Genomic DNA, 144,179 nt, shown 5'->3' on the forward strand with positions numbered 1-144,179 from the left:
GTGTCTCTGTCATGTTTCTGTGGTGCATATTACATGTATCTACTCAAACATGCTTGTATGTGACTATTCCCTATATTTATACATGCAGTTTGTGTGTACTCAGAGGTTATGTACAGTGATGTATACTGGTGTATCTCCATTGGATAGTGTGATGTATATGCATGTGTCTTCAGCACTGTTTTATGGTTGTGAAGAAACACCATGCCCGCAGCAACTGGGCCTTGCTTATAGTTTTAGAGGATTAGTCCTTTATCACCATGACAAGGAGCATACAGGTAGACACAGTGCTGGAGAAGTAGCTGAGAGTTCTAAATCTGTATCCACGGGCAGCAGGAAAGGTTTTAAAACCTTAAAGCCCACCCCAGTAACACACTCCAATAGCACCACACCTCCTAATCCTTCTCAAGTAGTGCCTCTCCCTGGTGACTAAGCACTCAAATACATTCAAACCACTACATCATGCCTACATAAGTATGCTGTGAACCTGTGTGGGCATGTTTGTGTGGTGGGTACCTGTGCGTGTGCATATTTGTACAATGGGTATGTGTGTGAATGTGTGAGAGAACTCGGAGAGGAAAGGAAAGGAGGAGAGGAGGGGAGAGGGAAAGAGGGGAGGGAGAGAGGGAGGAAGAGAGAAAATCGAGGGCCCAGGAGAGTCAAACAACAATGAAAGGGAGTCTGACACAAAGCTGACCATTGCTTCGGGGCATCCTCTGCAGTACAGCACCTCTTACCAGCTCCAGGCCTAGGCCAGGCCTCCTGTGTCACATGGGCTCTTGAGACCAGTTAAAATGTCCCTGCTGTCAGTTAGGATCAATAGCTTCAGAAGGGCAGAGATTGTAGAAAATATTCCCTGTGCCCTTATTTCTCTCTCTCCCACAAAGAAAGGCTGCCAGAGCCCCTCGGTCTCACAATAGATTGGAGTTGGGTTTTTTTCCCCTACCAGGCACTGATTTGCAGACAGGACTAATGTGCAGATTAAAACTGGACACTGCTGAGTAAAGCAATTTCCACCCCATGACATTTGAAAGCACTGATAACTGCCATAGAAACCCACCGGGTGCAAATCACCTTCCATCAGCCATGATCATGGCGGCCAAGAGGTTAAGACAGTGTTTGTGCCAAGCCAGGCAGAAATACAGCCGGAACACTAGAAAGGAATTTGATGCTTTTTAAGTTAGGGTCATGTTGATGGTTTTTGTTTACTTATTTGTTGACTTACATGGGGGTCCAAGGAGTTGAACTTGACCCTACCACTAAGCTAAAACCCCAGCCCCAAGAATGCACAATACGAATTGCAAAGGCAACATGATAAAAATGCAGATTCCTCACAGTAGAAATCTTTCCATTTCTCTGTGGCCTTGATATTTTTGAGAATGAAGCTCTGTGGAAACACTTCAGCTATAATATTTGTCATCCAGGGCACAAAAAGCCTGCAACACAAAGTCTACTAGATGTACGCAACTGGCTCACATCAAAAAATGACAATGTCATCAACAGAGTCTGTACTGAGAGTTACACCAAAAGTACTTTTACCCAAATATGTCACAATGTGTTAATAAGTTTATAGTCCTGTCCTGAGCTGCGTTCATCATTACCCTGGCCACATACAGACTACAGATGATGGGCTGGCATGCCAACACTGTAGAAGCTGTCTCTGAAGATACCATACGATTGGCACCTCTTTGATGGACATTCACAATCCTTCAAGATCCAGGTGGTTAATGTCACTGAGCAAAGTAGCATAGAGTTGCCCAGGCTGTCCTAGATTACACCCCAGCCACGCAAACAGACCCCTTTCAGCTCCAGCTAAATGAAATATGGGACTTCTGGCTGCATGTCTGGTAGTTGAGTTGTAATTTGCATAAATAATGCAGAAGTACTTGCATGGGTGAGTTCCTTTCTGCTAACCCAGTTGTCTTCCTCCATGTGACAGCTAGGAGATGGTACCACTCACATTCAGGATGCAACCTCTCCTCTTAACCGATCATCTCTGGAAATACCTTCACAGATACAACCAGAGGTGCTTCACTGACTTTCCAGAAGCTTCCCAATATAGTGAATCTGGAAACCAACAACACTCCCACAGTAGTCATTAAAGAATTTGAGCCATCTTAAGTGAACACTGGGGCCACTTGAGCCAGAAGTGACAGTGTCTAAAGCAATAGCTGACGGGTTCTATCGGTTACTTGTCTCACTGTGACAAAGTGCCTAACAAGAAGCCATTTAAGAAAGTAAGGGTCTATTCTGGCTTACAGTTCAAGGGATAAGGAAAGGAAATAGAGCCAGGGTATAAAATATCAAGGTGCACACCCAGTGTCCACTTCCCCCAGCAAGGTCCCACCCCTTCCATAGATAGGGCCACCAGCTAGAAACCAAGTGTTCAGACCTGAAAGCCTCTCAGGGGCCTTTCACAGTCAAGCCACAGCACCAGTACCTTTTAGATTCTGCAATGAGCAAGTCACACAAACAAGTCACACAAAAGGCTCAATGCTTACTGCTCTTCCAAAGGACCCAAGTATAATTCATGACGCTCGCACATTTGCTTTTTAACATCTTGCCTCACAAATAACTGTTTATGAAAGGTGCTGCTTTCTTACTCACTCCTAACATATCTAGAGACAATAAAATCTGTTTCTGACAACACAGACATGGGAGTATCATGAAACAGCTCCACTGGTGACGATACTATGTGACACGTGGTATCAGCAGGGGAAGCATAATGTAAATAGGAATATGGGTTTGAGAGAGTTTTGTACCCAGAATACAACAACTATTCTGAAATCCACAGGGATCCTAAACTACCCACAGCTACTGGTGGTGTTCATGAACATCTCATTTGCACTCCTTCCTACTGAATCAGCCCTGTGCATATTCTAAACAGAAGCAGATTTCAGCTCTTTTCAGGCTCTGATGTTTACAATTCATTTAAATTCAGTTTTGCATTAAAAATATATATCCATTCTTTGGAAAGTGACTATTTGGTGATGTTTCATACAAACAAAATTTTGAGAAATATTATTTGGTTTAAGACAAAATTTTCAAGAAATATTATTTGGTTTAAGTAAACACAACCATAAGGATTTTCTTTGACACAATCTAGTATCACCTGGAAGTGTCTCTCAACAAGGGATTATCTGCATCAAGTTGACTCATGGTTATATCTGTAAGAGGTTGGTTGTCATTAGTAAACTATTGGTGAAGACACAGCCCACTGTGGGCAGCACCATTCCCTAGGCAGAGGGTCTGGATTTATGCAAAAGTAGAGAAATCCAGCACAGCTGACCAAAGTAAATGGCTATGTATACATTTGTTTTTCTTTGCTCAGAATTGTGGGTATAATATAATTAGCTGTTTCAAATTCCTAGATATAACCTGGAAATGTAAACCCTTTCTAAGCTGCCTTATATTAGGGTATTTTATCACAACAAAAATGAAAGTAGATTACCCACCACTGGGTTGTGTATGTGTGTGTGTGTGTGTGTGTGTGTGTGTGTGTGTGTGTGTGTGTGTACTTTTATTAAAATGTTTTGCTTTAAAATAAAAGGAACAATAACCCAAAATAAAAATCATAAAAATACAACATTAGTATTAAGAGATACTCATGAACATCAAGATTCTCATTATGTAGCCAAAGCTGGCTTCAAATTCACAATTTTTCTGTCTTGGATTTCTGAGTTAATGTTACATATGTTTATCAAACCCTGCATGGCTTAATTCATCTATTATAAATACAAAAAATGCCCCCAGTTCTAATTAACTTTGAAAAACTAGCTCAATAGCACAAAAGATAAAGGCTGGTAGTTTTTATATGCCTACATTTTCTCTTTGCTTTCCACAAGGAGTAGTTTGTGTGGTGTGGTGAGCTTTCCTATAGTGTAGACTAAAGGAGGGTCCTTGGCTTATCAAACTGACCACTGACCAGTGTGTCCACATGGAAAATAAAAAGAGACCATAAAAGACACAAGAACTGTTACTTAAAGATGACATGGGGCTAAGACTAAGGTTTGTCCCCTCCAGACAGACCAGTGAGTGCTGTGTAGTGTCAGGAAGATCTTTCCTCTGTTGTATAAAGTACCTAACTGTGGGGAAAGCATCATTCTTGTTCTACCTAACACATCTTAAAAACAAGATCCAAAAACAAACAAACTACAACAATAACAGCAAAATAAAAAGAACCAAAGAATTTAAAAATAACCATATGATTGGCCCAAGATCAAGAAGATTTGTAGAAATATTAAAATATCTAGCACATTTAAAGATAAAATTCATTAACATAATCAAATCTCACCAGCTATATAAGAAATAGAAAATTAGAATTAAAATTGAAAAAGAAATTCATAAAACTTTCAGTTGTCAGACTTGGCAAACACACTAAACACTATGTTAATTGTTCTCCATATGTTCCACACAGTTAAACTGATGAGTAAAGAAGACACTAACGGAGGTGACAACTTCAGTCCAACTTAAAAAGACATGGGACAGAGCTGATGTTAAATACAAGGTTACAACACACAAGCATCAGGTTTATTACAGAAGCTATGATCAAAAAGCCAAAAGATGACAGTGTTGGTGAGGATGTACAGGAAGGGGCATACTTGTACACTGTTGGAGGAAGGTTAGGTAGTATATATATTTCATACTATAAAAGAAGTATGAAAATTCCTTCGCCTAAATAAAAATAAAACTATCCAGTGATCCAAAAATCCCACCACTGGGCACTTAAGTGAAGCACAGGAAAGAGAGCTGCATCCCCATGTTTACAGCAGCACTCCTCCCAACAGTCAAGAGATTAGGTCAGACTAATGAATGCTTAAATAGACTCTGGCTTACACACACACACACACACACACAGAGAGAGAGAGAGAGAGAGAGAGAGAGAGAGAGAGAGAGAGAGAGAGAGAAACACACCCACAGGGACACACACATAAACACATACAGTGGCAGACAGAGACATGCACAGTCACACAGACAGACACATGAATTCTTTTTAGCCATCAAAAGCAATGAAATCTTGTTATCTGCATCAATGTGAATAGAATCCAGTGACACACAAGCACAGAAATCCTCCCCCACATGTGGGACATGAAAAGACTGACCCTCTAGAAGCTGAGTAGAATGGCAGTGACTAGAGGAAAGGAAGGGTGAGGAAAGCCAGTCAATGGTACTTTTATACTTAAGCAGGTTATGTCAGTTCTGCTGTAGTGTGGCTGTAGGTAATCAAAATCTATATACAACTAAAAACCAGGATGACCAGCAAGAAATGTTTGTACAGATATATTTACCCAATTTTAATACTATACAATGTACCCTTGTATCCAAACATCACAGCACTTCATACATATATGGGGATATATACTGGGATATATACATATATAGAAATACATATACACAAACATATGAACATACACACACGTACACACACACACACACACACACACACATACACACACACACACACACACATATATATATATATATATATATATATATATATATATATATATATATATATATATATTCCTATATCCAAACATCACAAGGTACTACACATATGTGTGCATTTGTGTGTATATATGTTTATAATATTATATTATATACAGTTTCAATTTAAACATATATATTTTATGTGTCAATTTAAAAACCCAAAAAATGGTCTAGCAAGATGGTTCAATGGTTAAAAATGCTTGCTTCCAAGTCTGACATGAGTTCAAGCCCCAGAACCCACAGAGAAGAAAAGACTCTGATTAAGTTGTCCTGACTTCCACATACATGCCACAGAATATACACACATAATAAATACACACATACATAATGATTTTTGAGGCTGGATCTCACTATGTAGCCTGGACTGTCCTGGAATTTGCCATGTCAACCAGGCTGGCCTTGAAAACACAGTGATCCTCTGCCCTCTGACTCTTCTTTTCTAGTGCTGGGACCAAAAGCATATACACAATGCCTGGGTAAATATAAAACATTTTAAAATGCAGAATAAAATATTTCGGACACAAGGAGAAAGGGGACAGAAAGAAAATATGAAGAGTCCATTGTAGAAAAACATCAGGCAACTGGATGGATAGATTGATTACTGGAAGAGAACAAGGAACAAGGTCAGATGAAATATTTGAAAAAGTAATAGGCAAATGAAACTTTGATGGCACAGACATTTAATCCTACATTACAACTGCAATCCCAGTTTGCAAGATTATGAGCTACACAGCGGGACAGGAGGGAAGGGAGAGAAGAAAGGGTGGAGTTAGGGATGAAGGACAGAAAGGGGATCAGAGAACGTAATAATGGGTAAATATATACGGTAAAGGTCGTCAAGCCCAACACTGTGTTTAGTGTCGTGTGTCAATTACAGCCCCACAGAGCTGTTGAAAAACAGAGGGGAAGTGAATTTAGCTCCATCTAACAAGAACTAGTTAAAGGAGGAAGATACATTACCAACTGCACATTTTGCTGTTCTGCAGAGCTAGGGATAAAACCCAAGCACTACACACCCCTGAGCTACACCCAGCCCTGCTGCAAGAACGTTTTAATATTATTGAAGAATCAACTTTGGAATCAGAAAATGTGGAAAGCATTTGTGTAGGAGAAAATGGTTCATTACTGCAGAACATCCCTACCTATCCCCAAGATGCTGTTTTCTCAAAACACAAACTGAAAGAATAAATATACATCTCTGCTCAACACAATTCTTGGACCGCCTCCCAGATCTGAAATGATCTTCGGGCTCAGTATAAGAGCGACATAAGAAACCTCCTTTGTTGTTTTATGTTCACACCTGGTAAATGAAATCCTTATTACATTTCCTGCTTGGACACACGGAGTTGTAAACTGTATTTGAAAACAACCCAATTCTGACACGGTATATAGCATACTGCCTTTGTACAATTTCCTTAGTGACCATTTTTTCAAAAACACAAAATTGGCTTCATAGCCTCCTATGGAATATGTACAAACTGAATGACTGAGGATGAGATGTTCATAAACAAAGGAAGGACCAAACTATCTGAAGTGAATAAAATAAGGTTGGATGATAAGTTCAAAAGAGGCTATCATAAAGTATCAGCATTCACTTTACATATCTGAATAGCATACATTTGAAATTTGAAATAGTACACATTTTCTTTTTAATTTTAAAAATTGCTCAACTACATACTATTATATTTGTTATAAATTATGAAAAACTGAAACAGCAAGATTTGCGTTCTTACCACCCGTACAGATGGGAGCAGCAAGATGGCTCAGCAGGTAAAAGCACTTGGTGAGTGAGCCTAGTGACCAGAGTTCAACCCCAGCAATCTGCATAAGCACAGAGAGAGCCTACTCCAAAGTCGTCTTTCGACCTCCACATGTATGCATGTATGCACACACACTTCTTAAAACTTACACAAATTAAACATGGAACTTGCAAAGCCAGAGCTTTCCCTAGCTGATCCTCTGCCTTTCTACCTTGACCATGCCAGCCCAGAAAATGTTAGACTAGATCTTGCATTTTTGCTCCTATGTGATTAGATGTGTAATTCTGATGGAAAGACAGACAGACAGGGTTACAGTTTTAATCACCATTAAGGGTCCAAAGACCAAAAATAGTAAGGTGGCTCCTTGGGTTTAACTGATAGTAATATTTCACTGTGTAGATTTACTCACTTACATATGCCTGCCCCCATGGATGGCTTCTCCGTGTAACTGCTGGATTATGGAGATAAACACTGTAGCACATGATTTTCCCAAGGTCACTGCAGTATTTCCCATCCCAGACAACACTATGTAAAAGTTCCAGTGGCTCCTTAGCAGATCCTCCAATCTAACGACTGGTCTCATTCCTGCTTTCTGGTCTCCATCCTTACCTGCTGCCCAGCTTCTAGTTGTCCTGTCGACATACAACTTTGATTTGGTATCCTATACAATCTTCCTATATATGTGACTACTGATCTTCACCTCGAGTTGTTTCTATGATGTCTGGCAATGAATGAAATCCATTATTTTACTTAAAAATAAGTAAACCCCTTTGCTTTTAATGTAATTTTCCTAATTCTTTATAGTATGGCTAATACATTTTTATTGACTGCTCTTCTAAACAAATTCAGTCATACAGACACACACACACACACACACACTAGTATCTTTAACACTACCTTTGGTAGTTACTGATGAACCGAGTAGCCACTTTCTATTATTTTAATGTGTTGTTGTTGTTGTTGTGTGTGTGTGTGTGTGTTGTTTGTCCAAGGAGGCCAGAAGAGTGCATCAGATCCACTGGAGCTGGAGTTTTGGGTAGTTGAGAGCTACCCCATATGGATGCTGGGAACCAAATTCTAGTCTTCTAAAAGAGCAGCAAGCACTATTAATTGCTGAGCCACATTGGAGCCCACAATGTGTTTATTGTTATTTTTAAGTGATTCTACTTGGAAAATTTACATTTACTAACTTAAAAATACTGCTATCACTAACTCAATGCCCCAATTAAAGAAAGTTAATAAGCCAGTAACATTAATCAGGCATAACAGTCTGCTGGTGCCTTTCGCTCATTTTAAAACCATTTCCTCCCTAATTTTACATGTAGCTTCTCACTGAAACACATTTTGAAACATTCCATTGTTTTTCACTTGGATTTAAGGCAGAATCACTAATAATTCCTAGAGCTTTACAGTCTACTTAAGAGAAACTGGCCTCCTATGGACTTGAACACCAACCATTGAGCACACATTGAGAGGCCCATGGCTCCAGTTGCATATGCAGCGGGGAATAGCTGTGTCTGGCATCAGTGTGAGAAGAGGCCTTTGGTCCAGGGAGGGAACTTTTTCCCAATGTAGGGGAATGCCAAGGGTGGAGAGGGTGATTGGGAGTGAGCGCACCTTTGTGAAGACAAGTAGAGGGGGAGGGGAGAGAGAATCAGGGTGGGTAAAGAGGATAACATTTCAAATGTAAATACAGAGAGTATCTAATAAAAATTTTTTTAAAAAAAGAGTGTTAGTCATGAAGATGAAATGAGAAGCCCTTGGATGCTTCTCAGATTGTCTATATCATTGGCGCTGTTAGCTTTGGCTAATCGTTGGAATCTCTTAGGAAATTTTGTAGTCTTGAAGCTCAATTTACAAATTACTCCCATTCAACACAAATTTCTGAGAACTGGACTAAGATCTTGGAATATTTAAAGGGATTACAATGTGAAAGGGAAACCAAGAACTACACCGATGTGACTGGCCTACCGTTAGAGGGGATTCCTACAGTGAATTGCTGTCTCTTCCATGTAAACTGGGGTGAAAGGAGAGAATATACATATTTTTGCTATTTTTTTGTTTTCATTTTGGATATTCCTAAGTGATCGCTAACAGTTACATGTGGAATGAGTTGCTCTGCAACAGAATCGTTGAGATAAATAAAAGAGCCAAAAACCAGAGAGAGTGAGAGAGAGAGAGGAGGGGGGAGGCTTAATCAGTTCTCAGTCCAAAATTTTAAGGGAGAATCCTGATTGGCCATAAAGGTGGGGGGGCACTGCTCCTACTGGGTGTCTGTGGCTGAGACATGGGCACAGTGCCAACACTGCAGTGACAGTGCTAAGTGTGGTGACAAAGTATCTATGAGTAAACAAGCCAAATTAATTTAGCAATGCTAACTGAACATCTCACAGGATTGAAACTTCCTAATGTACTGTTTTTCAAAGGGAAAACCCTTACCATCAGTATCGTAAACGTCTTAGAGACCCTGACAAATGTGTTCACAAAGTTAGAATAGGCAGCTCTCCGGATACATTTTGGATTGTGGCTGAAATAATGCTTTCTTCCTGCAAGAACTGTTAACCCCAAAATAAACCACAACCCCATCTCCATGAAGAAGCAACAAGTGGGGAATGAAATCCACACTTGGTACCAAAGCCTCTGAGTGAGGTGGCACCCCAGCCCAGGACACCCACCTCCTCACCCCATGCACCGCCACGCTGTGGGCAGTACCAGTGTCGAGTCTGCATGCAGCAGCCTACCAGCAGGAGCCGGTCCTGCAAATTCCTATCTACACATAACACTCAGGTCTTCGTTACACGTCACCTTAACAAAGGTTTCTTGGCTAAACGATGTGACAGGGCTACCGAACACTTCTCTATCTAGGCCCACAAGTCCTGAGTCCCTAAAATAGTTATCACTTCTTCCACACAGGAGGCTCAGCATGCCAAAGATCCCTGTAATCTGTGTCATTTTGACCAAAGCTGCTTAACAAAAGTTATCTTAATGAAGCTAAATGTAAATCTTGCAACCTTCATGACTTCATTTTCAGTTCCTTTCCAGAACATGGCCCATGCTCTTTGTGCATAATTGAAATGTTCCCAGTTTTGAAATAGTTTTTTTTTTTTTTTAATCCTAAGTTATTAGGAAAAAACAAGATCTATGGACCTTATGTTATAGGAGAGTCTGATAGAGTCTTACCAATGCTAGTCTTTCCATTGAAAACTAAACAGATAAAAAAAGTATGACTGAGTTGTAAGGCTAAGATAAAAATATTTTCAAACAGGCATTAAGCAATTCACTCAGTTTCTGGACAGCTATGATATTTCTATAACTCCACAATGCTTCACAAAGTAAACATGAGAGGAGGAGTAAGAACACGAGACTCTCAGTAACATAAATCTTTATAATAGTAATTATGGAACACGGATGTTTTAATGAACTCTGTATTGCAATGAAGACACTGAACATTTACAAACAGTTACATCACTACAGTAAAAATAACTGATTCCACAGAACACTTATAAATGCACTTTTCCCTCCAAAAAACAAAACAGAATAAAACCTTTTTTCACAGATTTAAGTAACAAATGATTTACATAAGTCTTCAGATTCCCAAATATGTACAAAGCTTTTTTGACTCTACAGAAATTGATATGCATCGGTTACGGTAGGGGCAGAGAGATTCTGTCCAACAAACCTCTTGAGAAATTTTGTATTAATGCACATTTAGAAACCACATTTCTCCTCCATCATCAAATGAAATTCTGGACACTGCAGCACATAATAGTGTTCCTAATTCCAAACACTATTTGTACGAAGATTACCTGTGGCTGACAGCACGACTTCTCCTGAGCCACAGGCACACAGGCCTGACAGCATCCATGAGCTCAAGCCCATGCCCATCACCAACTCTAGATAACACTGTGGTCACAGCAGTGCATTGAGAACAGATGACAGACAGTTAAAATAAGTCACGTCCTGCTCCTGAGCACTCTCACTGAGCACCATTAGGGTCTTCTGCCCTCGTGGAAACGAGTGGGAAGCCTCATGTCTGAGTCAGAGGCTGGTCCCTCCAGTTAGCCAAAGAAAACAAGCAGCCAAGGTGAAGGTCACTAGTCTACACACAAGTTGATGATCACCAATAACGATTTTTAAAGCTCTAAAATTGTGTCTGGTAGGTCTTATGTTTGATTTTGCTGTTTGTATTTGCATACACTTTTTTAATGCTCCTAACTAAACCTAGACTTTCAGATTAAGATGCAAAGAACATAAGAACGTGGCTTGTCACCGACATTAACAACTCTGAATAGAGTGGACTGGAGGGGATACGGAAACCCTGAGTGGCTGTAAAGTAAAGCAGGCCACCAGGAACACCATCATACAGTACTCCACCATCAAGCAAATACATTCAAGACAGCCAGAGCTGGCTCTTAAAATGCTAACCAACTACAGTGACCAGCCTGACCCAGCTCTCAAATACACCATGGTGAAACTGGTGATCAGAAACGGTCAGACTTTAAAAATACAACCTCTTTTTTTTTTTTAAGTTGGAAAACAAAACAAAACAAAAACAAAAAATTACTCAAAGAATTGCTCTAAAAGAGTCAGATACAAAGTTCCTAAGATTAGCAACATTGGTGCCCAAGTCAAAGATGCCAATAACCAAGTTCCCACTCCTGGCAAGTGCCACTCAAATGTTCTATGCACATCACACATCTTATACCCAACTTCCTACCATTTACTAGTTCAGGTGCTCTCCTGTGCCACCCAAAAGAGAAAACCAGGGACTGGGGAAGGGGTGAGAGGTGAGGTAACCAGGACAGAATATTCCTCTCCTCTTCTCCCTAAGTGGCCACTCTCTGAAGGGCAGTACGTAAAGGATTAACATACGAGGGGCAGTAACTGAGATGTCTCTTTACCATAACTGTAACTCTATAAGGAACACAAACTTACAGACATCAGATGAATAGTGATCTTAGGCGAGAACAAAAGGCTCACTCATGCAGTAGAAGGACTGGTGCTGAGAGGTCTCCAGGCTGTTCAAGACAAGCGCTTCTGTGGCCTATGAACTGTCTGGCATGGCTATCACCTTCCCAGGCCACCTAGAAAGCCTTTCACCTCCAAGGTACATATGGTATGGTTGTTCTTTCTTGTCTTCTACCTTGAAGTCAATATTCCAGCTTTAAATCAAGTGCTTTACCTATGCAGCAGTGAGACTCCAAAGGTTTCCCAATATTTATTTTGAGGTAGTGCTCATTTATTTGCATTCTTGGCTCTCAAACACCACCAAGGAAGTGAACCCATTTAAAAATATGAAAACCAAAGATGTAGAAAATAAATAAGATTTTTGTCTTCAGGTAGCAGGGCCTTTGTATAAAGGTCAAGTCACATTCAATGGATAAATCATTTGAAACTTCTAAAAACTGTTTATAACCACAGCTATAAATTAAAGTGCTTTGAATTTTGCTTTATGTCTAAAGTCAGTGATTAGATAATTGTATTTTAAAGTTTGCTTGTATGAGACCTCAAGAGATTGAAATAATTGTCTATAAAATAGCAGAAACATTTTCTTCTCAAAAGAAGTTCTGCACAAATGTCGCAAATCCAGGTTACTTTTACAGAACTGGAACAGAAGTCAAGAGTTGAAATGGAATTACAAAACAGCACATTCTACAACTTTACATAAACTAAATATGAAATCTTTGTCAGTCCTGCCTCTTGCCAGCCAATGCAAATGAGCTCTGCAGTCTTCCCAGGACAAGGTAGTTATGTAGTTACTCCAGACAATGTAACAGACTGTCTATGCTCACAACAAATACACAGTTCACATTTGATTCATACGATGTAATGTAATGCCCTACTGCTCATCTGTCAGCGTCAAAGACTCAAAGCATTTTGTATGCTACATGGGAGGCGAGCTTCACTTCTACTGACCAGAGGACGCCAATACACACAAGACAAAAATGAAGAACAGAATCATACATCTCTCTGTACACTTCATGCAAGCTGGGCACAATGTGAAAGGAACATATACAAGGCACCCTTCCCAGGGTCAAACGCTCACTATAATGGCTGATTAATATGCAGAAGAGCCTGCATGAATCAAAAGTCCATGGCAAACTTCGAGCTAAGGAACACCAGTGACTTATTTTTCTTGTAACAATGCAGGAATATTGATGTTCCAACCAATAGCTTGCCTATCGAACCCACATGTAAATAGATTGCATATGGGGTGGTCTTCACTCCACGCTGAGCAGCACACCATTCGTCTGTGACCCTAGGAATGAACACACAAAGAAAAATTAATGCATCATTCCTGAAACAAACTTTAACACTTGCGCCATGCAAGCTACATTCCTTAAATGAATAGTGTAATAGCGAAAACTCAACATACATGTAATTCAAGGGAACCAAACACTACTATGCATGGCAAGAGGCTTTCAGAACCAACCACTACACAGGTAGAGCAATGTGCACCACTGGAACGGGTGAGTAAATGGGGGGAGCTCATACCAAAAGTCATGACTAGTCTTTTGAGAAAATGACTAAGCTTGTAGTCACACACATAACAATGATCACTCTGGAATTTTTAAATGAACAAATGAAGCTAGAAGACATATTTTCAGACATATTAAACCAAATTCAAAGACCTCAAGTATCATTTAGTAAATAGTTCCAACAATAAAAGATATATGTATATATATATATATATATATATATATATATATATATTACAAAATGAAACAAAAATAAATGACCTTTTGTCTAGATTCTAGAATCCTTTGAATTTCTAAGTAAATATCAGAATATTAGAGGAAATTACTACAAAATGGTTTACAAAACTTACAGTGTGATACATTGTGTATGTACACAGATATTTGAGCACTTAAAGTAATGCCCAACACTTAAGAATATCTATACACCACACATCAGGGGTTAACCATAAATTAATGCAATAGCTCTAGTATGTTACGGTTATACAATAAAGCATAAGAATTGAGTGAGAATGACAGTTACTCATCAAGTAAGATGTTCTACTGTAAAAACATTCGATATAAATAATGTTTACAAATACAGGGAACCCAACCATGCTCCAAAAACTGTCTTTTAAAGAAAAGGAAGAAAACACATCTACATCCATTAGTTGGCAATAAAGCCAGACTTAGGACAGAAACTACTTAAAAGGTAAATGTAGGGTATTTTCACAGAATACCAAAAACAGGTACTAGACAAATGGATGAAAGAAAATGGCCAGGCTAGAGAGATGGCTCAGCAGTTAAGAGCACTGGCTGCCCTTCCAGAAGTCCTGAGTTCAATTCTCAGTAACCACTTGGTGGCTCACACCCATCCATTTTCAGATCTGATGCCCTCTTCTGGTATGCAGGTATACATGTGGATATACATTAAATAAAATTTAAAAAACAAAACAAAACAAAAACCTTAAGGAAGGAAGGAAGGAAGGAAGGAAGGAAGGAAGGAAGGAAGGAAGGAAGGAAGGAAGGAAGAAAGAAAGAAAGAAAGAAAGAAAGAAAGAAATGTCCATGTAGCTAAGAGCTACCAAAGGAAGAGCTAAGAATCACATCAGGTTGACAAGACTCACTAAAGATGAAAGAGGAATGGAGAAAATTTTCTGAACAAAACACCAATGGCTCATGCTCTAAGGTCAAAGATTAACAAATGAAACTTAATGAGATTGCAAAGTTTCTGTAAGGCTAAGGACACTGTCAAGAAAACAAAACGGCAGCTAACAGAATGGGAAAAGATCTTTACCAACTCCACATCAGATAGAGGCCTAATATCCAAGGTATACAAAGAACTCAAAAAGCTAGACACCAGAGAATCAAACAACCCTATTTAAAAAATGGAGTACAGAGCTAAACAAAACATTCTCAATTGAGGAATATCGAATGGCTGAGAAACATCTAAGGAAGTGCTCGACATCCTTAGCCATCAGGGAAATGCAAATTAAAACAACCCTAAGATTCTACCTCACACCAGTCAGATTGGCCAAGATCCAAAACTCAGATGACAGCAGATACTGGCGAGGCTGTGGAGAAAGAGGAACACTTCTCCACTGTTGGTAGGGTTGTAAACTGATACAACCACTCTGGAAATCAGTCTGGCGATTCCTCAGAAAATTGGACATCCAGATATTCCACTTCTTGGCATATACCCCAGAGACAATCCAATATACAACAAAGATACATGCACCACAATGTTCATAGCAGTTCTATTTATAATAGCCAGAAGCTGGAAAGAACCCAGATGTCCTTCAGTCGATGATGGATACAAAATTTGTGGTACATTTACACAATGGAATACTACTCAGCTATCAGAAACAATGACTTAACCAAATTCTTAAGAAAATGGTTGCATCTAGAGAATATCATCCTGAGTGAGGTAACCCAGTCACAAAAGAACAGACATAAAATGCAGTCACTGATAATGGAATACTAACCCCAGAAAGCTCAGCCTACCCCAGAAACAACTCACAGACTGTGTGAAGTTCAAGAAAAGAAAAGAAAAAAAAAATTATACTCAATCCTTAAACTCCAAGAATACTTTGACTAATTCTGGGTTACATCCTGTTTTACATGTACTTTTTGCTCACTGTAACTAGTAAGACCTTAATGCAGAATATCAAACCTTTAAAAAAAAAAAAAAAGCCAAGCGCTGACAAAAATGTATTTGTATACATTTATGCAAAAATTCTTAAAATTTGTTCTTTTATCTTTGTTTTTTAAAAATAAAGTTAAAAAAAAAAAAGAAAGAAAGAAAGAAAGAAAGAGGAGTCACACATCATTAGTCACAGCACTGAGTACCCAGAAAAGGGGATAGTCCACTAACATAGAGTTGAGCTACTCAACCCTACTGTGGATAGTCACAACAGGCATTCCTTCTTTAAAAGCCCAGAAACTCTGACCACACAGGATCCCATCATATCTGCAAACCTACAGATTAGAAATCACTGGTCCTCAGGAGCTGCAGCTCTTATTAACAGTCCCCAGAGCATGCATCCCTGAAACACTTGGGAATGCTACCTACACTCCCCAAAATAAAACATTTTAAAGTAGCTGTCCTTTTCACTAGACAAGTGGCAATACACACCTGTAATCTAGCTACTTTAGGGGGCTCAAGGAGGAGGGTCAAAGCTGATACCAGCCCAGGCAATTTAATAGGACACTGTCCGACAGTAACATTTAAAGAGCTGGGAGTGTGACTCAGTAGTAGAACAAATACTTAGCAGGAGTGAAACCTTCAGGTTCAAAACCCAGTAGTGAAGAAAACAAGCTTCCCATACATGCTCTGTTCTGGTTTTCTGTTTTTAAAACTCGTCAGCTGAAGGCAGCTACAAGACAAAACCAGCACTGTCTAGCTGAAAGGTTCTGATATTAAAATTACACTTATTTAAAGAAGTATAACAGGTCTAAATGAAGTTCTATGTTATTCATTAGTCTTAAACCTATTTCATATATTGCTATATAAAAGAATAAACCCAGGCCCAAAAAAACAAAAATTCTACAATTCCAGAAATCCTGAATATTTTACAGATGATTCTACATGGAATTTTCTACTCCTTACTTTCTTGAGGAAAAAAAGAAAGCATCAGAAAATATAAAGTAACACACACTGCCATCAGTCTCCCCACAAAAGCATTCTTTATATAGTAACAGAGATTTTAGGACATGAGTATCCCACCATGCTGAACGTATGATTAAAACTTTGCTTTGAGGCTCTTTCTAACTTTCTCTTCTATTACATTCAGTGTGTCTGGTTTTATGTGGAGGGCCTTGATCCAAGTGGACTTGAGCTTTGTGCAGGGTGATAAAGAACAATTTTTTTCTTCTGCATGTAGAACATCTGTTTGAGTTAATTTTATCCAGTCACTTAGCTGAAGTTGATTATCAGCTATAGAAGTTCTCTGATAGAATTTTAGGGGTCACTTATATATACTATCATATCATCTACAAATAGCGATACATTGACTTCTTCCTTTCCAATTTGTTTCCCCTTAATATCCTTATTGCTCTAGCTTGGAGTTCAAGTACTATATTGAAGAGGGAAGGAGAGAGTGGGCATCCTTTTTCTAGACCCTGATGTTAGTGAGATTACAAAACATCAACCTACAGAAAAAGATCTTCACTAACCCTATATCCAATAGAGGGCTAATATTCAAAATATATGAAGAACTCAAGAAGTTAGACTTCAAAAAAACAAATAATCCAATTAAAAAAATAGAGTACAGAGCTAAACACAGAATTCTCAACAGAGGAATATCAAATGCCTGAGAAGCACTTAAAAAGGGATTCAACATCCTTAGTCATCAGGGAAATACAAGTCAAAATGACCCTGAGATTCCACCTCACACCAGTCAGAATGGCTAAGATCAAAACCTTAAGTGACAGCACCTGCTGAAGAGGATGTGGAGACGGGGGACAATCCTCCATAGCTGATGGGATATAACCACTGGAAATCAATCTGGCAGTTCCTCAAAAAACTAGAAATAGTTCTACCTGAAGACCCAGCTATACTGCTCCTGGGCATATACCTAAAAGATGTTCTACCATGCCACAAGGTCATGTGGTCCACTATGTTCATAGCAGCCTTATTTGTAATAGCCAGAAACTGGGAGCAACCCAGATGTCCCTCAACCAAAGCACAGATACAGAAAATGTAGTTCATTTACACAATGGAATACTAGTCAGCTAATAAAAACGAGGACATCATGAATTCTGCAGGCAAATGGATGGAACTAGAAAATACCATCCAGAGTGAGGTAGCCCAGACCCAAAAGGACATGCATAGTATGTACTCACTGATAAGTGGATATTAGCTAAAAAGTACAGAATACTTATGATACATCCCACAGACTCTAAGAAGTTATACAACCAGGAAGGCCCATGTAAGGATGCTTAAATCCCACTTAAAAGGGGGAACAAAATAATCATAGGAAACAGAGGGAGGGAAGGACCTGGGTGGGAGAGGGGAGGTGTAGGGAAAAGGGGAAGCAGAATCAGGTGTGGTGAGTGACAGGCGAGAAGCCCAGAGAGCCAGGGAAATTAATGAAAATATGTGGCTGCCAGGGGTAGGGAGTAGGTGGGAAGGACCTCTAGAAAAATCCCAGAGACCTTGTGTGTGAGAGAATCCCAGGTCTTAGTGGGGGTGACTTTACCCAAAATGCCTAACAGGGGACATAGAACCTTAAGAGACCACCTCTAGTAGTGAAACAGTGCTCCCTTTGGGGCGGGGGGTCGGGGTTTGAAGCCACCTTCAAAATATTTGAACCAGAATTGTTCCTCGTTAAAAGAAATGCAGAGTCAAAAATGGAACAAAGATTGAAGGAATGGCTGGCCAGTGATCAGCCCAGCTTGGAAATCAACCCCATGGGTGGGTACCAAACCCTAACTCTATTACTGATATTGTGTTTGCAGATAGGAGCCTAGCTGTCCTCTGAGAGGCCCTACCAGCAGCTGACTAAGAAAGATGCAGATATTTACAGCCAAGCATTGAATGAAAGGTCAGGGACCCCTATTGAAGAGTTAGGGGAAGGACTGAAGGAGCTTAAGGGGACGGCAACTCCATAGGAAGACCAACAGTGTCAACCAACCTGGACCCCTGGGAGCTCCCAGAGACTAAGCCACCAAACAAAGAGCATGGATAGGATGGTCCAAGGTTCCCAGCACATATGTAGCAGAGGGCTGCCTTGTCTGGCCTCAGTGGGAAAGGATGTGCCTAATCTTGTAGAGACTTGATGCCCCAGGAAAGGAAGATAATGGAGGAAGGGGATGGTGAGAAATACCCTCTCAGAGGCAAAGGGGGGAAAGGATGGGGTAAAGAACTCTAGGAGGGGGTACCAGGAGGGAAACAAAAATTGGGATATAAATAATTAAAAGTAGAAAAAGTAAAACCTTTGGTGGGCAGACACTTCATGACCTTGTAGGAATGTGAAATGTTTTACTCTGCTTTTATGAGCATTTCCTTACACAGTACAGTCAAAGAACAAAAAGATCACATTAACCTAGGCAGCACACTTTTGTGAGTGGTAACAAAGAGTAGCTGAGACACCACTGCTGGAAAGACTGCCATGCTTGAGAACTCCTGTGCCACCCAGAGAGAAAGAGGTGTCATGCTGGTAGCTAACACTCCCTCTCCAAACTCATCCTTAGTGCTCAGTGTTTGCAGGACACACTGATACAGAGCTGGCTTGTGAACTGTACTCTGAAGTATTACATGATGAAGTGGGAGTCATATCAACAGGGAGGAATAAAAGAAATGCAGCCAACAGGCAACAACAGATGAAATGTTGTGAAGTACACAAGCAACACTCAAAGGAAGTGTGTATGTGCAAACAGACAAGTGAGCTGGAGGGACCAGGGAATCGATCCATTAACAGACTATACTGGCTGACTCATCAGGGAAGATCCAAAGGGAAACAAAGCAGAATGACTAGTGTCCTGGCTAGTTTTATGTCAACTTGACATAAAGCTTGACAAGAGTCATTTGAAAAAAAGAAACCTCAATTGAGGAAAAATGTCTCCAAAAGATCCAGCTAATTGTCTTAATTAGTGATTGATGTGGAGTAGCCCAGCATGTTTTGCATGGTTTCACCCCTTGGCTGGTTGTCCTAGGTTCTCTAAGAAGTCCTGAGGAGCAAGCCAGGAGGCAGCACCCCTTCATGACCTCTGCATCAGCTCCTGCCCCTAGGTTCCTGTCCTGCTTGAATTCCTCCTGTTCTGACTTCTTTAGTGATGAACAGTGATATGGACATATAAGCCAAATAAAACCTTTCCTCTCCAAGTTGGTTTGGTCTTGGTATTTCATCACAACAATGGTAAACCCAACTAAAATACTGTTGTGTCCTAACTGCTCTGAGATCTCAGTTAAATATGCAGCCAAATGAAAAGAGGCTTTACTATGACCACTGTCTCCACTACTTATCAACCCATATACTACAAGCTGAGGCCTCAGCCCCCTAACCCACATAGTACAACCTGAAGCCCCAGACCCCACTTCACAGAGCATCAAAGTCATCCAAGGTCTGCTTTAAGGGTCCAGGGCTAGGTGCTCCTTGAACACATTCTGATTCTGCTCTGCTGAACTGAAGCCATGAATGCAGGTACTCTGGGGTGATCTGAACAGAACAGACAAAAGCACCTACTGAACTCCTGGATCTCACATCTGATGGTAGCAAGGGACAATTCACTAATTTGTAAGGGAAATAGAGGTTTTATTTCTGGTGATACCCCACCATCGGAAGATGTTTCTTTGGTTAGAGGAGGAGGTAGGTATCCCATCTCCAGGAGTTCTCATCAATACATGACTAGCTCATCAGTTCATAAAACACATACTAAAGTTAATTTTTATTTCTTCTAAATGTTTTCATGTGGCCTGTTTGTATTTCTCCAAGGCAGCATTGATGTAAAACATGGAACTACAAATTCTCCTTTGCTTTTCATAATGAACACACTGTAACCAATACCTGTCGGCTGCTCCGGGGAAGCCGTGCTAGTCGCACGCCTGACATGTCAAACAATCGCACTTGCCGGTTGTCATGGGGGAGAGCTATGATTTTTTGGCCAACACATACATTGATCCTACAAAGAAGATACAGAAACAAGTTTGTATAACACTGAGTGTAATATTTTAAATTTACAAAAAATAATTCACATTTCAAGATTAACAAAATGAGTAAACTTTACCACAGGAGTAGTCTGCCTATGCACTGAACAAGAGATTACGGCACATTTAATTGCCAGATCACAAGTGTCTCCACACCCATGCACAGTAGAGCCAGACACTGTTCAATAACAGAGCCTCAGTAAGTTAATGAAGCCCTAAAACATCTATCTGGCTACCAAAGGCCTTTTCTGACTCTTATCTGACTACACTAACATACTACACAGTGAGTAAGTTTAAGTAGTTACAGATACTGAATTTACGTAAGAGGATTAATAAAATATCTTTCCCCAGGATATTGAACCCTCTTCCCTAAAGCTGTATGATCAAACAAGAGAACAGATTACAATCAACTCTTACCTATTAATGGCAGAGTCTGTACGAATTGTTGCAATTGGAGATCTCATATTTTTTAAATCCCAGACTTTTACTGTGCGGTCATCACTGCCTGACACAACGTTGTCTCCCACAGTGAACACAGCAGAGGTCACAGTGCTATATACAGGTAAAGATTAGACACATCAGTAGTTAGAGTTCAAGATGTACTAACCACCTTCCCACAGTACATGCTACACAAAGTTTTGCTTCCAGAGGGAGTAACAGAGGACAGGAAGGTTGGACATGTGCAAGCCTACAGTGTCTTCTACTCTGTAAGCCTGTGCCTAGTTCTTAAACTCTCCCTGCAAATATGTTAAATACAGACCCCTGCTTTGTGTCTCAATAGAGGAGGAAGAATGTACTCTGTCTACTCTGTCCTATCATCCTCAGCCAGTGCAGCAAGACATTACTATACAAATATAGATTAAACAGCCTACCAAATATCTATATATTTAGGTCCAGTGAGATAAATTAAATAAATATCTATTCCAACTGTAATTTCCAATTCAATCAAAGCACAGGAGTTACAGAAAACACAGGGTAATTCACAAGTGGCAAAGTTTAACTGACATTTTTTTCCAAATAAGATACACTCATGAGATAGCTCTGTCAGTTAAGTGTTTGCCACACAAGCATTAGGTCCCAAGTTCAATCTCCCAGATCCCAGAGAAAAAGCCAGGCATGGCATCATGTAATCCTGGGGCTGAGGGGGTAAAGACTGGAGGATTCCTGGTCTTCTGAAATCTGTGAACTCCAGATTCAGTGAAAGAATTTGTCTCAAAAACTAAAGTGAAGAGCAAATGGGTGCTGGCCTGCAGCCTCAGAGTGCGCACTGCGCATGCGCACCACCACCACTAGTCGTTAGGAAGACTGTCTCAGAAGTTGTCGTGGCCTACTGGGTTAATGTGTGATGCAGCCCTTTCTTTCAAGCCAAAGTCACCAACCACTTGCTATGAAAGGACTAAAATGATAAAATGGCACCTGAAGAAGACATCTCAACACAACCACCTCTCTTCACTGGAAAGTTCTGTAAGAAAATATGATACCAGTCTACTTCCCATGAACTAAGAACTGATAGTCCATCCTTTAAAAACCCCATATATCCTTTATTTAAATAAATAACAGCATAGGGCCTGACTTTAAATGAGGTGTAGCAAAGGTTACAGGAACATTTAAAAACCTTTTTATACTGCCAGAGATTTGAAAAGCACGAAGTAAAGATATCCATTGACTTCTGTTTGCAGTATATTCTAGGAGGTTTAGGCCAAGTTAAATTTCAGCTAGCATGTTGCTCAATTAATACAAAGGAGAAAAAAACCTCAACAAAAGATCATCTGACCCTACGTTAATGAAATGCTAAAAGACATTAGGTTCTTAATAAATCACGATCCTGACAGATTTGTAGGACATCAAAAGAAAAACCTGGCAAAGAGGCAGTAGTTTTAAAGGCACCCTTGGACCATGAGTCCCACGGGGAAGCTAGTGAGCTACAGCCACTCACTGGAAAAGCTTCAGACTCTGCCAAACTCCAGCCAAGCTCATTTATCTTGTCGTGGAGAGCAGCCAAGCATGGACTTCCAGCTGACAGTGTGGTACCTTCTCACCACACACCACTGCCTGATCTGGAACATTCTGCTCCCTCCGTGGGTCTCAATCAACAGAAATACTGTAATGCTAGCACTCCTCATTAGGACTAACAGCTGTCTTCCCAGTCACACAGAGACACAAAACTGTTTTGCATAACAATCTGCTGAAATTTCACAGCTAAGAAAAAAAAATAGGATGTGGAAAATGCTGGACTATGAAATGCTAATACAGTATCATCTTTTCTGGTATCATCTCAAAAACTGACTATCAGGTTGCCATCCCTTATTTTCTTTTTAAATTTAAGTTCCTACAAAAGAACAATTTTGTATCTGTGGAGCAGTAGATGCAGTGTTTACAGACAGTAAGCAGTCCCTAAGTAGAAACACAGTTGTGCAGAACATCCCTATTTGAACACAGGCTTCTGTGTGCTCCAGCACACATAATCCGTCTGAAAAAGAACGTGGGTTCTGTCCACTTTAGCATGTCCACTGCTGTCCTGGTTCAGCTCTTGTTTAGGCAGTCATGTTGATGAGACTTACAGTTATAGCATCTGACACTATTAGAACAATCTCACAGCAAGTGCCCTGATCCCCTTAACATCTTCTGGGTTGTTTTGTGGATGTAGAATGTATGCAGATAACAATAAAAAAGAGGTCATGAAGGGTTCTCTATTTCTCTAAATATTGTAAATTACATTTTATAATGACGTTCAACATAACAATGCTTGGTCTGATGAGATGGCTGGGAAAGGAAAAGGTGCCTGCCACCAAGCCTGACAGCCAGACTCTGATTCCCAGAGCCCGTGTGGTGGAAGGAGAGAACTGACTCTCAAGCTGACCTCCAGACACGTGTCTAAGTGCCCTCTCATGCTCGTACACATTTACACATGTACATGTTACATACAGAATATAGTTAAGTATCTTAATACAGTGCAGACAACATGTATTCATTAGAAATATTAGAGAAAGTAAAGCCACAGCAGAATACACTTAAGTTTTTTCACTCTTATTTAATATTAACCGATTTTTTTTTAATTAACAAAAACCTCAAATGTCAAAAACAAAAATCACTCCTGCTTGAATAAACATAAGTCACCAGTGGCACCACACAGAGCAGAGTGGACCAGGACTTGTGCCCAGTCCTGGCCCAGCAGTGACTCTTCCAGGGCCTGAGAAAGGCCTTCATCCCCAAAACAAGGAAGCTGACCAAAATGCTCCCCTACTGGAGAATGGGGTTACTTCTACCTAATACTGGATTGTAAGTGCTGAAAGCGGCTAGCTACATCTTGAGCCACAAGTAGAAATAAGCTCCAGACATGATGAGAAAACCTCTCAGAGGAGATAGAGTACAATGTGTATATCTATATGTATGCACACTATGTATGGGTAGAACATTCACTACAACTTCCCACACGCACAAACAGATGCTAACAACAAACTGGTAAGGAACACTATAAAGCAAGGTACATACTTGATTCTACCCCTCATTGAGAAGACTAAGGGAATAACAAGATGGGTGTCAAGAAGGACCCATGGGTTCTATGCTTAGGCAAGGAAGACTGAAAATAAAACGTCACTTTTAAAGTGACACTTTTAATGTTCAGAATGAAACTAGGCAAGGCAGTTCATGTCATAATTCAAAAGATGAGGCAGGAGACTTAACAAAAGTTTGAGGTTAGCCTGTGCTACATAATTAAGTGCAGTCCCACCTAGACTACATACAAGTGAGTCTCTGTTTCACTATGACAAGCCCACAAAAAACCTTCAAAATGGGTTATTATCACAACTCTCTAACATAGAAATTCTTTAAAGAGAGCAAGCCAAGAAAACAGCTCAGTGCTTTCCCCCACATGTGGAGCATTCACTCTGTCTACTTCTGGTTACTGGAGGACTGACAGGTGAGGACAACCATTACACAGACTCTCCGCCCTTTACACCCACTATGATGCCACAATGGGTAAGCAGCCCTAGTGCGTCCTGCTGGCAAAAATTTCTAGAACTGCCCCTCCAACCTAGAAGTGTGTCTCCATCCAGCACCCCATCAGATGTGACTGGCACAGAAGAGGGAAGGGAGATTGACGCTCTGCAGTGGGAAAGCTGGAGCCCTACTCATGTTCATCCAGCTGGGGCCACACATGCTGTCAAGCTAAGGCTCAGATATCCCAATGAGCGACACTTAGATGCCAATCAGCTTGCCAAAGATAGCCTCTGACACCCATTCTCTGCATTGCATAGGCCTTCAAGGGGCCCACCAGAGCTGACTGGTACGGAATGACAGTCATGGCACCACTGGTTTCTTCCTAGAAAGTTCCAGAGTCCAGACTGCATACTCAAAGTTAGCTACGGTCCTATAATCCTTATGACACTCTTGTAAACTTCCTCAGTACCCTCTAACCTGTCTTTGTGTTCTCCTAGGGAAACCATAACCTAATCAGAAACTCAGTACATTCCATACTTGCCTCTCCAAAGAGGATGCAATGGGCCTGTACATGCTACTCCTGCAGATGCTCCACACTACCCAGCCTTAGATGCCTACTTCTGCCTTTCACTGTTACCTGAAGAGACTTCCACACCCAACTTCCAGGAAACACCAACAGCCACGACCATTCAACCACCAGCTTCTGCATGACCATCTGCCTACCTGACAGAAACATGGCCATCATAATGCCTCCCTCTGCTCTCCCAAGTGATCAGCTCTATGACATTCTCCCATACTCCTCCATATGAAAACCTTTAGATTCCTCTCCACACCTCTCAACAAACCTCTCAGAAACTCATGCCTAACGCCTCCAAAGGGAACAGGTAGAGTCATGGCCGCCAGACAAGCTGTGAGACAGGATGTAGCCCTACTGCTAGCCCCTGGCAGCCATGGTAGCAGGTGGACTAGAGCTTCACTTTCCACATCACTGCCAGGAACTATCCATTTCACACTGAAGAAATTAATTTTGTCTCATTCTTTTAAAATGGTAATTGGTACCTACACCATCCATCAAAGATGTTTTTCCTAGTGAAATTTCACAGCTGTGTAATGTGACATGTTTCAAATCTTCTCCTTCTGACACAAATATAGTGCCTTACTTTTTAAAGCCTTCTCCACAGTACTTACTTGAAAAGCTACACCCTACAAGTTATACAGCTTCCTTTCAAAATTAGGCAAATGACACCTTTATTATGAACCAAATTAAACTACTTTTTTGAAACCATTTATACTTACTACTCTGAATACATACAAAGTTTTACCTTAGCACCTCAACACTGCAGACACAGCGACAGTTGGAGTTACTAAACAGAAGAAAAGCGTATCATTTTGGTCATTTTACAAAGGGAAGCGGAATCAATGTAGAAATGTTAACCCACAGTGCTAGAACAGCACTCTGCTTGGTGCTCTCTAGACTAAGCAGCAGCACTCACCTACCTCAGTCCTCTCTAGACTAAGCAGCAGCACTCACCTACCTCAGTGCTCTCTAGACTAAGCAGCAGCACTCACCTACCTTAGTCCTCTCTAGACTAAGCAGCAGCACTCACCTACCTCAGTGCTCTCTAGACTAAGCAGCAGCACTCACCTACCTCAGTCCTCTCTAGACTAAGCAGCAGCACTCACCTACCTCAGTCCTCTCTAGACTAAGCAGCAGCACTCACCCACCTCAGTGCTCTCTAGACTAAGCAGCAGCACTCATCTACCTCAGTGCTCTCTAGACTAAGCAACAGCACTCATCTACCTCAGTGCTCTCTAGACTAAGCAGCAGCACTCACCTACCTCAGTGCTCTCTAGACTAAGCAGCAGCACTCATCTACCTCAGTGCTCTCTAGACTAAGCAGCAGCACTCATCTACCTCAGTGCTCTCTAGACTAAGCAGCAGCACTCATCTACCTCTGCTCTCTAGACTAAGCAGCAGCACTCACCCACCTCAGTGCTCTCTAGACTAAGCAGCAGCACTCATCTACCTCAGTGCTCTCTAGACTAAGCAGCAGCACTCACCTACCTCAGTGCTCTCTAGACTAAGCAGCAGCACTCACCTACCTCAGTCCTCTCTAGACTAAGCAGCAGCACTCACCTACCTCAGTCCTCTCTAGACTAAGCAGCAGCACTCACCCACCTCAGTGCTCTCTAGACTAAGCAGCAGCACTCACCCACCTCAGTGCTCTCTAGACTAAGCAGCAGCACTCACCCACCTCAGTGCTCTCTAGACTAAGCAGCAGCACTCACCCACCTCAGTGCTCTCTAGACTAAGCAGCAGCACTCATCTACCTCAGTGCTCTCTAGACTAAGCAGCAGCACTCATCTACCTCAGTGCTCTCTAGACTAAGCAGCAGTATAAAATTGTATGCTCTTCGCCCATTTTATAATACAAAAGGGAATTCCTAACACACATGCATTCAAGTCTTTATAGGAATGTGCCTTAAGCTATTACTCAGAATTGACTTATGTTGATAAACCACCTGTGGTGGTTTGAATATGTGTGGCCTGGGAAGTGGCATTATTAGAAGGTGTGGTTTTGTCGGAATGGCCTTTGAGGTCCTAGGTTCAAGCTCCACCCAGTGCAGAAAGCCTCTTCCTGGTTGCCTGCAGACCAGATATAAAACTCTCAGCTCCTTCTCCAGCACCATGTTTGCTGGACACTGTTGTGCTTCCTGCTATGATGATAATGGACTAAACCACTGAATCTGTCAGCCAGCCCTGATTAAATGGGAAATTTGTAAATTGCCTTGGTCATGGTGTCTCTTCACAGCAATGGAAACCCTAACTAAGACACTACCTTAAAAATGCTAGGAGCAGCCAAGGAAATAGCTCAGTGGCAGAATGGAGTACCCGTGGAAGGTCAGAGTTTGATCACCAATATTTTTTCACCCTGGTATATACATACCACTTATTGATTTTAATATATGTATAAGGAGCAGTAAATAGAGAAATGAGGACTGAAAATAAAGTTTCATTGGACATTATTTTAGACACTGTTCCATTGGCATCATGACCAAAGGACAATATTTAATTGAGGCTGGCTTACAGTTCAGAGGTTTAGTCCATTATCAGCATGGTGGGAAGTATGGCAGCACACAAGCAGACATGGTGCTGAAAAACAGCAGACAATTACTACTACATCTGGATCACAGGGAGCAGGAAGGGAGAGACACTGGATCTGGCTTGGGCTTTTGAAACTTCAAAGCCACCTCTAGTGACACACTTCTTCCAACAAGGCCACACCTCTAAATCCTTCTCAGGTAGTGCCACTCCCTATTGAGTAAGCATTCAAATATGAGCCTATGGGGGCCATTCCTTTTCAAATCACCACAGACATTAACATAAAGAATTACAGCTGACTTCAGAAAAGCCAAAACAGAAGACAAAGTAAACATACAAACCTCAAGATGCACCAGTCCATTCAATGTGGGAACAACAAAATTCATATAGGATTCCTCAAGGTATCCGTATCTCCCTTGCTTTACTCCAATATGACGTAAAGGAGTGAAAGTCATTTTCAAAGGTATAGTTCTTAAGGGATTTGTAGAGAAATCCCTTCTGTGAAACAGCTGACTCCCCAAAGATGACAGTTAAATGTTGTGTTATTCTGACCAACTACTGAATGTCAGCACCCTGCAGCTCCTGTGCAAAGCAGAGAATCTAGGCAGTAGCTGACTGAAAAAGGAAGCAGCAGCAGTTACAAGTCTGACCAGATGACTGGCTGTCCATCAGCATTGGCTTTACTGCCAATATCACCACCATCTCTGCCCCAGAAGCTGGAACCTTAGTTCCTTTCATTCCTACTCTGTGGATTCTACACAATACAAAGTGGTTTCTACCTACAATTGGACTGGGTATTGTGGCACACACCTTTAATCCCAGCACTCAGGAGGAAGAAGCAAGTGAATCTCTGTGAGTTTAAGGACAGCCTGGTCTACAAAACAAGTTCTAGGACAGCCAGAGCTACACAGAGAAACTCTATTGAACAAAAAAAAAAAAAAAAAAAAAAAAGCAAACAAAAATTCCACCTCTCCTTGGACATATCTCCTATCTGTCTCAATGAATGAGTCAGAACATTTCTAGTTTGTGGTAAAATGCTGATAGCTGTTCTTTGCACCACTTTAGTGATGGCTCACAACAAAACTATTGACTCATCCTCTTAAAACACATGTATTTTGATATTTTTATTATTACTGAACAGCCCATTTCTTTGGCTGGTTGGAGACATGATTTCAATGTTGCCAAGGCTGGCCTCAAACTCAACATCCTCCTGCTGCAGCTTCCCAAGTACTGGGATTACAGTATGAGGGCTTTAAAAGAGTAAAACGTAAATAAATCTCTTACTTTTGAAAACCATATTCTGAATAAGAAGCAACTTTGAAATGTATCACTTGGATTAACATACTATCTACTCAAACTGTATCAAAGTAAGCCACAGTGAGGAGCTATTATAGTTGTTGGCTCAGACAAGCTGACCTGCCCATTAACCCCAAAACATCTTAAGATTGGTATCCACAACACTCCAAAACAACTGTAAATCTACAGTGCCCACCATATGCTTATACAGCAACTATGTGTCTAATATATTGGTCATTTATTCATAGTTATAAGTTTAAAAAACCCTCCCATTCCACACTTGAGCACAATGCAGTGCAGGTAGGTGCTACTTCTGCCAACCGCCCACTACGTTTCTCTGTGAGCTTGTACAACCTGGTTACACTAATAATTAAACTGAGAACATGGACTAAGAATGTACTTCAGTTGGAAGAGTACTTGTCAGTATCACGTACAAAGCCCTGGGTTCCATCCTCAAACACACATTGGGTATAGTGGCAAACCTATGATCCCAGTACTCAGATGGTGGAGACAACAGGATCAGGAGTTCAAGGCCATCCTCAGCTAGTTTATGACCAGTCAGTCCCTAAGCTAAAGGGAAAAAAAAAAATTAAAAATCAAGGAAAGCCTAAAACAGGAGTTCATACCATACTACCAGCCTATTAGCCTTAGTTATTTTCAGCCTTGACTTATTCATTTGTTTATTTTTACAGTTTAAGAATTTCATACACACAAAGAATGTGTTTTAATCAAGTGTGTGCTCCATTCCCTCCCCCTCCAACTCCTTCCGTAACCCTTATCACCCTTTCCTCCCAATTTCATGTGTGTGTTTGTTTTTAGCCCACTGAGTCCAGGTGGTGCTACAAGTATGTGCACAGGTGAGAACCATCGATTGGCACATGGACAACCTCTTAAGGGCTGAATCCCTAGAGAAAACTCAAGTGTGATTTTGAAGCCACTGTAATCTTACAGATCATTTTATTTCTCAAACGGTCATTTCTATTTGTGAACACACTTCTGGAGCTATCCTGTCCCTAGAAAGCACTACTCCGTGGTATCTATGATTCCAAATTACTTCCTCCTCACACAGGAGAGTGTAAAAGCAGTTTCCATGGTAAAGCAGGCTTTAAAACTCAGTACAAGCTGGCAGTTGGGATGCTCACCTGTAACCCCAGCACCTGGGAGAGAATTAGAAGTTCAGGCTATCCTCAGCTATACAGTCAGTTCAAGGCCAGCCAGAGTTAAAAATAAAAAATATCTTACCACAGATTTAAGTATAGTCATTAAGGGAGAGAGAGGCTCCATAAAACTTTGTCTCCCCCATCTCCCCAAAAAAACACATAAAACAAAATTTAAACAAATAAATTAATAATTAAAATAGAAAACAAGTGCCATCTTCTAAAATCTCCATCATGAGGCAGCTTGACAGCAGAAAGCCACCCACTTCTCCCTAGCCTATAGCTGACTCTGATAAAGAACAAAAGACAGTTCTAATTAAAACTGACTGCCATCTGGGTAAAAATGTCATTTTCCAAATATTCCATCTTAAAAACGAATACAAACAAACAAACAAACAAACAAAACCTGTTGCTCTAATACAAAGCTATTTCTACATTGCTGAGTCTGCCTAGAATTAAGTATTTACCTCTCACCCACCAGATACTTGCCAATAAAGGCATACAAAAATTTCATAGCCTCAAAATAATCATTGATTTTAAGATAATTTTTGTTTTGTTAGATGCATTTCAGTTTCCTTAGAAGAACTCACCAGAGCTCACATTGAAAATAAAGTCACAGTTGTGTATAAGAAAAAGCCAAAAAGAAACAAAAAAACTTCGCTCTCAAATATTCATCCATGCTGAGCTAATTTCAGACTGTTCTCAATGCCAAAGTTTATTCACACTTGTAAATAAATTGTCAGTCGGATATAAACTAGAGTCATTGGCCACCCATGGAGGAAGTTTAATGACCAGTGACTGCCTTGACTGTCAACTCCTCCTCACAGTAACTGAAACAAAACAAAGGGGAGGGGGAGCGGAGGTTCAGAACTTGAGGAATGGGGGATAGCGGAGAGAAAAGGGAAAATGCCAAGCACAAAGACAAGACCATGGTACCAAGAGGATAGATCTGAGAAGACTGGAGCTGGGCCTCAGGTTATTTATAAGCCATCAGACAGTCATCTGTTTCACAGGTTCCTCTCCAGGAACAGTAAGTGGATTTAGCCTAACAACCTCCATAATTGTAGGAGCCTCCTTCACATGCAAGTATCATCCCCACTTCACATAGTTCAAGATCTGGGTGGAGTCCAGCTCAAGAGAAGGGTGCTGGATGAAGAGGAAACACTGGCTTGGGAAGTACATACTTGGGTTATTAAATTACACTACCAGGTAAAAACCACATTATTATACAAAAGGGCCAATTCAGAAGAAAAAAGGAATTTTCATGCCAGCTTAAGATAGAAAATCATGGAACACAATCATTTCGGCCAGTAGCTGAAATTCCTATATCAAATTTTTCTAAGTAATCATCTATTTTTCCAAAACCAAGGGATGCAGTTTTTTTTTTTTTTTTTTTTTTTTTTTTTTTTTTTTTTTTTTTGTATTCCTGCTACTGGTAAAACAATGCTATATGGAGTACCTAAAATTATTCTTTAGACAAACTGGTATACACAGAGGTACTAAAGACTGACCCAATAACAGATACACCATTACATTCAATAAATACAAGAGTAGATTTCCTACTTTATAATGAAGACATACAGGATGAAAATCAATGCAACACATCAAAACCACATGAGAGAAGTAAAAGCCTGGAACACACCTGACATCAAGGCACTTTGTACCGAGCAAACATAATGACAGTACAAATCTCAAGGGACCATTTGGCTATAGTTTTTTATCTTACAGTGAAGCATTATATCTCAACCCTGGTTTTTCAAAAAGGCACCCAGGCCACAGAAAAGAAAAGGGATAACAGAAACAGAAATGAAAAGGAAAAAAAAAAAAAAAAAAAACCTCTCTCAATTCCTTGAAAAATTGGATCACAAAACTGAGCTAACAATCTTGCTGCTTATATAACCATACCCTGCCTTAAAAATAACCCAATTACAGACATTCAGTTTAACTGAACAGTTGTCAACTGTTCACATTAAAGGCATTGGTTCTTTAAAGAATTTATGCTGAATTCCCATAAATAAGTACATATCTTAAAATAAAATTTTCAAAAGAGCTGTATATCATGTTAATATGAAATTCACAAGAAAGGCTTCTGTAGAAATATTGTCTATCTCTAAACAAAAATTAAACAACCTTCTCATATTTTTAGAGCTACACCAGTAAGAACAGCAAACATAAGAGTCGAGAATCTATCTTTTGATTATAAGTGTTCAAGAAAAAGAACTTAATAAAATTCATCTTTGTTAAACTATAATATTGCACTGAGTCTCCATGAGCTTCAGAAAGCCCCTTGCCATGTCCTCATTCAGAGGATGTTACAATCCACTGCGGAAGGGCCTGCCGAGCCTGCACAACTCTGGGAACTCACCAGAGTGATGAAGTAGGAAAGCCAGGGCTTATTTTCCTAAGTCATGCTCAGAACAGCAAACTAAATGATTAAAGAGAACACACAATTGCAGACCCTAGCCATTCTCCTGTTCTTAATGAGAAGTTAAGTCAAGTTTGCTTTTAATAAAAGCATGTCTTTTATGGATCCCACAGATGTACATCTATATGCATTTACTACCTGCTATTTGGTTATAAAGACTCAAGTTTCCAGCATCCATGACAAATGTATAAGGCAACAGTCACTCTGAAGATCCTCAGATAAAACCACATGAAATGTCTCATGTCCTGTTTTTCTAAATGTGAAGTGTTTCTAAAAGCTTATTGCTTACTGATCATAACTAGAAATATTTTGTATTCAATAAAGATATCTACAGCTCCATCTGCTGACCAAGTCCTAAACCTACATGAGAAAGGTCAGAGGGCACTTTATTTAGCTCACTTAAAAAATAAAATAAAATAAATAAAATTAAAAAATAAAAAAACCTTATTCTCTTAATTCGATTTTATGTGTATGGGTGTTTTTCCTTGTGCGCATGTGTGTCTGTCCATTACTTGTGTGCCTTGTACTGAGGAGACCAGATGAGGGCTTTGGATCCCCTGGAACTAGAGTAACAGACTGCTGTGAGCTACTATGTAAGACTAGAAATCAAACCTGGGTCCTCTACAGAGCAGTTAATGTTCTTGATCACTGAGCCAACTACACAAAATTCAGAAGCAAAAGAATCCAGCCAACTCCTGCCAATCCAGAAAGGCCTTTAAAATTTTAAATTTATCCTTTTTGACAGAGCAAGGATATTAGTGCCAAAGAAAACCCATTTCAATGCTTTTTAGATACACACATCAATGCAATACGCTAGTTTATGACTAATCAAAAAAGAAACAAGAAAAACGTAAACAGTGTGGGTTAGAGTAAGACTGATTCACATATTTTACTCTCATTAAAACTCTCAGTTATCCTGTGGGTAAAGCCAATCTAACAACTATCCTACATCTCAGAAAAGATGAATGGAGGACGAGGCTCATGTGAATTAGAAACATTTATTCTTGATCCCTATTTTAAAAATCAGACACACTCAGCAAAAGCAAGCATATCTTTGAGCTTGAGTCCAGTCTAATCTACAAAGGGAGTTCCAGGACAACCAAAGCTATTAAAGAGATCTTGTCTCAAGGTGTGCACCTGGAGTTAGGGCTGGGGGGCCAACAAACCTCTGAAATAGACCTTGGTCTTTATTAAAAATAAGGAGTCCTCAAGAGGTACCCCTGCCCCTTGTTGGCTGTGGCACTGGGTGAGCTAAGCCCAAAGCAGGGCTGGAAAGCTTGCCCTAGTGGTGTGGATGTAGGAGACCAACTCAGCTACCACCCAGGCCCAGATCCAGGGCTTTGAGTTGACCCATCCCAACATCTACGTCATCTATAAATAACTGAATAGTGTAAAGAAGTCAATCCTGCAGATCCAAAGCTGTAGGATCCATGACACAGGGCAACACAGGATATCTGAGAGCAGTCCCCATGAGGATCCAGTATTGACAGTGCAGCAGAAGCCAGAGGCCTCAAACCAGACCAGTGACTCATTGCAGTACAGGTGTGTGGACAAAAGAGTACACTGTGAGTCACACTAAGCTTCCACAGTAAGATTTCAGTTTTGTTTTGTTTTGTATCTTTTTTTTCTTTTTGGGGGGTGTGGAGGGGTGGGGAGGGAAGTTGTAAGTGTGGAGGGCAATTATGAATGGATGGAGTGACAAGTGGGATTGGGGTGCATGATGTGAAACTCACAAAGAATCAATAAAAGGTAATAGATAGATAGATAGATAGATAGATAGATAGATAGATAGATAGATAGATAGATAGATAGAGATAAATAAAGGCTCCTTAGGCAGATGCACATGCTTTTAACCAGTACAGGAGGATCTCTAAGTTCAAGATTTGTCTATATAGTGAGTCCCAGGACAACATCAGCTACACTGTAAGATCATGCCTCAAAAAGGGGGCCTTGGGGAAAGATCACAATCAGTCATGTTCCTCATATTGCTAAAACAACTTCTATTTCATGTACTAGCAAGACCTTAAAAGATGTAACATGCACCTCCATCAGTTACCAATAACGTAAATATAGTCTCCTCTCAAAACATGAAACATAAATAAAAATGTTTTGAATAACCAGAGTATTAACTCTAAGTCTTTAAATACCATCATCACGAGGCAAGTTGAAGACACTAATCTAGATCACTCCCTTAGAATTAAACTTCACTGAAGCCAGGATGCCTCATGGCTTCTCATGGCTTACTTTCTCGGGAATGAAATGATACCTGCCAAGACCTGGCAACCTTAAATCCAACCTGTGAGTCCTTACAGAACCCTGGCTGTCTGTACCTTTCTCTAGACACAATGCTCCAGCCTTTACCAGTTCCCCAAAACTTCTGTCTTTGCAAGCATGGTTAAGGACAAGCTGGCCAGTCTCCATGTGACCCCCATCTGCTCTACCCTACCAAGTACAACTGTCTTGCTCTCTGAAAACAAAACTCTCTTCTTGGCCCAACTCAAATCTCTGATAGATTTTACTTGCTCCAGCACGGGTTCACAGAGGCAACTGCGTGAGATGCCAGTGCTGGTTTCCAGCCTAGGAAAAGGACAGCAATGTCTAGAGACCAGGGGACAAGTAGAAGGTTCAGTGGCACCAAGAGCCAAAATTAAAAGGACAGTGAAGGACAATGACTATCAAAATGACAAGAATATCCAGAATTTTGTGTTTACTCTCAAAGGTTAAGTGCTGGCCAGAGAAGGTGAAAAGAATGGCAGAATGAGAAACCTGACGCTGGCGCAACACTCCAGTACTAAATTGGCACGCGTAATCGATGTCAGACTCATGTGATGAAAGGCTGCTGGGAAAAGAGAGCCACATCTCAAAAGTGTCACTTTAGTAGCTCCAAACTGGAAGACATAACTTTCCAGGGAGAAACCTGGCAGACACTACCCTAACTGTGACAGGAGGAACTGGTAAACAATCTCCTTGTTTATTAAGAAGACCAAAGAATATACGTTTGTGGAAGAACTGTGTTAAGGTAGCCTTGTGCCTAACCTGCTTGACAAATAAGAGGGACAAACACTAGATTGATGATCCATGTGTGCATGTGTGTATACACAGTATATAAACCTCCTCTCAGCGTATCCTTGTCTGAGTTGGGAGCCATGAGAGGGCTGGAAGGAGATCATGAAGGAGGTGGGAACTAGAGAGAGTGACAGAGTATCTAAGAGGAAAGCATAAGGAGGCTAACTGGGAGAACTGAGGGAGCCAGATGGGGAAAGGGCACATCTGAGAACAAAGCATAGTGACACATGGGTATGACAATGCCATTATCAAACCCAATACTTTGTTTGCTAGTCTAAATTAATATAATTTGCTCATCAATTAATCTTAAAGACATATTACAATAATTTGTGAGTAAGCTGTGAAGAGATTGGATTGGGGCCCCTTAACAGATAACAAGGATTTGTTCCCACTAACCATGCCCGGGGTGCTTGTTAATTCTTCCCTTACTGAGCCACCCCCTACCAGCCCCTGCCAGATTCAATCCCATTCAATTTCTTGAAAGACAATCAGAGCCTTCTTTTCGTTTTCTACACCTTTGGAACTACATAACAAAATGTTTAGAGATGGAGCAGTCATTATGAAAAAGAGACAAATTTCAAACAGTAGAAATTAAGATTAAAGTTTCAACAGCAACCTACAAAACTTTTTTCATCGATAGTTAAGATCTCTATAGAACTGTAACTCACTCCGTGTGTCCTTGGAAAACATTCACAGAGTGGATGGAAGGGTCCCTGAAATCCCAGAGACGGAAAGTTGTGTCACGGGAAGAGGTCACCACGAGCCGCTGGGTGGGGTGAGTGCAACAATGTGTTAACTCCTGGTCATGCCCTACAACCAAATACAACAAAATACAAGGTCATCCACCTGCAGACACACAATGACAGTGAAGCTTTTTTAAAACCACAAGAATAAAAAACATCCATCATCTTTACAGGTACCACTAATATCGGTGGGAAAGTAAACCTTAAAGAGTTATGTAAGTGGTGTCTCCTCAGATGTCTGAAGTCTTTTCGGTTATCTACATAAAAAAGGAGTAGGGAACTGTATACATCATAACTCAGTTCCTAATCTTAACAGCTAGATGATCACACAAATTAACAGGCCAACAACTGCCACAAGAACAACTGCTAACCGTGTGATTTTATGGGCCATTAGAACATCCTGTCTTGCATTTGGGCAAAACCTGTAAATATATCTGTCTATAAATGGAATATACACTAGACCAAAGAAAATACCACATATGTAACTACGGTCTCTAAATCAGTCAACTTTGTGTTAATCAAAAGAAAGACTGTCCTCAGTGGCCTGGTCTAAACGGCTAGAACCATTGGAAAGGCCAAGGCCCACCAGAAGCTAGAGAGTCCAGGGCAACAGAGACATATTCCTGCTGGCTAGAAGCCAGTATCCTATGAGGGAAGGGCCTTTCCTGGGACTCCTGGATGCTCAGAATAGATCCTAACTGACCACAAGTAGACACCCGCAGCAACCAGACACAGAAAGCCTGACAAGGAAGCACGAGTTAATAGACTGCTGTTACTTAAGGGGGGACTTATCAAAAAGAAACAGAATACCAATACAACAACCATTCTTTAAATATTGAAATACTGTATGCTATAGTTAATCTCCTGAAAATAAAATACCACTCCAGTCACATGGGTACAAGACACTGGATAGGTTTCCCCAGGAACCAATGAGCATGGAAAAAGAACTCCAAGTCCCAGAGACCCTGCCCAAACTGCATCTTCACTTCAACCAAGTAACCATCTGTAGCTGAGGAGCAGCAGCCACAACAGACAGAAAAGGCCTGACAAGGAAACATCAAATTAATAGACTCCTGCCTGTTATTTATTTAAAGGGGAAGGTGTCAAAGAGAAACAGAATACCAATACGACAACCATACTTCAAATATTAAAACACTACATGTTACAGTTAAAATCCTGAAGATAAAATACAATTGGCTATAAAGAGTTCTATTAATCAGTCAGAAAGGATCTCCAAGAATGACAACCAAAGAGCCAAGAGCACAAGGTACCTGTCAGAGAATGAACAAGTTCAGATGTCTCCACGTCATACAGGTTGGCAGTTCTGTCCCATGAGGCTGTCACCACTTGTTTCCCACCAACCAGCCAGTCAGCAGCAATAACCACACCCTGGTGGCTTTTGAGAGATGTCAGGGGGACGCGGACAGTAGGGCAGTCACTGGACACGTCTCCATCAATGTCAGGCTCATCTTTATCAGAGCACTCTATTTCATCTTCACCAGAAATCTGTTGCTAAGGGTAAAAATCAGAAAAAAAAAAAAAAAAAAAGAAAGAAAGAAAAGAAAAAAGAAACAGAAAGAAAGAAAGAAGACTTTGTAGGAATCTTTCAATTTTTTTTTTTTTTTCTGAAAAGGCTACACCATTTACCTTTCTAGATTTAGTCACCATTAGGGTCAATGTAAGCATAGCATCTGATATGTAACTAGTGCTTAAGGAACACTTTCTCAATGTTAAGTCTTAGCTATAAAAGTCTTAGCTATAATATCCTGAAAAATGCTAAGCCACCATGTCACCAAAAGAATTAAAATTCATTTTCACTAATCAATAAAATAGCAAATAAAGCAATTTTCAACACTGTCCATTTTTACCACTTATTAGAAACACAGTATGAAATTTTAAAAATACATTAAAAGTCAATAATATGTCACAATACAAAATGCATTTTGAGTCTTAGGATCCTGTTTAAAATACTTAAAATATTTCTAAGTCGTAATTACTTACAATTCCATTGTTCTAATAATGAGAGATCACTTGATTTTCCTGTATCAATTAAATCTTTTGTTAAAAACCAAATAACATAAAATGTAATAGCTGGTCTACAGTCCAGCATTTGTTCAATAAACATTGATTAAACCGTCATGCTGCTTCTCTTCTACAGCAGAGAAGACAGGGGACATCTGTCATCCCTGAGATGATGCTTACTTTAAAGGATAAAAAGGCTGGCGTAAATACAACTGGCAAAGGTCCTGTCCTTAGAGGAGAGGCACTACACACTCACAACATACAGAGTGGCTAGTTTAAGGACGAATGTCATGTGTGTACACATGCTAATCATGAAGTGTGTCATCCGTGTCATCTGCACTCACATGGTATGGAATGCCTGGCACACAATCAGGTCAGAGCGAGTGCTCTGAAGAAAGTGAGGAAGAGAGGGGAAAGGATCCACAGCAAAGGGCTGCTGCCTTACACAGAATTACTGAAGAAACACCAACAACTGAGTCCAGTTCTGGAGAAAGGGGAGAAAGGTACACAGACAGTGAGGAATATTGTCCCAGGCAGAAAAACAAGTATGAAGTCTTTTTTCTGCTACATGACTGGACTTGCTAGTATGTGAGAGGACAAGACAGACAGAGTCAGAGGCAATGTAGCAAGCAGGTGGTATGAAACCTGGCAGGCCATGGAAAGAACTCTGCTCTGTTCTGCATGTGGTGGAATATCATCACTTCTGAGCAGAGAATTAAACTTGAATTAAACAGGAAAACGAAGAGGCTGCTACACACTAAACTGTCACCCACACACCCATGCCAAGCCCCAACTATGAGACCTCAGAATGTGACCCTAGTAGGAAAAAAGACACTTAAGAGGCAATTAAAATTAGGCTGAGTGTAGGACCCAGTCTACCATGACTGATGCACTGCAATAAAAACTTACTATAGAAACACATACAAGGAAAGATCATGTGAGGGCACAGTGACAAGGTGACCATCTGCTAGGCAAGGACAGAGGCCTTAGAATAAACCAATCCTTCTGCTACCCTGCTCTGAGACGTCTAGTCTACAGAATGTGGTAACATACCATTGATGCTTTAGCCACCAGACTGAGGAAGAACCAAGAAAAATATAACTACAGGAAAGAGCAGTCTAGATGTGGGTGGTAGTAATGAAGGTGAAATCTACATAGAAAACACACACACACTTTGAAGACAATCTTACAGTCTATGGTCCAATCTCCTGAGTGACTGGAGACAGCACAGCTGAGATGAGCAACAGGATAAAAGCAGCAGTTAGGTGACATCCAGAACCCAAGAGCAGATACAGGACATACAAGCAAGGTATTAATTGGATGATGACAACTGAAGTCTGGAGTTAAGAGGAAAGTCAGTGTGCGAATTGAGACCCACAGAAACAGCTGGTCCTTAAAGCCATAGATGCTGAATGAGACTAACTAGGACTAGTATAAGAAAGCAACAGGTGAACAGCATACTCACACTTACATCAGTGGGCAGAGCATCGGAGAACACCCAAGATTTAAGGGAAGGAAGAGCAGGAGGAAAGGGTGTGTTAGAATCTCTAAAAGCAGCCTCAGTGTCTGCTGGATGAGCAACTATGAAGGCAACACTGATGACTGAGGACCAGCAGAATTGTGGGGACACTAAGCTAGACAGAGTGGGACGCAGGAGGGAAAAGAGTGAATTTTCACAGGCACTGCTGAAGATGGTGGTGTGGGAAGGAAAGTCAGAGGGGTAATGGCTCTGGGTGGGCTCCAGGACAAAGGTGTGCTGGTGTTATAAGAACTGTTCTAAGGACAAAGGGAAGCACTGCAGAACATCAAGAAGAGGAAACCGACTAATGACGGGAACAAGGAATTACCAGACTGTACTAACAACCTCTGCTGAGACTGCAGCGTGCATCAGAATACACAGGGCAGTGTAACTCAAGGAAGCCACACATAAGTGACAGGTGAAGAAAGGGGAGCTTAGGGAAAACAGGTACAGCCCAGGAAAGGAAAGAAGGTGGTAACTATAAAGCCATGTTCAGTATGGGCTAGAGTGCAGAAGAAATATAAAAACTAAGCCTAGAAAGGTTTACAAAAGGAAACCAGAACAGACCCTCTAGTCCAAGAATGTAATAACTCATGCCTATAATCCATACACTTTGGAGGCTGAGGCAAGGCTACCCTAAGTTCAAAGCCACCCAGGAGTTAAACAGTAAGACTATTTGAAAACCAAACAACAGGAGGACAAGAGATGCCCTGCAAAGAAAGAACGCCAACTCAAAAGCAAAAGGGAGCCACTGACGTATCAGCACATCCACTATTCTAGAAAGACGACTCATGTATTATGAAAAGGAAGCCACTAGATTAGATTCAACTGGCTAAAAATGGAGAGTCTGAAAAACTGTGAGAACATTAAAGGTCGGCAAAACCAGTTCCCTTCTGCATGAGATGAGAGCTTCATTCCCCAGGCTGCGCTGGTCAGAGATCAGAAAGGAATGACTCCTGGAATATAAACATATAAAGACAGGAAGGGCCACTACAATCACCGGAAATGCCTGAGAGGAGCCCTCCAACTGTTTCTGGATGCCCTCCAGCTCTGCTGTTGATGGAACTGTTCAGAAAGCACTAGTTCTTTTCTCAGCTCCCACATCTGCACCAGAGAAGTCTTACACCCCTGTACCTGCACTGCTGGATGGCTATGGACAAGGATCTCTTTGACTAGGTACCAAATGAACATGGCTTCAACACAGAATACTGAATGTGACATCTGACAGTCTTGTCTCTGTCTTGCACTTCCTAGGTAACCATGCCCAATAGTGATCCACAGGAAAATTCAGTGGGCATCTCTCTTGAATTCTATGTGTAAGTTTCCCAATGCACAGAAAAAGACTGAATAACTGAATCCTGAAGATTTCAAAGAGTAGCGAGTGTGTCACAGAGAATTCCAAGTTCATGACAGGTTTGCTAACTGCTGGACTCCTGCCCTACAACAGGAGCACAAGAGGCTTTCACTAAGAGAAAAAAAAATTAAAATATATAAAAATATATTAAAGAAAAAATAAATAAAAGAAAAACATATAGTGGATGAACTACTTTCTCAGTCCCTCAGACAGGCAACACAGAGGAAAGGATTTGAGAGTTAAAGCCATGTATATGATTTAGGCCATGTACAATATATAAGCACTTGGAAAAAGTGCTTAATAAAAAAGGCTCAAAAAAAGACTGAAACCTCACATTTTAGAAGGTGAAATGGCATAAGTTAATTTTGGAGAGTCCATGATAAAGGCACCAACAAGTTTGCTTTCTGATGAAAGGTCTTTTCCTGCCTGGCAAACGGTTGCCTTTCACATAATGGGAGGGAAAGAAAGCAGGGTCTCTGGTGTAAAGTCTTAAGAACATTAATATTATCAGACCAGGACCCCACCCTATGGTCTCATTTAACCTGAACTACTTTCTTAAAGATATCACCTCTAACTAAAGCTACATTAGCATATAAATATTGAGATGGCACAAACACCCAATTGTGGTTTGAATAGGAATGGTACCCCATAAACTCATGTGTGTGAATGCTTGGCCAACACTAATAGGCCTTGTTGGAGGAAGTGTGTTACTGTGGAGGTCTTAGAAGCTGAAACCAGTTCACTTCCTGCTGCCTGTGGATGTATAATTCTCAGCTCCTTCTCCTACAGCATGTCTGCCTGCATGCTGCCACCATGCATTCTGACATGATGATAATGGATCGATAAGCCAGCCCCAATTAAATATTTGCCTTCTTAAGAGTTGCTTAGGTCATGGTGTCTCTTCACAGCATAAAAACCCTAAGTAAAACACCATCTACAACATTCTAACCCTGTGCTTCCAAATTACAGAGCTCTTTTACACTGAAAAATATATTTATTCTATCCCAAAACATCAACTCATTTGAGCATTAACACTAAAGTCTAAAACACTTCTTAAAATACCATTCAGATTGGGAGGTCTACATGAGAATCAAGGTACACTTCCTACCCAGGGAAAATCCTATCTAGCTACAGACCCCAGAAAACTAACACGTCATATTTATATAAAATACAACATTGCAGAAGTTCAGGACAGGTGATTCCATTTTAAGAGAGCAAAAGAAAAGAGTGGAAGGATAACAGGTTCCAAACAAACCCCAAGTCTAGCAAAGCAAACTCCATAAGATCTAAGTCTCAACAGCAATGCCCTAGGGATCCATTATCTTTAGATGCACTGAGGTAGCATCTTCACCAATGACAGCTAGCTGGGCAGTCCCACCCCTGCTGTGGCATCCTGCCCCACCCCCCAAAGAGTGGCCAGAACAAGTGTCACAGGCTTATAATCCCAGCTCTAAGGAGGGTGAGGAAGATTGCAAAGCCCAGCTTGGGTGGGGGTACAATGAAACCATGTCTCTTTAAAAGAAAAATAGAGGGAGAGAAAGAGGAAAATAAAATAGAAAGGCAGGGAGGATGAAAACCAAGAATCCAGCCCTTTCAAAATGAGGATGAGCCACCTCAGGACTTAAGATAGGAGTGACTTTATCACTAAATCACTTTCAGATCCTTGTTCTTCTGTCCAAAGGAAGACACGTGTTCATGGCCAGGCAGTTCCATTTTCTGGTACTTAGAGAACCCAGCACGCTGATAGTCTTCCTCCATCTCACCCTATGTTCTGTTTCCTTCACCCCATCTGTCTGCTAAGGTGGCTGATTAAATTCACAGTTCACATCTATACTAATCTTTTAAAACATAGGTCAGCCAAGCTACATTCAACCACACCAGATACTATCAGCTTATTCTAAAATTCGAAAGTATCCAGAGTCCTACATGAATAGACCAACAGAGAACTGTCAGAGTAACTAAGCATGCTTACACTAGTGTCGGCAACAGGCTGAGGTGTTGGAAGCTGTACCACATATCTCCAAATATGAGCAGTCTGATCTCCAGAAGCTAAAGAGACAAATGGGGAAGATTATCCACAGGACACACAATGTATAAAACGTGCACTTTCTTACACTTGTGGCCAAACATCAATCATGCATTTTTAACTTACTGATCATTTAGCAAAACAAATAACTTTATTTAAGTAGTATTTCAGACTGTACAAGGCTATTAATAGAATACATGTATAAAATTATGATTATTATTGCTATTACTAAAGAAAATATTCCCCTTTTGAGAAAAATTTTGAAGATTAAAAAATAGAGAGATTTTAGTCTATGTGATAAGTATTCTATTGCATTACACTTATGACTATAACAGAGTCTGAGATGTTTCAGGGAAAGTGAATGACACTTTCATCCATTCATTATTAGTGGGACTCTACAGTAAACGGTACTAATGTTCCTTTTAGCACATTTGTGTTGCTTTCCTAGTTCCTGAAGCAGAAGTTGGCAAGAAAATGCTCTGACTAGGGATGAAAGATGAAGGACAGCTACACAGGGCACTGGAGACCCTCCTCTCCAGAATGGTTATTCTCACCCCTCACCAATGGTCTGCTTCCCATCATCACTGCTGCAGAACTTACCTAAAGACGTTACCATGAGCTGAAAGTGCATAATGGCCAAAATCAACTGACCGCCCTGCCAATTTCTCTTCAATCAACACTATGTAAGAATTGCAGTCTAATTTTCTTTTCTCCTTTAGCTCTCTCAAAGTTTCTATTATTTCCTTTTTTAGATATCACTTGGTTTCACCTCTCTTTTCTAAACCTTTGATTGATATCTAAACATGTGCAACTGCCACTGGTCTAACATATTCTCTCTCTACCAACTGTACAATAAACCTTCAGGGTCTTCCCCACTTTCACTCCTCAGATCTGTACTAAGGTAAATCTCCGCTATAATCACTTAGGACTGGGAACATGATCCAGAGAATCTTCCCACAATATCCTCCCACATGTGAAAAGTCTCTGCCACAATGAGTCGTCACATAAAGGACTCAGTTGGGCTTCTTTAATACTTCACCTACACGAGTACTCACCCTGTCATCTCAGCCTGTAGACTCTGCATGTCAGCAGAAGATGGCCCATGTTTTGGGAAATCACAGGTATGTCCCTGCTTTTATAAATGAACAGTCCTGTCCCCTTACCTCTACAGAGACATACTTTCATGCTACAAAAGCAACATGAGCAGAGACAGGTGCATATGGACTTTTTCAGAGTATGCCAACCTCTGACCAATCAAAGCCAACATATATTCTCCAAGATTATCATCTATATCCCAAAACATAACTCCACACCTGACAATTTTATAAAAAGAATCCTCAGCACAAAAGGTTACCTTCCAAAGGCAGCAAATGAAGCTATGTTTTTATTTGTTTGATTAGTTGGTTTGGTTGTTTTTTGAGACAGGGTTTCTCTGTGTGGTCCTGGCCATCCTGGAACTCACTTTGTAGACCAGGCTGACCTCAAACTCAGAGACCCACCTGCCTCTGCCTCCCAAGTACTGAGATTAAAGGAGTGTCCCACCACTGCTGGAGTCAGCATAAAACGAGATACACACAAGCTACTAAAGCTTAGGTGAATGACCTAGAGTAATTCATAAAATATCTAACGCTCATAAGTAACATACATAACTCTGATAGCACTAACAAAAGAATATAAAATTAAGTATTTTAAGATTATTAGTAATTTCGTTCAAGAAAGAAGAAAAGCCAACATACCAGTAAGAGCCAACTGCTCTGAGGGATGGAATTTTATAGAATTTACTGCAAAATAAAAATATTACAAAAACAGACTTAAGATAACAAAAATATGATACTGATACTAACTATTGTATGTATTACCAAGTTAATTATAAACTTAAACCTCTGATCTGATTAAACTATGAATTAGTTATGAGTAAGTTAGAACAGAGGCATAATAAAAAAAAACTAAAATATAAACTAACTTGCAAAATTATAGGATATACAAGAAAGAATATTACCAATCTTCTTTATACACAGGTTAAACAATTTAGAGTTAAATTAAATCAGTATGAACAAAGAAAACGAGGTTATCTGACAAGAAGCAGAAGCAAACTGTAGTACAGACAGTGGCCTCACCTGCACCTCTCCCAGCTTACAGAGCCTGGATTTACTCTACACAGATGAGACCAAAGGAGTCTAACCAGACTCAAGAAGGAACGGGGATTCGACTCTGTCCTCTCATTTTCTCATCCACCTTCAGAACACTCAAAGGTAAGTTTTGACAGTGTTTCCTCAGGAAGCTTTCGTTTTCTTAATAAGAAAGCATAAGAGACTCCCAGAGCCCCAGCAGCCTTCTGCCTTCCTTCTCTGTATTCGATGGACCATCTTAATGGATGGTCAGCAAGTTAACAAGCATGCACCCAGCTCAATGGGACTGGTCAGGTACTAAGAAGATTTTAGGCTCTTCTCCCTACTTAGGATTTTCCAGGTTTTAGAATAAACTGAAACTACCATTACTCTAACCAGGGAGCTAAGAAGAGCCAACCTTCATGACTCTGCTTCACAAAGAAGATGCTGATCCCTTAGACAGAATGTTGAAAAAAAAATCTACAAAACCTCAAAAAATTATATCAGTGCAATTTTACTAGCTATGCTTTTAAAATAATGGCTTACTAAGGAACTACATTAAAAAGAGAGCGAATTCTATTTACTTTCAATACTGAGCTATAAATAATGTAGAACTGGTAAAAATGTTGTCATAAGTATTAACTGTAAGCTATAATGCTACAAATAACCAAATTAATTTAAAAGTAAATGCAGAGGGGGTAGAAAGATGGCTAAGTGGTTAAAGCTTCTGCTATTATCATAGAGAGCCCAGGTTCAGCTCCCAGCATCCACGTAGCTGGGAAGCACAACTTCTTTCCCTAGGAGACTGCTCATCACTAAATCATATTATGTTCTAGCTTTTGTCTTGTTGATTTCTATGAATTATTAAGATTTTCAAAGGCACAGTGGAGAAGAAATCACACACACACACACACACACACACACACACACACACACACTTTCATGGACCTAAGTGCCCAACATCAAGCCTATCTATCAAAGCTAAGAAACAGTGGAGGGGAGTGAATAGGTAGGCAGCCTTGCACAAAGATTGGATATAGACATTCTAGGCGGAAGAAATTTACATACATTTAGGGGAAAAGTACAAAAATAAAACTTGGTCAGAACACTGTTAATACCTAGGTATAACTGAAGAGGCAGAAAGAGAGCTATTATAAAATATTATACACTACATAGTCAAACACAGAATCAGAGGGAGATTGACCAAAGTATTACAGATTAATCTCTAACACATGGTTTAGAGTTATAAATAATTAGAAATAAATATAAATAAATACTATAAATAATTAGAAATAAATATAATTATAAAGCTATACAATGTAGACTAATACATAATAGCACTTGATCATTAAGCTTTTTCCCTTTATTATTCATAATCTCTAACTACACTACACTGTACCCTGACCACTAAAATATTAAAATTTTATATCAAGTGTAAAACTTTTACCAATACAGTTAGTACTATGACTAGTTTTAAAAAGAACCAGGTGAAATACAGCTCCTGATTATTGTGCTCATTGAGGTTAATGCTTACCTGAGCCCACGTGGCCGGCATATTTGACAAGACATTTGCCAGTCTCTATGCTCCATAACAAAGCTGTGTGATCTACAAGATGAAGAAGTCATAGCTTAGTCATTACTAGTTTTATGGTCCCTTTAAAAATGCAGTGATAATCTAAAACTGTTAAGTCACATCACCCCTAACAGTTATTTTTATTTTTATTTTATGAGAATGGGCATTTTGTCTGCATGCATGCCTTCTTATGCAATACCCTTGAAGGACAGAAGAGGACACTGGGTCCACTGGCACTGGACTTAAGACAGTTGTGAGCTTCTGAGTGGGTGCTGAGAATAGAAAATTGAGCCTGGGTCTCTGGAAGAAAAGCTGGTGCTCTGAACCACTGAGTCATCTCTCCAGTCCCCAAATAGTTCCTGCAACTTTGATTCTACTACTTTGTACAATTCAGCTGACCTGAGAAAAGTCTCCACCACCTTCAGAGGGGCCACAGAACTGGAAAAGGACAAAGGGACTTGGTGTCCAACTAGAGCATTACACCAAGGTACACAGAAGCCAATTATTAGAGCTTTCCAGAACATCTTATAATTCTCAAAATCAATTAGTCTCCAAACTGACTTCCATCCTGTGAAGTAATGGCTGCTCCTTGTATGTTTTCCTCTCACAGGCACAAAGGGAAAAGAAAATGTTGAGAGGAGTTGCCAAATATCTAAAGGAAATTCCAGAAACTGTAGAAAAAGTCATCCCCTCTTCTTTTTAACTAGGTTTCTGTGTTCTTTTACTTTTAAGTCAGAATCTAGTGAGAAAATAACTTCTCACAAGCTAAGAAAGCAGTTTTCAACAGCCAAACATCATTTTCAATTTTAGTTAATTTTATCTGAAAAGGTAGTATGTTAGACTAGACTGAGTTTTCATAAACTATGGTGCTGGTGAGACCTCCGACCCCTGAAGAGCAAACTCCTCTGACAACAAAACAGGAGAGCGAATATGCATTTTTCTGTTGCTAGCATAACACTTCCATTGGTGAAAGAAAAATGACAAACCTGCCCCCAAACCAGAAGCACCTCTGGATAAACAAGAACAAAGCCAAATTAAAAAAAAAAAAAAAATCCCACCATGTTGTTCCTATGGCCCAAATACTGATAATACTTAGCTAAAGACACCTACACCCTTCCTCAAAAACAAGAGTCCAGCCTTGGCAGTGGCATCAACCCATAAGACTACTACAAAGGAAGACTACAGGTCTCAGAAAAACAGGTACTCCCAAGTCAAAACAAAAGCTTTTCCTTTCCTTTTTCCTTCTTTCCTCTTTATTTTTTTTTTTTTTTTTTTTTTTTTTTTTTTCTTTTTTGCTTGAGACAGTGTGACAAGATCTTTTATATCACAGCCCATGCTGGCCTAGAACTGGAGTCCGCTCTGCCTCCAGCAGGGGTGCTGTGGGACTTCAGCACATCCTGCCACAGTGGATCCAAAAGCTTTAGCTTTAATGACTCTCCAGCACACTGTTGTTTCCAGGAACTGAAAATGACTTCCATCAGCTGTCAATCAAAGTCATATCTTAATACGCCAGCTGCAGTAGTGTCCAGCTCACCGGCAGATGCTGTCCCAAGAACTATAGGCTGTGTCCTTGCAACACTGACATCCCAGATGCCATCCCTGTGGCCAATATACTCCTTCACAAGCTGGCAGATGGCCCTTGATGTAGTAGTCTTAAAGCTGGAGACAATCTAAATTGAGAAGAAAAGAAGCACTTTTAAACACTTACTAAATTAAATTTATCTGAGTTAATGCAAACAGCAAAAAGACATCTTGAAAAAATATGTATGTTACTTAATAGAATATTGTAAACACCACCAGAATATAATACAAGCATGAGCAGAACTGAGATGCCTCGAATGGTAAGACTAGTCTCACTCAGCTTGCTATCAGAGGCTTCAGATTCATTTCCCCACTCCACTGGTGGACAGAAGTCAGGTAGGGAGCTAGCGTCTTACTGCAGAAGAAAGGCTCAATGGGCCTTGTAAGACAATCATCCCCAATTCTCACCAAACACAATTCCCCTTCTTTAAAACATACACAAAAAGAAAGAGACAGTCAGGGAGACAGAGAAAGAGAGACAGGGAGAGAGAGTCATAGAAACCGAGAGAGATAGTCAAAGAGGGAGAATCATACAAAGACCAAGACCAGACAGAAACATGGAAAAGTTGAGGAAAAAAAAAAAATACCCCAGCCTAATGACACTAAAGAGTGTGTTCACAAAAGAACTTTTTTTTCCCTGAATTTGATCATTTTACACCAACCACAAATCAAAACAAAAAAAAGCCCATGATGTAAGAAGAATCAAAGACCACACTTGTAACAGATGAGGAGGTTTGGTAAAGATTGTTTATTGAGCACTTGCTTGAAGCCACGTGCCACACTAGATGGAGACAGTGAGAGATACATAGGCCTTTCAGAAGCTCGCACTCTAATGGAAACAGACATGAGGTGATACAGACGAGGAACACAAAGTAAGATATTGTCCCATTTAATGACACATAACAAACGACTCTCATTTCCCTCATAATGAAGAGTATAAAGTGAGGAAGAATCTAAATGCAAAATTTTCTTTAAAATTTGTAGTAGTGAAGCTGCTCTCAGATAAATGTTAAAGTTTCAACTGTTTAGTAAATCAGAAAAAAATAGAGAATAATGAATCTATAAAATCAAGCAAGAAAAAAACAAAATCAGAATTTAATGAATTCATACAGCTTGCTTTTTAACAATTCTGCAGAGCCCAGAACATGTATATAAATTTACTCTTACATAAATATATGCAGATACAATCTATTACATCAATTAGGAATGTGCTTTCAGATTATCCCCAATACAGTAAAGACAAAAACAGAAAGCTCAATGAAGAGAATGACATTTTACAAGTAATATAAATCAATTCTATTTACTTGGTTTATACTTTACAGAAAAAAAGAAAAGGACTTGCTCAAATCTCAAACCCATCATTGTCAGCTTACCTTTCTGAAAGCTAGCCTCTCTCCTAAATCAACAAAAGCATCCCTCTACAATGCATATGAGCTTCTGCTTACAGAAAAACCACTGAGATCCGAACATATTACATTTTAGGGGGAGGGAAGTAACAGACCACATGAAACTTGCCACCATAAGTGATGGTAAATAACATTTTCCAAGTCTCTCAACATGTAAATATAAAGAATGCTGGTATAAGAAACTCCTGAGCCACATCCCTTACCTATCCCACTCACAGGGTAGGACGGAAGAGCACTACCATGGAAATACAACTTTGTACTTTACATACAGGCTAACACGATGCTCATAAACACTGTGGCATACCATCTCTCATGCTACTTCCATATGCTCATTATGCTTAAAACAAGAAGAAAAAGGAAAAACACTGACATAAGCCAGGGCATGATGGAGCACAACCTTTAATCCTAACAGTCATGAGGCAGAGGCAGGAGAATCTCTGAGTTCTAGGACAGCCTTGTCCACATAGGGAGTTCCAGGACAGTCAGGGCTACATAGAGAGACCCTGTCTCAATAAAAAACAGACAAACAAAACAAACAAACACTGACTTGGTCAAGATTACAAAGAGACCCAACGACACAACTGAATTACTAGAAGAAACATTTGGACAGAACAGCAGCAAAATAAACAATGGTATGATGTTTTCCCATCACCCTAAATCATTTTAACTAGAACACAGCCTACAGCACTTTAAAGACAAATCAGAAAGGCCTCTTCCACTACAAAAAATACTTTCTAAAGAATATTTACAAACATTTCCACAGGTTTCTTTAAAGTAGTTTTCAGAGTGGAGTGTCTCCCCATCCCACCCCATAAGCATTAGCAATCAGTCATGAGCTGCCCGGGGAAGGGGAACCTCTGCGGGTCGACGTCATACACTTCTGTGCTCCCACTGTCTCACCAAACATGCTACTTGCCTTTCATGGCTCTGAGTCACAAGGAGGGCAAGTAATGAATCTAGATTGTAGCATGTTCTTGTTGCATTCGTGCTTAGCTTTAATACCAAGAATCCATGCTGTGGTACAAATCAGAATATATCGTTACCAAATTATCTCTTCAATTTGGATGTCGTGCGTTTCATTATTTTTTAAGATGAGTACATACAGTGTACAATTTGCTGTAAAGTTTATAGGAATATGCTTCTGACATATTCTAATCCTAAAATGTCTGCCATTAAATATTGTAGAACTCTAATATATTTTAAAGCAAAGTACTATTGTGCATGCCCTTACCTTTGTCCAAACCTTGTTTTTTATTGCTCATGGTAAAAGACTGCTATATATAAGCATATCTTCCTCTACTTCAGAAATAACCAGAAAGTTTTAAATCATAAGACCACACATTGTATACACAGAATTGTAGTAAGCATCAGAATAATCTATTTAATTCAAGATAGTGTAACAAAAAATGAAGAACATAATTTTGCACTTCATTTTGAAGGAAAACTGGTTAATTACAAATTCCAAAAGTAGGATGAACTAGACAGTACAACAAACAAAAATCCAATGAAACAATTTACATTCCAGATGTTATCAAAGCACACAGTAAGTAGCAAAATGTCAACAATACTCATGTTCTCTCCTAAAGAAAAATTACCAAGAATTTTTAAATAAGGAGAGCAGGCAGAAAGGCCAGACCTGCCCTCTTAACTCAAGTTTACCTCAGTGGTCCTGCCAAATAAATGACTGTCAATCCAAGACAATGAATTGTAAAGATGAAAAGCTAGTAATATTTACGTAATTATAGTACAAATTTCAAATTTTCCTCTCACATTTAACCAAAGGAGTATACATACATTCACCAAAATTAATTAATTTATCTTTTATATATTCAAAATACTCCAAATTAGATATGTACAATATTACCTCAAAATACTATTATACAATAGCTTTCCAAACAGTTAATTCTGTGCCACTTCAAGTCAGTCCTAGGCACTGCAAAGGAAAACTCTGTGACCACCCTACAGACCTTACAAGCAAGCCCTCACCTCCTTCTCATACTTAGAAAATAGAAAAATAATAATAAAAATGTAACTTTAGCCAGATAGAACTTTCACCCTACGTATTTATCCATTATCTATCTCTCTAAATCCATATACTTTTTAATCAAGCCAATTAGCAAATACAAAATATGTTCTTCTAATGACAAAAACTTGTTAATGCACAGTACATCGATCTCACTGACGTTAGAATCTATGTATTTAAGCATCTACATACTGTAGCCATTGGCAATGGTTGTTTCTAGAAATCAGACATTTTCCTATTACACATTTCTAACTGAAAAATATGCAAGTTAAAGTACACATCTGCACACCGCAAGCACCACATGACTGGCTCCAGAGCCAGTGCCTTGCATACCTTGCTGGTGGAAGCCTTGTAGGTGGTCTTAAGCTTCTGAGAAAGCTGACTAGTACTGTGACTGGCTGTGGAGACAGAGAGGACAATCAAACACCTCAAACTCAAGAAGCACAGCACTGCAACGTGCAGCTATGTCTTAGAAAGGCAGAAAAACACCAAGACATGGGGACACAGCAGCACTAACGGGGACCCAGGCTCTTTCTCATCTGACCTGTACATGAATTATGTATTCCAAGTTTGGCTGATAGCAGAGAGCAAAAGAGTCAGTGTCCTTCATGAGAGCCCAGTTGCCTTAATAAGTACTCTACATGCAATACTTCATAAATATCTTACCTTTTGTTTTGAGCTGGCCCTTGCTCAATTCTGCCCCATCGATTGCTTGTCCTTCACCAGCTAAACGTTCATTTAGAGTATCAATTTCTCTGCGCACTAGAAATAAAAACATTTTAATATAAAAATATATTTATCATTTATAAACTAAAATACATATGAATGTTGAATTGGGACTGTCGAACAAAGATGTGAAAACTATTTTAAAAACAAGGTGATAGTTTATACTTTCCAAACAATCAAGCCATCATTCCATGAACAAACAGTCAGGGTTGAGAATGTGCTTAGCCAGCATGAAGCCGGGGGTTTCATCCACACACCATACCGACCGACCGGCTGTGGATGCCTACACTGTCAGCACTTAGAAGGTCAGAAGTTCAGGGTCATCCTCGGCTACATTTCAGGTTTAAGGCCACTCTGGCCCACATAAGATCCAATTTTAGAAATAAATAAATGAAAATTCACTCTTCTAACCCTGTGAATATGTTACTGTCAGAGTCTTAACCACACCACTTGCCCACATCCACATTTTTACTCAGCACAGCTTCCTTTTTGCTAGTTTCATGCACTTAAGAACATTCTGATACTGTCTAAACTTCAGTAAAATATTTATAGAGTTTACCTGTGGATACTGCAACTGAGGAAAAGCATAGTGACAATATGTAACTACTGGTATATGACACCAGAAAAATCTTCAATTGAGGATTATGTATAACAAACATTTTAACATTCCAAAATGAAAAATTAACACAGGATTGGCAGTGTCATGGGAGAGAAACACAAAAATTGACTATTGAAAATAATACAGTAACTGAGGATACAGAAAACTATGGTCCTCCTTGCTACCCGAGGACCTAAGGAATGCCCTCAGGTATCCTCACTATCAAACAGAGAAAAGACTTGCCCAGGGAAGTGACTGGTCTAAAAGTACCAAGTCCTAACCTGGCACAACTAGGACCTGACTTACACACATGTCCACCTAGCTCTAGGGATTACATGCTATCCAGAACACCATGAAGCCTCCTGGGACTGCAGGATATGTAATCAAAGCTTAAAACAAGTCAAGGTCAGGAATAAGCTAAGAACAAAGGCTCTCTATCCAGCACCCAGACTAAGCAACAAGGACGTTATCTATGGGCACCAAGAAGCTACAAAACTCTCTAAATGCTAGACAACATAAAGTCAAAGCACCTTCCAACATTAGTAAATTTTTTTAAAGATATCTTTAACTGGAGCGGGGGTGAAATGTTTGTGACAAGAATATCTTAAATCACAATAAAAACACCAAAAATATTTCAGTTGTTAAAACTCTGATACTTAAAAAACTACCCAAAATCAGATGCTATACGTGGTACCTATTTTGTAACAAAGTTGGAATCTTTGTTGTTCTTCTAAGTTCTCGAGATAAAGGTAATGTGGAAACCTCCACTATTAAAACATAGTTTCCAAGAGCAGAATGTGAAGGACATAAGATTGCATTTACTTCATGCCTGATCTAACCATAGAAATTAAAGGTGCAAAGCAGCCTACAATTTAATTGTTGCTTATTAGTATCCATGCAATTCTTAGGGAAAGCACAAAGTTCCGTGATAGGTCATTTAAATGGTATTCACGTTATAAACACCCCCATGCAAACTACCCAGTAACAACACCAAAAGGGATGAAAGACACTAATTTCCCAGTTGTGAAGCATTAACAAATCTGGTCTCATCTAAAACTGAAAGACTACTCATGCTCAAAAAAAAAAAAAAAAAGTAATAATAATAATAATAATAATAATAATAATAATAATCAGAAGAACTCAGAGCAGAAAAAGGGGGGGGCAGAAAAATGTTTAAATGGGCTAAAGGGTTACATAAATTTTCTTTCTTTAAGCATATATAAAATTTTATACTTAAAAAAACTAAAATGAAGCTATTTCAAAATTCTTTTGATTTACCTTTAATACATCAACATATTTTTGGAAATTTTTAAGAGAGGATATATTAAAGTTTATATAATTTATGGTATGTTTGGTATATAAAAAATGAAATGCATTCATTTTATATAAAACTGCATTTTGATTGTTTGATCTGGTAACCCCCTCAAATATTCTCAGGGCTCTGCGCTATGATGCCTGTTAGTATATTACCCTCTAAGTTCAGGGGTTCTGCAGGTAGGAAGGTTACCCCGGAATATCTAGGGGTCCAAATTACATATTCTTAGAACTAGAAACAGACAGAAAGGCAAGTCAGAGAGGAAACAAAAGGAACCAGCACACCACCAAAAGAGATGGGCACATGAGCCAAAGGCAGTGACAAAGGGGCCTGTCGTAAAAGCACAATTAATGCATTCTGTCACTATATAAAATAAGCAGGAAATGTATGTCCCTGGAGGTTCTAGAAAGGAACACAACTCTGCCAAGATTCAAAATCATCCTGGCAAAAATCACACTAGGTCCACAGAGCTGTAGAATTTTTTTTTATATTATTTTAAACGTATGGGTGTTTTTCCTGCATTTATATCCATAGTCTACATGAATGTCTAGTACCCTCTGAGGTCAGAAGAGGCCATTGAATCTCCTGAAATCAAAATTACAAACAGTTGTGACTAGTTGTGTGAATGCTGAGAACTAAATCCAGAACTTCTGTAAGAGCAGCCAATGTTCTTAACAGCTGGCCCACTGCTCCAGCCCCAATAATATGATTAAGTCAGCATGTTTAACAACAGAATAGAAAGTGAACAGTGTAAGGGATCTCAACCCACAAGCATTGTTCTCAAAGACTTCGATGGATAGGAAATAATTTCTAGAAATACATTAAGATAGGAGATACTCACATTCTAAGTTTTCGATGTAAAGATTTTCAAATTCTCTTTCTATCTGACCAAACAGTTCCAGTAGTGTACTGCGAACTGAGGATGGCAGTTTAGAATCCTGTACAAGAGAAATATTTGTTTAAAATAAATGAATAAATCACTTAAATACTAGACAACAATGTTTTTTCAAAGCGAATTATTGTTTGTCTTAAACTCTTTATAACATCAGATAATTTATTTCTTATACATATGAAGGTTTCAAGAGTTTAAAATTTAGCTAAGGACATAGCTCAGTGAGAGCATGTACTTAACATGGATCCAATCCCTAAGACTCAAAAGAATTAAAGATTCAAGTGTCTGCAAAGGAAACAATTATCAAAATGTATTCCTAAAGGAATAAAAGATTTAAGAGTACAAAATAAGATGACTTTTCCTTTTATGCAACAGTTCCCTGAAGAAGCCATATATGTGCTACAGATCTTAAAGCCTAACTGAGAACATCTTAATGTGGAAACAGAATGTTTCAGACTGAAAACCCAAATGATCTGGAGCTGCCCTCAGCTCTTTTTAACAGCTATGTACTGTCAACCTCTGTGTCTATCCAACATCCTGACTGCTGGGTGATCCTTTTAGATAACCGTTGAACTGCACACCCCTCAAGCATTCGCCACACCCACAGCTAAGACTGTCAGAACATCCGAAAGCTACAGCAAAGACTCCCCTGCTCTGCTGTAGCCTGCGTCCCGATGTCCCGAGAATACATGTGGGTTAGTGCCCCAATGTGTAATATTCTTCTGTTATTTGACTACAACAGGTCTGTACCCTCTTCCACAACAGAATGTGTTATACAGGTGAACATGGGCCTTGGTCACACACAGTAGAATAGACTCAGAGTAAACTTTTTCCCATTGAAGAAAAAGCTCTGTTTTGCACTGACCCAGAAGGAACATGAGTTTACTTTATTCAAAAATTTCCAAATGTATAGAGAAGGCCATTCCCAAAAGTGAAGCTATGTTACAAATAGCCTTTAGACTCTACCACATGCTATTAAGAAACGACCAACAGGTATTTCAATTGACCATTTCAATGAACTATACACACTAAGAGAGATGGACCTCACCACCTAATTAGATCCATGTGCTTCACTCAAAACAAACTAGAGACCTCCTACAACTCTGTAACTAAGATGTTATAAAGAAAGGGGAGGAGAAAATCTTGCCTACAGTAGGAATAAAACATCTAGTAGTTTAGTCAACATATAAACTAGGTACCCATTTGGGCCACATTCTTCATGCCTTTGCACATCTCCCCTTCCTACTTCCAGTTTCTAAAGCAAAACTGAAGGCAACAGGAAGCAGCAACATCTCCAACATATTTCCAAGCTAAACATAATGAACACTTCCAAGGCACCAAGTAAGTTCATGAAGTGATTTACTTTTCCCAAACACTGAATAAACAATTGACTGACTGATAAGCCTATCTACTCTACTCAGGGATACAATCTACATAATAATTAGTATGTGTGCCCCACTCCTCCTCAGCACAAAAGGTATATTTCAAAAATAAAAATCTCAAATATGTCTATTTTTTCAATATTTAAGTAATATCAGTATAATCTTCAAGTTTATATACAGCAACTATTATTGAGACCCGATAAGCTGCAAATTTATAAAAATAATCATACACACAATATTAAATTCCTACCTCAAGTTGAGTTCTTAGAACCATAAATTTCAGAAAAAGTAAACATTCCACAATTTGAGTTTTTCAATAATCATGTATTCTCAAGTAAATTTCATAAACCACTCAAAATAAAAACATGCTAGCTTAAACAATGAATCTGGTGGAGATGGCAATCTTAACATTTCTCTAAAAAGTTCACATTTGCAACTTAAAGATACAGAACATTAACCTAATATAGCCCCATGGAGATTAATCTTCGCCTTCTTTTTGACACTGTTCCCTAATCACCGGATGCGCGGTGCTGCACCGTGATGACAGGCTATTCCTACACATCAAGACTACCGACATGCAGCGCATCCCTACTGTCCACTTGGTCCACGTACATCTACCATGCCAGCTGCAGGCTCAACACTAGCACTGTCTTCCCTCCTGTGAAGGGGAGGTTCACACCAGCCACTCGCAGATGCATCATGCTGGTTGGTTCCAATTCAAATAACTATACTCAGTACACAATAAGCCCTATCCGGCTAACAAGGGAAACTCAGAGAATGTAAGAACAGCACACAGGTCTGCGTTGCTCAGGTGAAAAGAATTGTGAATCACCTTTTAACAGTTACTGTGAGCTCCAATTATCACCTATACTACATCACAATGGAAGACAACACTAAACAAATTCACCTCATGTGAGAAGTAACTCTAGAATATGCCAGCAAACAAAGTAGAATTTTCACTGGTCCAAGTCAAAAGACTTTTAAGAACTGTTTAGATAAATATACTGTCTGATATACTACTATACTGTCCAATTAGTAGCCACCACCAACATACGATTATTTAAATTGTAATGTAATTCATGTTTGTTTAATCTACATTTTATATCCTAAGTCACACCAACCATGTTTAACTGACTACATGTTATATCCACCTTGTGGCACCTTTATCAAAAGTGACAACGCTTCCACTATTAAAGGAATCCTACCACACAGCAGCAGTTTTACTCTTTCCAATAGACTAACTGTGCCCCAAACCTCAATACCCCTGAATGAAGTATATTAAAAGTCAAGATCTTTACTGAAATGACCGGTAAAATGCAGTCATAAGGTGATCATAGTTGAGTATGACTGCTGGTGTTCTTACAAGAGTTAAGAAAAACACACAAAGACAACGACGATGACCATGAGGATGCAAGAGGTGGCAGTCACAAGTTACAAGTGAGGCCTTGGGGCCCTGATCTTAGATTTCATCCTCCAGAATTATGAAAAAATTTATGTTGTCTACACTACCTAGTTTATAGAACTGTTACAACCTAGCAAAGGTAAATATACTGTCAAAGCTATTTTTATGGTTTTTATATTCATCACTAGTTAAAAATATAACTTTTTATATAAGGTAGACAGGGCAGAGTTGAGCTTCTATATTTAAAGTCCGACACCTGTAGAGTCAACCAACTGCAGGTGAGAAACATTTAGGCAAAAGCAAGATAACACACAGCGTGCCTGCAATCCCAAGGCATGAGGAACTGTGACCAAAGGATTCCAAGTCCAAGTCCAAAGTCAGACTGGCCTATATATAACAAAACCCTATCTCAAAACAACAGAAAATAAAATAGTAATAATGATGATGATGATGATGATGATGCGTGTGTGTGTGTGTGTGTACTGTAGAAAAAAAAAAAAAAAGGAAGAACCTATTAAAAGTAGCCCCACACTGAACAAGTAGCAACCTTTTATTATTATTTCCTAGAGACAGTGTAACAATTATTTTCCCAGCATTGACACTGTATCAACTCTACAGCAGGCCACAATCCTTTTGGCTTTTTAGGTGAACACTACTGCCAATAGTATTAAAGTACTGAATATAGGGTTTATAAACAAGAAGTCACATGTAGGAAGTTGCTTACATGGTTTTTAATACGATCCAACATTCATAAAGGCCAATTTTTCATATTCACCACTATGGCTGATATACTCCAATTGTGGGAAAAATGCTTACAAAAGTATAAATGCATTCTTATATAGGTATCACTATATATAACTAATAAAGCCTACTTTATCTAGATTTTACAATAATACTCTTAAAAGATCCTACCTATTTGACATCTATAAAGACACTAGAAAAGTATAAGCAAAACTTAACATTACTGGCCATGTATTACAGTCATCAAAGGACAGTATATTCACTATACATGGCAGAGACAAGCACAAAGCAAATCACTTCAAAAGCAGAAAGAGCATCAAAAATTTAATTCTCCCTTTTTATTGAGAGCATTAGAAACAAAAACCCTGGCTTGGAAATCTAGACAACTAACCTGTACAAAGAATAAAAGGAGTTCTTATTGTAATTGTCATACCCATATCTTTTTGTTATAAACATATCAACCTTAGCCAGGCAAGGTGGTACAGCACTTGGGAGGCAAGGGCAGGTAAGCTCTATGAGTTTGAGTCTAGTCTGGCCTACATACCAAGTTCAAAGACAGACAGGACGACACAGGGAAATCCTGTCTCTAATAATAATAATGGTGGATGACGATGATGATAAAATAACAGAGAAGTCTAGTTCTCTGTGTGTATGCTGCCGAATTCACTGTGCTCCGTTTGGCTGTGTGAGCCTTTCTTCAGCTTAGAACCCTACATGCATTAGTTTATTTCAATTACACTGCAAGCAGAACAGTCATCTTTAAAGTGGGCACTGACCAATGCTGACTTACTTGTCCTTCTAACATTTCTCTTGGCAGTCCAGTCCTCTCTTGTTCTGAGCTGTTAGTTCTTCGTATAGAAAGGCTATGAGATTTGCGCTTTTGTTTTGCTTGGCGAGCAGTTGAGCAACTTCCGCTTTCTGTGGGCATTACTTCTAGAAGGTAGTGTCCTGGTCACTCCTGCAATAAGCTAAACAACAGCAGGGAAAACAAGCACTTCATTTCTGATACAGCAAATTGAAATAATCAGCAGACAAGGTAAGGATATCTTACTAAGGTTACAGATCACTAAACAATACAGAACTAAAGTGTTGAAGTCAGTTACAATAATTCTTGTTTAAATCTTTCTCAAAGCTGTTTAGCTATTCTAGTTCCTTAATCTAACCTTCTAATTTTCAAAAGATGTTTTCAATCTCAAAATTTGCTGCTTTGTGGGTCAGAGAAATCACTTAGTGATTAAGAGACTGAGTTCAAATCCCCAACCCAGGAGGTGGCTCAAGACCTTCTGTAACTCCGGTTGCAGACTCCCACCAGCACCAGGTACACATACTGCACACTTATGAAAGCAAACCACCCATACAAGTAAAACAGCTTTTTTTTTTTAATTCTTGCAGTAACTTTGAAATAATTTTGCTAAATCTGTTATCAATTTTGGACGTCAAACCAATGCAACATTTAATCTTTCATCAATTTTCAACTTCCAGAAAAAAACACTATTTTCCTTTGTTTTCATGTTAACTGCTAATATGCAAAAATATAAGATTACTGTGTATTGAGCTTATATCTAGCATTTTAACTGAATTTATGTATAAATTCTAGATTAAAAAATTCTATAGATTATTTTGTTGTATTTTTTAATGTAAATTACTGTTCCACCCGAAAGAATGAGGACATTTCCTTCTTTTTAATTTGCAAGTCTATTTTCTTACACTTTTAGCTAGACATTTTAGTACATCCTTGCCCTCCCACCCCCAATTTCAAGGCAAGAATACCTTCACCCCTGAGAATAAAGCTAAATACAGGTTTTCTATATTTACCAAGTGGAAATTTCTTTCTCATGTATTTTCTGTGAGCTTATTTCATAAGTAAGTCTCGAATTGCTATGCTTTTTCTGTACCAACTAATATGAGGTCAGATTTTGTTGACCTAAACAGGATTTAATTACATTGATTACTTTCAAATACAAGTCAATACTGATTCACATAGAAATTCATTCTCCCTATATCTCTACTTTCTTGTAGATTACCTAAACACGTTTAGAATTTTACACTGGTTTCAGGAAGATGGCTTGGCAGGCAAAGTCCACGTAAGGCTGACAACTCAGCTCAATCCCTTGAACTCATATTAAAACAAAAAAAAAAAAAAAAAAAAAGACAAGAAACAGAATGCTGTGGCCCAAATCTATAATACATTCCCAAGAGCTGTAGAGCTAGACCATACAATACTATTTATAAAACATATTTAGCTTTTGAGGGTTCGCCCACTGATTTGGATAGTGAACGAACTGGTTTACAGATCCAACCAACAGTATACAGACTTCCCCTTTTCTCTACATCCTAAACCACATTTATTTGGTTGGTTGGTTGTTTTTGTTTGTTTGTTTGTTTTGTTTTTCCTTGAAGATATGTATATTGGTTGGTACAACTTGACACAAATCTAAACATATCTGGGAAGAAGGACTCTTAATAAAGAGTATGCCTCCACAGACTGATGTAGTAGGGCCCAGCTCACTGTGGAAGATGCCACCCCTGGGCTGTATAGGAAAGCAAAGCAGGATAAGCAATCCAGGGGAATAAACCAGTAAACTGCACTCCTCCCTAATCTCTGCTTTAGCTCCTATCACCAGATTCTTACCTTGAGCTCCTGCTTTGGAACAGCCTATAAGCCATATGTCAAATATACCCTTTTCTCCCAGAGTTGCTTTTGGTCATGATGTTTAGCACAGCAATAGAAAGCCAACTAAGAGCCAGGTGGTGGTAGCACACACCTTTAATATCAGCACTTAGGAGGCAGAGGCAGGGGGGATCTCCCAGTTGGAGGCCAGCCTAGTCTACAGATCAAGTTTCAGGATAGCCAGAGCTACATAAACAGTTTCAAAAAACCAAAAGAAGAAGAAATTAGAAGAAAGGAGAAAACCAACTAAGAAATCAGGCATTCTAAATGGGTGAAAAAAAATTTCAATCTAGTTTGGATTGGCAGTTCACTGATGGATAAAGATGCTGAACATTAGCCATTTGTAGCTCTTCGTTTGAAAAGTATTTGTTCGGGGGTAGAGAGATGGCTCAGCAAGAGCACTGGCTACTCTTCTAGTAGACCAGCGCCCAATTCCCAGTAACATGACAGCTCACAACTGTCTGTAACTCCAGTTCCAGAAGAACTGACACACAGACACACATATAAGCAAAACACCAATGCACAAAAAAAATTTAAAAAGATAAAGTAAAAATTACCTTTAAAAAAGTACTTGTTCAATTCAGTCTTCCATTTATTGACTGGGCTGTTTTTTGGTGTGTAATTTTTTTAAAGTCTCTATATTCTGAATGTTCTTTCGTTAGATGAATAGGTATCTAAAACATCCTGCCATTCTAGATGGTGTCTCTTCACTCTGCTGTTTCTTTGCTGTCTGAAGCACCTTTGAAGTACTGAAACCCCATCTGTCAGTCCTTGCTGTTTCCAAAGTAACTGAGAGTCCTGGTGGCCAAGCTCTGTACTATGACTGTATCTTGAACTGTTTTCCTCTAGCAGTTTCAAGTTTTCCATCTTTCATGAAGATCCCTAATACATTTGAGTAGATTTTGACAGGATAGAAGGTTCTAATTTCAATCTTCTATGTGTGGATACATAGTTTTCCCAACACGAATATATGTTTTCCACACCTGTCAAAAATCAGATGCCTGCAGTTGCAGGAGATCTTAAAAGTTTTATGATGGTAAATTTTAAATTCCTGTCAATAATTCTAATCAGTGCCATATCTGTGCTAGCATTTTTTAAATCTCTCCCCCTCCCCCTCCCTCCCATTTGAGTTTGAGATGTTTCTGGTTCTTCATACACCAACTGATTTTTTATTGAAACCCTGACCTTTTGGACATGATGCTATCAGTCTTGGGTTCTGTTACCAAGGCCTTTCCTAGCACTGATCTGACAAACAGGAGTATTGTTTACTGCTGCCAGATTAATAAGGAAGCAGAATTGAATGAAGGCTCCCTGTTCATGTGCCATCACATGAGGACGACTCCTGGGTGGTAGCACAATAGTTCTACCTCCTCTCTGGTCTCACTCAGATTGCCACAGTTGAGGATGCTCATTACTGTTCCTCACAGTTTCCTTGCCACTACAGAGGGATGGCCCCTTTTGATTTTTGAGTGTTTTACCTCTGTGTATGCCTGTGTGTAACATGTATGCCTAGTGCCCACTAAGACCAAAAGAGGGTACCTGATTGCCTGGAGCTGGAGTTATAGATGGTTGTGAGCCACCATATAGCTGCTAGAAATCAAACCACGGTTCTCAGGAAGAGCAGCATGTGCTCTGAACTGCTGAGCCATCATTATTTGCCATGGCTAGAGCTCTAGTTGATTTCCTTCTTTCTTCTCTTTTGGACTGTTCTTTGCCTGAGCCTTTGCTGTCCCTAGGTTGCAGACTTCCTCAGCATCAAACCAGGAACAGGTAACAGAAAAGGAAACTAAATGGTCCTTCACTAAATGGGTTTCAGATCCCAAGGAACTTACCCAGTCAGTCTATCTACCTCTCTCAATCTTTCAGTCTTCCACTCGTCTTATGACTAATAACCAGTGCTCCTAACTGGACTTCATTTTCCCTCTATGGGAAATCATTTTTGTTAGTTTTCCCCAACCTCCCCTTTTTTTCCCCAAAAGCAGTGTTTTTATTTTCAGAGTTCTAACCTCATCCCTGGTGGGAAAGTAGAAAAGATCTTTTATCATTCCAGGGGCCTCTATATTGGTATGTTATTACCAAACACACAGGCATGCAACATACTGGGTTTGATAAACTATTGACAATATTTAGTCTCTCTCTAGTAGAGCAACAGGTGCCAGCTGACCTTTGCTTCCATAGGAATCCTGGATTTAGGATTTTCACCTACAATTCCTATTTGTGAAGGTTTAGAAACAATGGACAGAACAGTCGACAAAAGAAAATGCAGTTTTCACCATGTAGTCAAAATTCCAATTAAATGGCTGTTTCTGCTGCTTTAAATCCAGTCAGAATGTGCACGATCCCACTCATGTATCTGAGATCCTTGTTCATCTATTCCACTTCAAGGATACATCAAAGGGCTCTCGTTTTAGTATTAGTGCGCAGCTCTTTCCCACAGTATGCACACAGTTTATTCCCAATTACTGTGTCATATTTTCTGTAACTGGGATATGTTGTCAGCTGTCACTCCAAGCATCACTGGCATCTAGTTGTCTTGAACAAATGAGTCACTGTTGGAACCCAATAACTTGCCAGGTGCTTTTTTCCATATGACATTTGCGTCTTTGCTTTCTAACAGCCACTGATGGGTAAGGTTAATATTAATAGCCTGAAAAGCAGACTGTACCTAGGAAAGCTAGCCCCTGGGTTAAACAAAATGGTAATGTGGAGGCCAAAACCATCACTGGACCTAACAGACATCTCTACAACCACAACTTCAAACTCAATCTCTGTACCTATAGCTCCTACACCAGGAATACCAGCTCCTCTTGGTAGCTGTATCTGTCGTCAGTCTGAGTGACAACTTTCTTTGCTCTTGCCTCTGTATTTATAACCTCTCCACTCCTCCAGCAATCTCTACTGGTCCTATGCCTGTTGACTTAACTAAATTAAATACAAAGGACATTTGACTGTGTCTGTGAGAGAAAATTAGAGCGTGGAGAGGAAGACACATCATAGCTCTGTACACTGCCAGCTCTAGGGTCCAGGACTGAATGGAAGGGTCCAGGACTGAAAGGAAAAGGCTAGCAAAGCACCAACTCTGTATATTTCCTGACTGGCGCCAAGGACTGGGGCACCCCAACAACATGCCTTGCTGGGCTACATTCCAAACCAAAAGCAATGTAAACCAAAGCAAACTTCCCCTTAAGTTGCTTTGTGTTAGAAAGTTGGTCTCAGTGATAAGAAAAGTAACTACTCTGGGTCCTATTATTCCTTCCATTCACACTACATCAAATAATGAAAGGACATGAAAGCTTCTGTGCTGGTTTGAATATACTTGGTCCAGGGAATGGCACTATTAGGAAGTGTGGTCTGTTGGAGTGGGCATGCCCTTGTCAGAGGAAGTGTGTCACTGGGTGGTGGACTTTAAAGCCCTCCTCCTAGATGCCTAAGGACAGCCTTCTGTTTGACTTTGAACAAGATGTAGAACTCTCAGCTCCTCCTGCATCATGCCTGCCTGGATGCTGCCACACTCCCACCTTGATGATAATGGACTGAACCTCTGAACCTGTAAACCAGCCCCAATTAAATGTCCTAAGAGTTGCCCTGGTCATGGTATCCCTTCAAAGCAATGGAAACCCTAACTGAAACAGCTTCCAAACCATGCACTGGTATTAACAAAAAATCAGAGACCAAGTGGCAGGAGAATCAAAACTCAAATCTAACCTTGGCTGAAAAAGAGAGTTCAAGGCCATCCTGGACTACCTGAACCCCTGTCTCAAAAAAATAAAAAGATGACTCAGAGGTTAAGAGCCCAGGCTGCTCTTCCAGAAGATCCAAGTTCACTGCAAAGAGAGTCAGGCAATTCACCACCACCTGCAACTCCAGCTCTAGAGTAATCTCTACCATCCTAACGTTACAACCCTTTAATACAGTTCTTCATGTTGCTGTGACCTCTAACCATAAAATTACTTTCACTGCTACTTCATAACAGTAATTCTGCTGTTATGAATCATAATGTAAATATCTTTGGTTTCCTCTGCTCTTGAGAATGACTCCCTCTTCCGGCTTCTGTGGGCACTGTACTCACATGGCACTCATGCAGATACAATTAATCAAATGTTTGAATTACTAAAAATTTCAGAGGTTTAGGGTTTGTTATCCCAGCAAGAAGGTACACAAGGTAACAATCACTAAAACAAACACTGAAACGGAACACACAGAACCCAAGCAAGACAAGTGAAAACAGAAAGAATGAAGAGTAAAGGGGAGAAAGTCAATTGTGGAAAGACCTGAGGTTGAAAATCTACCACAGACCATTGCTAATGAGACTGAAATTAATCAACAAATACTGAGACACTGATCCTCATACAAAACCACCATGAGGAAGAATCTTCTAATTCAATTCATAGTCTGACCGTATTCTACCAACTAGAAGAGTATTAAAAAGGTAACTAAAAAGAGAAAGAAAACTCTCTCACTCTGAAAATAAGATAGGTCTACTTGGACATAATGGTGCATGCCTTTAATCCCAGCACTGAGGGGAAGGGGACTGGTAGAAACAGTAGATCTCTCAGTTCAAGGCCAGTCTAATCTGGTCTACATAGAGTCCCAGGACAGGACAGCCAAGGCTACACAGAGAGGAACTCCGTCTTAAAAGAAAAAATAGGGGCAGTGAGCCAAGGGGGCCACCTGGGGGGCTTCACCAGCCTTGCTGGGTCAGGCCCACTGGCTGTGCGGCTGGGGGGGGGGGTGAAGTGGGAACACCATGCTGAGTTCAGCCTCTAAGAGGATTAGGGGTGTCTGGAGGGCCGGTAGGGAAGTGTATCTGGGCCACTTATAAGATGAAGTCATATGGAAGTGTCTTCTGATTGATGGAGATGCTGCTGGGGATGATCAGAGAATTAATCTCCTAGTGAAAAGCTTCATTAAATGGTGCAACTCTGGATCACAAGAGGAAGGATATAGCCAGTACCAATGGATGCTGAGTACTCTGTCCCAGTGTGAATTTTCAATGGGCAAAACATTGCTGGTATATGATATGAATCTCAGAGAAATGGAAAATTATGAAAAAATATACAAAGAAATAGAATAGAGTATTGCTGGAGCACATGAAAAATTGCTGAGTGTAAAAAGCAGATTCTTCAAGCAAAACAAATACGAAAAAAATCGACAAGAACATGATGCTTTGGACAAAGTGATCCAGCATCATCCAGACAGGCATGAAGGCTGAAGGAGCTAGAGGCTCTGGGAAAAGAATTAGAGCATCTCTCAAATATTAAAGAAATTGTTGAAGATAAGCTGGAACTGAGAAGGAAACAATTTCATGTTCTTCTTAGTACCATCCATGAACTTCAACAGACACTGAAGAATGACAACAAGCTGTCAGAGGTAGATGAAGCTCAAGAAAGCACCGTGGAAGCAGACCCTAAGCCGTAGATGGCTGACCAGCGCCATTCACAGGGACAATAAATAGCTGCATGGGCTTCCTGGGTTCAGTGCGTTGTGCTTTTGGAATATTTTAGCTTTGTCAGTGAAATACTTTGCTTTCAAATATTAATTCATACCTCATTTGTATTTCTTCAAACAAAGGAAATGTTTCCCACATATATGTATTTTTAAATGCATTTTTATCGTTAAAGCTAGAATTCAGCATCTGAAACTATTTAATAAAATATCTCAAGTTGAAAAAAAAAAAAGAAGAAGAAGAAAAAAGAGGTCTGGGGTGGGATGTAGCTCAATGGGAAGGAGACTGACGGCTAAGCATGACTGAGACCTTGGGTTTCATCACCAGCACTACACCAAAAATATTATTTTATAAAGTTACTTATACTATGCACTACTTCACCTTTTTAAAAAGAAGTCTGAAGCTCCAAAAGGTAATCACTTTCTTTCAAAACACATCAATTCACCCAACTCAATAAGACAGATCAGTACATTAAACGTAAAGTTACAATATAGTTTCCTCCTGCGATCTTAACTGATCGGCCTATCAAACTCATTTGTCCTTATTACATGCCACCATGGGCATATCCTCTTCTCTGCTCTTTGGAGCAGGCAGAACAACACATGTCCAGCTTTAGTGTAACATATCTAACAAATGAATAAAATCTCTACACACAGTTAGTATGCCGAATTCACTCCCTTGGCAAATGGTATAACATTAAACAGCATTAATGAACACTTAGTTTTCTCTCTTTTCAAAAGGCTCTTTTTAGTATGTATGTTCAATAGTAAGGTGTTACTACCTACAGGATCAGATTTTTATTAAGTACATACAACCAAAAAGAAAGTAGTTCTTACAAGCAATACAACAAACTCTTAATTTATGCTTTTACTTGAAATAATATAAAACATTACTCTCCACTTCATACCTTGAAGGAAGAATTTTAATTTTCTTTCAACAACAACAAAAAAAAGAAGGAAAAAAAGAAAAAGAAAAGAAACTGGGGCTGGGGAGATGTCTCAGTGGTTAATAGCACTGACTGTTCTTCCAGAGGTCCTGAGTTCAATTCCTAGCAACCACATGATGGCTCAAATCATCTGTAATGGGATCTAATGCCCTCTTTTGGTGTGTCTGAAGACCTACAGTGTACTCACATACATAACATAAATAAATAAATCTTTTTTTAAAAAAAAAAAAAAAAGAAAAAACCTGATTTATTTCAAAATAAATACCCAGTTTATTTCAAAAATGTTATTTATAAAAAGAATGGTTATATAATTTGCAGATGGTAGTATAAGCTATAAAAATGCCACTGAACATCCAGAAGTTCAATAAAGGTGGTAATGTTATTAATATTTTAAGTGCTTATTGTAATAATACTTTTAAAATTAACTTCTAGAGAGCTGAAACACCAGATGCAATATCTAATCAGTAACAGGGGAGAGAATGGTCTCTATGAGCAACCTTGGAAATCTATCACCAGAATGAAGTTACATACAATGTGCTGTCACTAGATGAAGGCACGCGATGCACATTTATCAAGCGAGTCTAAGGATGCTACTGAGCTGACAGGCATCATTAATTAAATAAGCTACCACCAAAAATGTTTATCTTAATGACCAAAAAAAAAAAAAGAAAGAAAGAAACTCAAATCTAGAGAGCATATCTTTCCTTAGAGAAATCAGGACAGGACTCTTAGGATCTAGTATCACTGCTGGGGGTTGGGGCGAGATACCCAACCCCAAGGATTATAGCTCATATTACGGGCAAAGTAAGTTAACAGACCAACATACCTATATAAAAAGAAGTATCAAAACAGAGTAAGATAACCGAAGGAAACATACTTAAGTCTTGGGTCTAGAAATATCTGCAAGAAGCCTTGATATACACAACCTTCCAACTGCAAAAATGTAGCTATCATAAACATCAAGGTCACACTGTTATTACATGTGGCCACTGGCCACTGCCCTGTTATTGCTTATGGGCAACTATAATAAAAGGCCTCTATTTACTTTGGTTAGGTCATATTTATATATACTATGCTCAAGTATGGGAACTAGACGTCAAAGAGAACTCACAAACACTTGAATTTGATCAGCAAAGTAACCAAGACAGCAAGGAAGGTAGCACATTAGATTTCTTAGAAAAAGGAATAACCAGCTGTACTGCTTAGAGGTAAAAAGGTTTCAGGTATGCTTTGATGGCATATTTTGTATGCCAAAATAATCAATGTAAAGAAAACCCATCTGAACCTCAGAGAGATTGACTAACAATCTACATCATCCGTGCAAAAGAGTGGTGTAGAGCTAACGGTCATAGTCTTCAAGCACAAGAAACGTCGAAGAGTTCAAGTTAGATGATAAAACCTCTAAGAACCTGATCAATCGTTCGGTTGTGTCTGTTCGTCAATTGGAATGGCATATTTATGCAACTTTTTTGGTAAAACTGGTCCATTAAGATGCCTTAAAACTTCGGAGATGGACGTGTTCGGGGAAGAAAAAGAGAAGTCTTCAGAAAAAGAAACAAAGACGTGGCGGGATTTTACCACTTCAGCATCTGCTTTCCCCCTTCACTCTCCGCCCCCTACCCTTCCTCTTTCCCAGAGGCCATACCCCGTCTTTGCGGGATCGAAGGCCACCATCTTCGAAAATCCTGAGCTTCCCCCCAGGACACAGACAGCCGGGCAGACGCCACTTTAGTACACAGGGAGCCAGAGAGAGCGTGCTGGGTTAGAGCTGTAACCTTCGCCCACCTCGAAGCCTCATCCCCACCGCAACCCCGACACCTTACATCCCCCCCACCCCCCCCCACCCCCAAGCACCCGAGAAGGACGCCAAGCCAGACAGCTGAGAAGATGGCGTCACCTGTCACAGCAGCAGCACTCTCGTCCGCCTGGAACCAGCTTAGGTCGCACTCAATTCGTAGATGCCCGCTGAAGAGGCTCCCAGGACAGACCCAGAGCTGCAAAGAAAACCGGTCGACTCCTGCACTGACACGACCCGGCGACCCGAACTGGCGCGCCCGCACTTCCGGTAACTGCGGAAGTCCCGCCCCCAGATATGTTCCTTAAAAACACAGACCGGAAGCTCCGCCCCACGCCCAACGGCTGCGGAAGTTCTCTCCTAGTCTTCGTGCAGTCCTACAGGCTTGTTTTGCGCGGATAGTCTCCTGTTTTGGCTTTCGGCCTTGACGCCGATTCCTGGAGACCTCGACTGTGACCTAGCTGTGCGCTGAGCCAAAACCCAGCGACTGTCTGCAGAACGAGTATGGCGTCCCCTGGCGGCGCAAGTAGGCTCAGCGTTTTCCCTGTTAGGAGCTTCCCCAAGATGCCAGTCACAGGCACTACTGGACCCCAAATTCTGCACCACACACTAACGGTACACGCGATTCTTGCACCAATTGCTCCCCGAGACTCCGTGGCGTCGGTAATATGAGAAAAGCACACGCAGCCTCCGGGACGGTGGGTACTTACCACTGCAGGGGTTTCGGTGAGGGGTCCACGGTCAGGCAGGTTTTAAGTCCATCTGTCCTAAAAACTCGCACAAGCCCAAGAACTGAAAAGGAAAATAATCTATTAAAATGCAAAGTCAAGTGTGCTATTTAACGTAGTTTCAGAATCTCTCAAATCCAACTGCTTTACAGGCTGACTTAGTAGGAATGGCTTCCCAGGCAGGGCTCAGTGGGAGTCTTGCTAGCTGGCTGCAGGAGAGCCTGGTGGAGATAGAACTATTAATATTTCAGCTTATCTGCAGAAGATGACTCACCCAGTTTCCTTCTGAAATATCTGATCACCATTGGCTAAGAAGGGAAAACAGAATCAGCTGTTCTCTGCAAAAGGTGGGACTTGAGCTGCTTTTTTTTTTCCCCTTTAATCTAGGTTGGGAAGACCTACATAACAGTCTGGAACTGTTATATAAACAGCCTTGTCTTTACGAGCAGCTTTAACTGGGTGTTTAAGATTCACCTAAAGTAAAAGCATTAAAGTATTTTCCTTCTATATAGGTCAACATTCCTCCTATAAGATAAAGCTAAAGGTTCAGATTCAAGAAGCAATATGTTTGCCAGAGAAGAAACAAACATAACCCATTTGGAGACTCGAATAACCAAAGCATTTTGTACAAGAAAATGTGGGGTTATTTGTGTGTTAAGTATAACATTCAAAGCGTATCACTAGTAACAATTCTATAAATATGAACTGAGGAAAAAGATTTGGCTTCTCAGAGAAATTACTTTCAAACTTGGAGGCTGTGATATTTATTTAAGAAAATTTTAACTAGTAAAAATGAAGGCATAAGCAGTTAACGGTAGAAAGCACTGTAAACCAAAATTTTATATCCAAGTAATATTCCACTAGTTTTGCAACGAAACAGCCACATTTGGATGGCACTTAAGATACTTTTTAATGGACATACATTTTATCTTTGACATGCTTAGAGTTCCCCATGGGCCCATGAGAAATGGCATTATAAGGAGATGTTGCCTTGCTGGAGTAGGTGGTGGAAGTATGTGCCTGGGAGCAGACTGAGGTCTCAGAAATTCAACCCTAGCAAGTGAGTCTCAGTCTTCTGCCTCAGACCAAGGTGCAGAACTCTCAGCTCCTTCTGCAGTATCATGTCTGCCTGCATGCTGCCATGCTTCTCACCAAGACAACAATGGACTGAACCTCTGAACTGTTACCAGCTCCAGTTAAATAGCCTTTATTATAATTGCTGTGGCCATGGCATCTCTTCACAGCAATGAAACCCTAAGAGGTAGCTGTCTGTTAAGAGCACTGAGTACTCATGCAGAAGACCCAGGTTCAGTTCCCAGCACCCACATAATAGGTCACAACTGTTGTTGGGGTTCAGAAATTGCATCACAAATCATATGAACACAGATCTCTCTGGTAAGCAAGAATGATTTATAGAACACACACCCCAAAACTGATCAATCAGGACCACAAAAGGGAACCTAATTTTGTGGTACCAGTTATTCTTGGGGCAGGCTTTTTATAGGAAAAACCAGGCTCAAAGATTTAAAAGGCAAGGAGGGGAGCAGGACAAAATTTTGCCTAACTACACAAAAGTAGTATCTGCTAAACTTTAAGCTGATTGGTCCTTAGTGAGGTAAGAGGGGTGGTGGCAAACGGAAATTTCAGAACATTGAGATAACAGTGCATAAGTATTATAATCATAACTTTTTGGCTTATTAGTAGCATTCTTCAGTGTCAGCTATGGATAATTACTTCTGGGAAGTGGAGTCTGAGAACCTGAACTTACTTTCACCTTGTGAGCAAAGTAGAGACTGACTACAAAATGGCTACAGTTGTGTTTAGAGGAACAGGCCTCAACATCTGTAACTGCAGTTTTATGGGCCCCAACCCCTTCTTCTGATCTCCTCAGGTATGAGATACACGTATGGTGTGCATGTATGCAAAATATTCATACACATAAAATTTTAAAAGTTTAAAGAAGGTAATCAGCATGGCAGTGGTGATTCATACCTTTAATCCCAGCTCTTGGGAGGCAGAGATGAGAGGATCTCTGGGTTCAAGACCAGCCTGACCTATATAGTGAGTTCCAGGACAGACAGACAGAGGAGAGAAAAAAAAAAAAAAAAAAAAACAGCCTAAAGTCACAGAGTAAGAGGCAGGAGTGAAACTCTTTGCATAATATTAGGCATTTAGAAAGAGCTGTATAAATCTGAGTTACTTAAAGGAGCATTAGTCATGCATAGTGTACTTGTGCATTCTAAATCCTAAATTTCACCATCTCAAGATTATATGCAAAGACATCATTGTAAAGATATCATACCCCTGCTCTTGGCCTCTCTTGCCCTTGTGCTCTTGCAGCCTTGCTCTCCCTTTTCCCTCCCACGTGCTCATGGCCGGCCTCTACTCCTTTACTCCTCTACTTCTCTCTCTCTGCCTCTACCACCCTCTTAACTCTCCCATGACCTGAATAAACTCTATTCCGTACTATACTGTTGTGTGGCTGGTCCCTCAGGGAAGGGATTCCTAACATGGACCCCTCAGAGGCATCTCCCTTGCCCTCAGGCCTCGCCGCACCTCCATGGGCCATATGCCCCCCACTCTTCATCCTTCCCCTAACATTGGTGCCATGACTCGGATCGTTATCCTTTCACAACATTGGTGCCCTGTGACTTTTCCTTTCATTGGTGCCCCGTCATCTTTTCCTTACATTGGTGCCCCGTGTGAGGATGTTAGATTTCCTCACGACCAGATCTCTCTTTCCTTTCATTCTGTGACTTTTAACAACCTTGGATTGGTGCCAGCACCTCAAGAAAATGCAGGTTCGCATCCCGACGCTCACTAGCCCAAGACCCGGTAAGCTCCCTCCCCACATCAGTCAGAGTAAGCATCCACGAGGTCCCAGGGAAGTGTTCTTGAACTACCCCTGAGGACAGATGCTTTTACTGACCGTCATTCTAGGACTTTTTCCCTTGGGACCCCCCTCCTCTTTTTACTAGACCCAGGCCAGGCCTGGATCTCATTCTGGAGCACCGCCTCCCCTTTAACCCCATTGCTGACTCTCACCCATGGGCCACCTCCGTGGAGCACAGCCTCCGAGTTTTGCACCCCAATGGCAGCTATACCTACCCTCAGCCATGGGATTGTTTTCGCCGCCTTTGTTCCTATTTCCTGGGATGCTTTAGCTTAATTTACAGTGATCAGAAACCAATAAACTGCACTCCCTTCCTAGCTATCTGTTCTGTGTGAAGGTCTGTCCCTGCCCCTAGCCTCTGCTTGAAACTGTTTGCTAGACCTAGCTGTTCCCATCCCACGTGTGTTTTCTGTCTTGGTTTCTGTCCCAGACTCTTTGTCCGCTGGGACCCAGTGGGCAGGCATCTGGTCCTGCGGAAGGTTCAGCCTTGGTTGCTTGGGCCTGCGGCAGGAATCCGGAGCTAGTAGAGCCTGCCAGTAGGTGGGCTTCCTGAAAGGGGCAGCAGCCAGGGACACAGCTCCCGCAGGAGCTTCAGAGCAGGCTGATGTGCTGTGGGCCTAGTGCCCCAGGCTTCCGCCGCTCCCTAGGGGCAGTGAGCAGAAGGGTGGCGATTGGGTTTCTGCAGGGATCCTAAGCAGCCGCCTGCCTAGCAGATCACACACGTGGTCCCCTGCCATGGCGGCTGCACAGGTACTCCCCGCCCACCGAGGGGCGGGGTGGCCCGCCCCCTGGCCGGAACACCTAGCCTTGCCCTGCTGCCACCATACCAAACCCCCTCCCTGTATGTGAGTGCCTCCAGTGCCCCAACTGCACTTTCTCACCTGTGTGCAATAGTGCCTGTCTCGTGCATGTTTTGTTTCCCTTTATTACTTTCAATCGTATTCTGCCTGCTAGATTAAAAGTTTTATTTATTCTAAGCCAGATTTCTGACTGCATTGACAGCTAAGGTAACTGCAGTTTAACTAAAAAAAAAAAAAAAAAAAAAAACATTTCTATTTTCTAACAAGTAGCTCAGCTATATGGTTACTTTCTTATGGAAGCTCTGGTTCCATTAATGCTTCATGTTTCCTATTGTTAAACTTCCTTTTCTACTACATATAATTCTTGCTCCTTCTGCTCCATAAAGGCTCATCTTAAAAATGTTTATGTTGTTAACTCATGTTGTTATCTCTTATAAGCTACAATCAGATCTACCTCCAATAGACCAAATAAGACTCCACCCAGATAAGTACATCTGCCTAAAGCTTACTACCTATTCTAAAAGGTGGGATTCCTCTAGATTTCAAATGTGGGTTTCAAATGTACATCTAAAATTTTTCTTGCTTTACTGAGATAGTTAAGCCAAACCTGCGCAGGGACCTAGATTTTCTCGTGACCAGTCCTTGCCGACCACCCCGGCCCACCCCATCGGGCTCCGCATAGCCTTGGCTGCATGGCTGGCGCTGCGGTTGCCTATTCCTCTTAACCGACGCCACTGCCTCCAGTTCCCGTTCTGTTTCTCGTTCCGCTCACTGCTGCAGTGACCGTCTCCCTGCCGCCGCCACCGCTGCTACCGCTGCCGCCGCCATGTGCCACAGCTGCCCGACTCACGGACTTTCAGCACGTGAGTTGTCGCCATTACTGAAGCTCTAGACACTTGCTGGCCACTGCTCCGCCACGTGTGCCAATAGCTCCCGCCACGTGGGCCACTGAGATAGATCAGCCACACACCACATGGTTTCACTTTTCCTGATACCAGATCATGGCTAAGATTCCCGCACAAACATCGGCAAATTGGTAGGGATTGTCACTCCAGTTGGCGGAGAGAATCCCCGATTTCCCAAAAAGGCCTGGCCAGCCTTTGCGGGCAAAGAGGGTTACTTCTCTATAGCCACAGTTTTGAGACAGACATTGACCATTGAGAAGGTCCCGTCGGGATTGCCCTTCACTCTTTATCCCTTCCCCCAGGGCTCTTAGCAGCCGGTTCACTCAGCCGAAGTCCAGGCCTGGCGAGGGCACTCTCTGCCAGATCCGGGATCTGGCGAAGCCACCAGGAGTCCGAGTGACGACTCGAGACCCCTGCGCATAGGCGAAACTTTTCTACCGAGTTTCATCCACTGGGACGCTGGATTGGATGGCTCCGTAGCCCCCTCCCTGTACCTTCCCAATGGACAACTCAATGTCTCAAAACGGGTCACCAGGCTCCCCACTGGGATGTCTCCTGGAAAATTCCAAATCTCTAACACTGACACCTCAGCTAAAGACATCTAAATTGGTACACCTCTACAACAATGTTTGGACTCAGTATCCACTAGATAATGACTCAAAATGGCACCCTAGACTCATTAATTTTATGAGACCTTCACTCATACTGCCAAAGATCTGGTAAATGGAAAGAGGTTCCCTGTGTACAGGCATTTTTCTATCTCCGCTCTAATCCTTCTCTGTGTTCTTGTAACCCCATCCAGCGCCTTTTAGCAATGAGGCAATAAGGCAGATGACACCACAGCTCTCGATCCAGCCAACGAGCCATCGCCGCAAAATCCAAACCTCTACCTCAGCTTCTACTCATGTCACTCTCAGCTTTTCAAAACTCCCCTCCACAGCCAGACTCACATGTGGACATGGACACGCCACCCGGCCTCAAGCACCACTGCCGGTGCCCCTTTCCTCCCTTTCTGTCCTCTCCTGTGCCGCAATCTTATAGTCTGATGTTCCATGCTTTACTATGAGACTCACTAATAATTTACTTCCTGAGGAAAGCCAGCGAGTTTGGGAGCAGAAAAAATGCATGCAGACGAGATCCATAAAACAGATAGACACTAACTTAGACCCTGAAAACCCGGAAGGTAAACAACTTCTAATGACCTATTTCTTTCCCCAGAGCTACCCCGACATAAGAGACTAGCTTAAAAGCTTGAGAGGGGAACCCTAACTCCACAGGCAGAAGTCTTGGTGCTGGCCTTTAAAGTGTACCATGGAAAAGGTAAAAAGGCTCACAAATACCATATGCTGGCAAAGGCTTCCCGACCAGCCCCAGCCACTGCTACACCACCAGGCCCCTTCTACAGATGTGGTCAATAGGTCATTGGGTGAAAGCTTGCTCCAGCCCTCACAAGCCAAGAGGCTGTGTCCTAAGTATGATCCAGAGGAACATTGGGCTGTTGATTGCCCTGTGTCACGCAAGACAGAGGGACATCACGCCCAAATAGCCCTCCAGCCTTCTAGGCTTGGCTATGGACAACTGAAGAGGCCCAGGCTCCCTTGACCTGACCACTGCCATCATGAACAGGGAGCCACGGGTAGCTCTCATGGTATGTGAGCAGCCCATCTCCTTCCCCTTGGACACTGGGGCCACTTACTCGGTTCTGACGGAGTTTTGGGGACCTACTTCTCCCTCTCATTTTCCTATTGTCGGGTAAGAAGACACCTTACCTTCCTCACCAGCTTCCAGCACTCACTTACATTTTTAGGGGTGTGCCTCTCAGTCATTCCTTTTGGTAGTTTAGTGCCAACATGTCCTGTCCCTTTATTAGAAAAGAGATCTTCTAGCTAAGTTGGGAGCCTCTATTTCCTTTGCTCCCCCCCCCCATTTGCCTGAACCCAAGCTCGCTAGCAACCCCTCTGCTTCTTCTATCCAGTCAACCTACTAACACAAACATGTTTCCTTTACCAGCTTCTCAGGTAGAGCCCTGAGTCTGTTATAAACACTCTTCTGTTGTCATCCAATTACTAGACCCTACCAGGACCCTTTTAAGGTGATTCTTGAGACGCCTGCAGCTCTTTTACCACATACAAGATCCATGAGATCCCAGGTGGGAGACAGAAGTTGTTGGTAAGCTCTACTGTAAAAAACCAGCCAGAGTCCCCCCTGTAAGTACTATCAACATTTAGCTGCCCTGACTCTGACTTTGCCATGACTCCACACCTTTCCCCTATCCCTCTTCTTTCTTCATGGCATGGCAAGTTGTTTTAAAATATCCGGGACACATTATAGTAATTTGCTCCGAACCTTATCAATCTTCTTTCTACTTCAAGGACAGTCAAAAAAATTTCTAATCAAACTATTGATTAGTTCCTGTTACAGGATTACCAGGCACTGTCCGTAGAGGCACCTGATGTGAACATCTGCCAGGTGGATCCCGATGGTGAAAACCAACTGCACCCCCTTACGACGCCCCAAGACAGCAGGAAGTAGCCAATGAGACTCGACGCCCCTATTCCCCTTTCACCATCGGCCTCCCCCTCCCTTTTATCTCCTTCTTATAATAAGAAAGGGGGAGGAATGGCAGCATTAGGACTGCTCCTGAAAAATCTTTCTTTCAAACCAAATGTACTTAATCTCTATAATGTATACACATATGTGTTCTAGCATCTTGTCAAGTCCAGGTGTTCATTACATCTAGAACAGCTCCAGAGAAGCAACCTACAGATGCTTCAGCCTTCTCTCTCAGACACAGACGCTTCCACTGAACCTGTTACTTCTGGCCTATCCTCAGATGGTTCCACAGACCCTGGACAACAAGGAAACAGACAACTCTTAAGACTAGACAAACATCCCTACCCCCACTTTTCTGGACTCTCTAAAAACATCGCCCCAAACAAGCATGAAGCAGTTAAGAGATCACAACGACCCTATTCCTGGTCCACCATCGCCTCTAATTTTTCTTTTTTAATTAAACAAAAATGGGGGAATGTTGGGATTCTGTAAACCCCACCCCTCAGTTACTTAGCAACAGCCAGGTATACCCCACCCCTCAATTACCCAGCAGTGGCCAGGTATGCTCCGCCCCAGTGACATGACACTATAAAAGGAGCTGCTTGACCCCTCCTCTCTCTCTTGGCCTCTCTTGCCCTTGTGCTCTTGCAGCCTTGCTCTCCCTTTTCCCTCCCCCCAACCCCCCCCCCCCCCCCCCCCGTCCCACGTGCTCATGGCCGGCCTCTACTCCTTTACTCCTCTACTTCTCTCTCTCTGCCTCTACCACCCTCTTAACTCTCCCATGACCTGAATAAACTCTATTCCTTACTATAAAAAAAAAAAAAAAAAAAAAAAAAAAAAAAAAAAAAAGATATCACACCCCTGGATCTCATGGCAGCACGAAAGTTACAGAATCTTCACAAAGTACTGTTGAAGTGCAAATATTACGTATTATGATGTTGTGCTAGTTTTCTATTGCTATGATCAAGATGCCTGATAAAAAAGGAACAGATTTCTTCTGGTACATGGTTTCAGGGGAATTAGTTCATAGTCACTTATGCAGGATATCATGATGGTAGAAACATTTGGCAGAAGAAATTCTTCACCTAATGCCATTCTAGAAGCAAAGGAGGCAGGAATAATAAACTCTTAAAGGCTTATTTTAGACCCCACCTATAGAGTTTCCTGACTCTTCCAAAGTAGCACCCCCCCCCCATCTAAGGAACATGCACCCAAAATGTGACCCTGTAGAGATCATTTTGTACTCTAACCATATCATTCTGCCCTTGGCCTCCAAAAATCCACCTCATAATCCTAAGTGTGTCTAGTCCCAAGAGGGCCCAAACTGTCGTTTAGTGTGTGTGTGTGTGTGTGTGTGTGTGTGTGTACACATGGATACAGTTGTCTAAGGAGTCCAGAAGATAGTGTGGATCTCCTAGAGTTATAGGCCACCATAAGCATCTGGACATAGTTCTAAGAATCAAACTTAAGTCCACTACAAGAGCAGTTCTTACTGTTTTTTTTAAATTAAGATTTATTTATTTATTTTATGTATATAAGTACTCTGTCTCTGTCTTCAGAGACACCAGAAGAGGGCATCTGATCCCATTACAGATGGTTTTGAGCCACCATGTGGTTGCTGGGAATTGAACTCAGAACCTCTAAAAGAACAGTCGGTGCTCTTAACTGCTGAGCCATCTCTTCAGCCCCAGTTCTTACTGTTAACAACTGAGCTATCTTGACAGCCATCTCACATACTTAAATTCCAGTTTCTTCTGAAACCCAAAATAAACTTAGCTATGAGTCTATATAAGAACAACTTACATCTTCCAACATCCAAAGGCAAAAAAATATTGCTGATAACAAGGATGAATAGGAGTCCAGGATTTAATTCCCAAGCTTCATCTCTGTATACTAGCCATGTAGAGAGGTAGTTGTATGACTCTGAGTTGCATAAAGAAGCCTATGCATGCAGAGAAGACTTCTGTCATACATTCAGAATCATGCATTTGCACTGGACCAAAGCAAGACTGAAAAATCAGCCTGGAAAGCATTAAAATGTGTAGCTTCCTGGAAAGCTTGTCGAAGCATTGGATTGAGGAATCCAGAGGGGATATGAACTCCATAAGAAGACTAACAAAGGTAACTAACCTGGACTCTTGGGACCTCCCTGAACCACCAACCAAGGAGCATACAAGGGCTGGACCTAACCCCCAGCCCCCACATAGGTACCTTATGTGCAACTTGGACTTCATGTGGGTCCTCCAACAACTGGTGCAAGGGTTTACCCTAACTGTTGCCTGCATGCTGATCCGTTTGTGTGTGTGTGTGTGTGTGTGTGTGTGTATCACTATACCTTATCCTTACCCTCTGTAGTCCTCCCATCTCCTCACTGGTCTTCCTCTCACTACATATGTTCCATTATTCACCTATTGCTGCCACAGCCTCTGTGTACACTTCCTTTTCCCTATCATAGTTCCTCTTCTACTGTATGCCCTTCAATAATGTGTGTCAATGTGTACATAGGTTTATACATTCCACATAGTATTTTGTCTTTCTGAGTTTGGCTTATTTTGCTTAACATAAAGATCTAAGGTTCAGTCTGTTTTCCTACAAACAAATCTTAACAACCATACCCTACTCTTCCAAAGCCCTGAATTTGCTGCTCTTCTGGCCAGACTTCCTGCTTCTTAAATCTTCCTCTTCTGCTTTGGCTTCCAGTTCCCACTGTAAATTTGACTTAAAATCCTCCAGTATTGTTTACCCCAAAGTATGAATACTAAACTGTCTTGAATTTTCTCTGCTGAATTAATTAGTTCGTTACCTTTAAAATTCCCACCTCTGAAAGTCTCAGGATGTGGGCAAAAAGTAGGCAAATTCTTAGCTAGAACATAACATGAGTGGCCTCTGGGGTGATACCCAATAGAGTATTTGAAATTTCTGTAACCACTAGAGGCCTCCAGAGCAATGTCTCCTGTCTGCATTTCTACTGCATTCTGGTCTACAGAGTTTATACAGAATAACATAATATTCTAAGCCTTCTCTAGATTACTCCAACCCCTTACAAATTCCTCCTGCAAAGCAATACCAAAGATCCTACTTCCTCTACCTACTAGCTTTTATGTCTCTGTCACCAAATACCTGACAGAAATAACTATAACATGGAAGAATTTGTTTTGGCTCATGGTTTCCAAGGTTTCTGTCCTTGGTTTTGTAGGCTCCTGAGCTTGTGGCAAAAACATGTGGCAGTGAGGAGAGGGCCAGGGTAAGCTACAGCCCAGGTACACCCTCAGTGGCAGACCTACAATAGGCCACCTGCTCACCTTTCAGAACTTGCTAATACCACAGTAATTCCATTGTTATAAGTCTATCACACATTAGGCCACAGGCCAACCTCGATGGCATTCCTTAGGCTCTGTCCACCTTTCACTAGAGAGAAGGTTTCTCACTGATCTGAGAGATCATCAGGTAAGCTAGGCTAGGTGGCCAGAGAACCCCAGGGATTTATGTACCCCTTGAGAACTCTTGGGGTATACCAGAGCAACCCCACATTCCCAATTGTTCTTGTTGACTGGTTTTTAGACTGGGTTTCACTATGGAGCCTTGGCTGGTAGAACTCACTCATAACTCAAAAGTCCATTTGTCTCCGTTGGGATTAAGGAGTGCATCACCAGATCCAGTACATGCCCATCTTTTTAAATATGAGTTCTAGAATAAAACTCAAGTCCTCATTCTTGCACTTCAACACCTAAGCCATCTCCCCAACCTTCAAATGCTGTATTTTAAATATTTCAAGAATATACTCACACATTTCATTGTCCCCTTTCCTAAAGTATTCCAAATATTCAAAGCATATAAGTGAATTCATAAGGTAATGGAAGAATTGATGAGCTTGTGGCTTACCACTGGACCACACTGACATAGGAACCTGAGATGGGAGGACCACAAGTCCAATGACTGTCTGGGCTGGAGATCGGGTTGAAGGCAAGCCTGGGCAACTATGTGAGAAGCTAAAAAGTTCTAAAGTGAAAAGAAAAGTGTGGTTATGGAGTCCAGTGCTGTACTGCTCACCTTGCATGCATGAGGCCCCAGACTCAGTCTAACAATGGATTCAATGACACCTCTACAGTACCTAGAAATTTTAATTTTATTGGATATTCTCTGTATTTACATTTCAAATGTTATACCCTTCACCCCCACCCACTCCCCTCCCTGCTCTCCCTCAACTTGCTTCCATGAAAGTGCTCCTTCTCCTAATCATATGAGGTTGCAAACCATTTCAGCTCCTTTAGTCCTTTCTCTAGCTCTCTCATTGGGGTCCCCATGTTCACTCTGATCTTTAGCTGCAAGCATCCTTATCTGTATATGACGGGCAGAGCCTCTGAGGAGACATCCATACTTCTTGGTATCAGCAATAGTGCTTGGGTTTGGTGGTTGCATATAGGATGGTTCTCCAGGTGAGGCAGTCTCTGTAGATCTTTTCTTCAATCCCTGCTCTTCTCTTTGACCTTGTATTTCCTCCCACAAGTGTTTTGTTCTCCCTACTAAGGACTGAGGCATCCACATTCTGGCCTTCCTTCTTTAGCGTTAGTATCCAAATATACAAAGAACTCAAGAAGTTAGACTCCAGAGAATCAAACAACCCTATTAAAAATGGGGTACAGAGCTAAACAAAGACTTCTCAACTGAGGGATATTGATGGCTGAGAAGCACCTAAAGAAATGCTCAACATCCCTAGTCATCAGGGAAATGCAAATTAAAACAACCCTGAGATTCCACCTCACACCAATCAGAATGGCTAAAATCAAAAATTCAGGTGACAGCAGATGCTGGTGAGGATGTAGAGAAAGGGGAACACTCCTCCACTGTTGGTAGGGTTGTAAACTGGTACAACCACTCTGGAAATCAGTCTGGCAGTTCCTCAGAAAATTGGACATAGTACACCTGAGGACCCAGCTATACAACTCCTGGGCATATACCCAAAAGTAGCTCCAACATCTAACAAGGACATATGCTCAACCATGTTCATAGCAGCCTTATGTATAATAGCCAGAGCTGGAAAGAACCCAGATGTCCTTCAACAGAGTAATGGATACAGAAATTGTGGTACATTTACACAATGGAGTACTACTCAGCTATTAAAAACAAGTTCATGAAATTCCTAGGCAAATGGATGGAACTTGAAGATATCATCCTGAATGAGGTAACCCAGTCACAAAAGAGCACTCATGGTATGTGCTCACTTATAAGCAGATACTAGCCCAAAAAGCTCGGAATACCCAAGAAACCACCCACAGAACTTAAGAAGCTCACAAAGGAGTACCTAGGATTTTATGGTGATAGTCACTGACTAGTTTTCAAACTGAGTGTGTTCATGAGCTTTCCATTGCTGTGACCACACACTTGAGTAAGGAAAGGAGTGTCAGTCCATGGTCAGGAGACTGTGCTGACCTTGAGCCTGTTGGAATAGGAAGGTATTAGAGGGCAGGATGAAGCCAGAAGGGCATAGGCAGAAACAAATTATAATCTTCAAGAATGTGTGCCCAGTAAGTTTCTCCAACTAGGCCCTGGCCTAAAACTTGACATTAGCTCCTAAAAATTCTGTCAGTTGCCAGTGCAATGGGATAAACCCATTGATAAGATCATAATGCTTATGATAACAAGACCCCGGGTCAACCTCTGACTCCTGCTCTATTGCTGCACTGGAGACCAAACCTTCAACACATGGCCTCTGTGGGTAATTATCTAAGACATGAAGAATAAAAAAAATGAATTTCCATAAATGCGTATTTCTTTTTTAAAATTTTTAAAACTCAGTCTATTGGTTGGATTATTCTGCCACTTGCTTCATCACCCATAAATACATAAAAAACATAAAACTGCTTACAAAACTAACCATAATGTAATAGGCAATAGTTGAAGAAAACTCCTGAAATAATGCCTAAGGTTCAATGCCTGTACACTGTAATCATATGTAACTAGGAAAAAAGGTAAGGATTATATTTCTAAGCTCCTATATTGTTCATCTCTGCTTATCCTTTGAACCTTAGACTCACATTCTTAATACTGTTGATTGGGCCAGAATGGGATTCTGACACAAAAGCTGAAATACTAATCTAAACCAAAAAAATATATAACAAAGACAAATTCAAAATGAGTGGAGGACTCTTCAAATAAGTCCTCTAGAAAGTTCAATTAAAATAGAGAGCATGTAACAATTGGGACTAAAGCCAAGGAATCCCCAGGAGACTATAACCATGAAGTATTAGGAAACTCAATACTGGCCAGTAATCCAGCTTGTAGTTATGAAATGTTGCTGAGTTTCCCTGAAGTATGGGAGTCTATCTTCCTTCTAACCTTTAATGATAAAACACAGCTAAAGTACTTATTCTTGGGATACTAAGTTTTACTTCCTTTCTATCTTTACAACCATACCCCTTTTTTCTAGCATTATTTTAATCAAATAAAAACAAACATAGCAGGTTAAAATATGTCAAGCCAAACATGGTGGTGCATGCCTGAAATCACAACACTTAGGAAGCCCAGACAGGAAGGTTGGAAGTACAAGGGAAGCCTAAGGCTATATCACATCTCAAATACTTTCCTAGTGGAAACTTATGCTACTAGTTTAAAGCCAGCCTGAGGCTACATGATATTTCAATTACTGTCTTTGCCATAGAGAAACACCATTAAGCCAAGGCTAATCCGGATTTCTTAAATCTTTTCAGCTTAGCCCATGGGCTATAGCATAAGATACTGTCTTCAAAAGCTCCAGTCACAGGCCTTTGGTTTGGTCATTTGAGAAAATGTTCCCAGTTCTTCGTGGCTAAGCCTTTTCTCTAATGTGACCCTCCTCCCATCTCGATAGGAAAAGCTGAGGCTTCTGATGACAAAAACCAAAAATCTGCTGTAAACCATTTCAAACATAATAACATGATAGGTATAGGAGCCATGCTACAGAGTAACACTTCAGCAGTGTGAGTCGCTTCCTCATGATGCCCACAAAGTATTCAAACTGACTGGAACTAGCATGAAGGTAGTCCAGCTGATGGGTTAGCTGATTGGTTGTTGTACTTATTGGTCTGGGGGTGGCAGGGGAGCCCACTCTGCTCCTCTGGGGGAAGGTAGCTCCTCACTGCAGGTGCCAGGGAAGACTGCTTCTGGTGCGCTCTGCCTGGCCCACAGGAGTTCCAACTTTGACCCTTCAAACCCACAGTTGGTTGGTTGGCTGGTTGGTTGATAGTCCTTTGTTCAAAGAATTCTGAGCACCAAAGAGGGGATATCTGTTAGTTAGGCAATCAACCCCCACTTCCCATTTCAGCTCATATAAAAGGAAAAATAACATTAAAAGGGATATTTAGAATAAAGTATTATTATTACCATTATTGATGACTTAATAGTAGTTAGCAGTGTTTCAACAATGTATCCCTCCTTAAACCTCCCGAGGGAAAGGTGCCTAATATGTCTCAAGATTATTGGTGACATTAATATGTTTGCTCAATAACGAATAATGAAATGTATCAACATTTGGAACATTCACTTAATTCAGTAACTTGTTATTTTCCAAATGACCAACACTTATTACAAAATCATACATAGGAAATATGCACTTCAGTTCCACAGGCACTGGGCTGGGAAGAGGGTTCAGGTGAAGGGTGAAAGCATGAAGACCTGAGCTCAGATCCCCAGCACCCATGGAAGAAGCCAGACATGTCAGTATGTATGTATCTGCAGTCCCAGTCTGGGGAGGAGAGGCATGAAGATTTGCTGGCTATACACTCTAGCTAAGTCAATGAGCTCCAAATTCAGGGAGATACCCTCTCTCCAAAAATAAGATGGAAGAGCTAGTGAGATTGTTCAGTGGGTAAAGACACCTGCCCCCCAACCCTGAAGACCTGAGCTTGCTGGAATGACAACTGAATCTCTTAGTTGCCCTCTAACCTCCACTAGCCTCTGAGCACTGTGCTATGCCCACATCCACTCACAAACAAAATATGATTGTTAATGTTGTGAAAATAAAATGTTAATAAAAAGCAACAGAGGAAGACATTATCTACTTTAACACACACATGCACATAATGCATACACTACACATAAATACTACAAAAAAGTTATTGGTGTAATAAATAAACGTTTTCACAGTTAAATCACATCTTAAAATAATTATTATTAAAGCTAATTATTATTATTATAATATTTATTCATTTATTTACTTGGATGTTTAAGACATGAACTTTTCCCCAATTGCATAACGTAATAATTGCTTTTCCAGACAAGGTTTTTTTGTGTAGCCTCAGCTGTCGTGGAACTCAAACTCAAGAGATCCACCTGCCTCTGCCTCCTGAGTGCTAAGGTTTAAGATGTGTGCCACCAAATTTACTTCACATATAATCTTTAGAGAAAGATTCCTAGCCTATAATTTTGAGTCACTGAATTTATTAGGAATGGACTGTCACACGGTGGTTTAATGACTGTCAAATTAATCCAGTCCAAACGCTGTTTCCCCAATCGACCTCTGCTTCATTTAAACTTTGCTGATTATTCCGCATTGCAAAGAGCCTTGGGAATTATCGCTGCTGCAAATCTACAGAATCCTTACTGGAAACACAGTGGAAATATTATGTTGGGGGGGGCAGGGGACATGAGTAAAGCTTCCAAACTAATACATTAACGATGATTTCTTGATTTATTTATTTTTTAAATTTCCATCAAGAACAACCCACAGGAAATTCCATTAAGAAAACTGCAGTTGTTAGAGCCCGCATTTCAAGGCGTCTGACATCATCACGCACAAGCACAAGCAGAGTCAGGGGCCCGCCCTAGTCTTGCCTCCAGCTGATTGGCGTGCCCGGGCATGGTCGACGGTGCCATTGGCTGGCGACCGACGAGGTCGAACCCACTTCAAAGAGCCTCCCCAGTAAGGAAGCTTCCCCTCCGCGAAGCAGCTAGGAGTGCAGGCCGTCTCAGCAGTCCACGGGGAGTCACCAACACCCTCGCTTGTGTCCCAGGGCCGCCTGGGGACCTCCAGCAAGTCTTCCAGAGCCACGCGCAGGAGAGGTGGTGCCACCGCGCGCCAACCTGGCGCGGCCGTGACGTCAGGCTTTTGCTAGATTGGCAATTGGCTGGAGGCATGTGGCGCGGACGGGCACTCGCGAGAGTGATTGGACATGCTGTTAGGGGGCGGGGTCTGGAGGCGGAGCATGCAGCGGGGAGCGTTGAAGTACAGCGCCCGGCGCAGCAGCTTCTCAGCACCTGTAACTGGAATCTCTGGTAAGCTTTCCTTCTATTTGGGGAAGGATGGCGAGAAGGGGCCAGGAGGGTGGGGTTGTGTGAGGCTGAGGTGACACGGTTTCCTAGCTTGGCTCGCATGGTGGCCTTTGACAGTCGGGGCTAGGTGCCTGGCCCTGGAAAGCGTTGGATGGTCGGCTGCATGCCATTAGTGGAGCATCGGGTTCTCAGGGTTGTCCATGGAAACGCCCTGAGGAGCGAGCGAGCAATCCAGCAGTACGAGAAATGCCACAGTTCATAGCCCTTGGAGAGTAAAGTTATAAAGGGGGATTTGAGAAAATCTGGCCTTAGCTCCAGGATGGAGCATGTCACTTTTCTTCTTCCAAAAATGTACAAATAGGTCTACTCCTAAGCTTTCTTCTAGTTTAAGAGAGATTTGCAGGTGTTGTGGTTGGTAAGTGTCTACGTGGACTTTATAAAGAGATGGAAACGCTTCTCCTATGTGTTCCTAGATCTTTTTCTTGAGTTTGGTGATGTGCATTTGTACTTTCCGCGTCTTTAAATGGGTGAGAAAATGTCACTTTATCCTGTGATCATTAGGTTCATTCTTTATATCCTGGCATTATGAGTTAAAGACGTTATTTCAGAAAGTTTAGTGATTCTGCACGTTTGGGATCTACTAATTTATTAATGTTGTAGCTAAATCCTGTGAGTTGAAGTTCACTGTCGCTTCTAAAAGTGCTTGTGTTAGAATGTCTGTACTACATTTATATACCATTTAGAAAACTGTAATACAAATGACTTTTCTCTATGTTAGTGTTCTAGGTCGGATCAAACACTCTGTCACAATGCCTGAAATAAATATCAACCATCTTGATGAAAAACAGGTTCAGCTTCTAGCAGAGATGTGTATTCTTATTGATGAAAATGACAATAAAATTGGGGCTGACACCAAAAAAAATTGTCACCTGAATGAAAACATCAACAAAGGTACTGTCTTAAAGCAGTCTTTGTTATAAAGTGATTTGTCTAGACATTTCCAGTTAACTGAGAAAAATATGGAGGTCAAAGGAATGCATTCTTTTTTGGGGTTTGGAGATTCTTCCTGTGTATAGCTCTGGCTGGCTGGTTGTCATAGAAATCTGCCCGCCAAGAACTGAGCGATCCATTTCTTAATGCTAATTTACCTTCCATTCCAGGTAAATAATGTAGAAATAAAATCTACCTTTCTATCTCTCCTGTTTGTTTCCCTTCATTCATTTTATTTTGGGATCATAAAGAAGGAATAGACTATTATAGATCTTAAGTCTGTCTCTCTGAAGATTAGAGAGGAGCAAGTATTGAAGGGAAACACATACCTGCTCATACGAGTGGACACACACACACATACACACACTGCGCTCACACACACACAAAGCTGGATACCAAATTGTCTGTTTTAAAGAAAGAGCATTTGACATGCATCGAAGCTGCCATTTTCCCTGGTGACTGAGTCTTGCAGGTTTTCTAGAACTGTTCTCCGTAACAGCCACAGAGAACTTCAGTGGGTGTTAACCATTTTCTCCACTGCAGGAGGGAAAATGGGACAAACAGTTGCCACTCACTGACCAATCATATTTGTTTTGCTTTTAGGATTATTACATCGCGCTTTTAGTGTCTTCTTGTTTAATAGTGAAAATAAGCTCCTGTTACAGCAGAGATCAGATGCTAAAATTACCTTTCCAGGTTAGTATACTTAATGAATAAAGTAGATTTTGCTGGGAACTATCTTTTTTCTTACTCTAACGGAACTTCTTGGGAGTCAAGGTCCAAAAGGAACAGCCAGGCACATGATTTCATTTATATTTTATATTAAATAATCTTATCCAATGAGTATGTATAATGTAAATATCTGAGTTATCTGTATATTTTGATCTTGATTAAGAAAGCATTAAAACTTCCCCCTAAGTAAGTGTCTTTTAAAAAATACGTCTGGGAACCTGTTATAATTAATTTAAAAACTCTATTTATCTTATTACTTACAAAACATTTTCCCTTGGTCTTTCAAGGATTTGAAAATAAATTCTTGTGTGTTCATATTAATATTCTTCAGGTTGTTTCACCAATAGTTGCTGCAGCCATCCATTAAGTAACCCAGGTGAGCTGGAAGAAAATGATGCCATCGGCGTAAAACGAGCAGCACAGAGGCGCTTAAAAGAAGAGTTGGGAATACCCGTGGAAGAGGTGATCAGCCTTACTATTTTAGACAGCCTACAGCCTACATCTAAGCATGCTAAGACACTGGCTAATTACCAGAAAGAAGTTTTCAGCAATGCTTTGAGTGGAACCCAGTTTTGTACATATTGGCCCATGCTCTTCCATTAAGTTCCAGGCCAATAGCTTTGTTTTGAAACAGAATTTAACTATATAGCCCAAGCTTGCCTTAAATCCTTAATCCTCCTGCCTCAGCCTCCCAGCCACTGGGACTACAGCAGTCCATGGTTTGTGTTTTCTAACTTCCTGATTTTTAGAATCCTCCCTTCAATAAGGAATATTGCTACATTTGTGTTTGTTTATGTTTTATTGTTCTGGTCCTTGCTGCCCAGCTCTATGGCTCCAACAAGATGCTTGGTTTTGCCTCCTAAATGTTGGAATTATTGGCACACATCCCAAACCCAGCTAAGTTTTTATTTCTCTCTTTAAAAAAATACTTTTCTAGATTTGTTTATTTTTTATATGTCTGAGTGTTTTACCAACATTTATATGGACCATATATGTGCCTGGTGCCCAAGGATTCCAGAAAAGAGGGTGTTAGGTCCCCACACGTGTGCTGGGAACAAAATCTGGATCTTCTGGTAGGTACTGCTGAGCCATCTCTTCCGCTTCTTTTTTTTTAATACCTATTTTTATTTTGTGTCTTTTTTCCTGCATGGGTCTCATGTGTGCCATCTACATGCAGTACCAGAGAAAGCCAAAAGAGGGAGCTGAGTCCCTTGGAACAAGAGTTAAGGCCAAGTGTTAGCTGCCATGTGGGTGCTGGGACTCCAACCTTAGTCCTAGCATCTTCAACTCTTGAGCTATCTTTCCAGCCTCCCTCTTTTTTTCTTTTCTTTTATTATTTATTTATTCATTCATTCATTCTTGAGATTGATGGATCTCAAGTGGCTCAGCTTAAGCTGTAGGTGGAGATGACCTTGGTATGATGATCTGCCTACCTTTATTTTCCCAGTGCTGAGAGTACACATATACACCTTGGTGCTGGGGATGGAACCCAGGGCTTCATCCATGGCTGGCAAGCCCTCAGTGAGCTCAATCCCAGCACTCAGGAGGCAGAGGTAGATGATTCAGAGTTTGAGGTTAGTCATACTCTATGTAGGGAGTTCTAAGCTAGCTAGGGCTACATGGTAAAACTTCGCCTCACAACTAAGTTAGATAAGTAGATAGACAGACAGAGAGAGAGACAGACAGATAATATTTTTAGAAGGATCAATTCCAGTGAAAGAAAGGTTTATTTCAGTTTATTCAGATTTGTGGTTCATGTTCCTAAGGATGTCAACAAGAAAACATTCATCTCTGATTTGATCAATGATAATAGCCAACCTTGTAGACTTGAGCAAAACTATTGACTGATTTTAAGAAACAAATTTTAGGGCTAGCTAGCCTAGACTCAGTGTAGACCAGGCTAGCCCTGAACTCATAGAGATCTGCCTGCTTCAGCTTCCAGACAGCACGCTAGGACCAAAGGAATGTACCACCATGCCTGACTAAACTGTCCCCTTTGAAGATTAAGACCAAGTGTCTCATATGTAGTTGAAATGGCAAATGGTTTCAGTAATAGCAACTTTAAAGTATGGATTCTACGTTCTAGTTTGAATAACTACTCTTTAATATTTTGAAAATATTAACTTACATTTGGTCTCAGGAATAAAAAATTTTGACACTCAAAACAGTAATAATATTTCCATATATTTAAAATCTGATTATGAAACTATGCTGCTGCTGTTCAAGATTCTGTTAGAGGGCTGGAGAGATGGCTCAGTTAGGAGCACTGACCCATGTTTAATACTCAGCACCAACAAGGCAGCTTACACTCCTCTGTAACTCCAGGTCTAGGGGATCAGTTGCCCCCTTCTAGACTCCCAGGGCATCAGGCACACACCTGGGCACAGATGAATGTGCAAGCCACACACTCATACACAAAAATGAAATGTGAAGAATGAGACATGTTTGTTTGTCACTATTCAGTTTCCTTCTCTTATGCTGTTGTTGTTGTTTGTTTGTTGAGATAGGTCTCACTGGGCATCCCTGGCTAGTGTGGAACTCACTGCCTTAAACTCCAAAAACCACCTCTGCCTCCTGAGTACTGGGATTAAAGATACGCACCACGGTGCCTGACCTCATCAGTGGTATTATTAACTGATTTGTCTTTTTATGTTGTAGGTTAATCTAAATGAAATGAATTATCTAACAAGAATTTACTACAAGGCCCAATCTGATGGTATCTGGGGTGAACATGAAATCGATTACATTTTGTTTCTGAGGAAGAATGTAACCTTGAATCCGGATCCGAACGAGATTAAAAGCTACTGCTATGTATCAAAGGAAGAACTTACAGAAATTCTGAAGAAGGCAGCCAGTGGTGAAATTAAGTTAACTCCATGGTTTAAGATTATTGCAGACACCTTTCTCTTTAAATGGTGGGATAACTTAAACCATTTGAATCTATTTGTTGACCATGAGAAAATACACAGAATGTGAATGTGTTAGTGATTTGAGAATTTTGCTACCTAGTAAAAATGGTGTGGTTTGGTTTTAAATTGGGCTCCCTTGTATGATACATAGGTATTTTACAACTAAAATTTGTTTTGAGAAAAGATAAAAAAGAAAAACTCAACTAACTTACAGTTTTATATTATATATCATATATATATATACATACATACATACACACACACACACACACACACACACTCACTCACACTGATATTTGTAGAAAAACAAATCATTTAGGAGAGGTTATTGTGAAATTATGCCATAAATAAGATTAATTTAACCTGTCCAAATACCTGGCTATGACAAGATTGAAGAAAAAACCAGAACTCCTTACATTTTGACAGACACTTTCCAAACACTTTGTTAATTGCCAAGTGTTTTTTATATCATTTGATTTCTATCATAGGTTAGAAAATTGAACAGAAGACACTTCTTAGTTGCGTTGAAACAGCACTAAGGATTAAATGGGCAGGACTGGGGACAGAGCTCAGCGGTGCCATGATTGCCTTGCAGGCATGAGGCCATGGGTTGTTGGGTCCCTAACCCTAAAGATAATTGTAACAACAATAACAGAGCAGGTTCAGAGGATAGTAATGACTCCCTCAGTCTTCACACAGGATGATTAATTTCAGGAATTCCTGTACTCTGGATGCTCAAGTCTAGAGAAGATGATACTGCATTTGCATATAAGTTATGCACAGCTTCCCCCACACTTCACCTCATCTCTGGTGTGGTTGTAGCACCGAGCACAGCGTAAATGCTAATATAGATGATGTCTTACTGTACATGTGCAGTACAGATCAAATATTAGTAAACAGTTGCTCTGAGCCCTTGGGTGTTTGACTCAGGTTTGAAAGGCCAGTTCTGTGCACTAACATTTTGTCATTCTCAGTTGATCTGGTGCTGTAACCATCCTGAAATTATTATTTTACTACTTAAAGGTAACTGTTACTTTTGGTAGTAATGGTGACTGATTAGCTATTCAGCAAATCTGTTTGCAAACACAGTGAAAAAGATGGTTAGTCATAAGGTGGGAGTGAGTTCTACTTTAAAGAGTTGAGAAAACCTTTGACACTAACATTGCTGGGCCAGGGCCATCTTATTGTAGGGGTCTGGCCTGTGTCAGATGTTTAGTAGCATTAGCACCCCTTTGTTAAGACAACCCAAGAAAGGAAGAAAGAACTGGGAAGAGTGGGGAGGGGTGTTTTGAGACAGGGTTTCTTTCTCTATGTAGCCCTGGCTATTCTAGAACTCAATCTGTAGACCAGGCTAGCCTCAGAACTCAGAGATCCACCTTCCTCTGTCTCCCAAGTTCTGGGATTAAAGGTGTGCACCACATGCCCAGCAACAAACAATTTTAAAGTTTGACACCAAGGGCTCCGTAATGGGCTACTGTTCTATAATCAGGGCTTATAGAGGTGGAAGCAGGAGGGAGTAGCAATGAGAAAACTTACAATGACTAGATTGATGTTCCAGAATAGGCATATATTAAGATTTTGAGGTTATAGAATAGGCATATATTGATATTGTGTTTTGATTAACATTCTTTTTAAAACTTGCCACAGATGTGTCAAAGCTCTTCAGACAGCTTTATTCATAAATACTACATAATGGGTACTTTTTTTCTTATAAAAATTTTATAAATTTTTGCTAACTCAGAACAGTTGATTTATCATTGGGGATATGACTATGTAGCAAGTATTTATTGAAAATTAAAAATAAATTATTTTAATACTGTCTGGCTTGTTAATATCTGGATATAATGGTGAATCTGTGAATTGTATCTTAATCACGATAAATGCTATATGCCTTTAACAAGTTTAAACTACTTCTAGTTTCATTGTCTAGGAATTGGCTGACTGCACATGACTAGTTCCCAGTAGCTTTACATAGCTAATGGCCATCACGCCGAACAGCAGTCTTAACTATGACCGGGGACTCTAATCTAATGCAAGTGTCGGCTGCTGCTCGTATGCTGTAAGGACATGATGTGTACAAATAGCTAGGCCCAGAAAACTCCTTAGTGCCAGCATCTATTAAAATAAAGACTCATATCCCTCTCCTAGAACACAGCTACCCCTACCTTAGGACTGTGACATCCGTGTGTTAGTTTTTTGAAGGACAGTTAAGGTGTTTGGTTGTTTACTGTACTCCTTACTAGCCTGGATAGGGATGGGAACAGTGGCTTTCTGAATGGAAGAAACAAGACACACCTAAAATGAATCCAAGTGAAAGTTGTCTTTATTCCCTTGGAGATGCCTGTGGTAAGATTCCCTAGGTTGGATCAGTCTCAACAGTTGGACCCTTACCTGGGTGCAAGGGATAGAAGAAGTCTTATGGGATAACTTACCTTGAATACCTTGCAAAGATAAACCTTTCTTTAAGGTTTTTGCTTTTATTTTTAGCCCTAAGAGTATACTTTCTACATCGTGAATTTGAGCATATTGTACTTGTATATCCTGACAAACAGCTTTCTACCTTAAATTTTTATATTCATGTGTGTGGTATTGTTAGGGTTCAGGAACTGCCGGAGAATGATACCCCAAACTCAAATGGTATACAAAAGCAAAGGTGTTTATTCAGCTGAATTTCCTGCATGCAGAAGTCTCCCCATTTGAGAATGGAGACCCAAGGTGGCCTCTCAGGCCCAGCTCTTACAGAGAGAAGTGTGTGCCCTTTAATCTTGATTGGTTAGCTGTATCTCTAGGGATCTGACTACAGTTTGTTGGGCTCAGGAGACCTCCCAGGGGCTGCTTACTCATTCGAGCTACAGGCCAAATGAAGTCCTCTGATTGACTAGCCAAGGCTGTGGCTGGCTGACCACAGGTTCCTGGATCCAGTTCTCATTTCTGGGAAACAGAAACTTAGGCCTAGTCTCCCAAACTGCCAGTTTGCAGCCTGTCATGGAGTCAGCCTGGTTCTGGCTAATTCGGTCCTCAGTTATGTATGCATATGTATGCCTGAATGTGAAGTCTACAGGGGGATGTTAGGAGTCTTACTCAATTCCTCTTCACCTCACTTTCTAAGGCAGATTCTCTCTGAACCTGAAGGTAGGCTTCCTGGCTAGTGAACTCCTCTGATCTATTTACCTTTGTCCCTGATGCTGGGGATATTGGGACAAAGGGACCATACCCAGCTTTTACATGGGTGCAGGGGGGTTGAACTCTGGTCCTCTTCACAGCAAGCGTGTATGCCCCCTGAGCCATCTCCCATCTTCAGTCCTTTATGCTTGATTTATTATCTACATGCTTTAGATCCCCAAATGCATATTGATGCATAAGAATCTGTTAAAGTTCATAAGGTTGGATGAACAAACAATCTGGAACATTTAGACAAATACTCCATTCTGTAAAACAAAATGAACTATGGAGGGGCTGGAGACGAGATCCAATCCGTAAAGTACTTGCTGATAATCATGAGGTCTTGGGCTTGGATCCCAGCCACCCATGTGATAGCTGGAAACTTAAGCATGTATCTTGAACCCGGTGCTGACTGAGGGCAAGCAAATGTGGATTTCCGGAGCAGCTTGGCCAGCCAGCCTAGCCAAGTCAATGAGCTCCAGGTTCAGTGAGAGCCTGCCTCAAAAAAACAAAGTGGAGAAGCTGGGCGTAGTAACTCATGCCAATCCCCGTACCAGGTGGCAGAGGCAGAACTCTGAGAATTCCAGGCCAGGTAGGCCTACAAATGAGAGCCTGTGTGAAAAACAAAGCAAAATAAATTCAAAATTGTGGAGATCAACATTACCATATAATGGCCTGGTATAAAGCTGTACCACCCTGACTGGTAAGTGTTACATTGCAGGGAAAGGTTGCGCTCAAGTCCTGTCTCATGAGAGACTTACCTGGAAGATTGGTTGGATTTCCATTTCTTAAATCTCGGCTCCGATTCATACTCTGGCCCTCGTTATGCAAACCCACAGGCATCTTTCTTGTTCCAGGAAGTCAGTGGCATAGTCATATTCTCTGAGAAACAAGATCTCTCAAGTTAACCCCATTTTCTGTGTAGTACTGTTCTAGAACGTGCTGTGTAGACCAGTGTCTGAGTCAGGGTTTCTATTCCTGCACAAAACATCATGACCAAGAAGCAAGCTGGGGAGGAAAGGGTTTATTCAGCTTACACTTCCATATCACTGTTCATCACCAAAGGAAGTCAGGACTGGAACTCAAGCAGGTCAGGAAGCAGGAGCTGATGCAGAGGCCATGGAGGGATGTTGTTTACTGGATTGCTTCCCCTGCCTTGCTCAGCCTGCTTTCTTATAGAACCCAGGTCTACCAGCCCAGGAATGGCACCACCCACAATGGGCTGGGCCCTCCCCTCTTGATCACTAGTTGAAAAAATGCCTTACAGCTGGATCTCATGGAGGCATTTCCTCAACTGAGGCTCCTTTCTCTGTGATAACTCCAGCTTGTGTCAAGTTGACACAAAACCAGCCAGTACAACCAGGCTGGCCTCCATAGAGGTCCTCCCACTGTCTGCTGAGGGTTGGGATCAAAGGTGTATGCCAACATACCTAGCAGTCACACTACCTTTAAGTAGGTGATAGATTGTGAGTTCTTCTGTCTGTATCTGTGTCTCTGCATGTGTACACTTACCTATGTGTAGAAGTCAGAGGTTGATGCCAGATGCCTTTCATCTATCACAAGCCATCTTACTGGTTAAAACAAGGTTTCTCACTGAATCCAGAGCCTAGCAATTGGCTAAACTGGCTGGCCAGTGAGTTCTGCTCCACATAGAACTCCATGACACACCCCTAGTGCTAGGGTTACAGACATGCACCGTCACTCCTGATTTTACCTGGGTGCTGAGGATCCAGATTCAGGTCCTCGGGCTTATGTAGCTCCTCATGCTCACATAACTCCTCTTGCTTACATAACAGGCACTTTATCATCTGAGCTATCTCCCTGGTCCCATCTGTCCTCTTACATGGAGCTCCTACTAGCCTATGACATCCCAGCTGAACAGCTATAATGAGTACACATACATACAATTGTTGGGGTCCAGCCTTGGCAAAGGATTGAAGTTCTCAACTAGGAGTAGGGATGTCTGCAAGGTGCGTAATAAACACAGACTACCTTTTGAGCACAAGCTGACAGGCAATTTTTCAAGAATTAAAGTCTCCCTTCCTCCCTCCCTCCCTCCCTCCCTCCTTCTCTCTCTCTCTCTCTCTCTCTCTCTCTCTCTCTCTCTCTCTCTCTCTCTCTTTCTCTCTCTCTCTCTCTCTCTCTCTCTCTCTCTGTCTCTGTCTCTCTCTATGTGTCTCTCTGTCTCTCTCTCACACACACATGCACACACGCACACACTTGCACGCATGCATTCACTTGGTCACTTGCTTGCTCCCTTGCCTTTCTCTTGTCCCAGTCTTTTACTGATATTCCAAACGCAGGTAGGAAAAAAAAAAAAGACACTGTATAGTCATTGCCAAATCAATTTCAAAAGAATAACCATATCTCACAAAGAGTTAAGAATTACATTTGTTCCCCAAAGTTTCGAGCTTCCCTATTCCCAGGCCTGCAGCCAAAATAATAATAATTGCAAACTTATTATTTAAACTTTAACTTTTGACTTATTATACTTATTATACTTATTATAGCTCTGAGGTCAGCTACTTGCATTTTCCTGTGAAGCTCTAATGATAAATGACATGGGCAAATCTGCCAGGCCGTGGCTAGAAAGAACCAAGGTAACCCTTAACGCAGTAGTCCCAATAGCTTTCTGTTCCTGTACATTGCACACAACGACTCTCCTAAGAATCACAGTATTTTGACTTAGTTTTACTAGTGTATAATTTTATGCATTCTATTCTTCCTTTTCCAGGAACCACTCTCAAATGTTGTGCAAAACTTATTCTACAACTTCCATAACTTTTCCTTTCTTGGGATCCCAATGTTGGCTCTAATTCATTTTCTTTTTTTTTTTTTTTTATTTTTTTGTTTTTTTTTTTCTAATTAATTTTCTAATAACTTCTTCAAACTTTCTTTGCAAGTCCAGCATTAATCTGGAACTACCACTGCGCAGTTATTACATTGTTTCCAAGATGAGAACACACAGCATGCACCTGGGCCATTAAGACTGTGCTGTGCCTCTCTGCCTCAGTTTCCAACTGTTTAAGAATCATTACATCAAGGAACTTCTAGTTTCACAGAATCCTCCAGAGCAGAAGGAGAAAGTAATAGGAAAGTCAGAAATAGTAGAATAATTATGCATCCCAAGGTGACCAAGACCAGCTCCGTCAAACAACAGGTTCCCCAGGGCAGGAGCGAGGGGGAAAATGGAGACGATTAGACAAAACTGCAGCACGACCCCTAGCCAGTTCTGAGGCTGAAAGGCGTGTTTAATTCTTTCAGTCTCCTTTTATACCATTTTAATTACATTCAGGTAATAATAAGGTCAGTTGTAGGTTAAGGAAACAAGCAGAAAAATGAACACAAATAAACAGGGAACAAGCCTGGCCATAAACAAAATCTCATGAGCACTGTTCCTAAGGACTTGTAAAGATGGCAGGATTATCTGAGCCTACTTCCCTGTCCTAGCCCAAAGTCAAGTTATTGCCTGAAGCCTAATTTTTTGTTCTAGCCTAAAACCATATTTCTCTCTGAGCTTACTTCCCTGTCCTAGCCCAATGTCAAATTCCTGTCTGGGGTAGCTCTGTTTTCTTCTGGCCCAATGTCAAACTCTTGCCAAGCAACCCCACAAGCTCTCCACATCAAGCTTACTGAAAGGTAGTCATGCACAAATGAAATCTATACAGCAGCTGTCCAGGGCTAAGGTTAGGAGAAATGGAAACAACTGTTTTTTACAATGAGCTGCCTCAGGCTACTGAGATGTCTCTTTTCGGGCCTACTGCTGGCCGTCCCTGTCATGGTGTGCTGTCTCCAGCACACAATAGTACAACAGGCCTCTCTAGCATAGAAGCCAGAAACAAAAAATGTATAAGCACTTGATTCCAATGAATTGAAATTCAAAAACAAGCCATTGAAGAGGGAGGCCAGAGTAAGTGTAGATGTCGGAATTAGTCAAAGCTTAAGATATGTTAGCTCAATAAATGAAAGAATGTAGAATTAATGTTAAGTAGGGGCAGCAGAGGCCAATCACCAGCAGTAGACTTCTGAGTACTGCTGCCTACTGCTTCCTGGCATAAGAATTGGTCAGTTGTTGGAACCACGAGGCACCTATGTGGAAAAGAGATAGTAGTTTTTTACAGCCAGGGAGGCTTGAACAGAAACTGGTCGTGATGTCAGCCTGCACACATCTCATGAAAACACAATATACCCCACCCATCAGAAGAGACAGTTCATTTGGCCAGCCAGTGTATGATGTCTATGCAGAGGCCCTGCTGTGTTCTGTTTATGAAGAACAAAGGAGTACACACAGACTGAGGCAGAGAATGGTGTCCACTGAAGGGAACCAGTATAGCACTAGCTGGAGGGACTCTTTGTGGTTTCAAGGGTTAAACTTATGTATCTGGAATGCGAATTTTTACATTTTTTCATCCATATGGAATATGCATTCTCTTGGTCTGCACCTGGCTGAACTTGACTAAGACTTAAATTCTTAGCTTCAATGCCATTGTGAACAATCCTTGCAGACTGACAAATTGAAGTTATCAAAGCAGTGTGACTGGATCTACTGCCACAAAATAGAGCTCAGTGTGACTGTTGGACAAAATAAATGAGTGAATGAAAACTTGAATACCTGAAGGTGTCTTGAGGCATCCCCTCTTGTATGCATACAGCCACCATAGGTGTCAGATCAAAAGCTGTTTGTGTATTACTTCAGGTAGACATTCCAAGAGTTCTGATTTGGTTTCTATGGTTATTCTAAAGCAGTTTTAACCATACAGAAAGGGTTTATTTCATCTTACAGACCATAGTCTATCACTGAGGGAAGTCAAGTCAGGAGCTTGAAGCAGAAACCATGGAGGAATGCTGCTTACTGGACTGCTCCCTAGCTTATGTTAAGCTACCTGTTCTATTAACCCAGGCCCCCCTGCATGGGGATGGTGCTGCCCACAGTGGGCTGAGCCCTCCTTCACCAGGCAACAAGATATAATCTCTCTGGCCTAGAACAGATCAGAAATTGAATAGCTCTAAAAAAAATAACACTGGACCAAATTCCAGAGATGACATTCTATGGTGACTTTTTCATGGTGTGTTGCCTAATTAAAGGAAAAGAACAGAGAGACTGAAAAATAGAGTATGCCATTTGACACAAAATACGGAAGCAAAGACCAGAAATTCTGCTGAGAGTGCTGGTTTGGGTTGAAATCCCAGGATTAGATCCTAGAGGATCTAGAATATGCTGATTCTCATAGGAAGTTAGGCCCAGCCTGGAACTACCTAAAAATACTCATTAAAAATAATTAGATAGGGTGACAAGCTAATATGGATGATACAAAGTAAATAAAAGCCCATTAGTTAACCATCAGAACACAGGTCTTAATTACTCACACTTCAGAATACATATCTGAGCATCATCAAAGACATGACTGAGAGTTGTGGTTTGAATAAAAGTGGGCCCCATAGTCTCATAGGGAACGGTACTGTTGAGGATTGGTTCTAATAATGTTTTAATTAATCTGGCACCAAAAATTGGGAAGGAAAAATGCTAAAGGTCCTTGTCCCCAGTTGGATTTTGATCAATCAATAAAGAGCCAGCAGCCAATGACTGGTCAGGTAGGTTGAGGCAGGACCTGTACAGGCTAGGAACTTGGAGAGAGGAAGCAGAGAATTGCCATGATTCCCAGGGAGATAAAGATGGATCAGATTTAGAGCTACAGAATGAAAATCATCCAAAATGTTGGCAAGAATGTACGCAACCCCAAAAGGGCTGCCCAGAAGCATCTGGGAAGCAAGGACTAGGGAGCCACCCAGAAGGAGCCAGGGCAACAGAGAAAATAGAAAATTAAAGGGCGTTAAGCCAAGAGTACAGGAAAAGTGTGCTAGCTACAGGGAGGATTAGACTTGCCCAGCCTTTGAGCTAGTCAAGGCATATTAAAATTAACACATAGCTAAACCTGTTGCTACATGTGCTATTAGGAGGAGGTGTGACCGTGTTGAAGTAGATATGGCTTAGTTGGGGAAAGTATGCCACTAGCCGAGGAGGGGGAAGGGGGACTTGAGATCTCAAGCCAGGCCTTCTAAGGGGATTCTCTTCCTGTAGAACTCTCAGCTACCTCTTCAGTACCACGTCTGTCTACACACCCCTATGCTTCCCTCCATGATGATAATGAACTAAACCTCTGAACTGTAAGCCAGCCCCCACCAGATATTTTTCTTTATAACAGTTGTTGTGGTCATGGTATCTCTTGACAGCAATAGAAACCTATGAATTTTTAAAGAAATTGGGCATCGTTTTTAAAAGGCCGTAGCAATCAGATGTCAGAAGATTAATCCAAAGACCCTTAAGTCAAGACAGAAATCATTGGGCAACTTGAGAGAAAAGTCATTTTAAATAAACAAATCACATCATTACACAGCAAAACAAACAAACAAAAACCCAAAGCCTTTGTTAACCACCATCTTTCATCTTTGTTAACTCATCATCTGAAAGCTGATGAGCTCTTGCTCCAGGTCCTTAGACCTACATCGTTTTCTTCCTTTGTTTAATTCACTGAAATACTAACTCTGCTGCCAAGTGAAATCTTTGTGCACATTGCTGAGTGTGATTTACATCAATGCTAGGCTCCTTTAGTTCCTCCTCCCACATTTGTGCAACTTTTTTCATACTCAATAATTATCTTTATCTTGATTTCTATAGGAATAAAGTGTTCCAATCATAGCCACATAGTAGAAAGTTACCTTTCAGTCACCGAGAGTAAAATCTCCTGGAAAGAAACATTAAGGCAAGTTGTACCTTAGGGTAACACACACACACACACACACACACACACACACCTTATAAAATAGTTTCAAGGAAAACATGACCTAGAATTTTCTTTTTGCATAAAACTATAGGAATATATTTTTGTCAGTACTTGATTTTTTTAAAGGTTTAATAGTATGCATTGAAATATTACTAGTTACAATGAGCATAAAGTACATGTAAAACAAAACCTAACATGGAAATAGACAAAGTTTTCTTGGTGTGTAAAGATTAAACATGATGGTTTTTAAATACCAAGAATTGCCACAAGGCTACATTCTTAGCTCTTAAATTATTAATGATTTAAGGTCTGGATGTACCTTACTCCAAGATGGTGCTATTTTTTTTTTTTCTAAGAAGGACTGAGACTTTCACCTTTTGGCCTTTCTTTTCTTTTTTCCTTTCTTTCTTTTCTTTTATCTTTTTCTCTTTTTTTTCTTTTTCTTCTTCTTCTTCTTCTTCTTCTTCTTCTTCTTCTTCTTCTTCTTCTTCTTCTTCTTTTTCTTCTTCTTCTTCTTCTTTTTGAGCTTCATATGGTCTGTGAGTTGTTTCTTGGGTATTCAGAGCTTTCTGGGGCTAGTATCTAATTATCAGTGAGTGCATATTTGTTCTTTGGTGACTGGGTTATCTCACTCAGGATGATATTCTCTAGATCCATCCATTTGGACCTAGAATTTTTATAGCAAGTCGTAGGAATGGGGAAGAATTATCTTGAATTTACAGGGACATTCTCAACAAGTCATACTAAACTGACTTTCTCCTGAGGTGGGGAGATGGGAATGTAGATTCAGAGAATGACAGTTTAGAGTCTAAAGAAAGGATTCAGTCAGTAAGTGTCTGTCTTGCAAGAACATGAATCCTCTGCACCCAGGTAACAAGTCAAATGCAGCAGTGACCACCTGTAACCCTGGTAACAGTGCTGGGAGGGGAAGAGGGAAGGGCATCGGGCACACATTGGCTGGCTGGACCTGAAGCTCAGTGACAGATTTTGTCTCAAGAAATGAGGCAGAGAGGTGAACAGTTGAGAACAACAATGTCACTGTCTGGCCTCCAAACACATGAAAATATGCACACATTCACATAAACATGTACATACACACATACAGAGACACAGAGAGACACACAGAGACAGAGAGAATAAGATGGGACTGTCCACTCTAGACTGTCTGGGTCCTGGGACTAGAAAGTGCATGTTCAGGGGCCAACAAATCGATTATTGGTGTGTTCTATGTACACAGGTGGGTTTTTTTTCTCATTTTCTTCATCTGAATATATTGGGAAATATAACGATTACAATAACAGGCAGGATGAAAACAAGTGTTCATTCACTTCAGATAAGACACTGAGGTATGAGTCCATCAGAATCCACTCCCTTATGGAGCATGGGGCAAAGAAACCTTACAAGAATTTGGGTACCTTCAAAATAGCTGAGCCAATGCATAGTCCTCGTGGAAACTGCATCACGGGGCCCTCCTTCAATCAGCCGTCTCCTTCTTAAATGCTCTAGCATTTTTCAGAATCATTTGAAGCTGGTGGAAGTGAGAAAGACAGAAAGGACAAATGGCTTAAATCCCAAGGGAAGATCCCTTGAGTTTATCCTACCCATCTACTAAATAATATCATGAGCCTCATGACGATCACCACAGATCTGACTGCTCTCTATCATTCTGCTCTACTAATGATTAGTTGCCATAACGACCAGATCAAGTTTATCTCCCCTTTTCTTCACCCCTTACATTCTCTCTATCTTCTCTTCTATATCTTCCTTGAACCTTGGAAGTTGGTGATGTATTAGTAATCCCCCTTTGCATGGTGATGACACCCCAACCTTCATCTGCTCTTGAGATTTTTTAGGCAGTGATGAATCCATCAGCAACCACCACGCATTTGTTGTTTTCTTCCACAACAAATGTGGAAGAGCAGCAGTAGTCTATAGGTATCACACAAATATTTAGAGAAAGGACACTTTGACAGGTACTCTACTCAACCAGACAGTAGCTGTTGCTTCCGTACTGGGACCTATGACTTCCCAAATTGCAAGTTTGTCCTAGATTAAAGTACCGGATATGAATTTCCTTTATGGAGCAGTTATTAAATCCAACCACAAATCTGTTGTTGTGCTCACAACCATTGTACCCACGCCACTCTTGTACCAGATGGCAAATCTTATGTGACACATTGATGAGGTTCACACCTGCATGGAACAGTTGTCAGAAAAGCTCCCTCGGCATCTTGGAAAGCACTGTCCAGTGACTGTAAAAGTCACCGTTCAGAAAAGGACCTTTCAACCCGCTCTCAGGTTGGTTTCCTCACATACTTCAGGGTCTTAAACAATATAGTTTTATCATCTAGTTCTGGCATGCAAACAATAGCATTAGTGGCACTCTTTGTCATGGTAGTGGCCTCTGTGTCTTCCTCAACAGCAACTCACAAGGGATTATCCTGCCCCTTGCACTGGAGGTTTCATCCGATACCCTTGTGGGTTGGGGGGTTAAGCCCCTTTTCATGCAGGCAGGGTAACACTTTAAAATTCTGATTTTTCCCCCAAATGTTTTTTTTCCAAATCTATAAGACACTCGGAGGCTAGTAGTATGCCAGCCATGTGATAAAATCTTTGTATTTCTTCATGGAGGATGGGCAGGCTTTCTGGATGCCCACGACTGTCCATCCAAAACAGTACTTGGAGTCAGCAATGAAAATGATACAAAAATGTGAGCAAGGACCAATACAGGATGAAAATATTCCAGCACTTGCTTCCTCAAAAGAACAGCCTTGAGTACAGTGCAAGGATGGGAATGCACTCCTTTATTTAGATTGCTAAAATTCGCAGATGTTCTCCATGAACAGGTTTCCCTCTTTATCCCAAGGTGTTACCACAGACCTTCTAAGCATCCTCCCATCCCCGAGGAGCTAGGAGAGTCTGGCTTAACTTAATATCCACACATTTGCCTTTACATGACCTGAATGAATCTCTTTGCCTTTTGGACTCTGCCTGACAAACACATACTTAGGAGCCTCATATGGTAAAGATTCTACAAGGCCAAATAATGGAACCTCGTGATTGTAGTGAGTTAAAATGGGATAGTCAAGAGCCAATTTCTTTGGGCTAATTTCAGTTCCTGTGGACGCCATTCTTCTCTGTCAACCAACTTCTCTGTCTGATCTGATATCTCTGATACTATCCAATTCTCTTAGGAAAACACTAGCTTTCAGCAGTTTGGAAGCCAAAGAAGGTCACTGGAAAATACTTGGGTCATTTAACAGAGATGTCCTTAGTTTGTACCTACCTATGATCCTCCACCAATGTATTTGGTAAATGTCTCGATTTTCTTTCTTTGTTCTATAACTAATAAAAATCGCATATGACTACTTCCACAGTGGCATATGGGATTTGAGATAACCAGAATCTGTGCTCGCAGGTAGTGAACACTCATATTTGACTCCATAATAATAACTTACTCCCTTGGAGTTGAGAGTTTCATTTTTGTATTGACAGTTTTGTGTGGACAAATCTGGGCACCCCAAACAACGATGTTCACCAAAGGAGTCACCAACATAGACACCAGATACCAGCATGGGACCTTGTACCCAGCCATTGGTGGATTGTTAAGGAGCTCTTTTTGGGCTCTAACCTTCTTGCTTTTGCTAATGGTCCATTGGTTTATTCTGAGTTTGATTTTTCAGACGTATTTGGGTGCCATTTTGTTGCTTTCAATAAGTGGTTTAAGGTATCGTTTTGTTTGTGTGCTCACTTGGGCCTTCCATCTGTCATCTCTTTGTTGTCTGATTTGACAAAAAGAGGAAATGGTTGCAGGGGAGCACTGTAATCTGGTACCTTAGCTGCTTCTGTGTTTTATGATAATGTTAATTCAACTCATGAAGATTTGGGGAAAGTGGAAAGTCTGGCTACAGAAAACTTGGCTTTCCTCCTCCCTCACCCAGAAACACTTGGTCCTGTATGGTTGGGATTTCTTTTCCTCACTGTACTGAACGTTTTAACCAGTGTTAAAGCTGAAGGTCACAAATGAAGAGGCTGCTGTAATTAAAATTTAAAAAACAAGGAAAATCATTCAAGGAGATGTTAAAAATAAATAGAAAACTAAGAAAAACTTAGAGGTCATGTCAGAACTAAAGATAAACTTTCACTTTCTCAACCCTCTGCTTTCATGTGTCTTTCTCCGACCTTGCCTAGTCATTCTCTCTCTCCAATCATGGCAGAATTCTAGATCAAAAGAAAAAGATGGTTATGGCTTATTTCAGAATCAAAGCTAGACAGGAGGAGAGATGCCATAAAATATTAAAAATTCTCATTTTTAGTTGGACGGTGGTGGTGGATACCTTTAATCCCAGCACTCAGGAAGCAGAGGCAGGATGATCTCTATGAGTTTGAGGCCAGCCTTGTCTACAGAGTAAGTTCCAGGACAGCCAAAGCTACACAGAGAAACCTTGTCTTGAACACCCCTCCCCAAAAATCTCAGTTTTGAAGACAATACTCTGATGATTAATTCTTATTAATTTACATGTTTTTTATTTTTCTGTATATGAGTACTATTCAGGATAGGCTAGGACACAGAATATACTTCAATAACTGTAAAGGGATACAAACCACTCAAAATCTTATCTTGTGACTCCAGTAATATTAAACCACAAATCAATAAAATCTGAACATTTGGAAGCTAAATAACATATTTCTGGGTAAGTTACAATTCAAAGGTCTCACAAAGGAAACTAGCCAAATATATTTAATCAAATGAGGGATACCTACAACATGCTGTTAAACAGTGGGGGGGTGGGGGGGGAGTGGTTATAACTATAAATGCCCATATCAGGAAAAAAATTGAATGGATTGATGAGGTGGCACCATTGTAGAATACTTACCTCCAAAAACTGAGAATTGGAGTTCTGATCTCTGGAATCCACATTGAAAAGCTGAGTGTGGTGGCATCCCTTATAACTCTGGTGATGGTGAGATGGGAGCAGAACCAGACAAAACCTTCTGAAGCTTGCTCACAGGCAAAGATGCAGGATAACAAGAGACCCCATATCAAATAGTACATAAAGGTCACCTGAAGACAATGGTTGTCCTCTGACCTCCACACTCATGCCATGGATGCATGGCCCTGTACCCACATGAACACAAACGCGCGTGCGCGCGCGCGCACACACACACACACATACACACACACACACACACACAAAGGAAAAAGAAACTTCAGACAGATAACAATTTCTACCTTAAGGAATAGAAATTGGATGTTGAACGTGTCTTTATGTATTTCTCAGCCATTCAATATTCCTCAATTGAGAATTCTTTGTTTAGCTCTGTGCCCCGTTTTTAATAGGGTAATTTGATTCTCTAACTTCTTGAGTTCTTTGTATATATTGAATACTAGCCCTCTATCAGATGTAGGATTGGCAAAGATCTTTTCTCATTCTGTTAGTTGCCTTTTTGTCTTAATGACAGTGTCTTTTGCCTTACAGAAGCTTTGCAATTTTATGAGGTCCCATTTATCGATTCTTGATCTTAGAGCATAAGCCATTGGTGTTCTGTTCAGGAAATTCCCCCTGTGCCCATATGTTCAAGGCTCTTCCCCACTTTCTCTTCTATTAGTTTGAATGTATCTGGTTTTATCTGGAGGTCCTTGATCTGCTTGGACTTGAGCTTTGTACAAGGCAATGAGAATGGATTGATTTGCATTCTTCTACATGCTGACTGCCAGTTGGACCAGGACCATTTGTTGAAAATGCTATTTTCCCCCCACTGGATGGTTTTAGCTCCTTTGTCAAAGATCAAGTGACCATGAATGTGTGGTTCATTTCTGGGTCTTCAATTCTATTTCATCAATCTACCTGCCTGTCTCTGTACCAATACCATACCGTTTTTATGACTATTGCTCTGTAATACAGCTTTAAGTCAGGGATGGTGGTTCCCCCAGAAGTTCTTTTATCATCAGGGAAATACAAATCAAAATAACCCTGAGATTCCCACCTCACACCAGTCAGAATGGGTAAGATCAAAACTCATGTGACAGCAGATGCTGGGGAGAATGTGGAGAAAGAGGAACACTTCTCCACTGTTGGTACAACCACTCTGGAAATCAGTCTGACAGTTCCTCAGAAAATTGGATATAGTACTATCTGAGGACACAGCTAGCTATATCACTCCTGGGAATATACCCAAAAGATATATGGACACATGTTCCACTATGTTCATAGCAGCCTTATTTATAATAGCTAGAAGCTGGAAAGAACAAAGATGTCCTTCAACAGAGGAATGGATACAGAAAATGTGATACATTTACACAATGGAGTTCTACTCAGGTATTAAAAACAATGAGTTCATGAGATTCTTAGGCAAATGAATGGAAATCTAGAAAATATCATCCCGAGTGAGGTAACCCAATCACACAAAAACGCCTATGGTATGCTCTCACTGATCAGTGAATATTAGCCCAAAAGCTCAGAATACCCAAGATACAATTCACAGACCACATGAAGCTCAAGAATAAGGATGACCAAAGTGCAGATGCTTCAGTCCTTAGAAGGGGAAACAAAATATTCTCAGGATGGCTCCAGCTGCACATGTGGCAGAGGATAGCTTTGTTGGGCATCAATGGGAGGAGAAGCCCTTGGTCCTACCAAGGCTTGATACCCCAGTGCAAGGGAATGTCAGGGCAGGGAGGCAGGAAGGGGTGGATGGGTGGGTGAACACCCTCGTAGAAGCAGGGGGAGGGGGGATGGATAGGGGGGATGGAGGGGAAACCAGGAAAGGGGATAACATTAGAAATGTAAATAAAATATGTCCATATTAAAAAATAAAGAAACCAGAAATCGGGCTTAAACAGGATAGCCGGCAACATTAGTTAACGCTCACTCCGCTCTAACGGGAAAGCAGAGGACTACAAGAGACTGAACTGTACCTGCCTCTATTCCAAAAGACTCATGTTCAACATTCGTTCACAAAAATAGCTGGGAATTTTTTATTAGTCATTTTTTTAAGTTACAGCAAGAGAGAGAGAGAGAGAGAGAGAGAGAGAGAGAGAGAGAGAGAAAGGAAAGAGAGAAAGAGAGAAAGAAAGAAAGAAAGAAAGAAAGAAAGAAAGAAAGAAAGAAAGAAAGGAAGGAAGGAAGGAAGGAAGGAAGAAAGAAAGAAGAACCTGAACTTTAGTAACACAGCTGAAACAGTCTGAAGCAAAGGCAGGAGCGGTGGGAGAAAAGATTTAATTTAGTTGATTTTCTGTGGTTGTTGGTTGTTCGATAGTCTCACGGTGATGGAAGCTGTACATTTTTTTCGAAGGGACCGAGAAACTGCTGGAGGTCTGGTTTTTCCAGACAGCGGCCCGACGCAAGCCATGGATCTGGGGATCTTCGTACCATCGGAAGATCTTCAAAGGGATGTCCCTTTGAAGGATGTGCAGTGCTCAACCCTAAGTGTGACAAAGACTGACAAGCAGGAGGCTTATGGACTCAGTGTGAGTAGCATGTTTGTCTCCAAGAGAAATGTGGTGCCACCCTCTTACTGGAAGTACTGTTCCCCTGCTGAAGCTTGCCAGGGATTACAGTGGGTTTGACTCAGTTCAAAGCTTCTTTTATTCCCATAAGAATCTCATGAAACCTTCTCACCAAGGGTACCCACACCGGAATATCCAGAAAGAAATCCAGTTTCTTAATGCAATTTCCCCAATAGGGCAGTATATTGTATGGGACATATGAATTCTGACTGTTGGTACTTGTATACTTTGAATCTTCCAGAGAACCAAGTAATCAATCAGCCAGATTAAACCCTGGAAATTCTGATGAGTGAGCCTGACCCAGCAGTTATGGACCAGTTCTACAAGATGGTGTTACTGCAAAGGATGTCACTTGTGAGAGTGGAATTCGTGACCTGATACCAGGTTCTGTCATTGATACCACACTGTGCAATCCCTGTGGCTACTCAATGAATGGAATGAAATCGGATGGAGCATATTGGACTATTCACATCACTCCAGAACCAGCATTTTCTTATGTTAGCTTTGAAACAAACCTAAGTCAGACCTCCTATGACGAACTGATCAGAAAAGTTGTGGAAGTCTTCAAGCCAGGAAAATCTTGAGTTCTAAACTACCTGAAGACCCAACTATTCCACTCCTAGGCATATATCCCAAAGATGCTCGAACATATACCAAGGACACGTGCTCTACCATGTTCATAGCAGCCTTATTTATAATAACCAGAAGCTGGAAAGAACCCAGATGTCCTTCAACAAAGGAATGGAGACAGCAATTGTGGCACATTTACACAATGGAGTACTACTGAGCTATTAGAAACAATGACTTTATGAAATTCCTTGGCAAGTGGATGGAACTAGAAACTATCACCCTGAGTGAGGTAACCCGGTCACAAAGGAACACACATGGTATGGACTCACTGATAAGCGGATACTAGCCACAGAAAGCTCTGAATACCCAAGAAACAATTCACAGGCCTTATTAAGATCAAAAGAAGGAAGGCCAAAATGTGGATGCTTCAGTCCTTCTCAGAAGGGAGAACAAAACACTCACAGGAGGAAATACAAGGTCTAATAGAGGAGCAGAGAATGGAGAAAAGATCATTCAGAGGCCGCCTCACCTTGGGATCCACCCCATATCCAGCTTCCAAACCCAAGAACTATCGCAGATGCCAAGAAGTACTTATTGGCAGGAACCAGGTAGGAATGCCTCCTCAGGGGCTCTGCCAGTCATACAGATACAACTGAGTACGCGTGCAGCTAACCATTGGACTGAACACGGGGACCCCAATGAAAGTGCTAAAGAAAGGACTGAAGGAACTAACTGAAAGAGGTTGCAACCTCATGGGAAGAACAACATTATCAACCAACCAAACCCTCTACAACTTTCATGGACTAAAACACCAACTATTGAGCACACATTGAGAGACCTATGGCTCCAGTTGCATATGTAGCAGAAAATATCAGTGTCTGGCATCAATGTGAGAAGAGGCCTTTGGTCCAGTGAGGGTGCATTTTCCTAATATAAGGGAATGCCAAGGCACTGAGGTGGAGAGGGTGATAAGGAGAGAGTGCACCTTAGTGGAAACAAGTGGAGGGGGAGGGAGGATGTGAACAGGGTGGGGGAAAGGGATAACACTTCAAATGTAAATACAGAGTATCTAATTTTTAAAAGGGAAAGAAAAAAAGGATACTTTGCACATAAGAGATGCTGAAATATTTTTTAAATAATTTCTCACAAGAAACTTAAAACTCAATGCTACAGAGAAGACTTGACAATTAAAAGCACTTGCTACTCAAAAAAAAAAAAAAAAAAAAAAAAAAAAAAATGTCGCACAGTGCTTTCTTCGCCCAGAAGATTGAGGGTTTTTAAAACGTTTTGATTGCCAGGGCGCTATGTTCAACGATTACAATTTTGTTTTTTACCAGTTCTGCTAGGAAACAGCAACAACAGCAGAGTTGATTAGAAAAAAAGAAAAAGAAAAAACATGCAAAAAGAGAAGACACACAGGGAGGTGGTGGTTGCTTTCTAGGTGTTGATCCTGAGGGCCATGCTGAGCATGACCACCACCGTGTAGTTGCAGAAAGCCCTGGGTGTAATGATAGTGAAATCATTTTAAAGTGTGTGCATTATTATATCAAGGAGTTAGATATCTTGCATGAATGTTCTCTCCTGCGTTTAGGTGTTCTATGCCACTCTTGCTGTGGAACTGAAGAGCCCATAGTAAAGAGCTTTGACTGTATGAATCTTTACGACACTTGTGAAAACGATTCAATTTGGCGTATGCACAGCCTCATGTTTCTTCAGGCATTGTTCAAAATCCCCGCAGACAAGACTTTCGTCCCCAGTAGATGTGGCCTCAGCTGACCATCTGCGACTGTTCTATTAATTGTTGTCAGAGCTGTTACATCCAGTTACCTCCACTTTCCAGAGCATATTCTCTACTGTTATTCACAACCAACTTTTACTTCATATAGGTGTTTTATGCAATGGAAATTAAAGTTTTTCTTCCACAAGTTGAGTCTTTGTAAGAAAATGATTCCAGTTGCTTGTTTTGTGTTCTACAGTTTTAATGGTTGCTCCTGCATTTATATTCCTATGGTTTTCTCACCATCCCTGATGAAGCAACGCACTGTTACATCGTGGGTTTATATAATAATCTTACACCCCAGATAGGAGCTTGGAGATGGTCCCTTGCTTAATTTTTTTTCTAAGACATAGAATGTGCCCTCCTTATTGACATGAACTTCTGTGGAAGATAAATGACAAAACTGAATGTGTCAAATGAAAAGAATTCAGTCTCCAGGGGTGATGAGCAAGAAGAACCAGCCTATTCAAAAGGGAATTGATAGGCTATGCAGTGCACTTTAATTAGCTTTAACAGAGTGCCTACCATGCCTTCACTAACTTACTAAGTAGTGATGGGAATGTCCACTAAGTCAAAGCAGAAACTTAATCCTAATCACTCTGACCTCAGTAAGCGCTGCCATTGCCACCAAGTTTACTAAAGGAAACTTTGACTCAAAGGAGAATCTGTAGTTTTCATCTGGTCTGATGTTCTCTGTGGTCTTTGCTTTACCACGGCATTCAGATGATCAAATGAATGGCTGACCAGAGGGAGGACTCTCAGGTTACTCAGCCTGGAGAATGGATGAAACAGCACATTATTCTGACTACTTAATGGCACTAGAAACAAGAGCTTTCAGGACTCAGCATGTTAGTGGCATTTGCAGATACTGTGGGATTTAAGCAGAAAGGAGCAAACTGGACTACATTCCCTGTTTATTGCCCTCCTACTGTTTGCTTGGTAGTTTATGGACTAACACAGTGATGTTTTGTTCCTTCCATATTTTTTTTAAAGATTTATTTGTTTGTTATTTAAGTACACTGTAGCTGTCTTCAGACACACCAGAAGAGGACATCAGATCCCATTACAGATGGTTGTGAGCCACCATGTGGTTGCTGGGAATTGAACTCAGGACCTCTGGAAGAGCAGTCAGTGCTCTTAACCTCTGAGCCATCTCTCCAGTCCTCCTTCCATATTTATAATGAAACACTTTTTTTTTCTAGCGTTTCTAAGCATAGAATCTACTTGGTTTGAAATCAAGTGGTTGGAACACTGTCTGGATTTTTACTTTATACATGGTGTTGATTGAATGCTTCATTGGGGAAGCTTTCAGTCAGCTTTATCAGTCTGGTTCTGTAATGAGCACAGCACCTATTTTGAACTGTTATTTGGAGGACCAGTGCTTACTTAAGCTGGATTTTGTAACCCAGTAGATTTTGGCTTGAGGTTTGATTTTTCCCATCTTATAAAATTAAGAACTCTAATGTTGAAAATTGCATAGGTTTGTGTAGAACAAAGCCTAGAAAGGAAACTGTAGGTGGACTATTGATCTAGTGTAATTACGGGCAGGGAAGTTTTGGTGTTGGACTTTTAATCAGCTGAAATGTATTTCTGTACCACAATATAAGTTTCAATAAAAGTTTGCTTCATTGTCTAGTAACATTCAAAAAGAAGAAGAAGAAGAGAAGAAAGAGAAACAGAAGAAGGAGGAGGAGGAGGAGGAGGAGAAATTGAAGAGCAAATTAACCTCAGGAAAAAAAAGACAGTGAAGATTGGAGTGGAAATCAATGGACTGGGAGCAAAACCGGACGAGGAAATCAATAAGTTTGGAATCAGACAACTAAATAAAGATGCCAAGGAAACACTCTGAAGAGCAATGACATCTTGTCATCAGAACGCCACACCCGCCTGAGGACAGCAGAGACACTTGTAGCACCTGTTAGAATGGCCACATTCTGACAGAGGATGTGCACAAAGGGATGTGCAGCCATTCCGAGTGAAACAAAACCTAATGTTTTTTCTTTTCTTGTGTGCATGTGTGTGTGTGTGAGTGTGTATGTGAGAGAGTGAGAGCTATGTGTGTGAGAGAGAGAGTTATGTGTGTGTTTGTGTGTGTGTGAAAGAGAGTTGTGTGTGTGTGAGAGATAGAGAGAATTATATATGTGTGTTTGTGTGTGTGAGAGTTATGTGTGTGTGTGTGTGAGATAGAGAGAGTTATGTATGTGTGTTTGTGTGTGTGTGAGAGAGAGTTGTGTGTGTGTGTGAGAGAGAGTTATGTGTGTGAGAGAGAGTCGTGTGTGTGTGTGTGTGTGTGAGAGATAGAGAGAGTTATGTGTGTTTGTGTGTGTGAGAGAGAGTTATGTGTTTGAGTGTGTGTGTGAGAGAGAGTTATGTGTGTGTGTGTGTGAGAAAAAGAGAGAGTTGTGTGTGTGTGAGATAGAGTTATGTATGTGGGTTTGTATGTGTGTGTGAGTTATGTGTGTGTGTGTAAGAGAGAGAGAGAGTTATGTGTGTGTGTGTGTGTGTATGTGTGTGTGTGTATGAGAGAGAGAGTTGTGTGTGTGTGTGTGTGCACCCTCGTGTCTGTATGATTTACATGCACCGTACAGCAGTCTGAGGTCGATATACAGAATCTCCCTTGATCGAGCTGTGACCTTACTTTGCCTTTTTTTTTTATCTTAAAGAGTCACTTAACATTTTATTTATTGATGACTAGAAAAACCTTACGGTGATAACCAGCAATTGTGTTCTTAAGTGTTTACTCTAATGAGTTGAAATATCCAAACCCAAGCCTGTACATGGATATTTATTAGCAGTTTCATTGGCAATTGCTAAATCCTGGACACGAAGAAGGAGTCCTCCAGGAGGCTAACAAATAAGTACATTGGGTTATGTGCAGCCGATGGAACACTAGTCAATGCCAAGAAGGAGCCATCAAACCACATGAAGAATTGGATTTAGCTTAAAGTGAAACAATCAGAAAATTAAAAATTATTAGAAGGATAATAACCTATAGTCCCAACCACATGACATTCTGAAAGTAAAAAGGAGGGGTCACTCAGTACATTATAAAAACAAACAAGAAAAGACGTGAGGCTGGAGGGGATGTGAAGAGAGGGATCCAAAAGGAGTCGATGAGGATATGGGGCAAACATGATAGAAATACATTATATGCACATATGAAAATCTCAAATAATAAAATCAACATATTAAAAATGGAGAAACTTAGGGGGCTGGAGAGAACGCTCACTGGTTAAGAGCACTGGCCGCTCTTATAGATCTGAATCTGTTCCCAGCACTCACGTGACAGCTCACAACCATCTGTAACTCCAGTTCCTGGGGATCTGAGACCCTCTCCTGGCCTTTGGGGTAGCAGGAATGTGTGTGGTGTCCATAAAAAAATGAAGAAAAAACACCCATACATATAGAATAAAATAATTTTATACTTTTCAATGGAGGCAACTCAAAGATCAATGGGGATGGGGTGAAAATTAGGGAGGATGTCGGGGAAGAGAGGATGGCTTTGGGATAGTAATCCTCTGGTTCTTCAGAGAAACTCTGACTCATTAATCAGGTTCATCCCTGATTAACAGTGAAACTTCTGTGTGTGGAACTACAGTGGTAAGTATGTGTCATACATCTGTCTAAAGTCAGCATGTACACCAAGAATTAGCCTTCCTGTAAACTGTTGAGCTTATATGACAGTGTGTTGTCATTGTAGGCTCACTGATAATAATAAAAGTATCGTACTAAAGAAAGGCAGTAATAACAGGGAGGGGTGTGCACATGGGGAGAATACATGGAAATGTGCTTTCTCCTCATTTTTCTGTAAGTGAAAACTTCTCTAAAGTAATCTAGTAGCTCTAAAAAAAAAAATACCAAAAGTCAAAAATAAGAAAAAGATTTGTATTGCTCTCACATTGATAGAATCCTAATCTTTAAAAGGCAATGACGGAATTGATAAGTCGTTAATTGATACAGAGGGAGGACATACATGGCTAAGTTCGGGAGTAATGTGAATCCATCCTTGTGTATGTCTTTAAGGGATGCGCAGTTAAAATCTTCCCACAGAGAAGGGATCCCGGTAGGGTGGCCTCACTAGCGAGCTCCTCCAAACATTTGAAAAGAAAATAGGATGTAGATGCAGTTCACTGGCCTAGCACATGCTGACCACATGTGAAGCTTTGGGTTTCACCGACAGCATGCTATCATGGTCTAAACAAATAAATAATAGGACATAATATCAGTCTTTGACAGGGTCTCCCAATAAGAAGAGAAAAGCAGAATACTTTAAAATTCATTACCCAAGTACTATACTACTCAGTTAAAAATAGATAAAAATATCATGAGAAGATTATATTTGTAGTGAATATACATATGAGAATGTTCATTAAAAAAAAAAAACAGAACCCAGACACAGGTAAAAAAGATAAGCACCATTACCATGTGCAATTTATCTGAAGAAGCTGGGCTCATTAGACATCTGGAAGATTAATATAATATAGGATGCTAGCAGAGGAGAGAGGAAAAGTCCTGTTTCATGCATGCATGAAGAAAAGCCCTTGACAAAATCAAGCATAAATTCATAATTTTGAAGAAAAAAAAACCCCTCAACTTACAAAGCATAAAAGAACTTCTTTCTTTAAGTGGAGAAAAGACATCTACAAACCAAACAAAACACAAAAGAACCGTGACACCCACCACTGTGTGTGCTTTGCCTCTGGTACAGAGCTCATGCACACATTTAAACAATAGATTAGGAGCTTTCTTTTAAAAGCAAAATTAAATTGTTATGAGTTTTTTAACGTTCTCTCTGTCTCTCTCCCTCTCCCTCCGCCCCCCCCCCCGTGTATTTGTCTATATGTGCATGCCATACATGTATCATGCTCAGAAGATAGCCCCAGGTGTTGGTGCTTGCCTTCCTTCCACTTTGCCAAGTCTTTCTGTTTGCTGCTGTGTTCACCTGAAGGGACTAAGCTCAGAGGTAGGCGAACTGCATGACAGCGTACAAATTGACAGTTTGGAAGACTAGGCCTAACTTTCTGTTTCCAAGAAATGAGAACCCTGATCCAGGAACCCATGGTCAGCCAATCAGAGCCATAGGCAGCCAATCTAAGGACATCTTGCCATCTGGCTTGAAGTAAGAATAAGTAGCTAGAACGAGTAAGCAACACCCCTCCAGGGAGGTCCAATTGTAGAATTTCCCCTAGAGATAGAGCTAACCAATCAAGGGAGAAGGGCACACACTCGTCCCTGGAATTCCCCTGACAATAACAGCTGGGCCTGCGTGTTCACTTGGAGTCTCCATTCTCAAGTGGGAAGACCCCTGCATGCAGGTTATTCAGTCAAATAAACACTCTTTGCCTTTGCATGTGTGTGAGTCTGGGGTACCATCTCTGGAGATTCTTGGACCCTAACAACCAGGCTCCCTAACTTCCAAAATTTCTTCGGTCTCCACCTCCCATGTCACCACACCCACACCGGGATTATAAACACAGTTTCTCAGTCCAGCTTGCACATGGTTCTAAGGATTCAAACTCAGTTCCTCACACGTGAGAGAAGCACTTCTCAACCTGTGGATCATAACCCTCTGGAGGTTGTCTTAGGATTTTACTGCTGTGAACAGACACCATGACCAAAACAACTCTTGTAAGGACAGCATTTAATTGGGACTTGCTTACAGGTTCAGAGGTTCAGTTTATTATCAGCAAGGCAGATGCATGGCAGCATCCAGGCAGGCATGGTTCAGGAGGAGCTGAGAGTTCTACATCTTCATCTGAAGGCTGCTAGCAGAATACTGGCTTCCAGGCAGCTAGGATGAGGGTCTTAAAGCCCACATGCCCACAGTGACACACCTACTCCAACAGGGCCACACCTTATGCATTTACAAACCATCACAGGGGTCAAACAACCATTTCATAGGGGTCATATATCCTACATAGCATATATTTTATTCCTAACAGCAATATTTCAGTAATAAAGAAGCAACAAAATAATTTGTGGTTGAGGGGCAGAGGAAGGGTCGCCACATAGTGAGGAACTCTATTAAAGAGTCACAGCATTAGGAAGGTTGAGAAGCACTGCCCTAGAAGAAAGTGCTTCACCTTTTCAGCCCCATCCATCTGAATTCAATGATACTAATTCATTTTTTTTTCTTTTGAGATATTGTCTCTCAGTGTAGCCCTGGCAGTCCTGAAACTCACTCTGTAGACCAGGCTGGCCTCAAATTCACAAAGTTCCCACTCTGCCTCCTGACTGTTAGAAGTGTAAGCCACCACACCCAGCAAGCTCAAGCTGGGCTACTGTTTTTCAAAAGTACACATTTGTTTTGTTTTGTTTTGTTTTGTATTGTTTTTGTGTGCATGCATCTCCTTCATACATGCACTTCTCTGTCTAATCCTTTTAACTCGGTCCATTTGCATTTCTTAATCTTTGTTTCGAATATTTTGTTATCATTTTATATGTGAGGGTGTTTTACCTACATGTTGTCTATGTACCACATGTACGCAGTGCCTGTGGAGGCATCATATCCCCTGGAACTGGAGTTACAGATACTTGTGAGCCACAGTGTGGGTGCTGGGAATCAAACCCAGGTCGTCCGGAAGAGAGACCCGAGTTTTAACCCCTGAAATTTCACACCGCTCTTCCACCGACTTCTTGCTTTTCTTAATTTTGTAGCCATGTCTTTCCCTTTGATAGCTGCTTTTTCTCATGCCCTTTCTGCTGCTTCAAGTTTGTCTCCATATAATAACATAACCATCCTTTCCCAGTAATCTTTTGATTTTTCTCAATCCCCTTCCTACAGCTTCCATGGGCACCGTCATTGTTACTAACTGCCACTCTGAAAACCATAACACTGGGAATCTTGCTCAATGGTAGAGCCTTAGGGAGGCTCTGGGTTCCCTGTCAGCAATGGAAAAAAAAAAGGTGTGCAAACTCTTTTAGGAAAAATTCTTTCTGTTATTCACCATGATCTCCCCCCCCCCCAATCTCTTTCTTCATCTTCTTCCTTCTGTATCTTTCTGTTTCTTCCTCCTTCTCTCCTCCCATTCTTTGTCTTCATGACATGTATTTTTGTGTTCTATGTATCAGATCCAGATTCCTCAAGAAACATTCCTCCAGTGACAACATTCCCTGTTGTCCCCTGGAGCACGTTATAAAGGGACACAGAGAATGAATTTGCCTGCAATACTTTCTGTGCTTAATTTGTCAGCGGTGATACTACAGGTTGTGAGCCACCACCATATGGTGCTGGGATCAGAACCTGTGTCCTCTCCAAAAGAAATAAGCTCCCTTAGCTGCTGAACATTCTCTCCAGCCCCAAACATTTTTAAATGTTCTTTATCTTTTTCATTTTTAAAATGAAGGGTAATAAATTTAATAACGCACCATTTAAAGACATTTTGTCCTTTAAAAAAAAGAGATGTATTTATTTTTATTTTATTGTATCTTTGAGTGCCTACATGCATGAATGGGCACTGTATGCATGAAGTGCCTATGGAGGCCAGAAGAGGATATCAAATATCCTCACCTAGACTTTGATGTGAAGTCATTGGGGGTATTGCAGTAAATATTAAAAAAATTATGTTTACTCTTTACTGACCTTGAGGTCTCACACCTCAGGCCCAGTTTTAGTTCAGAGCCACGCACACCTCTGGAGCCCAGTCTGAGACGCAACCATGGCCCAACTTATCTGCACAACTCCCTTCCCTGGTGGTTTTCTACTGTCTGTTCTCTGCCTTTGTCCCAGGGTGTTTCCCTATCCCAAATCCCACACAAATACAACTCGACAGCCGGATAGCTTTTCATACAGGTTTATACATTCAACTCTCAATCCACAAACCCTCTACACAACAAGATTACATCAAATAGACAAAGATACAAACTGCCCTTCTATATGAGATATTAGGCCTGTAAAATCCTTAATGTTCATAGCTATTTAAAGCCAATCAATATCACCTGCGTCTAGCTGGTCCTTGGGAACTTCCATCTTGCCATGACCTCTCCTCCTCTCTCCTCTGACCTCCTCAGCCCTCTCAGCCCTCTCCACCTCCCTCGCCCCACCAGGGTCACTGGCTTTCCTTTATTTTACTAATTTAAATGGGAAGGTTCAGTTGAAGTCACCTCTTAAGTATGTGACTGGGCAGCCCTTCTTAGAAGAGGAATTAACATTAAAATACAAACAGCTTCAGGACAATCTACATGGGAGTGCTAGGGAACTGAATCTAAGTCCTCTACAAAAGCAACAATTATTCACTGATAGTGGGATGCTAACCCCAGAGGCTTGCACTCCCCCAGAAACAACTCACAGACTGTATGAAGTCCAGGAAATAAAGAAAACACAAAAAAAAAAATTTACAAAATAAGAAGATTTTGACAATTTCCATGTTGCGTTTTGTTTTGCATGTACTTTACGCTCATTGTAACTATTAGGTTTTCAATGCATACTGTCAAGCCCTTGAAAAAATCAAGTACTGACTAAAAAATATATTCACATAGTTTTATGTAAAAATTATTTTAATATCTGAAAAAACAGTACTGACAAAAATGTATAATTTTAAGCAAAATATGTTTAAAATCTGTACATTTATCTTTGTTTTGTAAAATAAAGTCGTTTAAAAAAAAAAAGCAACAATTGTGTCCATCTCACCAGGACCCTCTTTTGTCTTGTTTTTGACAGTACCTCAAAAATAGGCTATGTTAGTCTTGAATTTCTGATCTGCCTGCCTCATCTTCTGGAGTGTTGGACTAACAGGAGTATACCACTGAACCTGGCTTTTCAGTGATGAGAATGCCCAATGAATTATACATGCTGTAATATGAATCTTTCCATCGTTACTTACTAAATTATTCCGCGGTGTCGTTTTCCTACTATTTTGAAGTATAGACATATGTTTAATGTTGTTTGTAGCCCCTATACAATATTATCTATAGTTTCAACTTTTGTCAATGGTCTATTACCTGGTCCCAAACACAGATATTTCATGAACTCTTGAAAATACTTCTCTTTGTAGAAATTGAGTTTTATTTACAAAAATGTATAACTTCTGTTCTGCTCCCGTTGTTTCTATTTTATGTTTTTACCTTAAGCTTCTTTTCAGAACCTGAGTGATAGAGCCCTCTCATCAGCTAGAGGAATTATAAGCAAGTTACTCTTAAGTGGAGGTTAACTTTGTGTGGGAACTTATAGCACTATGCTCAAATAGAAATCAAATATTATTTCTTTGTGTATCTATGAACTGGTTAACTGTCAACTTGAATAAATTAAAAAATCACCTGTGAGACACACCTCTGGACAGCTCATGTTCTGGAGTTCCAGACTGAATTAAAAAGGGGAGGGGGAGGGAGAGAAAGAGAGCTGAATTCGTCCTTGTCCTTTTGTTGTCTGACTGTGATGTGTGTGCCTCACTTTTCTGCACACACAGGTAAAGCCTTCCTCGTCACCCTGCCTTCCCAGCCACTATGGCCTCCTCCAACTGTGAGCTAAATCAACATTCTTTCTTTAACTTTCTTTTGTCAGGCATTTTCTCAAAGAAACAAGAGATGTAATTATTGCGATTATCGAGGGAGTTTCTGGAAGAGATTAGCACTGGATTTATAGATTAAGTAGGAGAGATCGCCCTGACACTGGGCTGAGCGTTGTCCATTCTTCAGAAGGCTTGCACAGGATAAAAGGGAGGAGGAGAATCCCGTGTCTCCACTGCTCTGAGACCTTGGTCGGCTGCCCTCTGGCTGAAGAGATCTCCGTTCAACAGGTTTCCTTCTATTTCAATAATTTATGCTATTCTATCATCTTGTACTATACACATCTCTCTTGTAAAATAAGAACTCCTGATGATTTGATAGGTCTGCAATAGGTTAGGAAGATAACATTTCGTAGTTTGGTTTTCTCCTCTTCTTTGTGCATGACTTTCCTGATGTGGATACTTATTACTGGTTCAGTTATGCCTTGAAATGTATGCTATTGCTTTTGTATCCAGAAAAGATTTTCCTAACAGAACATTACCTACCCTGTTCATGCATGTATTTTTCTAGTTCTCTTAAGCTTTTGTTTTTTAATGACTTAACTGTAAATCCATAAAGATACATCCAATTGGAGGCAAGAATATAACTATTGTTTTCAAAAGAGTGGACCAACTATCCCATCAAATCTCAAATAACTAATCTCCTATCTATCTGAGATGCTACCTAACCCTACACTACAGAGAATGGAACTTACCCCTTAAGAAGGTGTCTGTGTTAAACTAATTTTCTACCATCATCTGAAGATGAGCAATGCCTAGAACATTCATTTAGGGGTTGAGTAAAAGAACGAGGAGAGGACGCATGGCTCGAAGAAGGGGGCAGGATAAAGATGGACACAGAGAGACTGGGGTGTGGCTTCCTGTTCAAAACACTGAGACCTGGAGACCTCCTAACTGTGGTCTTTTCACACCTGAAGGTATCAGGGGCTCACAGTCCAGGCTGAGCATCAGTGCCACCGTTTCCAATACCCAGGAATGATTAGTATATGCCATTTCTCTCTAGAAACTCTTTCGCTGAAGAAGTTGCCTACGCATTTGTTAAATTCTGCCCCTGGGTTTTTGCCCCATCCCATGTTCAGAGGTCTAGTTGTGCAGCTTCTTCACTGGGACAGTCACCTCTGTGCTGGGACGAGAGGGACAGTCACCTCTGTGCTGGGACGAGAGGGTGAGGATGGGCAGCAGAAATGAATTACAGTGTCTTTGAGGTGACTGTTTGCTTTTTTTAAATTTATTAATATATCTTAACTGTATGCAGTAATGGGTCTCACTGTGATATTTTCATATACCCACATAAGGAATTGGATTTATTTACTCTACCTCCCCACATTTCTTTAAAAAGGAAGCTGGGCCAGTACTTAGGATGCTTTTGCAGAAGGATAATGAGTTAAATTGAGCCCTACCTGGACTACATAAAAAACCTGTCTTGGACTCACAAACAAGAGGGGGAAAGATAATGGGAAGATTTGGTCAAAACAGTTGTTACTGACAATGTGTTCTTAGAAAATCCATTTTGACCCTGTGATGGTTTATATATGCTCAGCTGAGGGAATGGCACTATTAGAAGGTATGGCTCTGTTGGAGCAGGTGTGTTACTGTGGGTGTGGGCTTTAAGACCCTCATCCTAGCTGCCTAGAAGCCAACATTCTGTTAGCAGCCTTCAAAAGAAGATGTAGAACTCTCAGCTTCTCCTGCACCATGCCTGCCTGGATGCTGCCGTGTTTAACACAGCAGTAAAACCCTAAGTCAGACACTAAGAGGGATGAACCAGCCTTTCTATGGGTGAACATGACTTTCTGAAAAGGCTATATAGAATGTCTCCAGGTCTGTTCCAACCTTCAGGCCTTCATTTTGAAATATGTCACAAACAGCCTTACATGCATTTTTCCTCAGCGTCTATTTCATGGAGATTTACTTTTGGGTCATCTTTGAAAAGACTCAGGGAGCATGAAGGCTATGTTCTCACTCAGAAAGTCATCAAGATCTTCTGTTCAAAAATACACATTTGGAAGCATATGTGCTCCTCCAGTACCTAACAAAGGTGCCACATCAGTGGATAGTATTTTTTTATCATTGAGGGATGAAGGTGTGTGATGACATTGGAGGTGTCTAAAAATGAATAGCAAAACATTAGATGGTAATATTCTTTACACAAAGATGAAATTGTGAGCATCCATTTCAGGTCGGATCACAGCTTGCAGACATGTCTGATGTCTCTGTTGACTGGATTGATAAACACCAGCTACAGCGTTTAGATCAGATGCTGATTGTTGTTGATGAAAATGATAAGGTCATTGGTGCAGACACTAAGAGGAACTGTCATCAGAATGAAAACATTGAGAAAGGTAGTTTTGTCTACTATGCTATCTATCTCTATCTCTCTCTCTCCTTCTCACTCCCTCTTTCCTCCATTCCTCCCCTTCTCCCCCTCTCCTTCTTTATTTGATAAAGAGGCAGAAGAGGAGAATGAGGAGATCACTTGGACAGAGGACTATGTTTAACCCATCCACCATCAGAATTTTGAACCTTATAGGTGTCTGTGCACTTCCCTCTAAGATCCTATTGGACAAGAATCCTGCTAGGTTCAAAAAGAATTCCCCATCTTGATACCCAATCAATTCCTTGGAAGGTATTGGATTATCTAGATGTTGTTTGTTTGTTCTCAGAGTGTCATTATGCAGCCCTTCCCGGTCTGGAACTTGCTAGGAAAACCAGGGTGACCTCAAACTCACAGAGATCTGCCCACCTCTGCCTCAAAAGTGCTGGGATCAAAGACATGCCTCTCCAAGGCCAGCTCAACCTATCAGTTTCTCCCATCTCTCCTTATTCCTCCTATTTCTTCCCACTCACTCCACTCTGCCACTTGACTGTAAGTGCCACTTTATTCTCAGAGTTGATCTCAAATCTATACTGAGGTCTCTTCTCTCCGTGTTACAATATCCTGAATAAAACCTTTTTGTTCTAATTTTGCTTCACTGCCATCAAGATCTGGCTTTCCCTCACAAGTTCTTCAAATAAGTGTTCATCTCTAGAGAGTATGTCCTACGAAGCATACAATTGCTATAAGCATCTACGTTTCTTTCAAGACGTGGAGACTGAAGACAGGATGCAGGCAACCGTCACGTGGTTGTCACACATGCGCACACGGGGACCTTTGCTTTTTCAGGGCTGCTGCACCGAGCCTTCAGTGTGGTTTTGTTCAACTCAGAGAAGAAAGTTCTGATTCAGCGCCGAGCAGACACGAAGCTTACTTTCCCTGGTGAGTTCCCACTGGCTTAATAAACAGGCCTATGTGTTTGATCTGGAGAAATCGGTAACACAACTTACCTAGCTGCTGTAGATGACAGCTCTTTGTTGAGGAAATAGACGCGTGCTTATTTGCCTGGTGTTGCTTCAAGGTGCTGGCTTAAGGTGGTTTGTTGTTGTTGTTGATGTTATTGTTTGTTTTTGTTTTCTGTTTTTTTGGATTTTGTTCTGCTTATTTGATTAGGGATCCCTAAGACGTTCTACTTCGTTTTCCATTGTTTATCTGTTGTTTTGTATGGAACGCAAAACTACTTACTTAGTAGTACTAGGGGGTTAAACCTGGGGCAAGCATTCTACCATTCGGCTACACTCTGAACCTTTGTTTTTATTTTAATTTTGGGGCATATTCTTATTAACTTTCCCAGATTGCCCTTGGACTTGTAGTCCTCCCCATCTCAGCTTCCCAAATACCTGAGTGCTCCCTCCATCCGCCCGAATAGCTGAGTGCTCCCTCTGTCTGTCCGCCAGGCGCAGCTGCAAAGCTGTTTAAATGCCAAAAAATCTGGAGAACTATAATAAGCAGTATTTGGCATAAAGATTAGGAGATGAAGATAAAACTCAATACTCAGAAACCGAAGTTTTAACTTTGATTGCTTTTTTTTTTTTTTTTTTTTTTTACCTCTTAGAAATGAAGGAGGGAGGGATCATCTTATTATAGAGAAATAGCATTCCTAAGAGCTGTCTTCATTTAATGTGTTATAGCATAAACTGTCCTCAGATTTTAGAACCTACACTCTGTCTACTGATAAAAAAGGAAAAGAAAAGCCTCAGTGTAGAGTGCAGTGGCAGAGCAAGATCTCTTCCTTCCTTAGCTCTTCTTTCTGTGATTCAATTCTGGCCATTTTCCAAACCATCTCTGCATTTGCTAGATAAGTTGGCTCCTTTAATCCAGAACTAAACTTTCAGAAAAGGACTCAGGAGCTTCTAGGTTAGAAACTACGCGCTGATGTCCGCCGTGCGTCAGCAGGACAGATTTCATATTGAGTGCCGTGGCCCTTCAGTTCGTAAGGGTTGGGTGAATGTTCTAGCTTCTGCACTTGCAAGCACACTTTCTGCTTTAGTAGGAATTCTGCAAAGTGTTTCAAATAAATACCTGGTGTCTGAAAATCAAGCAAGGATGAAAAACGAGGAAGGAATGGGAGAGATTTAGTAAGAAAAATCCAGAGTTGTCATTGCCTGGGTAAAGGAACCCACACTTCCGTACCTAAATCTTGAAAGGGGGCAGGGCCTGGGGGGACAACTTTTCTCACACGCATGAGCACCCGAGTTTGATCCAGAACCCATGCAAAAATGCTGGGCATGGTGGCCTGTGCTTGTAACCCAAGCACTAAGGAAGCTGTTGGCCAGCCAGCCTAGCCTAATTGGTGAGCCCCTGGCCAAGGAAAGACCTTGGAAACGGACGGCTCTCATGAGGTTGATACCTCAGTCATCTTCTGGTCTCCATATGCATGCCCCTGAACATGTAAATAAATGAGCATGCTTACACACACACACACACACACAAGAATACTTGGTCATTTCTATAACAAAAGCCAAGGGTAGTGGTAAACACCCGTACTCCCAATACTCAGGGAGGTGGGGACAGAATGGTCAGGAGACAAGGACATTCTCAGCTACATGGCAAATTCAAGGCCAGGCTGGGCTGCATGTAGCCCTCCATCAGAAACACCAAAGACTTTTTCTCTACTCTGTACTAGTTTTGAGTTGATGAAACAAACTAACAGTGGGAAACAGGATTTTTTTTTTTCCCAGTGCATGCAGACATGTGGGAATCCCACAAGGTGTAAGCCTGGAAGAGAGCCAGGTGATTGAAGTGAACAGAGCATCTTGTGTCACAGAAGGAGAGGGGTCTAGGGTTTCTGGGGGTGACGAGCTGTGAGAACACAAGGGAAGAAAGTGTGTGGTGGTGAATAAAGCAAATCGTGTGATGCAGATAAGCCTCTCATGCTGTGTAAGGTCAAAGGGAGGCACTATCAGAAGGCAACAAAGACAGCCCTGCTACCTGTGGAGGTCTCCCCAGACCCTCTGGGTGACATCATCACACCTGGCAGATCTTTCTGGAGCAATTATGGAGGGGAGTTCATGACTATTGCTTTCATTTGGGGCAATCTGTTTATGGTCAGACAAGTGAAGTTCTGAGAAGCCCCTCCCATACCTGCTGCTCCTCAGACCCTCAATTTTGAGCGTAATTTTAGCAACAGGGTGATATTTCCTACTGTTTAATTTTGGCATGGCATGTTTTAAACTCGATACTCTTTTTTTAAAAATTTACTTTTATTCGCGTGCTCGCACGTGTGTGTGTGTGTGTGCACGCCTGTGCGTGCACACATGTGTTGTGAACTATATACAGAGGTGCTCCTTGGAAGTCAAAAGTTAATCACACCCGGCAAGAATAGGACCACTACCATAGTTTTTGAGCCAAATTTGAAGCAAACTTTATTAAATACTGGATAGGTCTATACCTGGGATTACCAGAGCATGACACCAAAATACTTTACAGGAGCTTATAAAAGAATATCCCCACAAGGCTATATAATTCCCACCTTCATCCAATCAGGGGCAAGCATACATTCTGGCGTCCTTCCAGCCTCCATACGTACCTCCTGCTTGCATGTGACCAAACACACCTGTGTGGTTGGGGCAACCAAGCTTGTTTACAAAAGCAAAACCACTGTGGTTTGTCATCCTATATTGACAATTGCCCCCAGCATTCCAGGAAGTGATCTGTCGTTGGACAGTCTGAGGTACAGACTAGAGATGTTTTTGTTTTATAGATTTCTTAAGTACTATCACTTAAACTTAAAATGTAACTTAGGATGTTTAAAATCTCAGAGCCTCCTGAGGCTGAAGGGTATAGCATAAGCTGACTTTTAAATTTCATGACTGAGGGACCTCATCTCACAACCCTGTCACTTCGGATTGCAACACAATCCAAGAATAAGCCACCACACAGATCCCTTGGAGCTGAGTTACAGGCATTTGTGAACTGTCTGATGTGAGTGCTGGAAACTGAACACACACTCCCCTGTAAGCCCAGTAAGTGCTCTTAACCGCTGAACTGTTTCTCCAGCCCACAGAACAACACTGCTGAGTGAGCCCTGGGCTTCCTCAGCACAGCTTCTAAACCAACTCCGGCTGTACACAGCACTCGGCTCTTCTGCTTAGAACGGTTACCGGTCCCAAGACTCACTCAGATGGTAGGACAAGTGTGTGGGCAAGCTTTTACAGGAGAGGCAGGGAGCAGTCAGAGCTGCTGGCTTCTAGGCATGTACCTGACCCTTACTGTTAGCATCAGAAGCTGTTTACAGTCAGCCTCTGAATCCATCAATGACATCACCCCTAGGAGATAAGACCCTCCTGCATCTGTTACCATGGCAACCCTTTGCGTGGGTAGCATTACCTACATCACCTGCACGCATCACCACTTCTGTTCCCTACGTCACAGCCAGGACAAAAGACACAGACTCCAACCTGTAGCCCTCTTCTCTCTTTCTCTTCCTGGCTTCTTCCCTTCCCAAAGTGAGAACTGTGCTGGCTTGTAGTGATCTGTTCAGGAATACTCAGTTTTCAGCGAGTACCTACTGTCTGTGGGAGCAGGGACTCTGGCTCTGCCCACTTCTGTCATCTGTCATGCCTTGATGATCCTCCCTGTGAGGGCTGCAGCTCAGTTTCACCCATTCTGTCTCCAGGAACAAATAAGAATAGTGTTTCTCATGTGTCTTCTCTCCAGGGCACTTCACTGATTCCTGTTCTAGTCATCCACTGAGTAATCCTGAAGAAATGGAAGAGAAGGATGCTGTGGGAGTGAGGAGGGCTGCCCTGAGACGTCTGCAGGCTGAGCTGGGCATCCCCCAGGACCAGGTACCCATGTCTGATCATTAACAGCAGATATCCAAGGGAGCAAGAGCCAGAGGCTGAACTGTATCTGCCTGGGGGGGGGAGTGGATCTGTGTCCCTGGCCTCGCCCAGGTGCTGTGAGGAAGAGGGGGTGGGGCTTTGGTGAATTCAGTTATCTGGGCAAGGTCAAGCCTACTGAGGAATCCAGCTTGGGAGAAATTCTTGAGATTTCCCAAAATAGGTAAATGTACACTGAAAAGAATGTCTAGAATTGGCTATGCATGTCTCTTTGTTTATCCATTGGAGCAGGGACTTGAGAGGAGGTGGATTATTTTCTACAGAAAGCTGCTGAGCTTCCTTGAGGATCTCTAGAAAGTGGAATAGTTACTTCTTTAAAGGATACAGGTCATTGTAATGGGTCAGAGATTCGGTTGTCTAAATTAAGGATTGGGAAAAAAAAAATAAGCGAACATTCTCAACAGCAATGGACAAATGAATGAACCATACTTCTTAGCACAGGCCAACAGCCTGTAAGTCTGTAACATCCTGTGTCATTGGGGACCTACAACTGAAGATTACACTAAGATTTGATCTCAATCCCAATCAAAAATGGCTTCTTGGGAAGAACAGCAAATGCTGGCAGAGATGTGGTTAGAAAGAATGAACCCTCATATTCGGCTAGTGAGGTGTAAACTAGTGTAGCCACTATGGAAATCATTCTGAAGATTAAAAACAAAATGTAAAAAACCCTAAAATCAAGACTCCTGTAGGAAATATTTCGTACTTCTTGCTAAGAGCCTACTCCCACCTCTGGACCCTGACCAGAGGAAAGACTTCATCCCTTGACCTTGGACCCGCAAAAAAAAAAAAAAAAAAAAAAAAAAGTTAAGGTTTCCACACTAAACTTAAATGTCTTTAAAACCAAAAGTAGTAGATTTTGATGAGGAGGCATGGAATAAACGCTCAACTGGTCTGTCAGGAGAGCAATGTGAAACGACCAATTCTTACCTCGCCCTTTGTGTGTGTTCTATCCTGAACTTTGTGCAGAAAGAGTTTACACAGAAACGAGGTGGTTTATTTGGTTTTGGCTTGACTTTTGGAAATCATGTCGGGCATATTCACATGAACGTTCTGAAGTCTGAGAAACATGTTTCGGTATCGTGTGCATAGGTATCCAAAGTTCTAGGCAAACGATAGCCAGGCTGAGATTAAATGGACTGCTTAAATAGGTACATCACTACCCAATTTAGTAAAATGAATAAGTTGATGGAAGCTGCTCTGATAGAAACAGCAGAGCCGAGATGAGATATGCAGCCCCAATTCATGGTTGAGCTCCTCCAGGCCATGCTTTCCCAGAGCCTGCTCCAAAAAATCAAAATGAGTGTGGTGGAGAAAACCCAAACCAGAAAATCCACAGGGTCGTTAGCTCCTTTCCTCATGTCAAACAGTTTAAGGAAACTTTTTTCTTAAAGTTTTATTAGGAATCCCTGGAGTCTCCCTTTCTGACTTACGGCAGAAGGCTATTGCAAGCAAGAAGCTGCAAGTTTATTATTAAAGAAAAATCAAATTCTCACAGTATATGGAAAAGGTTCTAGGAAGACTAAAAGATAAGAAAATTTCGTGTTGACAATTCATTCAAGTTCATATACTAAAGCGATTGTGGGTGTCAGACCACTCACAATCCTTCCATGCAGAATACCCTATTATTTGCCAAGAGAAAAATAGCATGGCAAACATGTATGAGTTACTCCGTGCTGTGCCTACTGGTTTACCTCATAAAGACTCAGGAACAGCAGAATCTCATCCACAAGGAGGGCCTTGGAGCAACCAGAAACCTTATTCTGGAAAACACACCAACGCTATTTGTGCAGTCATTGTGGAAGTACGAGGTAAATTTGTCCAACTTATCAACACAGCTTTGAATGTTGATCAGCATTTTATGAGTGCTTTAGATAAGGCCCCCGTGTTAGGTGTAAATTTCTGAGGGCTCAAGTCTGTTCCCAAAGTACATGAAGTGTTTGCTTCATGCTGAGACAACTGGATAAAGAAGTCAGCAAAGACTGAGAGGACTGAAGGTTGGACAGCTTCATCGCTGTTTAAATATATATTGGTGATAAAGATGTTTTCCAAAACGTTTATGAAAGAAATCATTGGCAAAAACCAAGACACAGTAGTAGATTTAAGAACGGACTCTAAATACCAGTCCTTCAGGCTGGAACATGGCCTCTCGTCTGGGCTTCTTCATCCATATCTGAAGCTTCCCAAGAGCTAGAAGAAAGAGCACAGATGTTTGGCTTACTCTATAGTTGTCATATCAGTGGAGGAAGACTTACCTGGTACATTATCTCTAAGTGGGTGACATGACGTATGTCATGTTGGCATGTCAAAGGGCAGTTCTTCTAGCCTTTAACAGTGAAACCGTCAGTTATAAAGAATTTCAAGACAGCACTCAGAAGAATGAAAAGGAACTGACCAAAACAATGACTTGGTGTGAAAACAACCATGATTTAGTAAAGGATGCAGTCGATGTAGAATCTTCTTTTGTTTTTTAAATTAAATACGTACCTCAGCAATAAGAGCACAAAACTTACAATCACTCCTTCAGTGCAGGACCCACCACAGCAGCTGAACAGACCAGAAGTGCTCTAGATGAAGGGCGGACAGGGTATCTCAGAGCCGCTGTAGACCTGATCATGAAGGCACAGAAAGCCACACACACAACACAGGCGAGAGCCACCTTCAGGGCCAGTGTCATTATAAGAAATGCACAAGAGTCTGATGGACAAGTCGTATATTGAGCACAGCCAAGCAGTTGCATAGCATGCTCTCCTCCAGCGCCTGCTCCAGTTCCCCTGTGGCCACCATTTCCTGTGCCTCCCTGGGAAATAAAGCCCTCGTTTGGCACCTCCTCCCCCACCTCATTTCCCTTCTTTTTACATCAGTGCTATATCATGAAAATGCCTAGAGATGATTCAGGACATGCCACTCAATATGGCACGTCTGAAAACCACCTAAGAATGGGCGAAGAGTGTTGTGGAAGGACTGTCTGTCTCCTTCATGTTTGGAGTTTGTACAGGTCTTTCATCTTTAATGTATATTAAAGGGTATGAAGTAAAACTTAAGTATTTTAACCACTAACCTAATAATTACAACTACATTGAAATGCCAAACACAATGGTTGCTGCTTGTTCAAGAAAAAGAAGACTCATGTGATCTGGTTATACAGCTCCTGTACAGGTCCATAGGAGTCTTTGTAAGCATACAACAAAGATACCTGTGTATGTTTCTTGTGACAGTAGTTCCAATAGCCAAATTCTACGAATAGCCTGGAGTGGATATATAAAAAGTTGATCGTATTTTTTAAAAAAAATGTGGGGTGTATGGGTATAATAATTCTGTTACAGATATTTTAAATTTATTTTATTATTATGTGCATACCATCACACTAAACAAACAAGGCTAAGAAAGACCATTATCACATTTTTTTTTCATTAAGAGTCTAAATTTGTGAGTGTGTCTGTGTGTCTGTCTATGTGTCTGTGTCACTGTGTGTGTGTCTGTGTGTGTGTCTCTGTGTGTATATGTGTATCTGTGTGTATGTCTGTGTATGTATGTGTGTGCGTCTGTATGTGTGTGATTGTGTGTGTGTGTGTGTGTGTTTGTGTGTGTGTGTGTGATGATAAAAACAGAATGGTGGTTAGGAAAGAGAAAGGGTAACAGCAGGAAGTGTAAAGAGAGGTGAAAGATGTTAAAAGGTGTGTGTGAGTAAAATACACTATACATGTGTGTGAAAATAGCATAATAAAATCCATCATTTTATACAGTGGACCTACAATATCAGTAAAATGAACAGATCAATTAAGCTTTTAAGCAATTACCAACTACTAAACTAAGTTATCAGTCTCTTTTGAGGAGAAAACGTATATCTGCTTTCATTTCTCTACATAGTCTGCACTTTACACCAGACTTGTTGACACTGTATCAATTTTCATCTCAGGTTTCTCTAGAGGACATCGTGTTTATGACAAGATATCATTATAAGGCAAAATCTGATGCAGTCTGGGGAGAACACGAAGTTTGTTACCTTCTGCTTATCAAGAAAGACGTCAAGATCAGTGCAGATCCAAGTGAAGTCAGCAGCTTCGTCTACCTGGATCGAGAAGAACTGGAAGAGCTCCTAGAAAGGGGGGCCCGGGGCGAAGTCCAAGTCACCCCCTGGCTGAGAATCATCGTAGAACAGTTCCTGTACACTTGGTGGCCTTACTTAGATGATGTCACCCAGTTTGTAGAGCTTAACAAGATATACAGAGTGTGAGGAGCAGGAAATCCGACGTCGGCTGTGAGGATGCCCTAGTCCAACACTGAGTTCAGGGCAGACCCATGGCTCAGATGCAGCTATGCACCTAGACCAAAATAGGGAAAGGACTCTTGCTTCCGAGAAATCCATAAATCATTATCAAATCCATAAATAAATAACATTAACTCTCATTCTTTGTTTTCTTTTCTTTTTTTGACGCAGGGCCATGTATCCCAGACCAGCCTCAAACTTATTATGTAGCCTCAGATGACTTTTAATTTCTGATCCTCCTGCCTCCACTTCCCTTAACCCTTGGATTCCGAGCACACACTGCTCTGCCCGCTTGGTGCTGGAGACCGAACCCTCAGCTTCATGTGTACCATGCAAAAATGCTGCCAACAGCTCTATCCCATCCCGTATTTTCTTGCCCTTTTTTTTTCTTCAGTTGCTTCATGTCTTTATTTTCAACTTTCTTGGTGCTGGGAAGACATGCATTGTCTTCCCCAAATCAGAAATAGAGGTACGAATGAAGAGCTGATCCCATTCTGATAGAGCTGGTGTCATCACTGTAGTAACTGAGGTTACAGAACAGCCGGCGGCAACCCTTGAGTTGAGAGCATGCCAGTGCTCCCAAAGCCCCGAGGCATTGCGTGGAGAAAACCACAAGGACAGTAAATCCAGAAAAATCTGTTAAGCACCAAAGTTTGGCAAGACTAGAATACCTAGATGATACTTGTCCTGCTCTGGCTTGCAGCTACCGGATAACCTGTCTGCTGGGAGCCTCTGCCATCATTGCTATGTTAAGTATTTGTACAGAACATAGAGTCACACAGCCAAACTCAAATCAGTAGGGTAAGTGAGGGGCAATCATTTAAGCAAATATACTTTTAAAAGTCAGTTGATTTCGAAAGCTATTTTGATGGACTCGAAAGAACACCTCAAACTCCAATTTTTAGCCAGCCATTTTGTTTTTCTTCTGGAGGAGAGAACGCCCTTTTTTGAAAAATAAATAAATGGATACTTTACATCTTGCTAAATTAAACCCTGTATTTGGAAAGCAATTTGGTTTTGTTTTGTCTAGCTTCTGTTTGTTTGTGTTTGTTTGTTTGCGATAGCATCATACTGTATTGCCCAGGTTGGCCTGGAACTCAAAATTCTTTTTCCTCATCCTCCCAACTTTTCAACCTGTCGTGCTTGGCTGCTATGGTGTACATTGTTAAGTCCGACCCTCAACACACACAGGCCATTGTGTGTTCACCCTGTCTATTAATGTCTACTAAATTTCCCTTATGTGATTGTCATCAAGCACTGAAACTGCTTACTGGAGAAAAACTGGCTTGGCTCATGATTTCAGAGGGTCGCGGCCTGTTATGTTGAGGAAGCAAAGCAGTGGGAACATGGAGCAGGAAGTAGCTCGTGCATGTGACGCAGATGAAGCAGAAGTAACCGGGTCAGAGCTCAGGCCAGTACTGAGGCCACACTTCCATATTCACAACGGGGATGGTCAGAAGAATGGACACTGAGGGAGTAGTGACACGTGTGTCTGTGTTTGGGAAACATAGCGATCAACCAGTACCGACATGTCATTTACCTTGGGACTTCTTGGTCATGAAGGGAGATGTTTCTCTTCACCCTAGAGCCACAAGAGTGGGCTGTGAGGAGTGTTTGCATGAGATCCCAGGCTTGTTTGGCCACCAGAAACATCCAGTACCAAGAATGCCAAACTTATCTTTATATCACTTTATTAAGACTACATTTACATTTTATATTTTATATGTCTGTGTGAGCCACACATTTCTGAACACAAACACAAGTGTGCAAACTCCAGTGACCTCTCTTCCATCTCCCATTCTTCTTTTGCACATCCACAGTGGGGGACAAATGATTGTTTACAAAATAGCTTTAAGTTCCCTTTTCTGCTAGGCAGTATGATTTTCTCCTAAACAGGCAGCCAATTCAGTCTTTCCATTCTTTCTAGTATACAGAGGTGAAATTGCATGTTGGTTATTATATTCTCATTCTACCTTAAAAATATTATATTTGTGTGTGTGTGTGTGTGTGTTACATGTGTCACAGTGCAGATGTGGAGATCAGAAGGAGATGGTACTCTCCTTCTATCCTGAGGGGTCTGGGAATCAAACTCAGGTCATCAGCCTTGGTATCTTTACCCACTGAGCCATCTTGCCCACTGCTAATTCAAGTTTTCTGTCAATCTTAGCACCCACAGTTGCCATGAAAGTTCCAGTTAAATATACATATGGCATAAACATCTGTGATTAGAGATTCTGTGGGCACAGCAATCTGGAGGATAACAGAAATAGGGTTTCCAAGGCAGGGTAGTTCGACCCTGAGAATAATATAGCCTGTGGCTGATGGCATTGGCTGACACAGGGTTATGTCTATTCATCAGATCAGAACAAAAAGAGAAATAAAACACATCTAGATGTGAAGTAACTGCAGTCAAACTCTCAGCCTGCTTTTAATTCTTACAGCTTGGGGGGGAATTACCCTGTGTATCAGTCAGGGTTCTCTAGAGTTACAGAACTTATGGAATGTCTCCCAATATTGAGGGAATGAACTGTGATGACTTACAGTCTGTAGTCCAACTACTTCAAAAAATGGTTAGATGTGAATGGGAAGCCCAAGAATCTAATAGTTGCTCAGTCCCATGAGGCTAGTTGTTTCAGCTGGTCTTCTGTAGAAGTAGATTCCAACAGATGTTCAGGCAAGTAAATGAAAATAGAAAGAAGAGAGAATCTTCCTCCTTCCAATGTTCTTCTGTAGGCCTCCAGCAGAAGGTGTGGCCCAGATTAAAGGTGTGTACCACTACACCTGGATCTTGGACTTGTTTTGCCCCAGACTGACCTTGAACTCAGAGATCTCCTTGCCTTCATCTCCCTGTTCGAGGTGTGTACTACCTTGCCTGGAACTAAGTTTTTTCATGGCCAAGATCCAGGTCAGAAACTTCTGTCTTCTAGCACCAAGATCTGGATCACAGGAGAGCCCTCCAGTTCTGGATTGTAGTGTTGGATCCACATGGCCCAATGATTGGGCTGTCCACTCCCACAGAGACACAGATAGACTGAGACCAACACAATTGGCAAGAGGTTTAATTAATAAGTCCAGTACACTGGGGTCATTCTGCAAGCAAGACAGAGATGACCCTGAGGTTTCAAAGTACACAATTTTTATACAGTTCTGAGGGCAGATTTCAGCAACAACATGGGGTGGTGACATTGCGTTGGTGGATTAGAGTGACCTTTGGATTCATTGGATGAGGGGGTTTAGGCTGATGATGATGCATATTTAGGTATTTTTCCATGAGACCCTGTGACTGTCAGCCAACAAATTCTGTGGGTTTTCGAACTTGTTTTATTTCTCAGAATTGGGTGATTAAAGCTTGAGCTAATTATGACGTGCATCAGGATCCCATCTAGGGCTTTCTAGAGGGTCTTGGGATGACTGGAAAGTCCCTGAGTCTGACTTCAACCATTTCTGTGTCTTTAGGCTCCACATTCCCCCCCCCCTTTCTTTGGAGATTTTATTTCAATCTTGAAATTATAAGTTATTCTAGTGTAATTCTTGATATTGTTGTCTGAGCATCTTCTCTGATAAAGGCTAGTAGGCAATTTTAAGATGCAAGGCCTGAAGGTCAAAAGCAATAGCAGAATAATCAAAAGTCTTAGAGGAGACTGCCGAGCCGGGTCCGTGTGCCGCCACCCACTCCGGACACAGAACATCCAGTTATGGATAAAAATGAGCTGGTGCAGAAGGCCAAGCTGGCTGAGCAGGCAGAGCAGTACGATGACATGGCAGCCTGCATGAAGTCTGTCACTGAGCAGGGAGCCGAGCTGTCTAACGAGGAGAGGAACCTTCTCTCTGTTGCTTACAAAACGTTGTAGGAGCCTGTAGGTCATCTTGGAGGGTCATCTCAAGTATTGAGCAGAAGACAGAGGTGCTGAGAAAAAGCAGCAGATGGCTCGAGAGTACAGAGAGAAGATCGAGACTGAGCTGAGGAACATCTGCAATGATGTCCTGTCTCTTTTGGAAAAGTTCTTGATCCCCAGTGCTTCGCAACCGGAAAGCAAAGTCTTCTATTTGAAAATGAAGGTGACAGGAGCTGCCCGCGCCCCCTCCTCTCGGATGTGGCGGAGCTGAAGCGCGCAGGCGGGAGACTCTGCAGGATCCGCGGCCCTGAGCGTGAACTCTTCAAGTCTCCGATTAAATGGAGACTCCAATTAAAAAAATGGCCTCCAATAAAACTACATTGCAAAAAATGGGAAAGAAACAGAATGGAAAGAGTAAAAAAGTTGAAGAGGCAGAGCCTGAAGAATTTGTGGTAGAAAAAGTACTGGACCGTCGTGTAGTGAATTGGAAGGTGGAGTATTTCCTGAAGTGGAAGGGGTTCACAGATGCTGATAATACTTGGGAACCAGAAGAAAATTTAGATTGTCCAGAATTAATTGAAGCATTTCTTAATTCTCAAAAAGAAAAAGATGGTACAAAAAGGAAATCTTTATCTGACAGTGAGTCTGATGTTAGCAAATCGAAGAAGAACAGAGATGCTGCTGACAAACCAGGGGCTTGGCCAGGGTTCTGGATCCTGAACGAATAATCGGTGCCGCAGACAGCCGTGGAGAGTTAATGTTTCTCATGAAGTGGAAAGACTCAGATGACGCTGACTTGGTTCTGGCAAAAGAGGCGAATATGATGTGTGCTCAGATTGTCATTACCTTCTATGAGGAGAGGCTGACTTGGCATTCTTGTCCTGAAGATGAAGCACAGTAATTGTTTGCATTTATATATATATATATATATATATATATATATATATATATATATATATATATATATATATATATATATATATATATATATATATATATAAAATCTGGATCTTGGGTTTTGAATTACTAGTATGGAAAAATAGCATTCTAATGAAAATCAAGTTTGATATGCTGGTTTTAAAAGTATTGACAGTAGTTGGGATATTTTTTGGGTTTTGTTCGGCATCAAAAGGCACTGATTCATTTGAGTAAGTAAGAGCTTTCTGTAGTGGCTTCCTTTAACAATAGAATATTTGATACCATGTTGTATTTCCTCAGCTTTGAAGAATAGCTTTTCTTAAATGCTGGGGAGATTTTACAGTCATTACTAAGGTCAGAACTTATTTTTAACTGGGACACAGAAGGACCATTCTGGGGTTTTTGTTCTTATGCGGTGTATACATAGAACACATAACTTGTTTGTTTTGTCTTGTTTTTAATACTCAAAACAACTGAAGAAAACACAAGTTGATGAGATTCCATCATTGTGAACATTTTCCTAAACCATAACCTTTCAGATTAAGCAGAGTCTAATTTATTGGAGAGTTTAAAAGCAACCACCTGAGAATTGATGTATTATCAAGTAAACACAGTAGTTTATTTACAGAATGTTGTCCATATCAACTCCCCCCTTCAGAAAATGGAATTAGACAAAGTAGTAGTGTGATTCAGTAACAAGACTTGGGCCGAGTGTGGTGGTGCACACCTTTAATCCCAGCACTCTAGAGCTCTGATTTAAGAGGCCAGCTGGTCTAGAGGCAGGACCCCGTCAGCCAGTCTTGTGAAGGTTCCTCTGATGAGCCAACATTCCTTTGCAGAAAGTTAAAATCTGTACTAAAAGGTTATGATTCATGGAATCTGTTTAATGTGGAAATAGAATCATGGTTGGAGCTGATGTTGGCAATTTAAGACCTGCTGACTGAGTGAACAAAATTTGCTAATATCAATTAATGACCTGCATGCTTTTCTTTACCCTGACTCATTCTTTACTAGTAGGATCAATCTTTTCAGTATTTGGGATCTGGTTTAATGAGCCAGAAAAGTAACTTTGTAGTTTCAGAATGTCATCCAACTGTATATTTACTTTATTGTAAATAATGGTGAACAGTGGTCAATAAATAGTTTTATATTCCTTTAAAAAAAAAAAAAGAAAGAAAATGAAGGTGACTACTGCCATTACCTGGCTGAGGTTGCTGCCGGTGATGACAAGAAACTTTTTTTTTTTTTAATTTTTTTGTTTTGGTTTGGTTTTGCTTTTGTGATTTTTTTTCCTTTTGATACTTGCCTAACATGCATGTGCTGTAAAAATAGTTAACAGGGGAATAACTCGAGATGACGGCTAGCTTTGTTTTAATGTCTTATGAAATTTTCATGAACAATCCAAGCATAATTGTTAAGAACACATGTATTAAAGTTCATGTAAGTGGAATGAAAGTTTTATGAATGGAAAAAAAAAGTCTTATCAGAGTTAAAATTAAAGTGGCTTATCTGATATCTTTAAAGTGATTAGCAATACCTTGTCAAATTTGTACATTGGAAAGTATGTTGAAGACTTTTGACTTTCAGAGACACAGAGACTCACATGAATCAGGAAGGCACCCTGAACCTGGCCACACCTCCTCATGGCAGCCTACACTAAAGAACATGGAAAAGGGAATCTTTGTGTTTGGCCTACTTGGCCTCTCTCACAGGCAAGCACCATCCTGTTGCTAAGGCATTCCTTCATCAGACTACAAACAATTTCCTCTGGATTCCAATGTCTCCTCTGGGCAGGTTGCACTAGGTTGGATTGCTAAGACACCCAGTTCAACAGACTGAACAACCACTGGCTTCTCAACCTCTCCTGTGTGACCTATCGGGACCACAGCCTGTAAGCCAGCAGAGTGAGTATCTTTTTTGTTATACTTCCATTCTCAGTTCTATGAGAATCCTCACTAATAAAACTCCTTAATGAAGCCTTGATCAATCACTTGTATATGAAGAACATCTCTGAAGGACTAGAGAGATGGCTCAGGGATTAAGAGGACTTGGTGTTCTTCCAGAGAACATGGGCTCAATTCCCAGCAAGTCCTCACATGGTGGCTCACAGCCATCTGTGACTCCAGTTCCAGAAGGTCCAAGGGTTCGCTGGCCTCTGAGGGTACTGTGCACATGTGGTGCACAGACATAAAAGCAGGCAAAACACCAAATCATACAAAATCAACAATAATAACAATAATAATTTCTTTTAAATTATTCTATAGCAATCAGTCTAATCTAATAAGGATTTTTAAAATATTTATGTTTACATGCATGTTATATGCTTGCTTATATACCACATGCATGTAGATGTTCTTGGAAGCCAGAAGAGGGTATCATGTCTCCTGGAAGTAAAGCATGACATACACACTGTGAACATGAGTCCTCTGTCTGCAAAAGAATCAAGTGCTCTTAGCCATTGATACTAATCTATCAAGAGCCACACTACAGATTTTTAAAATATGCTTAGCCTTTTAATTTTCATAAAATGTTATATGTTAATATTATCTCCTTTGCAACCTGCTTTGTAAGAAAATACCAAAATCTATGTATATCACATTAAAAGTTACAGCTTAATGAAACTCTTATGATTCCAAAGAATTTTATTTCACATAAACAAATTTTTAATGTTTTATGAAACAGTAGACCTCAAAAGTAACATTTAAAGGATTTTTAAGAAGATTGTGTGTGTGTGTGTGTGTGTGTGTGTGTGTGTGTGTGTGTGTGTAGACACACCAGAAGAGGGCATCAGATCTCATTACAGATGTTCATGAGTCACCATGTGGTTGCTGGGATTTGAACTTAGGACCTCTGGAAGAACAGTCAGTGTTCTTGCTTTCTGAGGCAGGTCCATGGTACCAGGTCCTTGGGAGTAGCCCTGGACATCAGAGTCACGTCCTGGCCCCTCCACTGGCTTAGTCGGTACAGGAACAATCATCATGGCTACAGCAACTCGCTGCAACAGGGTTCCACACCTCACATTGGTAGGCGCCTGCCTCCTCCCTGTGGACGCCATGCTGGGTCAGCATCCTGCCATCAGGGAACAGGCCCAAGCGGAGAGCAAACTGGGCAGAGCATCACCATTGAAGAACCAGTGGATCTCAGTGGGGCTGGGGCTGCTACAGAGGAGATGAAGGGTATCCCTGTGCTCCACCAATGCAGTGTCGTTGGCCTGCACGTTATTATTAAGTGAAAAATATCTTTGGTATGATTTGAACTCGTCCTGGCCTGCATAGAGGAGTGGGGAGCCTTGAATGTGTGGTTAAGCTGGAAGAAAGGGAATCGTAGGGACCCGGAAGACTGTCAATGCAATAAAAGCAGGTGCCTCACACCTTGCCGCCAGCGTCACCAGAAGAGCCCACCACCACGCTGTACTGAATCTCTAAATGCCTGAGTCAAAATGACCTCTGTCTCTTAGTTGGCCCTTGGCGTTGATTTGAGAGGAGCCAGGAGAAAAGAACTCAAAAATGATGGTGGGTTTTGGCTAGTTGTGATTGGTCCGTGGCTCCCTGACCTCACAAGGAGCCATTGTGAGAAAGGATGTTAGTCCACCCATATAAGGTTCTGCTGGGCCTTGATCTCCTTACCCTGTAGTGTAACTACAGGGTTGGTTGGCTGCAGAGCCCTTGGTCTCAAGGCGTTGGTCCTGAGAGTTTATTGTTTTATTTCAAACTTTAGAACTGAGAAGCTGTGATAGCCACCACTGACTGAAGGTAAGTTTGTTTCCCGGTGGATTTTGACTTACTGTTCCTTGCTTTAAATTTAGTTTGTACACATGCTTCAGTTTATTTTAATTATCAACCATTTTTCCATTACTATGTATCTATTTTTCCATTAGTATGTATCCTTTTACATGTTGTAGATTGGCTTATTTTGTTACCTTAAAACTTTTGTTAGTCTATATTAGCTGTAAAAACTAAGGAACTTGGTTTTGCCATGAGCTTGGGTCTTACCTGCCTGCTTTGTTATTTCCCTCAGTCTTTCCCTGTGGTAAAAAAAAAGTCCCCCTATCATGTTAAGAGTCTTCTGCCAATACCATGCCACTCATGAGATGATTTGCTCTGAGGAATCTTGAGGGACAGCCCATTTCCTCACGGCATCGCACTGTCAGAGAGCTGTCATTCTTCAGTGCCCACAAACATGAGTGTAAGGAATAGGAATTGTGTATCATGAGGGTAGAGGTCTGCAGTAGTTAGAGCCATTAGGGAATTTGAGGGCCTGAGTGAAAAGGACCTTGAAGAAACTAGTCAATAATCAATCAATAACGAATAATCTCTACCTGAGGTTGGCCCAAAGCTCACTGGGTCCATTCTTGTTACTGCTGCTGACTAAAGCCCAAATGTCCTCCTCAAGGCCTGAGTGTGAGAGGTTTCACACCATCTCACCTCTCTAAATTCTGTCCCTAACCGGGTGGGCTGTTTGGGAACTTGGGAAACCCCATGGAATGGTACCCAGCTGTGGGGCAATTGGCAGTGAAAGGTACCCTGATTCTTGAGATAAGTAGATGCCCCAGGACCCTAAGGGACAGCAGAAGCTTCCTAATCTCCTGGGAGATCAGCCTCCCCCCACACAGCTACAGGCCCCACAACCCCCTATACAGTGGTGTAGATAACACCCCAAGTCACACCCTCTATAGGTGAGGCTGTGACATAGGCTCAGGACATAACCATCATGCCCCAAGACCCTCCTTTGCAGGTGAGGATCTGACCATACATGGCGTAGGCTCAAGACATAAGCAGGACTACACCTCCAGATAGATAAAGTATTCCCAAGTCCTCAGTCCAAGCCAATAGAAAGCACCTGTTGTCAGACTCTGAACCATCCCAAAACTGTATATATGAAGCCTGTCCAAAATTAAAGGTGTGCAGGAATTATTCCATCATCTGGGAGCTTCTGTAACAAGAGCTGTAACACCGCCACTTGGGAAGAGATCTGTTCTCCCAAAATCACCACCAGAAGCTCTCTTGCACCACCACCACCACCACCACCACCACCACCACCCCTGCCACCTAGCCAGTACCCTGCTGGCTTGGCCCAGCCCACTATCCCACCACAGCAGTGGAAATGAACACAGGGCAGCACCAGAGGCAGAGGGAGGAGAAGAGTTTCCCCTCCCCCCTGCTAGAGTCTCTCTCCTCCTCACCTGAACCCACACACCTGGCCACACCCAGCAGCAGGGGTGGCAGAAGCCATTTCCCCTTCCTGACCAGAGATCTCCGTATGGGGCCACATGCAAAAGTGTGGAAGCAACTGCTTCAGACCCATCTTCCTGAGACCCCAGCCTTGGTGTTCCTGTGCTCAGAGAGCCTGGAGCACAGTAAAATCTATGTACCGTATGTTGCTGCTTGTCAGGGATTATTTTCTCATGGCAATGAGAAAAGTAATTCTGTGCTTGGAGACACAAAATGAAGATGTGTGTTATTATTCATTCATCTTTGGTTGTGAAAAGCTGTGATTGGTTCGTTGTGTTTAACCTCACAGAAGCCACTGTGAAGAGTTGCAGACTCCGCCCACAGGAGGCACCGGTTGCTTGGTTGGCTGCAGAGTCGCTGGTTCACGGAAGCTTGGATATTATTGACCTCCTAAAAACAGACTCTGTTGATCTGCTCTGACTCCCAAACAGTGAGTTCGGTTCCTGGTTTGTTGGTTTTGATTTATATCTCTTAATTGGTTCTTGCTTTAATTTGCACTTTTACTTAATTTCTTTTCTTCTTTTTTATTTTATTTTATTTACTAACACTTCTATCCTTAAGCCTGATTCTTTGACATTTAAAATTTTTTTTCCAGTTTAAAAAGTTTTATTAGTTCAGAAACAATGACTTAACAAAATTCTTAAGAAAATGGATACATCTAGAGAATACCATCTTGAGTGAGATAACCCAGTCACAAAAGAACAGACATAATATGCAGTCACTGATAATGGGATGCTAACCCCAGAAAGCCCTGAACACCCCAGAAACAACTCACAGACTGTATGAAGTTCAAGGGGAAAAAAAAGAATATATTTTAATTAAAATAGAACTGTATCACATCCCCCTTTCCTCCCTACAGCCCCTCCCAGTTTCTCTCCTATCCCCTCAAATTAATAGCCTCTTTTCCTATATTATTGTTACATATATACATATGTGTATGTATATGTACCCACAAATACTTAATTACAACCTTTAAAAAAAAAGCTTTATTAGTATGGACAACTTGTAAGAGAAAAATAAGCTCTTTCATCACCAAGAGCTCTTTCATCACATCTGCCTGTGTTATTATCTCCTGCAAGCTTTGATCAGCTCGAATGCTCATCATTACAGCGTTGTGTGCAATGTGGTGTCGGGGAGGGCTGCCATCTTTAGATGGCCATCTATACGAGCTTAAGATAAAGGAATGGAATACCACACAGGTAGAGACAATGTCTGTGGGAGTCAGATTTATTGCAGAGTATTAGGGTCCTAACAGAAGGCCATTGGTGTAAATGTTGCAGGGTAAATGAGCCCTGTTCAGAGAGGTATCCTGGCAATCAGGAGCCAAGGAAGACGACAAAGTCACACCACACAAAAATCTCACATAAGAGGTTTGTTGACAGGGAAAATCAGAGGCAGGAGGGAACTGAGCAGAAGGCATTCTTGGGGAGATGGAGCAGAGCTTTCCAAGGTTGCCTGGGATTGGAAGGATTACGTGGCCTGATTCTGAATACTCAGGATTGTTGGGTTCTCTTTGCCCTTTAATTCTACAATTGGATCAGAC

At 41.1% G+C, this 144,179-nt stretch overlaps 3 protein-coding genes and 4 pseudogenes across 8 annotated transcripts; 6 read left to right on the top strand and 1 right to left on the bottom strand.

Moving 5' to 3' along the window:
* Nucleotides 1-10,612: 10,612 nt before the first annotated feature.
* On the bottom strand, nt 10,613-70,938 carry WDR37 (WD repeat domain 37). 2 transcript variants are annotated; one of them, XM_080917867.1, is made up of 14 exons: nt 70,814-70,938; nt 60,036-60,213; nt 55,670-55,766; nt 52,856-52,951; nt 52,523-52,587; nt 48,714-48,849; nt 47,141-47,212; nt 45,235-45,279; nt 43,445-43,521; nt 37,849-38,089; nt 36,503-36,644; nt 21,267-21,401; nt 20,710-20,824; nt 10,613-13,506 (listed from the first exon to the last, which is right to left on the bottom strand). In XM_080917867.1, exons 2-14 carry the CDS (start codon nt 60,171-60,173, stop codon nt 13,375-13,377), a joined length of 1,491 nt encoding a protein of 496 aa, XP_080773993.1. In that variant the 5' UTR covers nt 60,174-60,213; nt 70,814-70,938; the 3' UTR covers nt 10,613-13,374. The 2 variants fall into 2 exon arrangements, with proteins under 2 accessions (XP_080773993.1, XP_080773992.1); XM_080917866.1 differs by lacking the exon at nt 70,814-70,938 and adding an exon at nt 70,206-70,330.
* On the top strand, nt 66,877-67,334 carry LOC308421485 (THO complex subunit 7 homolog; annotated as a pseudogene). The gene has a single exon. The product of its transcript is annotated as a THO complex subunit 7 homolog (transcript).
* A 16,003-nt stretch (nt 70,939-86,941) lies between the features above and the next one.
* LOC308421945 (isopentenyl-diphosphate Delta-isomerase 1-like) lies at nt 86,942-93,634 on the top strand. The gene is made up of 5 exons (XM_080918426.1): nt 86,942-87,231; nt 88,007-88,179; nt 88,822-88,914; nt 89,282-89,412; nt 91,609-93,634. The coding sequence occupies exons 1-5, from the start codon at nt 87,092-87,094 to the stop codon at nt 91,924-91,926; spliced, it is 855 nt and encodes a 284-aa protein (XP_080774552.1). The 5' UTR covers nt 86,942-87,091; the 3' UTR covers nt 91,927-93,634.
* A 15,439-nt stretch (nt 93,635-109,073) lies between these two features.
* Nucleotides 109,074-111,254, top strand: LOC308422022 (S-adenosylmethionine decarboxylase proenzyme-like; annotated as a pseudogene). Its single transcript has 3 exons — nt 109,074-109,219; nt 109,283-109,885; nt 111,121-111,254. The product of its transcript is annotated as an S-adenosylmethionine decarboxylase proenzyme-like (transcript).
* Nucleotides 111,255-123,363: 12,109 nt separating this feature from the next.
* IDI2 (isopentenyl-diphosphate delta isomerase 2) lies at nt 123,364-132,618 on the top strand (the record flags this gene model as incomplete). Its single annotated transcript, XM_080917752.1, has 4 exons — nt 123,364-123,505; nt 124,327-124,419; nt 128,197-128,327; nt 132,301-132,618. The coding sequence occupies 4 exons, from the start codon at nt 123,364-123,366 to the stop codon at nt 132,616-132,618; spliced, it is 684 nt and encodes a 227-aa protein (XP_080773878.1).
* Nucleotides 132,619-136,346: 3,728 nt separating this feature from the next.
* On the top strand, nt 136,347-140,637 carry LOC308422023 (14-3-3 protein zeta/delta-like; annotated as a pseudogene). Its single transcript has 3 exons — nt 136,347-136,710; nt 138,589-138,684; nt 140,293-140,637. The product of its transcript is annotated as a 14-3-3 protein zeta/delta-like (transcript).
* LOC308421394 (chromobox protein homolog 3-like) lies at nt 136,847-137,388 on the top strand (annotated as a pseudogene). Its single transcript has one exon. The product of its transcript is annotated as a chromobox protein homolog 3-like (transcript).
* Nucleotides 140,638-144,179: the final 3,542 nt, after the last annotated feature.

This window comes from Micromys minutus, assembly GCF_963924665.1.
Source record: "Micromys minutus genome assembly, chromosome: 6".
NCBI lineage: Eukaryota > Metazoa > Chordata > Mammalia > Rodentia > Muridae > Micromys > Micromys minutus.

Coding starts and splice junctions, on each gene's coding strand:
- WDR37 (XM_080917867.1), bottom strand. CDS start 60,173: ATGCCCACAGAAAGCGGAAGTTGCTCAACTGCTCGCCAAGCAAAACAA. Junction 52,588..52,855: donor GGGCCAGCTCAAAACAAAAG/GTAAGATATTTA, acceptor CTGTCTCCACAG/CCAGTCACAGTACTAGTCAG. Junction 45,280..47,140: donor TGCCGGCCACGTGGGCTCAG/GTAAGCATTAAC, acceptor TTTATTTTGCAG/TAAATTCTATAAAATTCCAT.
- LOC308421945 (XM_080918426.1), top strand. CDS start 87,092: ATGTGGCGCGGACGGGCACTCGCGAGAGTGATTGGACATGCTGTTAGG. Junction 87,232..88,006: donor ACCTGTAACTGGAATCTCTG/GTAAGCTTTCCT, acceptor TCTCTATGTTAG/TGTTCTAGGTCGGATCAAAC. Junction 88,180..88,821: donor GAATGAAAACATCAACAAAG/GTACTGTCTTAA, acceptor TTTTGCTTTTAG/GATTATTACATCGCGCTTTT.